Source organism: Oryctolagus cuniculus, chromosome 7 (genome assembly GCF_051225735.1).
Source record: "Oryctolagus cuniculus isolate XC-2025 breed Fujian yellow rabbit chromosome 7, ASM5122573v1, whole genome shotgun sequence".
NCBI classification, from domain to species: Eukaryota; Metazoa; Chordata; class Mammalia; order Lagomorpha; family Leporidae; genus Oryctolagus; species Oryctolagus cuniculus.
This window is the reverse complement of record NC_142873.1, coordinates 154,144,909-154,276,841: the sequence shown is the minus strand read 5'-3', so window position 1 is coordinate 154,276,841 and position 131,933 is coordinate 154,144,909. Positions and strand designations below refer to the sequence as shown.

At 49.1% G+C, this 131,933-nt stretch overlaps 2 protein-coding genes, 1 long non-coding RNA gene and 2 pseudogenes across 13 annotated transcripts; 3 read left to right on the top strand and 2 right to left on the bottom strand.

Moving 5' to 3' along the window:
• Positions 1–3,878: 3,878 nt before the first annotated feature.
• Positions 3,879–9,352, bottom strand: CPLANE2 (ciliogenesis and planar polarity effector complex subunit 2). 2 transcript variants are annotated; one of them, XM_051836564.3, is made up of 7 exons: positions 9,188–9,352; positions 8,802–8,923; positions 6,268–6,420; positions 5,923–6,104; positions 5,667–5,791; positions 5,315–5,451; positions 3,879–5,118 (listed from the first exon to the last, which is right to left on the bottom strand). In XM_051836564.3, exons 5-7 carry the CDS (start codon positions 5,730–5,732, stop codon positions 4,839–4,841), a joined length of 483 nt encoding a protein of 160 aa, XP_051692524.3. In that variant the 5' UTR covers positions 5,733–5,791; positions 5,923–6,104; positions 6,268–6,420; positions 8,802–8,923; positions 9,188–9,352; the 3' UTR covers positions 3,879–4,838. The 2 variants fall into 2 exon arrangements, with proteins under 2 accessions (XP_051692524.3, XP_002722380.3); XM_002722334.6 differs by lacking the exon at positions 5,923–6,104 and having other exon boundaries at positions 9,188–9,350.
• A 5,274-nt stretch (positions 9,353–14,626) lies between these two features.
• Positions 14,627–126,944, bottom strand: FBXO42 (F-box protein 42). Of its 10 annotated transcripts, XM_089301463.1 has the most exons (12): positions 126,715–126,926; positions 85,426–85,692; positions 78,107–78,223; positions 61,215–61,349; positions 45,410–45,447; positions 45,142–45,295; positions 26,034–26,187; positions 24,298–24,408; positions 22,856–22,952; positions 22,323–22,379; positions 19,795–19,911; positions 14,627–19,278 (listed from the first exon to the last, which is right to left on the bottom strand). In XM_089301463.1, the coding sequence occupies exons 8-12, from the start codon at positions 24,369–24,371 to the stop codon at positions 18,163–18,165; spliced, it is 1,461 nt and encodes a 486-aa protein (XP_089157589.1). In that variant the 5' UTR covers positions 24,372–24,408; positions 26,034–26,187; positions 45,142–45,295; positions 45,410–45,447; positions 61,215–61,349; positions 78,107–78,223; positions 85,426–85,692; positions 126,715–126,926; the 3' UTR covers positions 14,627–18,162. The 10 variants fall into 10 exon arrangements, with proteins under 10 accessions (XP_089157589.1, XP_089157586.1, XP_002722369.1 ...); XM_089301460.1 differs by lacking the exons at positions 45,142–45,295; positions 45,410–45,447 and adding an exon at positions 35,092–35,289 and having other exon boundaries at positions 126,715–126,896; XM_002722323.6 differs by lacking the exons at positions 45,142–45,295; positions 45,410–45,447 and having other exon boundaries at positions 126,715–126,944.
• Positions 51,772–52,611, top strand: LOC149125826 (uncharacterized). The gene is made up of 2 exons (XR_016211269.1): positions 51,772–51,905; positions 52,381–52,611. It is a non-coding gene; the product is annotated as an uncharacterized LOC149125826 (long non-coding RNA).
• Positions 89,389–90,088, top strand: LOC103345459 (chromobox protein homolog 1 pseudogene; annotated as a pseudogene).
• Positions 126,945–131,266: 4,322 nt separating the features above from the next.
• LOC127488245 (U6 spliceosomal RNA) lies at positions 131,267–131,364 on the top strand (annotated as a pseudogene).
• Positions 131,365–131,933: the final 569 nt, after the last annotated feature.

The following is a 131,933-nucleotide window of genomic DNA, read 5'->3' as shown; positions in this document are numbered from 1 at the left end:
TTGTCGCATCAAAGGCGCTTCCTCGATTGAAATCCAATTGGAGCCATCATTCTGATCCGCCGAGTGGCCGGCCATGACTAGCGACCGGTCTTCCCCTCGGAGGGCAGTCTCCTACGTGTCCCGGGCTGAGCGTCTTAGGCCTTGGGCTCACTGGCTACACGCAGTCATCACAGCCCCTCTACCGGGCAGGTGCCACTGTCAGCCCATCCTGCGAATGAGGTGTGACGTCACTTGCAGAGTCCCTTCTTGGCCTCCAGGGCCCTGAGCCGCCCCCAGGAGCACCAAGTCTGTCCCTTGGCGGCGGGGAGGGGGCAGTGAGGGACAGTCTGCACCAACCTGTCCTGCTTCCATCCTGGGCGGAGAGCAGGGTCTGGGTTCTTCAGTCCCACTATGGCCACAGGGGAGGCAAGGGAGACGTTTATTCGCTGCATTAAGGCTTGGCCTACGGGATTTCTGGCACCCGGATGGCAGGAAAGCGACCCCCTAGTGGCCTGTGACAGCCCCCGGAGGCTGCTCTGAGAAAAGGAGCTCCAAGGCCAGTGCTGTGGCGCCGGGGTCTCATACGAGTGCTGGTTCGAGTCCCGGCTGCTCCAATCCTGCTATGACCTGGGAAAGCAGTAGAAGATGGCCCAGGTCCTTGGGCCCTCGCACCCACATGGGAGACCTGGAAGAAGCTCCTGGCTCCTGGCTTCGGAGCGGCTCAGGTCTTGCCCTTGTGGCCTGTCTGCAGAACAGGAGATCCCTCTGGGGCCCACTGTCCCTGGAACACGTGTGCAGGACTTGCTACATGTCTGTGGGCTTCAGGGCAAAATGCAAATGAGAGCCCTTGGGCAATGTTCTGGGGATTTGGGGACAGGCATCTGGTCTGGCAGCCCAATGTCAGTGAAGACGCCCGTGTCTCATTGCTGGGATGCCGGGCTCCACACCCAGCTCTGGCTCCAGACTCCAGCTTCCTGCTAACGTCTACGCTGCAGGCAGTGCTGTTGCCTCAAGGAGTTGGGTTCCTGCCACCCGTGTGGGAGACCTGGATTATATTCCTGGCTTCTGGCTTCAGTGTGGCCCAGTCCAGCCATTATGGGCATTTGGTGAGTGAACCAGTGGATGAGAGGGCTCTCGCTCTCGTTTGCTCTCGCTCTCTCACACATACATACTAGAGAAAAACGACAAGAAAACTAAGCACGTTACAATGGTAAGCGCAGAGCATCCAGCCAGGTGTGGGGCTGCTCCGTTCGGCAGCGCAGGCCAGAGGCCCCTGAGGCCAGTGTACACATTCTTTACCCCCATCTGCAGGGCTCCCCAGGGACCACCCACATGGTCCCTCTGTGGGCGGCTAGAAGTCACGCAGGGTGGGGCCGGCACTGTGGCATCCCATATGGGAGCCGGTTCCAGTCCCGGCTGCTCCACTTCCAATCTAGCCCCTGCCAATGCTCCTGGAAAGCCAGCAGAGGATGACCCCAGTGCTTGGGCCCCTGCACCCACGTGGGAGAAGCTCCTGGCTTCAGATCAGTGCAGCGCTGGCCATTCCAGCCATCTGGGGAGTGAACCAGCAGAAGGAAGACCTCTCTCTCTCATGGTCTATAACTCTACCTCTCGAATAAATAAAATCTTAAAAAAAAATATTTAGGGGCCAGTGCTGTGGCACAGCAGGTTAAGCCACTGCCTGCAGTGCTAGCATCCCATATGGACACTGGTTTCCTTCCTGGCTGCTTCACTTCTGATCCAGCTCCTTGCTAAGCACCTGGGAAAGCAGCAGATGGCCCAAGAAGGTCCTGGCTCCAGCTTCAATGTGGCCCAGCTCTGGTGGGGGAGGGGGGGTGAACCAGCAGCGGATGGAAGATCTCTCTCTCTCTCTCTCTCGCTAACTGCCTTTCAAATAAAAATAATCTTTTAAAAATTATTTATTTATTTATTTATTTATTTAAAAGGCAGAGAGAGCAAGACCATCTGCTGGTTCACTCCCCAGACACTCACAACAGCCAGGGCTAGGCCAGGCAAAAGCCGGGTATTTCCAATCTGAGTCTCCCATGTTAGTGGCAGGGACATAAAAGTACTTTTCTAAGATTATTTATTTGAAAGAGCAACAGAGAGAGAGAGGGAGAGACACAGAGAGGTCTTCCATCTGTTGGTCCACTCCCCAGATGGCCGCGACAGCCTGGAAGTCGGATGCCAGACACTCTACCCAGTCTCTCACACGAGGGCCAGGGGTCATCTTCCTCTGCTTTTCCAGGCCATAGCAGGGGGCTGGATTGGAAACGGAACAGCGGGACTCCGGAATTGAAAGTCCAATGTGGGAAGCTGGCGTAGCAAGTGCTGGCTTAACCCCCACTGTGCCACAGTGCCAGCCCCGGGCCGAGTGTTCACGGAGATGGCTGCTTGGAGGTTAAGCCAGGGAGTAGTGGCGAGCTTCCGAGTCAAGTCTGATGAAGACAAACAATGAAGAGGGCACAGCTGACAGGGCAGGCGCCATGGGAGAAAGGACCGTTCGGACGGCAGCTTTCCCGACGTGAGTGTGGTCCCGTTTCTTCTGCCTCCTCCCTCCTCTGGGAAACTGAGGGCGGGGGTAGTTTCTGGATGTGGAGTTCCGGAACCTCCCAGGCCCCCTGGGTGCAGGGCAGGGGGACTCCCCAGGTGCCCCAGGGAGAGAGCTGAACCCATTAACGGGGGCCTGAACAGGAGCAGTCACTGCTGGTGGAGTCGCTGGTCTGCGCTTAGGCCTTCCTCGCTCCACTGCACAAAAATCAATTTTCTTTAAAACTTCTCATTGTCTTTGGCCCCTCTTCCACATACAGGCTAACATCCACCTGGCTACCTTAAACACAAGTACACGAGCCGCCACCTGCTGCCTCCCAGGGCGCGCGTTGGCAGGAAGCGGGAACTCACAGTGGGGTTGGGACTCGAACCCTGGCACCCGAAATGAGATGCAGGTGTCCCACGTGACAGCTTAACCACAGCTCCCAGCGCCCACCTGGAGGAGCATTTGAGGGCCCAGTTGGCCCACGTAAGCCACGACCACGCAGGTGAGGAACTGCCGGGGCTGCCTTTTTTTTTTTTTTTTTTTTTTTAAGATTCATGATTTATTTGAAAGGCAGTGTTTTAGAGAAAGAAAAGGAGAGACACAGAGATCGTCCACTCACTGGTTCACTCCCAAATGGCGGCGATGACTGGGCCGGGGCTAACCTGAAGCCAGGAGCTTCTTCCAGGAGCAGGGGGCCAAGGGCGTGGCTAGCAGGGAGACTGGAAGTGGAGCAGCCGGGACTTGAGCCGGCGTCCATATGGGATGCTGGTGCTGCAGGCTGCAGCTTCAAACTGCAGTGCCTCAGAGCCGCCCCCAGGGGGCCGCCTTCTCAGCAGGGCCTCTGTGGGTCAGACCCAGGCCAGGGGTCTATCTACAGGGCCCGAGAGAGGCTAACGGCCCCTTCCAAGGCACCGCACCCCACCCCCGGCGTTAGCATGGGCATCAGCGTCTCAGGCTGCTAAGGATGGGCCTGCTCATTGATCTTCCTGGCCTCCCACCGGCCAGACCTGCTCGAAAGACCAACCCACACCTGACCCCTGGTGGGAAGGTCCTTGGCCCTGTCCTAAGCCTGCTCAACAGCTTCATGACCAAGGACCGCAGCGCAGCGTGAAGGGCTCGCCCCCCGGGTGCTCCTGGGTGCTGGCCAACGAGGACCCCCGCTGTGGGCGACCTCCCAGCTGCCCTCACTCCGGCTGATGCCCTGGGCAGACTGAGATCTCCGGGCCTGGGGCTCTGAGGGCGCGCATGGGGCAGGATTCCCACACCCTCCCCTCTCCTGGGCCCCCACAGAGTGGGGCCCAGAGATCTCAGGGTTCCTCTGCTGCAGCAGGTGGTGTGTTACTCGAACCTCAGCTAAAACAGGCTCTTTCTCTAAAGTCTTTATTGATGTGAAGTTTTGTGTGTGTGTGTGTGTGTGTGTTTTAATTTATTTTAAAGTCAGAGTTATAGTGAGAGGGGGAGAGGGAGAGACAGAGAGATCTTCTACCCGTTGGTTCATTCCCCAAATGGCCACAGCAGCCAAGGCTGTGCTGGGCCAAAGTCAGGAGCCTGGAGCTTCACCCGGGTCTCCCGGTGGGTGGCAGGCCCAATTATCTGGGCCATCTTCTGCTGCTTTCTCAGGTGCATTAGCAGGGAGCTGGGTGGGAAGTGGAGCGGCCGGGACTTGACCCGGCACTCATATGGGATGTTGGCATCCTAGACGGTGGCCCAACCCGGCCCCTGATGTTATCTGTTCATATTTATTTGAAAGGCAGAGCCATAAAGATAGGGAAAGAGAGACAGAGACGTATCCATCTGCTTGTTCACTCCCCAAACACTGGCAGAAGCTGAGGTTGGCCCAGACTGGAGCCAGGAAACTGGAACTCAATAGGGGTCTCCCATGGGGGTGGCAGGGACCCAAGTACCTGGGCCATCACATCAGCGGGAAGCTGAGGCGGAAGTGGAGTGAAACTTGAAGCCGCGCACTCCATTTCGGGATGCGGCTGTCCCAGGTGGCGACTCACCTGCTGAGCCCACCCCAATCCAGGCTCTTGGTCAAAGCCACTTGAGGTCCAGGACCCTGCTGTGCCCTCCCCGTGGTCCGTGGGTGCTGGCCCATGGGAAAGGGTGGGGGTGGCTGGGGGAGGAGTCTGAGCTCCAGGGTAGCCCCCACCTCGCTGTCACCCTGAATCCTGCAAGGAGGGCCCTCTGGGGCGGGCGCCTTCTCAGGCCCCGCCCTCCCCGCCCAGGCCTCCCGGGCCAGTCCTGAGGATGAGGTCACACTGTTGTCCGGCCTTAGCCTCCGGGCCCTGTCCTCCCTCGTGGGTCAGGGTCGGGAGTGGGGTCACGGGTGCCCACTCGTGATGCCACCCTCCTCAGCCGGCGGCGCTCTCTGCGGGTTGGGAAGCAGGCCGGCAGCCACCTGATCCTGGTGCCACAGCTGCTCGGCGAGCCCGTTGAGCACGTGGGCGACGTCAGCCAGCCCGGCCCAGCCGTCCAGCGTGCGCCCGTCGGCCAGTCGCCGCCCGGGCACACTCTTCACCCGCAACAGGGGCAGCTCCCAGGCCTGCCGGAAGGCCGTGAGGTCGCGCTCGGGCACGTCTGTGTGCATGTACTGGTCAAACCTGCAGGAGGGTCAAGGAATCCACCCGGGGGGCTCTGCGCCAGCCCCCCAGCCTGCCTTCGCCCTCCTCCCGGAGCCCCACCCCTACCCCTGCTGCACGTGGGAAGGCAAAGCCCATGGCAGGGCGGAGCCAAGGTCCCTGACCCTCTGCCCGGCCAAGGACAGCCTGATAGTCCCAGGGGCCGCCCAGAGGATACTTGGAGCCAATGACCATCCTGACAACAGCAGGGGTCTCGCCCGCGACGCGGGCCAGCTGGCCCGGGAGGTCTTCGAAGGAGGCACGGTCAGTGAAGGAGAAGAGGAAGAGGAAGGCGTCTGTGTTCTCCTTGCAGGCCTGGGGGTGGAGAGGCCGACTCACAGGCCGCGCGCCACAGCGCCGAGCCTCCACCCGTGGCAGGGCCCTGACTAGCAATCCTCCCTGCACAGGAGGGAAGCCGAGGCCCGGAGCAGGGAGCGACTGGCCCAGGGCAGAGCGCCGGTGGGGACCCAGTCCCTGGCCTGCTCGCGCCTGCCCGGACTCAGCAGCTTGCCCCGGGCGCCCCCGCTCACCGGCAGCATGTGGTCAAACTTTCTAAGCGCCGCCTCGCCGCAGTCCCAGAACTCAAAGCGGAACATGACGACACGGTCACTGGCCTGCAGCTTGGCTGGCCAAAACACCACGGTGGTCTGGATCCCTGAGGAGGGCAGAGGTCGGCTGTTCAGCACGGGGAGGGGGGAGGGGGGAGGGGGACCAGGAAGGAGGAGGAAGGAGATACCTCCCCGCGGGGGTAGCCCTGGTCTGATGGGGGAAGGCACAGCCCCTGACCTGGGAGAATTCCGGCCTGGGAGTCCTGGCCGTGCCGAAGCAGCGTCCCTGCCTGCACAGGGCCCACACCCGGGACACCAGGGGCTGTGCAGCCTCCAGCGGGAAGACACAAGGAAGCTGGGCCTTTCCGGGGTGCCCGCTGCGTCTCCAGCAGCAGCCCATGGGCTTGGTACCGTTACCCGCTGGGGACAGAGGAGCCAAGGAAGGCTCTGTCAGAGAGGAAAAGCGGCGCTCAGGGTGGCCGTGAAGGCGATGAAGCCTGGCTCACTCGGCCCAGGACCAGGTCACTTCGTCCACCCCAGGAGGCCTGGAAGGTGGGCAAAGGGTGGGGCCGCACTCACTCACCGATGGTCTCGTGGTGCGCCGTCGGCACCTCCAGGCCGGCCAGCTTGGCCACCAGCGCTGTCTTGCCCACGCCACTCTTCCCAGACACGAAGACCTTGTAGCTGGCAGTGTCAATGGCCACAGATGGGGGCAGCACTGGCCGTTCAAGCAGCCCTGGTGTACGGAGGGCAGCAGAGGGTCAGAGGGCCAACCGTGCACCTGCCGCCTGGGACTCCAGGACGGACAACCGCACCTCCACGGGCGTCTTCAGGGCTGACCCCCCGTTCGTGGGTGTCAACATTTATCCCAGTGAGAGACAGGCAAGGAGAGAGACCCCCTCGACTCCTCTCTAAGCATCTGCTGCGGCCGGGCCGGGGCCGGGGTCAGGAACTGAAGGCTCAGCCCGTGGCAGGGACCAGGGACCCCACTGCCTGAGCCTCCCTGTGCCTCATCTGCTGCCTCCCTGCGCTGAGCTGGGGATGAAACTCAGGCACTGCAGGCTGGGACGCAGGTGTCCTAACCCGGCACCACTTCTAGGCCAGACGCTCTCACGCCAGCTTTACGGAAGCCTGAGACACGAAGAGACCGGCCTCCGTTCCTGCAGTGGATCCGCTGGTAGTTCTTCGCTGTTCTCGACCTTTCTGGGCGGGGGTCAGGGGTCAGGGGTCATAATGACACACTCAGGTGGGTATGCTCAGCGGTTAAGGACCTTAGGCGCTGTGGCGCAGGAGGTTCATCCTCTGCCTGAAGCGCCAGCATCCCATGTGGGCGCCGGTTCCAGTCCCGGCTGCTCCTCTTCTGATCCAGCTCTCTGCTATGGCCTGGAAAAGCAGCAGAAGATGGCCCAAGCACTTGGGCCCCTGCACCTGCGTGGGCCTGGAGGAAGCTCCTGGCTTTGGATTGGCTCAGCTCTGGCCATTGCGGTCATTTGGGGAGTAAACCAGCGGATGGAAGACCTTTGTCTCTGTCTCTTCCTCTCACTGTATGTAACTCTACCTCTCAAATAAATAAGTAAAATCTTAAAAAAAAAAAAAAACCCTCATGGCATTTGCTGGTGAAAACACTGCAAAGTCACCACTTTCCGCCAGTCCAGCAACTTGACCCTGACTGTGGTCCAGGAAACAGTGGCTCTGTGTTACTCCCAGGACATCGGCTCCACCTACTCGCACACAGCCGCAGGGGCAGTGACAGGTGACCCTCGGTGGGCCCTGCTCGGGGCGGCGTCCACGTGTGCCTCCTTCCCTTCCTCGGGTGCTCTATGGGGCAAACACTGTGGACACCCACTTTACAGAGGACAGACCTGAGTTATTCATGGTCGCAGGGCTAGGCAGTGGTGGGGTCTGGGTGACCCTCCCTCCAGCCCAGCCCACAGGAAGTAAAGTTTCAGTGGCCACAGGCGAAAGTCATACTTTGAATTTGACCAACTTCTAAAAAAATAAATAAGAGTTACCCTTACCCACAAACTTCGGTTCATTACCTATCACGTGTAGCAAAGGGCTTAAGCCCAGCGACCAAAGGCACAAGGATCACCACCTGAGGTTCCTAGGATCAGGACAGCCCATCAGCCGCTCAAGGTCTGGTTTGGAAACCCTGGAGCTTGGACACAAAGCCTCAGAGGACTCTGGTCCTTTGCCACTCAGTGCGGCCCCTGCACTGCAGCACTGGCATCTCCTGCTGTCCAGAGGCCCCTGGGGCAGACTCTGCCCTTGAACAGGACCCTGGAGGACAGGGTCTGCCCCCACACTAGCGCTACAGGCTGGGCCTTGGCCACTCCAAGTAATACCCAGTTTTTTTTTTTTTTTGTTTTTGACAGGCAGAGTTGGACAGTGAGAGAGAGAGAAAGGTCTTCCTTCCATTGGTTCACCCCCCAAATGGCCACTACAGTCGGAGCTGCGCCGATCCGAAGCCAGGAGCCAGGTGCTTCTTCCTGGTCTCCCATGTGGGTGGGTGCAGGGCCCAAGGTCTTGGGCCATCCTCCACTGCCTTCCCGGGCCACAGCAGAGAGCTGGACTGGAAGAGGAGCAGCGGGGACTAGAACCAGTGCCCATATGGGATGCCGGCGCTTCAGGCCAGGGCTTTAACCCGTATTTGAAGAGTGATGCATGAGATGGTTCTCGCTGGCACTATTAACACACGTGTTGGAATTCCTCGCTAGAAGAGCACGGCCTTCCACGACGCCTTCCTTACAAAAGTGTCTCAGTTACCACCAATCAGCCGCGCAGAGCCCCGGATGTGTGCACGCAGCTCTGCGGGCTAAGGGCTGGCAGCTTCTAACGTGCGGGCCCAGACCTTGGGGCGCGCTGGCGCTGGCTCCGTCCTGGGGAGCTGCGTCCTCTCCCACAGACACAGACCAGGGGTCGGGGCGCGATCCGCGCGGGGAGCGCGAGGTGCCCCCGCGGTCAGCGTGTCCGCCGCGCTGGGCGGGATTTGGGCTGTTCCCGTGCTCCTGGCACCGACGGTGGAATCCGCTGAGGGATCAGGGTCCCGGGGGCCCACGGCTGAGCACGCGAGGGCGCAGGCTCCCCACGGAGGGACGCGCGGCCGCGGGCACTCACCGAACAGCCGCCGGCGGCTCCTGCGCAGGACGCAGGCCAGGAACTCCTTGCCCTCGGGGCTCTCGTGCCAGTCTGGGACAATGGCCGAGCCGGGCGCGGGCGGGCGAGCCATGCTGGGCACCCTGGGGGGGGGCGGGGCGGCAGGGTGTTGAGAGCGGGCAGGGGGGGAGAGGGGACCCGGGACCCCTCTTAGTCCCCTCCGCCTCTCCCAGCGCAGAGGGCGCAGTTCCGAGCGCCCCCTCCTCCGTGTCACCCCGCACCCCGCCCCGGGGAGTCATCCCTTTATTTCCCTGGGCAGGGGGAGCGGGAGCCGTTTTCGGGGGTCACACAACCCTGCTCCTCTCCCTCCTGGGTTCCGACTCCGGGAGCCACCCCCCAGCTCTCACCGTCAGCCACACGCGCTGGCGAGAACGCCTCGGTGGCGACGGTCTCTTTAAAAGCCTTGCGCTGAGCTCCCGCTGCCCGGCCCGCCGGGTCCGCTTCCGCCAGGCCTGCGTCCGGCTTCGGCGCGCGCGCCGCCCGGCCAGGCGCCGGGGCTCAGGACGCATGTGCAGAGGCCGTTGCCATGGGGACGCCGGGGCGGGGCCCGCTAACGCCGGCCGCTGCGCGGCGGTTGGGCGCCCGAGCCCGCGGGCGGTGACGTCAGGTCGGGGCCTCCTCCCAGGGCCCTTCCGTGCCGCTCCGAAGCTGGGAACGCCAGCGCGGACCAGCGCCTGCCCGCCTGCGGCGGACCTCCCAGCTCCCAGCCTGCGGCCCCGCGCCACTGCTGGACGCCGGGCAGTGGGCCGGCGGCGCCAACGCCCGCTGGGTGCACCGGCTGCGGAGGGGCCGCTCGGCGAACGCTGTCCATCAGTTTGTCGTCGATTTCCTGCAGTGCCTTCGAGTCGCGCGTGTGCCTGCCTTGCTAAGCCTGACCTAGGAGTTCCCGTTCACTGAAGGGCTGTGCCAGCAGCGAGGGCTGTAGAGGTCGCCTCATTTATAAAGCAGCCTGGAGCAATGGCATTCTCCCTCAGTCACGTAGCAGTCCATGTCTGTTCCCCCATACTGGGTTTCAGGTTTTTAAAAACTTTGCCGGGACCGGCGCTGTGGCGCAGTGGGGAAAGCCGCCGCCTGAGTGTCGGCATCCCATATGGCGCCGGTTCGGGTCCCGGCTGCTCCACTTCTGATCCAGCTCTCTTCTGTGGCCTGGGAAAGCAGTGGAAGATGGATCAAATGCTTGGGTCCCTGCACCTGCGTGGGAGACCCGGCGGAAGCTCCTGGCTCCTGGCTTCAGATCGGCGCAGCTCCGGCCGTTGCAGCCATTTGGGGAGTGAACCAGCAGAGGGAAGACCTCTCTCTCTCTGCCTCTGCCTCTCTACAACTCTGCCTTTCAAATAAATAAATATTAAAAAAAAAAAAAAACTTTGCCCCAGGGCGAGTGCTGTGGCATAGTAGGTGAAGCCACCGCCTGCGATGCCAGTATCAATATGGGTGCTGGTTCAAGTCCTGGCTGTTCCACTTCCAATTCAGCTCCCTGCTAATACGCCTGGGAAAGCAGTGGAGGATGGCCCAGGTGCTTGGACCCCTGCACCCATGTGGGAGACCCAGAAGAAGCTCCTGGCTCCTGGCTTCTGCCTGGCTCAGGCCCAGCCCCAGCCATTGTGGCCATCTGGGGAGTGAACCAGCAGACAGATCTCTCTGTCTCTCCCTCTCTGTAACTCTGCCTTCCAAATAAGTAAAATAGATCTTTTTTAAAAAGAAAACCAAAAACTTTGCCCCAGCCACCAGAAGGGCTGTTCCCAGTGAGGCTGGAATCAGCCAGGGGGCCAGCAACCCACAAATCATGGAGGCCCACCGGGGGGGTGGGAGGGGACAAGGATGCGAAGACAGGGTGCTGTCCCCCATCCTGCTTGCCCCACAGCGAGGCAGAGGCGCAAGGAGCCATTCCTCGCCCAGACGCCCGGCTCACCTGCACGGCTCTTAGCCCATTCACTCAGAGGCAGGGTTATTCACAGACCTTCCACCCACTGGGTCACTCCCCAAATGGCCTCAACAGCCAGGGCTGGGTCAGGTCAAAGTCAGGAGCCAGGACCTCCATCCCGGTCCCCGACGTGGGCGGCAGGGACCCAAGCACTTGAGCCATCACCTGCCGCCTCCCAGGGTGCACATTCGCAGGAAGCTCGACCTGAAGCAGAAAAACCTGGACTCAAGCCAGGAATTTCAGCGTGGGACAGGGGCGTGCCCAGCAGTGTGGCCCGCTGTGCCACAACTGCTGCTCCACAATTCCAACAGTGTCCTCAGGGTTGTTTCCTTTCCTCTCCCCCTCGGGGAGACGCACCCCTGCCCGGGACGCACAGGTGCGGAGGTCAGCCCTCCTTGGATGCCGCCTCTCAGTGCCTTGGCTCCACAGAGAACTCTCCCTTCTGCCATGGCCCTGGCTGCGCTGGTCTCTCCCCCCACCGCGGGTTCTGATGGGCTTCTTCCCCTGGCTACATCTGAGCAGATGACCTCTGGCCATCACACTGGCACAGGTCACTCGACAGTGCCATCGACCCGGGCCACAGGCTGCCTTGGGTGTGCTGCGCCTCCCACAACCCTCTGCCTGGAACATGGGAAGTCTGTCTTTCCTGATGCCACGAAGCCATCAACATCCTGCATCGCTGACTGGAAGGCGAGGCCTGGGTGGTGCCCACCAGGGACCCCCAAGAAAAGCCGCCCTCATCTGCCCCTACCAGTTTAGCAAGGTGTGGCTATGATCTGATGTCCTCACAAATCTGTGAGGACATGGTCTAGACCTATTGGGAGCGACACTGTAAATCTCTGTAGGCATGTGTTAGGTTTCTGTGAAAAGTCTGCTTAAATGTAAACTTCATATCACACTGTCAGTTTTTGTCTTAATAAAACTATAAATCCGTCGGTTGAAACTGAATCAGGGCTGGCACTGTGGCGTAGTGGATAAAGCCACTGCCTGCAGTGCTGGCATCCCATGTGGGCGCTGGTTTGAGTCCCGGCTGCTCCACTTCCAATCCAGCTCTCTGCTGTGGCCTGGGAAAGCAGTAGAAGATGGCCCAAGTGCTTGGGCCCCTGCACCCATGTGAGAGATCTGGAAGAAGCTCCTGGCTTCGGATGGGCGCAGCTCTGGCCGTTGCAGCCATTTGGGGAGTGAACCAGCAGATGGAAGCTCTCTCTCTCTCTGCCTCTCCTCTCTCTCTGTAACTCTTTCAAATAAATAAATCTTAAAAAAAAAAAAAAAAGAAAAAAAAAGAAACTGAATCTCCAGTGTGACAGTTTTAAGAGGTAGGGTCTTCGAGGCGATTGGGATTAGTGACCTTATAAAAAGGCTGGCGGGGACAGGTTTGCCTCTTCTGTCCCCTCCACACACACACACACACACACACACACAGGGCCCCTGACGCAGCAGCACCAAGGTGCCACCTTGGAAACAGACAGGGCCCTCAGTGGACTTCAGAGCTGCTGGCGCCTTGATCCTGGAGCCCCTGCCCTCTCGAACGGTAAGAAATGCATCTGCCGCTCGTGAATTACCCTGTCTGTGGTGCTGGACTGAGACGCCCACGCAAGGGGCGGACTTAGCTCTCCGGCTTCCGCAACAACCCTCCTGCCCCTGGCTGGCTGTGCCGGCTGTACACGGGTGCAACTCCATCTTTCCTGAGCAGCTCAGGAAATTTTTTTAAATATTTATTTTAAATAGTTAGGGAAAGACAGAGAGAAATCTTAAATATCTTTCAGTTGCTGGTTCATTCCCCAAATGGCCACAACAGCAGGGGCCGGGCCAGGCAGAAGCCAGATCCTGTAACTCCATTTGGGTTTCACACACAGGTGGGAGAGGTCCAAACTCTTGGGCCACCTTCAGTGCTTCCCAGGAGCACTGGCAGGGAGCTGGATAGGAACTGGAGTGGCCAGGACTTGAACCGGCTCCTCTGGGATGCCGGCTTGACCTGCTGTGTCACAAGGCAGGCCCCAGGATCTGCCATTCTTGTTTGGCCAACGTGGCACGTCTCTGCTTTGGGATGAGGTGGTGGGCTCCTCCAGGAATGCCCTCCCTGTGTCCCAGTGCCTCGGGGCTCAGCAGATGCACTGGAAGCGATCCCCAGGCCAGTCCCCACTGCCCTGGCTTTGCAGACCCCACTGCCCATGCGCTGCTGTGACTGCCCGCCCCCTTCCTTCCAGGGCTGCCCGGGGGGAGGAGCACTTTGCTAGGACTTTTAGGCATCTACTTAAGACATCAGCTTTGCTTTGTGCACGCTGACAGGGTCTGGGCCCAGAGCCCAGCTTGTGGGGAACACACTGACTTTCCCACAGCTGGGGGCTGGGGCAGAGAAGGCAGGAGAGCCAGCCTGGGGGGGCCGTGCTTGGGAGTCAGAGGCCAGGGAGGGGGCACCACCCAGGTTGCAGAGGGCAGAAGAAACGGGCACACACTCTTCAGTCCTTCCATTGCCTTCTCAAGATCTGAAACGCTGCGGACTCAAAGCCTTCCACAGGGTGCCCCCATGTGGCCTGTGGGGGAATCACACCCATTCAACCGGTGGACAATTCTTGGCTGCTCCTGCTGAACCGCCCATCTTTGAGGCTGGTTCCAACACTGCCGTTTCACTTATAAAATTGAAGTGGGATGACTGAACCAGGTTTTGTTAGTTTTGAAATATTTACTTATTTAATTAAGAGTGACAGAGATCTTCCATCCGCTGGTTCACACCCCAAATGGCCATGACGATGAAGGCTGGGCCAGGCAAGTCAAGAACCAGCAACTCCATCCAGGTCTCCCATGTGGGTTGCAGGGGCCCAAATACTTCAATCACCTGCTGCCTTCCCAGGCACATAAGCAGGAAGCTGGATCCAAGGCAGAGTAGCCAGGACTCAAAACAGGCACTGTGCTATGGGACATTCAGTCTCACAAGCACCTGCTTATCCACTGTGCCTCGTGGGTCTGCTCTGGGCCAAAGCTTGTGCCCATTTCGCTGACCTGTTACCTCTCTTCCAGACCCTGGCTGAATGCGCAGAACTGCGTCTCATGTGCAGACCAGTGGTCATCTCCCTCCCACATCAGCGATCAGCCTCTGCCTGACCACTCCAGCAGTGGCGAAGTCCCCACCTCACGCAGCCTGTCGCTGGCAGTGCTGTAGGACAAGGGGACAGTAATGGCCTTTGGGAACAGAAGGCAGACCTTGGCTAAGAGAGGAGAAAGGGCACAGAGAAGCAAGGCCCCAGCCACAGGCAGCAGGTCAGCCTCCCATCCAGCCTGGGCCCAAGGGTGCTCAAAGCCCACCTCTTCCCAGGAACTTCCTCAGCTCTCCAGGTGTGGTGTCAGGCGAAGCCCTGGGCTGGGGAGCAGGCTCAGGCTCAAGGCAGCATCGGTGCCTCCTGCACCGGCCCCCTTCAGGAGGCCCCTGGCCTTCCGCACCCAGACAAGCAGGACCTCTGGCAGGGAACGCTGTGTTCGGCCTGCCTGGGAAGGCCTGCCTGGCGCCTGGGAGCCAGGCACTGCTGGTGCTTATCACACACCACCTCCATCCTCACGATTCCGGCAGGCAGAGCAATGACATCTGTAGGCGAGGAAACCTGCCCGCAAGGTTGAGCAGAAAGCCCCTGGGCCCTGCGTCCTCACTCGGGCTTAGGAGGCCTTGGCCTCTGCTCCGGGATGTCTCCGCTGCAGGGGCCCCGAGACAACGACACGCCGCCAGTCTTCCCAGCAGGACGGAAGCAGCTGCTCCTGAAACCGCACTGTCCCCTGGCCGGGCAACTCCTCCCTTCCCACACTTCTAACTTCAATTTCCAAGCTCAGTTTCTAGCACAGCCATTTTTCTTTTTGTTGTTACTAACAAAAGGGCTAAGACAATTCTGTCCATTTTATTTGTTAAACTGCTAAAAAGTCATTGGGGAAAACATTAACAAAAAATGAAATCGACAGAGATTTAAATATCAATGAAATCCATTTTCATTCCTACACTGTTATGTGCCTAAAATGACTAGCTCAGGGTAAGCCGCCTGGCGGCCCTGAGTTGGATGGGAAACCTCACTCGCAGCACCGGCGTGGCCAGGGCACGATGGCTGTGCACCGGCATGAACCCTGGTTGGTGGGAGGGCAGCAGAGCCAAGAGTCGAAGTCTGCTCCCGCTGACGACAAGGACCGCGGTGGGAGGGGCCGCTAACCGCCACCTGCAGGACGCGCCTTCCGCGGTCCCCAGTCCACAGGCCGCACAGGTCTCCTCCTCCTCGGCCCTGGGTGTGTCCAGCCCCTCCCCACTGACCTGGGCACTGGAAGAGACCACAGATAATGCAAAGCAGAACACACCACCATGCCAGGATCACAAGGACAAGGACAGACAGACCGACCGAGAGAGTTACTTTCAGGGGAGGAACAGAGCGGAGCAGGCCAGGTGAAAGGAGAGGAAGCGTCCTTGACCCTGCTGGCTGGGGCTTTCTGCTCTCCAAAGCCGAGACTTCTGAAGCCGGTTTTGCTTCTTCCTCCTCGTCTTCTGTTCTTTCTTGGAGGGTAGAGAGCGCAGCACAGCTCTTAGGACAGTTCATGGAACACAGACGGAGGCGCCGGGAGAGTGCGCCGGGCAATTCTGAAGACACTGAAGCTCGTTCTGACACCTACACGTGGGCCGGGCGGGGCCGTGGAAGACAGGCGGAAGTGTGAACAAGAACAGGGAAGCCTCTGCAGCGTGACCGTGGGACGGGGGAGCAGGAAGCTCTGTCCAGGAGGGGAGGGCAGGAAGGGATGCGAATCCTCACACGGGGCCAACGAGGAGGTGGCCGGGGACATCGGTAGGACACAGGGGCTCTCAAGGCACACTTGCAGGAATGGAAGGGGTTAAAGCTTCAAGTAGAAACAAAAGGTATCTTAAATACTTAAATACTGATAAACATTTGCTGTAGGTGCTCCTGAGGGTTTAAAAACAACATTTTGTCTCATTCTTCTCAGCGAATTTTAAGACAAAACTGGTATGTCAGAAACAGAGTTGCGGCTGGCTCGGACACGAGGGAGCACCTCGTGGAACTGGAGTCCACTGCACCTGCAGCTTTGCGAAGGCCTGGGGTGACCATCACCAGGACCAAGTCCGGTTGCTTTGCCAAAGGGGGGCACAGCCACAGTGCCTGGGGCCACCAGGACCAACACCACCGGGTGCAGACAAGGCAGGCTTTCTCGGACGGTTTGGTTCCGGGCGGTATGGGTAACACTGGGACGCCAGAGCTCAGAGGAACTGCGGTACTTTCTATAAGGAGCACCTCCACTGCCTGCCCACGCAGGGGACGGAGAAGGGATCAACAGGTTAACAGCTGGCTCGGAAGGCCAGGGGACCAAGGGAAAGGTTACAAGGTTGACATTCTGATACTTTGTTTCTGTAGGAAACCAGCTTGGAGGCACCGTCCATGCACATCCGCCAGGTCAAACACAAGGTTCAGCAATAGCAACAATGCCTAAATTGCTAATCTTCCGGGCTTTTCCTTGTAGATCAGGACCCACATGATTGAACAGTTTTTTTGGCCAAAAACAGACTGGCAGCAGCCCAGAGCAGGGAGTCTGGAAAACCAAGCGCACAGCCGCAAGCAGGGGATGCCAGAGGAGGCAGGCACGTGCACTTCACGCACCAGGGCGTGGGGAGCCGCTTCTGGAGCACAGAACCCTCGTGAGCTGCCCTTTCCTGGGCTTTCCCACCAGACCATGTGTGAAAGCCAGTGGTGAGGGGAAGGATCCAGCATGATGTAACAGGCGGAAACACACGGATTGGGGACCAGACAGGCTGCTAAGCGTGGGCTCCAAGCCAGGAGCCTGGGCCAGCTGCAAGCAGGCAAGCCTGGGAAACGTTAGAAAGACAAAGGGGAAAGTGGGGGTGGGAAATGTGATGTTTGGAAATTTAAATCCTAAAGGCAAAACAGAAAATCCTCTCTCCACTGGTAAGAAATCACCAGTAATCCATGTTTAAACAGTGCCACTGGATATAAACTTAGTTGGATATCTCATATGTCTAGGCCACAGTTTTGAGTCTTAAGAACTTACAACCTTCTATATTGACCAAAGACATGGGGCGGGGTGGGGGGAGCCCTTGGTTGCACCTCGACTCAGAAAACAAATAAAGAAAGAACCCAAGCTCTGTTTGGGCGCCACGTGAACGAGACAAGCAGGAAAGGCGGAGCTGCCGCCGCGGTCAGCCCCGTGCAGCACGTGATCCGCAACCCACCCCCTGACATAGGGGAAAAGCATTTCTGGAAGGAAGTGTCAGGAATCCCCCCAGGACCGATCTCCACACCCAGCAGGCATGGGTGGGTGTGCCCAGGGCTCTGCACTGTCACAAGCAGCCCAGAAGGCAAAGCGCTGTCTTTCCATGCTGCAAGGACTGCTCGGACAGGGCAACCTGGGAATTCCCTACCGGCCCCCCAGGCACACGGGAAAGGTTCCAAGAAGATTTCTAAGAAACATCTGAGTTCTCTAGGCACCTGAGTTTGTAAAAGAAACAGAAAGTGAGAAAAGTTTTAGAGCTTTACAAAATCTACATATGCAAGGGAAAAATCAGCTTATAAACAGAACAGGCAGCTTCGGAAGACCAAATTCTAAAGGAAGGAAAACGAAAACAAGTCTAGTTTTTGGCAACTTGCAACCAAAAAAAAAAAAAAAAGGGTCAGAAAAATCCCACAATCAGACACGGAAATGTTTTCTGAGCCATGTAGGAAGCACTCAAAAGACCAATGGGCAGCAGCGGATCGATGCTGGCTGCACGGACATTATTCGTTCACAATGATCCTGGCACACACACACGGAACAAAGCCTCGTCGGGCGGCTGTCCCCAGTCACAAGAGCAGAAGGGGCCTGCGCGGGGCATTCCGCAGAGCCGTCACAGGCTCGGGCTGGAGCCCAGAGCGAAGAACAGTTTTCTCTGAGTCCCTCTTCCCCTGCCAGCACCCGAGGCTGGCGTCTGAAAGCCTCACCTTCGCATCTCACGCCTGCCCAGTCGTCTTCTGAGAAGGCCACGGAAGTCTACAAGGGGCTCTTCAGGTTCTTTTGGGAAGTTACTGCTAGTAGTGAGTTAGTCTGTTCCCGAACTTCTTGGTCTGGTTACCAGCAAAGTAGAAAAAGGCAGCAGAGCCTCTGCTAAAACACAGCAATAATTTTATCTGAATCAGGATGGAGAGCTCTCCCTTTTTGTAAACAGAGTTGGTTATATAATATATATATATGTATATATTTATATATAATTTTTTCTTAATGGAGATTTGCTCCCAGCCCAGAGTGGGCTGGGTTGGGAACTGGAGTTTGGCTTATGGGAGTAATTTCATCGTTTTCCCAATTCTCAGTCCAATGCTTGCACGCTGGAAAACTCCACGCTGAAAGCCAGGGCGGGGGGGGGGGGGTGAGAGCGCATTATCTCTTTGCTCGCACGAAGTACAAGGCGTTTGTTTTTGGGTAGTACTTCACATTCTGCTTCTTGTCCATGAGTCCTCCAAAGATGATGAGCTCCCCCCTGCCCTGGACCACCGTGTGCAGGCTGGTTTCCGGAGGCCCGACCACGGAGGTGCTGTGGAACACTTTCCACTTCACCCGGCCCTTCTCCTTGGTGTCTTTGATGTCCAGCACGTACATCTGCATGGGCTTGCAGTTCATACTCTGGTACAGCGGTTTGCCGACATTCAGGGACTGGGGAGGGTGGTGGCCCAGACGGCGGGCAATGGGAGGTAGGGAATGTCCGTCTCCTTGCGCAGGCCCTGGGCGGGCAATGGGCACCACTTCACCACTGCTCAGGCTCTGGCTCCCAGGGGAGCCTGGAGAAGACCCCAGAGGAGGGCTTGGTGCCGCGGAGGCCGAGGAGCCTTTGGGTGACATTGCTTTGATGGCTTCCAGGCTCCGACGCAGGGTACCTGGAGAGACGGCCCCTGCGAGGGCGCTGGCCACGTGTGGCGGGGTGTGCACACCATTGGTCTGTTCCGGAGGGTGTCTCAGACCTCCCCCAGCTGTCCTGTTGTCCACACCATCCATGTGATTGCCACCAGAGGCAGGTTTCAGGTCCCAATTCAGATCGACTGATCCTAATCTCAGATCTTTCTGATCTGGTAGCGACCCTCGTCGGGGGGCCACAGAGAGTCCCATCTTTAGGTCATAGCCTTCAGCAGCAGATGGAGTGCTTGGAGACACGGCCTGAGTAGGGCTGTCCAGGGAAGAGCCACCGACAGCAGCTGTTCCTGGAGACAGACTCCCACCGTTGAGCACGGGAGAGCCGTCTCCTCGGGCGGGGGAAAGGCTCCCTTCACGGGAACCTGAGGGAGTCTGCCGTTGAGCCCTGGGCCTCAGGGTTCCCCAGCGGCCATTAACACAAGGTGCTTCGTCCATACTCCTTACTGGAGACTGGGAGCGGTACTCGCGAGTCTCTGGGACCAGGGCCGGAGGAGTGGCACTGATAGGTGAGGGGCGAGAATTCAAACTGGGGCTAAGTGGGGCTCTCCCACTAGGAGCCTGGCTGAAGACCACCACACACTGTCCCACCTGGAAGACAAAGGACCTGTGCTCAGATGCAGCTACCGTTCTGACTACTCATCCGACGATCAAACACTTCAGCACGAGCCTGGCATGTGTGCCAGGCACTTTTAGGTGGCTGAGCTACAAAGGTGAAAGCAGCAGTCTACTCTCTAGGGTAGGAGGGGAGACAACGCGGGAACAACTGCTGCTTTCGTGTGACACGTACCGTTATCACAGTTACGTCTGTGGAACAGGGGAGGAGGAGGAAGGGACCAGTTTTTGTTTGAGAGACTTTGGGCAGTTTCAAGACAAAAAGGCGTTTCAAGCAGGTTCTTAAAGGATGAGAGGAGAGTCCACATCTAGTGGTTTTCCAACTAGTGGCTCACATATGTGAGAAATGTCAGAGGAACTATGGTTCACATCTACCGCTTCTGAAACACCAAGGTGTTTCCTACTTCTGCACAAATTTCCTTTGGAATCTGGCACATTAATTTGGCTTTCCAGCCGAGGACGCCTGCTGCTGGCCTGTCGGCCCCTGCTTACCCGGCAAGCTGGGTGGCACCACAGTTCCGGAGCCCCGTGGTCTTCATTTTCCACCTTGAGTGGCTGCCAGGCCCAGGGACCCGAGTGCATGTGCAGCAACCAAGCATCCTTGAACAGCTGTAAGAGAAGGACCGACAGCGGGACTTGTGTGGGACACGTTACAGAACACAGAGTTGCAAGCTCGAGTTGTGCCTCGCGGGTTGGACAGTGTGTGGGCGTTTCAGAAATAAAACTCCACGATCTATCAGCTGGTCACTCAGCTATGCAGGTGTGCGTGCACTCACTCACGCCCTTGGTCACTCATGTATTACCACTGGCCTGCCTCATGGAGTTGTGCTTGTAACCCAAGAATCTTGTCCATGGTTTTGTGTCTGAGTGTCCACACTGGGGGGAAGAGGAGAGGACAGATAAGACATATCCACAACCTTGTGAATCTGCTTTCTTATTTATTTGAGAAGCTGAGAGACAAAGAGAGATAAGGAGGGAGAGAGAGAGTGAGGAAAGAGGGAGAAAGAAGGAGAGAGAGAGAGAGGGAGGGAGAGGGAAGGAGGGAGAGACACCCCATCCACTGGTTCATTCCCCAAATGCTGCAATGGCTGAGGCCAAAGCTAGGAGCTGGGAACAAAATCCAGGTCTTCCACATGGGTGACAGGAATGTGACAACTTGAGCTTATCATCGCTGGGTCCATACTAGGGGGAAACTGAAGTTTGGAGTCAGGAATCAAGAACCAGAACCAGGAATTGAGCCCAGGCTCTCTGATGAGGGATGTGGGAAGCTGAACCAAACACCCACCAATGGACCTGCATTCTGTTTTTTTTTCTTTTTTTTTTTTTTTTTTTTTTAAGATTTTATTTATTTATTTGAGAGGTAGAGTTACAGAGATAGGGAGAGACAGAGAGAAAGGTCTTCCATTGGCTGGTTCACTCCCCAAATGGCCACAATGGCTGGAGCTGGGCCAATCTAAAGCCAGAAGCTTCTTCCGGGTCTCCCACATAGGTGGAGGGGCCCAAGGCCTTGGGTCATCTACTGCTTTCCCAGGCCATAGCAGAGAGCTGGATCGGAAGAGGAGCAGCTGGAATATGAACTGGCAGCCGTGTGTGACTAGCACTGCAGGCAGAGGTTTAGCTTACTATGCTACAGTGCAAGCCCCATTCTAAAATAAATTAGATGTGGCAATTATCAACTTGTTTTTCTGTCCCACTGCCACCTCTCCTTTGAAAACATGATAGCAGGAAGTCTTGTAGCCTTAAGAAGAAGGAATGGGAAGAATATAAATATTCAAGAGACAAATGTCTCTAATGGAAAGGTCACGGCGGGCGGGTGTTTAGCCTAGCAGTTAAGGCACAGTTGGGGCACCTGCATCCCACACTACAGTACCTGGACTTGAAACCCAGATCTGGCTCCTGACAGCAGCTTCCTGAGCACGCAGACCCTGGGAGGCAGTGGTGATGGGGTTTCTGCAACCCACACAGGAGACCTGGATTGCATTCCCAGCTCCACTGGCCCCAGCCCTGGCTGTTATGGGCTTTTGAGGAGTGGGCCAGTAGATGGAACACTCTTTGTTCTTCATAATAAAGCTTAAAGATGAAAAAAAAAAAAAAAAAAAAAGGTGGGGAGGGGCGGCACTATGGAGCAGTGGGTTGAGCCACTTCTTGGTACACAAGCAGCCCATGTTGGAGTGCTGAACTGAGTTCCAGCTACTTTGCTTCTGATCCAGCTCCTTATGAATGGGCTTGGGAAGCAGCAGATAATGTTTCAAGTACTTGAGTTCTGTCACCCACATGGGAGACATGAATGGAATTTCTGTCTCCTGGCTTCAGCCTGACTCAGCCCTTTGGCCACTTGGGAAGTGAACCAGCAGATGGAAGATCTCTGTCTCTCTCCTCTAAATCTTTAAAGTAATATATATGGGGCCAGCGCTGTGGTGTAGTGGGTAAAGCCTCTGCCTGCAGCGCCATCTTCCCATATGGGTGGCAGTTCAAGTCCCAGCTGCTCCACTTCAGATCCAGCTCTCTGCTATGGTCTGGGAAAGCAGTAGAGGATGGTCCAAGTGCTTGGGCCCCTGCACCCACATGGGAGACCCAGAAGAAGCTCCTGGCTTCAGATCAGCCCAGTTCTAGCTGTTGTGGCCATTTGGGGAGTGAAACAGCAAATGGAAGACCTCTCTGCCTCTGCAACTCTGCCTTTCAAATAAATAAATAAATAAATCTTTAAATAAATAAATAAAAGAAAGAAAAAATGTCATGCAAATAGTCTATACTTTTACAGAATTAGATAGGGAAGCAAGGATTGCTTTTAAGTTTTTTTTTTTTTTTTTAATTATTTATTTGAGAGATAGTTAGGGAGAGACAGAGAGAAAGGTATTTATTCTGCCAGTTCACTCCCCAGATGGCCACATAGGCCGGAGCTGCGCCGATCCAGAGCTGGGAGCCAGGAGCTTCTTCCAGGTCTCCCAGGTGGGTGCCCCAAGGGAAGCAAGTTGTGAACACTTAGCACCTGCTTGGAATGTCACATGTGCGATACTCACAGCATTGGGACCACCACACCCTCCAAGGATTAAGATAGTCGCATCATCTATGACAATCTGGGGAGGGAAGAAATGTAAAATAAACCTACAAGGACACACAAAGTCAGGTTTCTGACTTCACATGCCTCGGTGTTAGGTGCAAACAGCCACCCCCAGCTCCCAACCTAGAGTGTCCTGGGAACACAGGCTCTCCATTTTCCCCAAATGTCAGTTCTGACTGAACAAATGACAGTCATTCACCTGAATGCATATGTGCTTTGCTGATCATATATTAACGTGAGAGTGTCACCCACAGAAAATGCAGAGTTCTTTTGAAAAATGAAACAGCAAAGTAAATGCTTTGGGGAGAGGCATAATGTAAAGCCACTGTAAATAATGACCCATCAGAAGGTGAAAAATAAATAATAGCAGAAAAGAATAAGTTCTTGTTGGCTTGGCGCACACTGGCATCTTACCTGACTCCCTCCTCCCTCTCCCGCTCTAACTGAAAGATGCTACAGTGTCTGTGGAATAGTTATTTAATTCCTGAGCACCTGAGATTGGCCACCTCGAGGATGAGGACTGGGGCCCGAGATGTTCGGCTTGGACCACGCCCACTGTTCGAGGTCAAGGACCCAGACATCGCTGCTCCTGTGAGATAAGGACAGAAGGACAGGAAGTTGGGAGCTCCCAGGAACCGGCTAGGGGTGGAAGAGTTTCACCTGCACCTTCACAGCCCCGGGCAGAGGTTTCAGGGTTGGCCTGGGAGAACAGGGGCTGCAGAACCAGGCAGCCTTGTTGCAGCCAAGTCACTTAATTCTGACTCTGTCTTCCCTATCTGTAGAATGGAAATACTGCTACTCTAAAGGGCTGAAGTGAGCGACGTGTGACATTTATAAAAACACTCAGCAAAGCGCCATGCTGAGTTCACATTTAAGCTATATTCTTCTTCCTTTGTTTTCCCTGAACTCATTTCAAGACCTTGAAACCTGAGCTCTTTCCAAGCACTGACAGACCTCATTTGAGTTCTGTCAGTAGCCACACACTACTACCCAAAGTACAAGTTAACCGGTGACAGCAGGAAACAGCTACTGGTCAAATCTTTCAAAAGCAAAACCACAAGAAAGAGAAAGAGTGATCCAAAAGGCCACTCTAACATCGTCCATGAGTTAAAGGCTTCATTGATTCTGTGATTCCATGATGACTAACGAAAGCCAAGTTTTATCAAGGACAAACTGGCGTCTCCAGCCCTCAAGGTCCAGTTCACCAGGGACAGGCTCCTGGATGGTAGTCTCTATTTTACAGTCACTTCTTGAAGGTCATCACACATAAGCATCCAGGAATAATTGAGCCAATTCCTGAAACCCGAGGCCCTCTCACGTGGATGGAAGCTCCTACGGCCTCTCTCCACAAGTTCCATTTCAGAGCACAGGAGAAGTGCCCACTGCTGCCACTGCTGAGTCACATAAATGACAACACACAAGCACTGCGCTGGCTCTTGTCTCTGGCCTGCACTGGCCAGTTATGGCCAGAGGTAGAGCAAACAGTGGGTGCAGAAAAGAGCCTAAGAGAAGTGCGTAGCAGCTGACACTTTTCTCGCTTCTACCTGCTCCCCAAGCCATCCCATTTGGCGACTCCACAATTCCAAACCTGTCCTAACTGCCTCTCTCCTTCTCCAAAACTCCAAGGGGCACAAGCTGGGTGATAAAGTGGAGCAAGGAAAACCACTCTGCTTCTTGAAGGTGGCTTTCTGGAGGCCGGCTACCACAACAAGGTGGAGGCTCCATCGAAATCTGGTCCTACTATCATCAAACAAAAAGATTCCACACAATCTTAATTTTTTATATCAAGTTTTTCAACTGAATAGCCTGTGACTAGAAGAGCAAATGCTTGGGTAGGTAACTAGTTGGATTCATCAGAACTAAGCTCAGAAATACCGACCCTAAGTTAACTTTCTGATCTCCAAGTTAATATGCAGCAAGTGAAATATACTTACATTTGCCGGGACCCTAAAGAGCCACCAAAGACAATCATTTTATCATCAATCACACAGGAGGAGTGGCCAGCCATGGGAGGTGGTCCGTGGGTGGTCACAATGCAATTCCACCTAATGTAAAAAGAGGAAGCCAGGAAGTCAGCAGCATGCTCCTGATCCTAAAAGTATAGGGATCTGTTAGCAGGATCCTATAAGCACTCTAGAACTGCAGGCAAAATCTGTGTGTAAGCGTTAAAGAACATTTACATGTTAAGTGAAAACAGTAAATAGGTATCCATTTCAAATATCAACCCATCACCTTAAGCAGAGACAGGATAATAAATGCAGGATGGCCTAAGGTATTCATGCCTTTCCTTCAAACTTGTTCAAAGTCAATGAATGCACTTTCAAGTCCTTAGTCCTTGCAGGCAGAGGAAAGAGATAAGAAGACAATGACAAAGGATAAGATCTTTGTTGTCTGTGTCAGCCTGGTTTGTTGAAAGAGCACCACTAGGCTTTTTTTGTTTTTGTTTTTGTTTTTTTTTAATTTTTAAAAAAATTTTATGGTTCTGATCAGTAGCATCTGCCAAGAGCCATGTACTAAGCATTCCATTGCAAGGGACAGGATATTGGTGTCATTTTAAAAAATACACGTTTGAAAAGCTACTGGGAGCTGGTTTGGAGGACACAGCAGGGAATAACAAATTATCTGGATCTACAGCAGTCCTAGGGAATTAGCAGCCGGAGCTGAAAAACTCCCTGTTCTTCAACTGGCTTTTATTTATTTTGAAAAGGAATAAATCTCTTATACTTTAACTTTTTTCAATAGTTTTTTTAAAGGATTTATTTATTTATTTGAAAGAAAGAGTTCCAGAGTAGAGGGAGAAAATGAGAAATCTTCCATCTGCTGGTTCACTCCCTACATGGCCGCAACAGTCAGTGCTGCGCCAGGCTGAAGCAAGGAGCTAGGAGCTTCATCCATGGGTGGCAGGGACCCAAACATTTGTGCCATCTTATGTTGCTTTTCTCAGGCCATTAGCAAGGAGCTGGATTGGAAGTGGAGCAGCCAGGACAGGAACTGGCACCTGTGTGGGATGCTGGTATAGCACAAGAAGGCAGCTTACCCACCATATCACAATGCTGCCCTGGAATACAGGTTCTTCTTCTTCTTTTTTTTTTTTTTAAGTATTTTTTAAAGATTTATTTATTTACTTATTTGAAAGTTGGAGTTAGAGAGAGAGAGGAGAGAGAGAGAGAGAGAAAGAGAAGTAGGGAGAGAGAGAGAGAGAGTTAGTTCTTCCAACCTCTGGTTCACTCCCCAATTGGCCACAATGGCTGGAGCTGTGCCTATCCAAAGCCAGGAGCCAGGAGCTTCTTCCAGGTCTCCCACGCGGGTGCAGGGGCCCAAGGATTTGGGCCATCTTCTACTGCTTTCCCAGGCCATAGCAGAGAGCTGGATCGGAAGTAGAGCAGCCAAGATTTGAACTGGCGCCCATATGGGATGCCAGCACTGCAGGCGGAGGCTTTACCCACTACGCCACAGTGCCAGCCCCTGGAATAGGCATTCTTAACTTAGGGTTCTAAGAGAACTGGTCCTTGAGGTTCTAAGCACTCTGAAATTGCAGGCAAAATCTGGGTGTAAGTATGTTTTTTTCCTCCCTGGGAAAATTTTATCAAATTCTTAAAGGGGTTCTTTATCAAAAAAGATAATCAACAGATTTCTTCTAGGCTTAAAGGAGCTTATTTTTGTCACTTACCAGTTTTTAGAGGGAGAGTAAGTATGTATTTCATCAAAGAACCTCTCTGGTTGGTGCAGTGGGTAAGGGCTTGGCCGTGTCCAGCCACCAAACAGCACTAGCAAGTCCTTGTACACGACCAGAGTCGCTCCAGCTTTTGGGGAAGGATAGGACCCTAAAAGAAGTCAAGAACACCATGGTTAAGATTTAGGATCTCACAACAACCCAAAGGTAGGTTATCTACAGATCCTCTTTTTCAAGAAGAACGACAAGATGGGAAACAATAACACAAAGCATGGGGAAAAGGGTGATTCAAAAAAGGGTTCATCGGGCTGGTGTTCTGGTACAGTGGGTTAAGCCACGGCTCGAGACATCAACATTCAACATCTGAGTGCTGCTTCCAATCCAGCATTCCTGCTAACGTGCCTGGGAAGGCAATGGATAACGGCCAAGTGCTTGGGTTCCTGCCATCCATGTGGGAGAGCTGGATGCTGTTCCTGGCTTCTGGCTTCTACCTGGCTCAGCTCTGGCTGCTGCAGACATCTGGGGAGTGAACCAGCATATAAGATTTTTCTCTCTTTCCTTCTCTGTCATTCTTTCAGATAGATCAAGAAATCTTTTTTGGAAAAAAAAAAAAAAACAACTGGGTTTATAGATCTGAGAGAAAATCACTGATTTAAATATCTGTTACAATTAACAAAGAGAAACCTGAGTTAGAAGAAAGTTATTCAGCGTACTTCGGGTTTAATTTGCTCACCCGAAATTAGGAAAAACAGTACCTGTTTCATAAGGCTGTTACGAGTATAAGGCACTTAGGCTCAGGCTGGTTTGACTTTACAATGGTGCCAAAGCAGACAGTAGAAACTGTTACAATGTCTGATATTTTCCTGGGCTAGCAACGTGAGGTACAGTATTGTCTTGAGATGCTGGGCAGTTGCAATGAGCATTAGCTCCTAGTCTGCCACCAGACCCCAACAGTCAACAACCAGGACTCCACAATGTCCTCGGTGCCAGGTGATGCTGTTTGGCCGGTTCTGTGCAATAAATGCCATTTTCTTTTAAATTTTTAAAATTGTTTTTAAACTTTTATGTGACAGGCAGAGAGACAAAGAGAGGCAGAGACAAAGATCTTTCATTTGCTGGTTCACTTCTCATATACCATCAAGAGCCAGGCTGGAGCGAGGAACTTAGAACTCCATCAGAGTCTCCCGTGTGGGTGACAAAAACACTAACACTTAAGCCATCATCTTGCTGTCCCTTAGGGTGCTCATCAGCAGGAAGCTGGATCAGAAGTGGAGCAGCCAGGATTTGAACCAGGCACTCTGATACAGGGTATGGGCAGCCCAAGAGGCAACTTAACTGTTGTGCAAATGCATTTTCAACTTCTAATATGCTCATCAGAAAACCCCCTCACTGTGAGCTAAAGAGCATCTGCGATACAGTCAGAGCATCTAGCACAGTGCCTGGCCCACTGTGGATGCTAATAGATGCTGAAGCTCCTATCCTTTACCAAGCTTTTTATTTGTCTATTTACTTACTTATTTGAAAGGTAGACACACACACACACACACACACACACACACACAGATCGATCTTCCATCCACTGGTTTACTGGTTCACTTCCCAAATGGCCACGACGGCCGGGGCCAGGACTGGGCCAGGCTGAAGCCAGGAGCTTCTTCTGGGTCTCCTATGTGGGTACAGGGGCCCAAGTACTTGGGCCATCTTCCTTTGTTTTTCCCCAAGCACATTAGCAGGGAGATAGATTAGAAGCAGAGCAGCCGGAACTCAAGGTGCCCATCCGGGACACCAGCACTGTGGACAGAGGCTTAAGCTTCTACGCCACAGCGGCTGCCCCCGCTTTACCAAGCTTAATAGAGGTCACGAAGGAAAGACCATAAGAAGCATGCATAGAGGCTAGACACCTGGATGCAACGGAGAGTTAACTGCCGCTGACAATCACAGGTTAAAAAAAAAAAAAAACAAGGCAGGAACACAGTGCTTATTTGTCCTATGAGTAAACATTAACACAGAGACCTCTAGGCCTGCAGACTCACACAGCCAGACAGTCTCAGACTAACACAAACGGGGCAGACTTCCAGGCTTGCCTGATGCGATGGAGCACCAGTGAGACTGTCAGCCTCACCACAGTGGCTGCCAAGGCTTCCCGAGCCGGGCCCCTGGGCTATGCTGAGCCAATTTAGAAAAAATGGAAATTCAGTTTATGCTAGAAAACTTTAGGGACAAAAAATGTCACCCAACCCCTCATTCCACCTGTCATTTTTAGTTTATTCAAGACCGAAGTAATTTATCTCAATCTCCAGATGTCACTTTTATTATGATCACTATTTTTAATAAAGTGGCAGGCCCCATTTCTCAAGGAAGTCCTGAGTAGAAGGAGCCCCAACACTGTTACCAGTCTGACACTGTTATCGGCACTGAGGAGTTCCCATGTAGGTGGACAGATGGGCTTCCCCTTCAGGAGGGGCCATGGGAGCCTGTTCAGAGAGCCCTGCTCGGACTGCCCCCATGACGTCCCTTACGGAGCTTCAGGTGGAGACAGGACTATGCACCTCACACTCTTACCAGGCAACTTAATGTGACTGAAACAGGCACCAGTCCTCACAAGAGATGACTGAGAACAACATGGCCTCAGCTATTCCAGATAATTTCCTAATACAACACACACAAACCCAGACAGCAATGAGTCTTCTCCATGAACACACTGGTGTCAACTGACGTGACACGTGGGCTAAGGAGACGCTGAGTTACTCCTCTACCTCATATCCCACAGGAATCGTGCCTAAGCCGGCTACAGACCGAACTAACGGCTAAAACGCCACTGGTGGGCAGGTGTGGTGGTGCAGCACGTTAAGCTGCTGTGTGGAGCGCCTGCACCCCATATCAGAATGCCGGTTTGGATCTCAGTTTCTCCATTTCTGATCCAACTTCTTACTAACGCATCCTAAGAGGCACTGGATGATGACTTGGGTCCCTGCCACCCATGTGGGAGACAAGGATGGAGTTTTGGGCATTTGGGGAATGAATCAGTAGATGTAAGATCTGTTTCTGTGTGTCACCCAGTTTTTTAAGTAGATGAAAATAAACACTTTTTTTTTTTTTTTTTTTTTGGACAGGCAGAGTGGACTGTGAGAGAGAGAGACAGAGAGAAAGGTCTTCCTTTGCCGTTGGTTCACCCTCCAATGGCTGCCGCGGCTGGCGCACTGCGGCCGGCGCACCGCGCTGATCCCGTGGCAGGAGCCAGGTGCTTCTCCTGGTCTCCCATGGGGTGCAGGGCCCAAGCACTTGGGCCATCCTCCACTGCACTCCCAGGCCACAGCAGAGAGCTGGCCTGGAAGAGGGGCAACCGGGACAGAATCCGGCGCCCCGACTGGGACTAGAACCCGGTGTGCCGGCGACACAGACAGAGGATTAGCCTACTGAGCCACAGCGCTGGCCGCAGCACGCCAGCCGTGGTGGCCATTGGAGGGTGAACCAACGGCAAAAGGAAGACCTTTCTCTCTCTCTCTCTCACTATCCACTCTGCCTGTCCAAAAAAAAAAAAAAAAAAAAAAAAAAAAAAAAAAAAAAAACACCAAACAAACAGCATCGGGGCAGTGCTGTGGCGTAGCAGGTAAAGCCACCGCCTGCAGTGCTGGCATCCCATATGGGTGCCAGTTCAAGTCCAGGCTGCTCTACTTCCAATCCAGCTCCCTGCTATGGCCTGGGAAAGCAGTAGAAGATGGCCCAAGTCCTTGGGCCCCTGCACCCCCATGGGAGACCCAGAAGAAGCTCTTGGCTTCAGATCAGCACAGCGCGCCAGCCGTAGCGGCCATCTGGGGGGTGAACCAATGGAAAGGAAGACCTTTCTTTCTGTCTTTCTCTCTCACTGTCTAACTCTGCCTGTCAAAAGAAAAAAAAAACTTTTAATTTTATTTTTTGCAACTCTTTTTTGAAGTCCCCTTATATGTGTTCTGACACATAAAACAAAGTCTAGAAGGTCAAAAAGTGGTTCCTGTGACTGAAGAAAAGCAAAGCTAGTTCAGTTTTTATTTTCTTACTTAAGAGGCAGAGAGACAGAGAAAGTTCTTATCTGCTGGTTCCAAAATGCCCACAACAGCTGAGGCTGGGCTGGGTTGAAACTAGGAACTCAATTCAGGTCTCCCACATGGGTGGCCAGGACCCAATTACTTGGGCATCATCTGCTGTCTCTCAGGTTCTGCTGCACTAGCAGGAAACTGGAATTGGAAGCTAGGGCCAGGAATTGAACCCAGGCACTCCAACATGGGATACAGGCATGCCAACCACTGTGCCAAACACTCACCTTGGCTAGCACTACATTAGACTAAAGATTTTAACTTTTTAAACAGTGTGCCTGTGTTTGGGGGTACCAGGAACGCAGCACAGACGGACTGGCGATTTGACCAACTTGAAGAGAAATTACAGCTACTGGAACCATAACTACTACCACTATCACCACCACCACCACCACCACCACCACGATAGCAATTATGATATTCAGGATTTACTACATGCTGGGCAACTAAGTGCTTTGGGTATATTAACTAATATAATTCTTCCAAATATGATTTTGTTCCCATTTTGCAGATGAAAAACCAAGGCACAACTTATTTAAATAACTTGTCCAAGGTCACAGAATTGATAATTGGCAAAGCCAGGATTCCAATCCGTTTAGTCTGGCTTTGAAATCCAGTCTGACTGTTAGACCGTGCTGCTCTTCATGCACACACCCTTCTGAGGAGTTGCCACAAACAAGTCTGACACCTCAAAGGGTCCACGTGTTTCACGGCTGAAGAAGTGCTTTCCTAAGTCCTCATTAGGGAAGGCGAAGACCTAGCGCAGCCAGAGAGAAGGAAATGGAACAGGAGACTCCTCTTGGAACCTTTTTACACAAAGCTCTGGGGGCACAGTCGACCTCCAATATAGGACCTTTTGTTTGTTCTTTGGACTCCCCAAGGGAAAGTAAACTGATGCCAGTGACACAATAAAGCAATAAGAGATCCTTTAGGCTTATATTAAGTAAGGGCTTTCCAAAATGACATCTCAAGTACCTTGAACTTTCAGAAAGCCAAAATCTTTCCCTCTTATTTCTTAGTCCAGGGAATGGGAGAATGCCCCACTCAGCATTTTCAATACCTGTTTTATGTTACAGAGTTGATGCTTTAGTTTCAAATATTTGGAAGATTAAGAAGGGGCACACCAAAAATTGACTGTGCTTTCTCATCTGAAACTGTCGATATTGGGGGAATTACCACATAAGAACAAATTGGGGGGGGGGGCACAGAATTCAACACATACCCTTTATACAGTTAGTTTCAGCAAGAAGAGGTCAAAGATACTGATTTGACCAATTTATGTGACCCAATTAAGCATTTAATGTACAGATTATTTGTTGCAAATTGGATATTTAAAAATTCTTGCTTATAATTTAAGAACCAATATTGTAAAGCTTTTGTAAAAGAGCCCTTTACTTTATCATTTCTTTTTTTTTTTTTTTTTAAAGAAAAAGATTTGGGGCCGGCGCCGTGGCTCACTAGGCTAATCCTCTTCCTGCGGCGCCGGGACACCAGGTTCTATTCCCGGTCGGGGCGCCGGATTCTGTCCCGGTTGCCCCTCTTCCAGGCCAGCTCTCTGCTGTGGCCAGGGAGTGCAGTGGAGGATGGCCCAAGTACTTGGGCCCTGCACCCCATGGGAGACCAGGAGAAGCACCTGGCTCCTGCCTTCGGATCAGCGCGGTGCGCTGGCCGCGGCGGCCATTGGAGGGTGAACCAACGGCAAAGGAAGGAAGACCTTTCTCTCTGTCTCTCTCTCTCACTGTCCACTCTGCCTGTCAAAAAAAAAAAAATTTAAAGAAAAAGATTTGTTTTATTTATTTGAAATGCAAAGTTACAGAGAAAGAGAGAGAGAGAGAGAGAGAGAGACAGAGAGAGACAGGTCATCCATCTGTTGGTTCATTCCCCAAATGGCTACAGTGGTCAAGGCTGGGCCAGGCCAAAGCCAGGAGCTTGGAGCCTCTTTCCAGTGTCCCAGACGCGTGGCCAAATACTTGGGCCATCCTCCACTGCTTTCCTAGGTGCATTAGCAGGGAGCTGGACTGGAGGTGGGGCAGCAGGGACCTGAACCACTGCTCATATGAGATGCCAGAATAGTAAGTGGCAGCCTTATCCGCTACACCACAGCACCAGCCCCTAACTTTATAATTTCTAAATACCTATATATTTTGAATTTGCTTAAAGTGAGGGTCTTTACTTTCCTCCCAATTATCTTAATGCAAGGCCCACACATCAAATGGATTATTATTATTATTTTTTTGGACAGGCAGATTTAGACAGTGAGAGAGAGCCAGAGAGAAAGGTCTTCCTTTCCGTTGGTTCACCCCCCCCCAAATGGCCGCTACAGCTGGTGCGCTGCGGCGGCTGCACCAATCCGAAGCCAGGAGCCAGGAGCCAGGAGCCAGGAGCCAGGAGCCAGGAGCCAGGTGCTTCCTCCTGGTCTCCCATGCGAGTGCAGAACCCAAGCACTTGGGCCATCCTGCACTGCCCTCCTGGCCCACAGCAGAGAGCAGGACTAGAAGAGGAGCGACCAGGACAGAATTTGGCTCCCCAACCGGGACTAGAACCTGAGGTGCCGGCACCGGATGTGGAGGATTAGCTAAATGAGCTGTGGCACCGGACTAAATGGATTAAATTTATGGTGAGATCAGAGACTAAAGGAATCTATGAACTATATAGCAATTTGGGATGTGGGACACAATCCTGAAAGATATAATCTTTTTTAAAAGAAAAAAGATTGGGGCCAGCACTGTGGTATAACAGGTAAAGCCACTGCCTGCAGTGCAGGCACCCTATATGGGCATCAGTTCCAGTCCTGGCTGCTCCACTTCCGATCCAGCTCTCTGCTGTGGCATGGGAAAGCAGTGCTTGGGCCCCTGCCCCCATTTGGGAGACCTGGAAGAAGCTCCTGGCTCCTGGCTTTGGACTGGCAGAGCCCCAGCCTCGGTGGCCAGTTGGGGAGTGAACTAGCAGATGGAAGACCTCTCTCTCTCCTTCTCTGTGTATCTCTTTCAAATAAATAAATCAATCTTTAAAAAAAGAGAGAGTGAGGGAGAGAGAGAGAGAGCTTACATTTGCTGGTTCATTCCCTACATGCCTACAACAGGCCAAACTGAAGCAAGAGGCCAAGAACTCCGCCAGATCTCCCACACGGATGGCAGAGACTCAAGTACTTGAACCATCATCGGCTGCCTTCCCAGGCACATTAGCAGAAGGGTAGATTGAAAGCTGAGTAGCTGGGACTCAAACCAAGCACTCTGATATGGTATGCTGAGGTGCCAGGTGGCCACTTAACCAAGCCATAATGCCCACCTGAGAAAAATATAGCTTTGAACGCCAAAATCCAAACTGTTAAAATTCCAACAGATCAGAATCCCTAAAGTTTAAAATCTCAAAAGATCAAAATTCCAAAAATATAATCCTGGAAAAAATAATTTAAAATTCTTTAAAAGACATTTACATTCTTAAAAGAGGATTTATTTGGGGAACATATAAAAACTTGAGAGAATGGTTTATAAGCCTCATTAAATAATAATAAGATAACACACATTATTTTTGCAAGTATAAATACTCAGGTGTAGTAATGACAGCTGCATAGTACAACATCTAGAAGCAGAAGAAACATATTCATAAAGTGATAGGTCAAAAATTAAAATGTTTAAGTGCCTGTCACTCCAGTTGGTAACTAGGTGCACACAGCTTCATAACCGTGGTCACATGAAACCTTGGGATGGATAAAAGTTTTGGGTGACAGCAAACCACATATACGGCTGCGCACAGGGCTGAGAAATGTCACCTCCACAACTGCAGCTGTACAAAAAAGGACCTTTTCACCCAGCTCTACAGTCCACACTGCACGCAGACAGGCGAACTCACCCAGCTCTACAGTCCACACTGCACGCAGACAGGCGAACTCACCCAGCTCTACAGTCCACACTGCACGCAGACAGGCAAACTCTGGGCCTGAGGCAGGGAGGGGCGGGGCGGGGAGCGCATCTGCCTACGTCCGATTCCAAAAGCCAGTGACCTTGGAGATCTCGAGTCAGGCAGCAACAGAAAACTCCATCCCAGCTCTGAGAGAGAGGCCAATTCATCTTCTGTATCTGTTCCCACCAGACTCAGCCAGCTGGGCAGTGCCCGCCCCCACCTAGTCCGCTGAGACTCACATACTAATTTCTTCTGAAACACCCTCACAGATACATGTAAAATAATGCTGTACCAGGGTTCAAGAGTTTTGTTCTGCTTAACATGATGCATTTATCCTGTGTAGTACCCAAAACTCACTAATCCTCTGTTCAGAAATCAGCTTTTTACGTCTCTTATGTAACTTTAAAAAAATATTTGCTTATATTTTATTGTAAAGGTAGGGACACAAAGAGAGATCTTCCATCAGGTGGTTTACTCCCCAAATGCCCATAACAGATAGGCTAAGCCAGAAACCAGGAACTCAGTCCGGATCTCCCATGTGGATGGCAGGAACCGAAGTGTCTGAACCATCATCTGCTGCCTCCAGGATATGCCACTGCAGGAAGCTGGAGTGAAGTAGAGAAGCCAGGACTCAAACCAGGAACTGATATGGGAAGTAGGTGTCCCTGCATCAAACACCTGCCCCACAAACAGCTTTTAAAAATATGAATTGTGGGGGCTGGTGCTGTGGCACAGTGGGTTAAAGCCCTGGCCTGAAGCACCGCCATCTCATATGGGCGCTGGTTCTAGTCCCGGCTGCTCCTCTTCCAATCCAGCTCTCTGCTGTGGCCTGGGACAGCAGCAGAAGATGGCCCATGCACTTAGGTCCTGTACCCCCGTGGGAGACCCAGAAGAAGCTCCTGGCTCCTGGCTTCGGATCGGCGCAGCTCCAGCTGTTGCAGCCATCTAGGGAGTGAACCAGCGGATGGAAGACCTTCCTCTCTGTCTCTACCTTTCTATGTAACTCTATCTTTCAAATAAATAAAATAATATGAATTGCGGTTTTCAGGATTTCAACACTTTGGGACTTAAAAACATACTATTTTATTTTTACGTATTTGAAAGGCAGAGACAAAAATGTCTTCATCTGCTGGTCCACTTTCCAAATGCCTGCAACAGCCAGGGCTGGGCCAGGTGGAAGCCAGTAACCATGAAATCAGTGCAGTCTCCCACGTGGGTGCAGGAATCCAAGTATTTGGCTTATCACCACTGCCTCCCAGGGTGTGCATTAGCAGAATCTGGAATAGAAAACAGAGCTGGGATTTGAACACAGGCATTTCAATACAGGATACATCCAAAGGTTTATTTTCTTTTGTAAAAATATTTATTTATCTGAGAGGCAGAGTTACAGAGAGGCAGAGGCAGAGAGAGAGGTCTTCCATCCACTGGTTCACTCCCCAAATGGCTGCAATGGCTGGAGCCAGGCCAATACTAAGCCAGGAGCCTGGAACGTCTTCCAGTCTCCCATGTGGGTGCAGGGACCATCTTCTACTGCTATCCTAGGCCCTGGCAGAGAGCTGAATTAGAACTGGAGCAGTCGGGACTAGAACTGGCACCCAAATGGGACCACAGCGCCAGCCCATCTTTTTTTTTTTTTTTTTAATATGTATTTATTTGAAAGGGAGAGTCAGAGAAAGAGATACGAACAGAGATTTCTCCCACATGCTGGTTCATTTCCCAAATGGCCACAACAGCCAGAGCTGGACCAGGATGAACCCAGGAGCCAGGAGCATCTTCTGGGTCTCCCACCTGGGTGCAAGGGTCCAAGGACTTGGGACCATCCTGTGTACCAAGTGCCTTTCCCAGGTGCCTTAGCAGGGAGCTGGATCAGAAGTGAAGTAAGCCGCCACCGCGGCTCACTAGGCTAATCCTCCGCCTTGCAGTGCTGGCACACCAGGTTCTAGTCCCGGTCGGGGCGCCGGGTTGCCCCTCTTCCAGGCCAGCTCTCTGCTGTGGCCAGGGAGTGCAGTGGAGGATGGCCCAAGTGCTCAGGCCCTGCACCCCATGGGAGACCAGGATAAGTACCTGGCTCCTGCCATCAGATCAGCGCGGTGCGCCGGTCGCGGTGGCCATTGGAGGGTAAACCAATCGCAAAAGAAAGACCTTTCTCTCTGTCTCTCTCTCACTGTCCACTCTGCCTGTCAAAAAAAAAAAAAAAAAAAAAAAGTGAAGTAGCCAGGACTCAAGCTGGCGCCCAAACGGGAGGCCAGCACTGCAGGCCATGGCTTTAACCTACTGTACCATAGCACCGGTCCTGATCCAAAGGCTTCTTAATTGCTGTGCCAAAATGCCCACTCCAACATTTTGGGTTTTGGTCTTTTGGGATGATGATTAGTACCAAATATAAACACCCTTCCCCTAAGAAAACATAAAATGAAGGTTTTATACTCATTAGGACCTTTCTTGGCCTGTCTTCAAAATACTGAGGCCAGTGGGTTCTACATGTAGTACAAGTGTCACTATTGAGGCAGGAGGGTGTCACTCCCATTGGACAACTCATGAAGCAGCACAGGATCGTAGGCGCCCTGGCTGAAAGGACAGACGTGGAATCCGAGCCTGCTCCCCTGGAACCTACGGCCATTCTCAGAAGGCATCATTTCCCAAACACTCCACAGGTTGCCTCATCAGAGAGCAGATGTGATCAATAGAGCAAATTTCAAAACAAGGCACAAGACCAAAAAACAGCTGTGGGAAACTGGGCAGATGAGCACCCTGTATGACAGAAATAACATTCTCTGACATTGCTAATTGGTTCAGATGTTTCCCAAGGTTCCTATGAAACCAGAAGAAAATTTTATATGTGAAAGACAGTGGTAGAGGGGCCAGCACTGTGGTGCAGTGGGTTAAAGCCCTGGCCTGAAGCGCCAGCACCCCAAATTGGCTCCAGTTCTAATCCCGGATTCTCCTCTTCCCATCTAGCTCTCTGCTATAGCCTGGGAAAGCAGTAGAAGATGGCCCAAGTCGTTGGGCCCCTGCACCCACGTGGGAGACCCGGAAGAAGCTCCTGGCTCCTGGTTTCGGATCGGAGCAGCTCCAGCTGTTGCAGCCATCTGGGGAGTGAACCAGAGGAGGGAAGACCTATTTCTCTGTCTTTACCTCTCTCTACAACTCTTTCAAATAAAATAAATAGTAAAAAAAAAAAAAAAAAAAAAAAAAAAAAAAAAAAAAAAAACCAGACAGACAGTGGTAGAATTACATGGCATTTTTGTTTAGTTTTGCAAAGAAGCTGGTAAAAAGTGAAGCATTTCAAATTCTAGTTTGGTTTCTATGCCACTTTCCCATAATCACAGTTTCTATTCTCACAGAACCCAGGGCCAGAACAGCTTAACTGATGACAAGGTAAAACATCTGTGTTAAATGGGGAATGCCTGTAAAACTATTTTTACATCTCCACACTATGGTCATTATTTGTTAATACTGTTGATTTATTAAGGAGATATAAATGATACTTCCTATTTGACTACTTATCAAGTACTATTAAGAGTTAAGCATTTTATATGTCTTACTTCATTTAGTCATTATAACCTTACAATGTAGTTTTTTTTTTGGTTTGTTTTTAATGTTTACTTATTTTAATTTACTTGAAAGGCAGGGCAAGAGCAATTGTCTGCTGGGTTCACTTCCCAAATGCTCCCAATAGCCAGGGCTGGGTTAGGCTGAAGTTAGAACTCCATCCAGGTTTCCCACATGGGTGGCATGGGCTCAAGTACTTGAGCCATCCTCCCATGCTTCCCAGGACACATTAGCAGGAAGCTGGACCAGAAGTGGAGTAGCCAGAACTTGAACCAGCACTCTGATACGGGATGTGGACGTCCCAAGCTGTGGCATAGCCCCCCGCACCACAATGCCAGCCCACGATGTGTGTGTTATTACTTGCCCCACCTAACAGATGCATAACAGCAACAGGAAAAGCTAACGCATAATGCTTACTAGGGACAAGATACTGTTCCACGTGCCTCCAGAAACCAAAAAAGAAAAAATAAAGGGTGTAGTAACTGCAGGATCAATTAGTGCAAGGTTTAGGTCAGAGTCTCCACAAGAAAAGATGTTTCACCTAGCGGCGCCGGCACACCAGGTTCTAGTCCCGGTCGGGGCGCCGGATTCTTTCCCAGTTGCCCCCTCTTCCAGGCCAGCTCTCTGCTGTGGCCCGGGAAGGCAGTGGAGGATGGCCCAGGTGCTTGGGCCCTGCACCCATGGGAGACCAGGAGAAGCACCTGGCTCCTGCCTTCGGATCAGCGCGGTACGCTGGTCGTAGCGTGCCAGCTGTGGTGGCCGTTGGAGGGTGAACCAACGGCAAAAGGAAGACCTTTCTCTCTCTCACTGTCCACTCTGCCTGTCAAAAAAAAAGAGAGGAGAGGAGAGGAGAGGAGAGGAGAGGAGAGGAGAGGAGGAGGGAGGAGGGAGGAGGGAGGAGGGAGGAGGGAGGAGCAAGGAGGGAGGAGGGAGGAGGGAGGAGAGAAGATGTTTCAGGGCCTCCAGGAAGAACTCTGAGGCTCAAAGTGCCTCTTCTCCCTCCCATTCTCTGACCCACACGGGTGGCTCTGAGTGCCGCAGGTCAGGGCACCAACAGCCAAATGTCACCCGATGAGAAGCAAATTCACAATGCTATCACTTTCGTGGTAACATGTATGGTCTCAACAAATAGGAGCTGCAAATTCAATCTAGGTCTCCCATAACGTGAGTGGCAGGAACCCAACCACTTGAACCAACCCTGCTGCCTCCCAGGGTGAACATTAGCAGGAAGCTGGAGTCATGAGCTGGAGCTATGCACTGAACCCAGCTACTTTAAAATGGGACACAGTTATTGTAACTGCTAAGCTAAACGCCCTCCCCAGCACCTTCTTTTCTGCAGGCATTACAGGAATTTGCATTTTACAGACAAAAATATACAATTAACATGCAACTTTAGATTGTACATTTGGCACGTGGTTAAGTCACTGCTGCCTGGGGCACTCGCATCTGGTACTGGAGTGCCTGGGTTTGGGTCCTAGCTTGATTTCAGTTTCTTGCTAATGTGTACCCTGGGAGGCAGCAGTTGATGACAAGTATCTGTGTCCCTGCCAACCACGTGGAAGAGCCAGACTGGGTTCCAGGCTCCTGCCTCTGGACCGACCCAGACCTGTGGCAAGTATCTGAGAAGTGGAAGATTTGTCTTGTCTCTCTCTCTCTGCGTTTCAAAATCTTAACAATGTGCAACGTCATAAAAAGGCTCGGCCCGAAATATTATAAACAGTAAAGCACTCCTCTAGAGTAGTAGTTGTCAAACTTCAGCTGCTTGAGAAACAACTAGGGGATTTATGGAAGCACAGACTCCTGGGCCCACTTGACTTGCCGAGTTAGGAGATCTGGGAGGGACCTGAAAAGCCGCATTTCTGACAGGTTTCGAGGAGACACTGATGGCCTGGGGACTGGACTTTGAGAACCATGCTCTGAGAGTTTAATAAACCTAAAATAAGCCTATTAGACTATGCCCCAGGATCACGTTAAAAGGGCACGTGGTCATCCTTTTACCTCATTTCCAAATGCGGATGTTTTCTCCTAACACTGGCTGTCTCACCATGAACCCCCTCATTTTGGTAGAGTCAAGGACACAAGGGTCAAAATGGATTTTACTTGACAAATGCTATAAAGGGGGCTGAAAGGTACTACTTTAACATTTTCAATATACAAACACTTCCCTTGAGGCATAAGGAACAATAAATGTGAATATCTGTGTACACATCAGACAGCTTAAGAAACAGACTAACACCTACATTTTACAAGTCCCCTGTGTGCCCTCATATTCTCCAGTAATTATTACTCTGGATTTTGTTGGTCATTCTTTTGCTAGTTGTTATAGTTTCACAATATACATATCCCTAAATGCAACGTTAATTTTTGTATGTTTTTGAATTTTATATAAGTGGCTTAATGTATTTTTAAAAATTCCCCTGGTCATCATCATTTATGGGTCCTTGAACATAGATTGCAAAATAAATAAAAGGAAAAATGGTTCAAACTACTGGTTTTTGGGGCTGGCACTGTGTTGTGGTGTGGTGTGTTAAGGGGCTCTGTGTGATGCCAGCATCCCATAAGAGAATGCTAGTTCAAGTCCTGGCTGCTCTGCTTCCAATCCAGCTCCCTGCTAATGTGCCTGGGAAAGCAGGAGAAGATGGCCCAAGTACTTGGGCTCTGCCAGGCACCTAGCTTCGGCCTGGTCCAGCCCTGACCACTGTGATCATTTGGGGAGTTAATCAGCAGATGGAAGATTTATTTTTTTGTCTCTCTTTCTCTGTCACTATGCCTTACAAATAATTAAAACTTAAAAAAAAAAAAAAAACTACTGTTTTTCAAGCAAATTGCTTCTAAGACTTAATTCTAAAAGCATAACTAATTTGCTAATAATAGTTCTCTATGACTCTGAAAACAGAAAGATCCACAATCAGGAATTAGGGACTTAAAAGAGATAAAGTTTGAAGACAAAAAATTATGAGTATGAAAAATTTAACCTTAGGGTCGGTGCTGTGGCTAAGCAGGTTAAAGCCGTGGTCTGCAGCACCAGCATCCCATATGGGTGCTGGTTGGAGTCCTGGCTGTTCCATTTCTGGTCCAGCTCCCTGCTGGTGTGCCTGGGGAGCAGTGGAGAATGGTCAAAATCCTTGGTGCATTAGCTTTCCCAGGTGCATCAGCAGGCAACTGGACTGGAAGTGGAGCAGCCAGGACTTGAACCAGTGCTCTGATGGGAAGCCAGAATCACCACAATGTCGCCCCATGATTTGCTTTTTAAAGGAGGCATGGTCTAACTTTTGTTTATTTTTATTTGCTTGGGAGAAAACAAGGATTGCTTGATTATTTTCCATCTGCTGGTTCACTCCCCAAATGCCACAACAAGGGCTGAGCCAGGCAGCAGCCAGGAGCCAATAACTCAATCAAGGTCTCCCACATGGGGCCCAGCACTGAGGCCATCATCTGCTGCCTCCCAGGATGCATCTGCAGGAGCTGGACTAGAAGTTGGACAGTCGAGACTTCAAATGGCACTCTGATAAGGGATGTGAGTGTTCCAAGCAATTGCTAAACCCTCTGTGCCACAAGGCCCAACCCAAGTCTAAACTGCTTTGAACTGGCAGTCAAAAAAGCTATTCTTGAATGCTTTCAAGTTATTTTATTTTGTAGTTATGATGTAAAAGGGTCAGTAAAGAATGAATAATGAATGGTACTGAGGTTTGGGTCACATTTCCTATCTCATCTTAGAACACTTGCACGGCTGGCGCCGCAGCTCACTAGGCTAATTCTCCACCTGTGGCGCTGGCACACTGGGTTCTAGTCCTGGTTGGGGCGCCGGATTCTGTCCCGGTTGCTCCTCTTCCAGTCTAGCTCTCTGCTGTGGCCCAGGAAGGCAGTGAAGGATGGGCCAGGTCCTTGGGACCTGAACCCGCATGGAAGACCAGGAGGAAGCACCTGGTTCCTGGCTTCGGATCGGCGGCGCAGTGTGCCTGCCATAGCGGCCACTTGTGGGGTAAACAAATGGAAAAAGGAAGACCTTTCTCTCTGTCTCTCTCTAACTCTGCCTGTCAAAACAAACAAACAAACAAACAAACAAAACCTTTGCAAACATACTTTCTCAGGGTAGGACCAATGAAAGACATTTATTTGCAGCTCTGTATGCAGTACTGAGGGCAAATAAAACCAGAGGACCAGATTAACCAACACCCTACCTCAAGAATTCTTTTATGTGGGTACTTGATTGTGGTGAGAGGAGCCTCAAATTGGTGTGTGTATGGGAGTGGGAGAGATGAAGAAAGTCAAAGCTGGGTTTTTTAGAGAACTCTGATGAAGCTTTGGACTTGGTTAGAGATAGAATCACGGCAGCGTGTAAAGTAACTGACAGGGATGGCAAGGGTGCAGAGGCCAGGAGGAGGGCTAACGTGGAGAGGCATTTCCCACAGCAACACGCAAGCATCAGACTCAGAAAACCTAGAGAGCACAGAGCACAGGCTGGCTCTTACAATGTAGGAGGCAACAGACTCCTTTAGAAAAGAAAACTCCTAGAGCTACAATTTAGCTGCTTTTTGCAAACTGCCTTTTTTTTTATAATGCTGCTCTGAACATCCATGTACAAGTATTTTGTGCAGACAAGTTTGTTTTTTATTTTTTTTTAAAGATTTTTATTTATTTGAGAGGTAGAGTTATAGACAGAGAGAGGTCTTCCATCCCCAGTTCACTCCCAAAATGGCCGCAACAGCCAGAGCTGAGCTGATCTGAAGCCAAGAGCCAGACCAGCACCTATATGGGATGCCAGAGCCACAGGCGGACAATTAATCTGTGCAACAGCGTTGGCCCAACTGCCTTTTTTTTTTTTTTTGTAAAAACACTGTTTTAATGTTATATGTAATACTTTGTAACAGGAATAAAAAAAAGCTTTAAAATTTGTGAGTATAAATTCTGTTTCGACAATAAACACCTTAAAGACCAGTAAGTATTCAGAATCATTTCCAAAGTAGACAGCTCAAAGACCACAGGCTTCCGTCTCAAACAGAATCCATTTCTCCTGGTAAAAAAATGTTTCCAAGATGACATCAGCACGGCAAAGAATAATAAATAAACCTTCGCATCTATACAGCTGCTCACAGAAGATACAAAAATATAATGCCTTAATGAAGAAAGAAGACGGCAAATACAAAGTTGCAGAACGCCTAACTAAACTCCTATTTTCCAAGGCTTGGTTATACCCAAGAATGCTCTTTAATTCAATCTGGGATTTAAGTTAGCCACCAAAGGCATGGTGCTGGATGCAAAAAAAGTTATAACCCTCTGCATGGCCTTTGGGAACTCTGCCAGTAAACCCCTTCCTGTGCGGTCTAAAGGCTCTTCTGGGAGACAAAAGTAGGTGGCGAGGAAGCATCCTGAATCTATCTTAATCCTAGCATTTGGCAGGTTGTACTGAAATTATCCATTAAGAGTTTCCCAGTAGAAGGCAAGGATTATTTTTTTATGAAAATGTTTGCTGAATTGAACCCAATCATGGAAGTCGAATAGTTTTAGCTCTGTCTGAAGATGAGATCAGAACTGGCTCCAACTAATGAAAACACATCTTGGAGTTGCACAGTTAAATCTAAGCATTTCTTTGGCGGTCCTCCTCTCTTCACCCCAAATTCTTCTTCCTTTTTATCTTTTCATATTTTATTGCTCAGTTGCACGGAACTCCATCTAGGTCTCCCACATGGGTGGCAGGGGCCCAAAGCACCTGGGTCATCTTCCACTACTTTCCCAGGGACATTATGAGGGAGCTGGATCAGAGGTGATGTAGGGCTGGTGCTGTGGCGTAGTGGGTAAAGCCACTGCCTGCAGTGCTGGCATCTCCTATGGGCACCAGTTCAGGTCCTGGATGCTTCACTTCCAATCCAGCTCTCTGCTGTGGCCTGGGAAAGCAGAAGATGCCCCAAGTCCTTGGGCCCCTGCACCCATGTGGGAGACCCAGAGGAAGCTCCTGGCTCCTGGCTTCAGATCTGCCCAGTTGCAGCCACTGCAGCCAGTTGGGGAGCGAACCAGCTGATGGAAGACACCTCTCTCTCTCTGTGGAACTCTTTCAAATAAATAAATAAATCTTAAAAAAAAAAAAAAAGTGATGTAGCTGGGATTCGAACTGTTGCTCTATGATATGGGATGCCAACATAAGGCACCAATTTAACCCACTGTACTACAATGCTGGCCACATCAAGTACTTGATTAATATAAAAACTTACTGATAGCCAGCGCTGCGGCTCAATAGGCTAACCCTCCACCTAGCGGCGCTGGCACACCGGGTTCTAGTCCCGGTCGGGGCGCCGGATTCTTTCCCAGTTGCCCCCTCTTCCAGGCCAGCTCTCTGCTATGGCCCGGGAAGGCAGTGGAGGATGGCCCAAGTGCTTCGGCCCTGCACCCCATGGGAGACCAGGATAAGCACCTGGCTCCTGCCTTCGGATCAGCACGGTGCGCCAGCCGCGGCGCGCCAGCCGCGGCGGCCATTGGAGGGTGAACCAACGGCAAAAGGAAGACCTTTCTCTCTCTCTCTCTCTATCCACTCTGTCCAAAAAACCAAACCAACAAACAAACAAAAAAAACACCTTACTGATAATATACAGAGCTTATCTGGATCTCAGGCTCTAAGGTATACATTTTTATTATTATTATAATTATATCCACACACCTTTATAAAATATTACAGGGGTGTAATGTTGTGGTGTAGTGGGTTAAGCTGTTGCCTGCAACACGGGCATCCCATATGGGTGCTGGCTGGAGTCTGATCCAGCTCTCAGCTAATACACCTAGGAAAGCAGTGGAGAATGGTTCAAGTGCTTGGGTCTCTGCATCAACACAAGAGATCTGAATGAAAATTACTGGCTCCTGGCTCCTGGCTCCATCCTGGCCTGGCCCAACCCCAGCAGTTGTGGCCATTTGGGGAATGAGCCAATGGATGGAAGATCAATCTCCAATCTCTCCCTCCCTCCCCCTTTCCCTCCCTCCCTGTTGTTCTGCCTTTCAAACCAATAAATCTTTACATAGTTTTAAAAAAATCACTCCCTGAATCATCTGCTCAAAATATCCAAACAAGAGGAATTTTTGTAATGGGCATGAGAAATGTTTGTATCCTATAAAACTATATATACCACAGGCATGAGCAGTAAGTAATTCTCTCTTGGCATTGCTTTCAGTGGCAATAAACAAACCCACATCAAAAACCACTTGAGGAATAGGGCAGCACTTATCACTAACCCTTCACAGGAAAGCCAGTAATAGTTCCTTGTTGCCATTTCAAGAGGTCTTTTGATGCCACTTCTGAGGAGGAGAGGAGGTCTAGAGCCTCAGTTTAACCTGATAACTTGTTAATTGTGGTCTTAATCAGGGAGGCCTCTTTCAAGTGGCTCCACTTAGAAGTGAAAACAATGTTGCTAGTCACAAAATTCCTGGCTTGGTGTCAAAACAGGAAAATCCCAGTAAGCAGGGGGTGAGAGCCAAACTGGAATATAGTACAGTCTTATTTATTCTCTCCTCTAGAGAACCTAAGGTTACCCAGATCTGGGCTATGCAAACTTTCCCACTCTTCTCTCCAGCAGGAGAGAATGTGTACCCACCTTAGAAAAACACATATTCTGGAAAAATCCCAGGATTTGGACTTTATAAAAAACAGGAAGGATTTCTTCCTTTGCTAGGGTAACCCACTGGCTCTGCTCTCATTCAGTGTCCCAAGACCACCACAGGTCCAGGCAGCTGCAGGACTGCATAGGGCTAGAGGAAACAAGGAAAAATCACTACCTCAGAGAGATCACATAGGAATTGATTCAGCAGAGAGCTCTAAGGAACTTAAATACACCCTACGTCTTTTTTTAAAACAGAGATTACCTCATAAAGGTGGTGTCTAGACTTCGAGTGCTTCCCTTCTATGAAAACAGAAAAACGTAGATGGATATCCAAATATTCTGCAGTCATATTAATCAAAAGCACATCATCTTAATAAGAACAAATAATAGTTAAATAGGCCTTAAAAACAGTGAACAGAATTTTAACTCAATAGTTTGCTACCTTTTCCCCACATATGTTAGATTTCTTTTAAAAATCTATCCCTCCAGGGTGGGTGTTAGGCAGTTAAGTTACCTCTTGGGATGTCTGCATCCCATACTGGAGTGCCTGGTTTGAACCCCAGCTTTTGTTTCTGGTCCAGCTTCCTGCTAAAGTGCATTCTGGGAGGCAGCAGAGGATGGCCCAGTGCTTGGGTTCCTGCCACTCACAGGGAGACCTGGATACAGTTCCTGGCTCCTGGCTCTAGCCTGGCACAGCCCTGTCTGTCACAGACATTTGGAAAGTGAACCAGCAGATGGAAGATCTCTCTCTGCCTTTCAAATAAAATGAAAAAAAATTTTTAATTACAAATTTAAGTCCTGGCTCTAAAATATTTTTTTTTAATTTTTTTATTATTATTATTTTTTGACAGGCAGAGTGGACAGTGAGAGAGAGAGAGAGAGACAGAGAGAAAGGTCTTCCTTTTTTTTTTTTTTTTTGCCGTTGGTTCACCCTCCAATGGCCGCCGCGCTGCAGCCAGCGCACCGCACTGATCCGATGGCAGGAACCAGGTGCTTTTCCTGGTCTCCCATGGGGTGCAGGGCCCAAGCACTTGGGCCATCCTCCACTGCACTCCTGGCTACAGCAGAGAGCTGGCCTGGAAGAGGGGCAACCGGGACAGAATCCGGCGCCCTGACCGGGACTAGAACCCAGTGTGCCGGCGCCACAAGGCGGAGGATTAGCCTAGTGAGCCGTGGCGCCGGCCGGCTCTAAAATATTTTACAACTTATTTTAAATATCTCCATCTACTCTCTCAAATCACCTAGTTATTTTCTTCTTATTTATATTTTCTTTGCATTGATCTGTTTATTGTATTTTCTGGGGTAGACTCTGTTTCTTGTTCACACTGTATCTGTAATACCTAAAATAGTTTGGACATATACAAACAATAGCTAAAGGAATGAAAATAAACAAAGGAATTACACAGTTACTTTTCAAACTCTGGGGAACTCAAGGCTCCTCAAGGCTCCTCTCATGAGAAGATTTCATTACTAATACTAATTTCCAATGAATCGAGTTAGCAACACACGTACATGCTGCTGTGAAATTAAGCTGCCTACAGTTGGCAGTGGTAGGCTGAATTTCTCCTCATGCCCACCTTCCCAAAAAGACCAACTTTTTTCCCAGCCTCCTGCCACTCATTTCAGTTAATCTCTGAGAATCCTCTGCAGAGTTCCGGCACCATGAGTGACAGGGAAGCCTGCACATACTGACTCTCCTGGGATCATTAATGCTAAGGCAGCTAGGTAGATATTAGCCTATGTACATAAGAGGGGCCAAAGAAAATTAGAAGTTTTAAAGAAAACAAATTTATGTGCAATAGAACGAGGAAACAAGTCTTGAAAGCAGGACCCAGCTTCTTGTCTGTCTCCCCATGCCTGTCCTTTATCAAAAGGAATTCACTGACTTGAGGGAGTGAGACAGCTGATCCAACAAAGTCAGAATCACCAGCCTGAAGGGCTCATTTGCTTGTCCAATAGATAGAAGCTTGGTGGCCAGTACTGTCCAGAGGGGTTTGTTTGGGGGATTCTACATCTGGAACCCCCCACCCCTACTTTCCCAGAAGAGGGAGGAGAGAAGAACTAGAGGACCCAGACTCACATCCATGAAGAATCCAGTCTGAATGCAGAGTGTGCTCTCAGTCCCTCAATGAGACGCCTGCCTGGTCTACCAGGCCTGGAGGAATTTGTCTCTTTACTGTTTTCAATAAAATTCTTTGCTAATCGCCCTCTCCTCTTCCTTTGCTTGTTCACGGGCCACACACTAAGTTGTCATCGATGGAACAAGTTGCCGGGGTTCAAATCAGCAGTAATGATTAAGGATTCTGCTGAACTAGGGAAGGAGTTTATCAAAATCATCAGTTCTTGTTATTCATGATCCTTAAATAAGTGAAGGGAAATGAACTTAAAAAACAAAACAAAACAAAACAAAACATGTATTTGAAAGGCAGGGTGACAGAGAGAGAGAAAAGAAAGAAGAGACAGAGATTCTATCTGCTGGTTCACTCCCCAAATGGTTGAAACAGCCAGGGCTGAACCAGGATGAAGCCAGGAGCCAGGAACCCATTTGGGTCTCCCACATGGGGTGCAGAGGCCAAAATACTTAGGGCATCATCTGCTGCTTTTCCAGACACATTAGCAGGGGGGCTGGATCAGAAGCAGGGCAGCCAGGACTTGAACTAGAAGGCTGTACCAGTTAGCTCCTGAATCTTCTTTCTCTATGACATCAAATGTGAGCACAAGAATGGACACATGGGGGCTGACGCTGTTTGTACGGTAGGTTAAGCATCTGTCTGCAGCACTGGCATCCCATATGGGCACTGGTCCGACCCTGGCTGTTTCACTTCCAATCCAGCTCTCTGCTGTTGCCTGGGAAAGCAGTGGAAGATGGCCCAAGTCCTTGGGCCCCTGCACCCACATGGGAGACCGGGAAGAAGCTCCTGGCTCCTGCACAATCCAGCTCCGGCCATTGCAGCTATTTAGGGAGTGAACTAACGGATGGAAGACCTCTCTTTGTAACTCTGCCTATCAAGTAAATAAATAAATTTTAAAAAAGAAAAGAATGGACACGAGGCAAGGGCATTTCAGATACTTGTGAATCAATGTGTTTGAACTATATGCCACCAGCAGCCTGCTGAAATACTAGCCTCACTGGCCTGTTTCAGTCAGAGTATCAAGAAAACCTTTTCTCATAGGTGAAAGGAAAAATAAATGCTAAAATCTTTTTAAATATTTATTTATTTATTTGCCAGATTTACAGAGAGGCAGAAGCAGAGAGAGAGAGGTCTTTCATCTGCTGGTTCACTCCCCAAATGGTCACAAAAGCTGAAGCTGGGCCTATCTGAAGCCAGGAGCCCTCCAGGTCTTCCACACAGGTGCAGGGGTCCAAGGACTTGGGCCATCTTCTACTGCTTTCCGAGGCCATAGCAGAGAGCTGGATCAGAAGTCTTGAATCACTGCCCCTATGGGATGCTGGCACTGCAGGTGGAGGCTTTACCCACTATGTCACAGTGCCAGCCCCAAAATCTTTTGTAAAAAAAAAGATTTATTTACTTGAAAGAGAGAGGGAGACAGACTGACAGGCAAAGAGAAGGGGTCTTCCATTTACTGGTTCACTCCCCAAGTGGCTGCAACAGGGCTAAACCCAGGAGCCAGGAACTTCATCTAGGTCTCCCAAATGCGTGGTAAGGGCCTACGTGTTTGGGCCATCCTCTGCTGCCCTTCCCAGGCCACCAGCAAGAAGCTGGATTGGAAGTGGAACAGCTGGGACATGAACCAGTGCCCATATGGGATGCCAGAATTGCAAGTGGTAGGTATACTTGCTGTGCCAAACCCCAGCTCCCAAATGCTAAAATCTTAATGTCATATGACAACAGTGTGCAGTTATGTATGCTGGGGCTGTCTCAAGAGTGATAACATATCCATACATCTACTTAGAATGGATTCCCATTAGTAATGCCACTAAGCTACAACTTCAAAGTAAAAAAATAAATAATCCAGACACTGGCTGATGAAAACTGTGGAGAAGCCTCGTTTTAACTAGATTGAACTTTCCATTGATTACCTGCTCACACTTTCTCTGACTGTCCTGTTCTTGTACACAAACAGAGAGGAAAAAAAATACGAACTTGCTTTCTCCTCACCAAGGGCTCATCCCCCTATCAGTACCAGGAAGGACTGTCAGCAGCCAGCTCACACACAGGTACCTGACGCCAGGCTGGGCACGGACACTTTGTGGTGCCACTCTTTAGGAGACTGCCTGCCTCCCCGTGGGCAGGCTCCTCTGCAACCTGGACTTGGTCCCTGGACTGTAACAAAAGCTAGGTGGACATTCTGTCATGAGCCCCATATCCAGTTCAGGACCTCTGTTGGATGGAGTTGGGCAGCATTAAGTAGAAACAATAATTTGATGAGGCCCAAAATATCTTACTTAGCAAGATATAAAAATGGCACTCCATTTTTGACCACCGACTGTATGCCAGATACTAGGGTCAGCAGTAAATAGAATCAACAGAAATTCCTGATCCCAGGCAGCATACCTGCTGGGAGCAGGAGAGTATGTTAGGTCAAGGTAAGTGTCAAGGGGAAAATGACAGAAGGCAGTCAGGGCAGGCCTCACTGGGGGTGACAGATGAACAACCTGTCTAGCAGGTGCAGGACAGAGACATAATGACAAACAGGAAGATCATGTTTCAGGCAGAAGAAATACCAGGCACCCAGGCCCAGCACTGAGGCTGAAACTGAGAGAGATGGGGGAGGGGCCTGTGGGCCAAACTGAGTGATCCCTAACCACCTTTCCCGGACCACTCTCCCCACTCTCCCTCTGCATTAACGAAATGATCAGTGTGAAACATGCTATGAAGCCTGACTAGATGTCCACAAAGACTTACGAGCTGCAATTTTTCAGAAGTGGAGGGCCTGGCTGAGGGAGCAAGGATGTGAACGAGACCCTAGGTGGCAGCAAGCAATATGCTTCGGATAAAAGGATCTCAGTCATCAAAATCTGAGTGCAGAAAAATTTGTAGCTTTTCCTGATGTGATGGTACAACTTCCAGTTTTTACATGGCAACGTCTGGCATTTGATGAATTTTTATTGTGACAATTTCATCTCTCTCTCTCTTTTTTTTTTTTTTTTTTTTTGACAGGCAGAGTGGACAGTGAGAGAGAGAGACAGGGAGAAAGGTCTTCCTTTACTGTTGGTTCACCCTCCAATGGCCGCTGCGGCCAGCGCACCGCACTGATCTGAAGGCAGGAGCCAGGTGCTTCTCCTGGTCTCCCATGGGGTGCAGGATCCAAGGACCTGGGCCATGGTCCACTGCCTTCCTGGGCCACAGCAGAGAGCTGGACTGGAAGAAGAGCAACTGGGACAGAATCCGGTGCCCTGACTGGGAATAGAACCAGGTGTGCCAGCGCCACAGGCGGAGGATTAGCCTAGTGAGCCACGGCGCCGGCAGACAATTTCATCTCATGAAAATTTCAACCAGCATTCCTAGAATGAACAATGGTAAAAGTATTCCTGCTGCATGGATATAAAGCTCCTAAACTGTTTTTTTTTTTTTTTAGATTCCCTGGAGACAAAGTCATTCTGCCTGACCTCTCATCCAAAGAACTCTGGGAATTTATGACCATTTGCTACTCTTCATCTCTAATGCAGTCTAACTTTAGGAGTCTCCACTCCCTCTCTCCAGCTGAGTATTGTATTGTATGTGTTCTAAAGAAAACCTGAAAGGCAGGCATTACTATCTTTACCTTAAAGTTCAGGCAACTCAAATGTTAAATAACCTGCCTAAGGTCACCTGGTTAATGACAACTCAAATGCAGACCTGTGTCTGCATGGCACAAAAACTATGTTCTTCATGGTATTACCAGTAAGCCACCTTAAGAAGGTAAATCAAGCACTGGGTTCTAGTCCCGGTTGCCTCTCTTCCAGTCCAGCTCTCTGCTGTGGCCCGGGAGTGCAGTGGCAGACGGTCCAAGTCCTTGGGCACCTGCACTCGCATGGGAGACCAGGAGGAAACACCAGGCTCCTGGCTTCGGATTGGTGTAACTCCAGCCGTAGCAGCCATTTGGGGGGTGAACCAACGGAAGGAAGACCTTTCTCTCTCTCTCTCTAACTCTGTCAAATAAATTAAAAAAAAGAAAGAAGAAGAAGAAGAAGGCAAATCAAGGGACAGCAGTGTGAAGCTCTCAGATGACCACACCCCAGGATCAGAGTGCCTGGCTCTGGTCCTTGTTCTTCTGCTTTGGGCCCGGCTTCCTGCTGATGTGCACCCTGGGAGGCAGCAGATGACTGAAGAACCTGAGGCCCTGCCACCCACAAAGGAGACCTGAATGGAGTTCTGGGCTTCCTGCTCAGGCCTGGCCCAGCAGGCATTTGAAAACAGAACCAGAGGAAGAAAGATGGTTCCCTCAGTTTCTCTGCCTTTCAAATAAAATGAAAACAAATCAATAAAAATTTAAATTAAAAAATCCTTCAAGCTGTGAAAAAAAAAAATTAAGTGACATGCCACGCCCCCTGCTCACTATCCTCTCCTGACTGAGGATAAGCATAACAGCCAGGCAGCTTGGCCACTCCCCTAAAACTCAATGCAGGGTCAAGGACCAAGGGCAACTACAAACAAAGGACAGGGAAGGACAGGAAGCAGTGCTCTCAACCAGGTAATCCAGGCTCACAGCAGCGGTGGAAACCACACTGCCGGCACAGATACCCGATCTGGTGTGCTGGAATGGCACTTCACCTCCGGGTCTACCTCCCAAAACCTCAGGACTATCGTCCAACGGTAAGAAAGGCTAAACTGAAGGACAGTCTACAAAATACCTGACATGTACTCCTTCAAAATGGTCAAGATCATCACAGAACCGGGGTCTCAGAAACTATCACAGCCAAAAGAAGCCTAAGGAGACAGAAAGCCTAAATGTAACATATCAAAATGTAATACATCAAAGACGAGATTTTAGGCCAGAAAAACAAAATCAGGTTAAAAAAAAGCAGGATATCTGAATTAAGTACAGATGTAACTAAACAACAATGTATCAATATTGGTTTATTAATTGTCAGTGGGTACTACATTAATGAAAGATGTTAACAACAGGAAAAAGTGGGTATGGATGGTATATGAGAACTGTTCTGTTCTGACCAAAAAAAACTCTACTTAGAGGCCAGCGCTGTGGCATAGTGGGCTAAGCCTCTGCCTGCGGCTTTGGCATCCTATATGAATACCAGTTTGCATCTCGGCTACTCCTCTTTCAATCCAGCTCTCTGCTATGGCCTGGGAAAGCAGCAGAAGATGGTTCAAGTGCTTGGGCCCCTTCACCCTCATGAGAGACCGAGAGGAAGCTCCTGGCTCCTGGCTTCAGATCAGTCCAGCTCCAACCACTGTGGCCATTTGAGGAGTGAATCAGCAGATGAAGACCTCTCTCTCTGTCTCCCTCTTTGTCTGTGACTATGCCTCTCAAGTAAATAAATAAATATATATTTTTTTAAATCTATTTAAATGACTGGCGCTGTGGCACAGTAGGTTGAAGCCCCAGCCTGCAGCACCTGCATCCCATATGGGCGCCGTTTCAAGTCCCAGCTGCTCCTTTTACAGTCCAGCTCTCTGCTATGGACTGGGATAACAGCAGAAGATGGCCCAAGTCCTTGGGTCCCTGCACCCACGTGGGAGACCCAGAAGAAGCTCCTGGTTCCAGGCTTCAGGTCAGTTCAGCTCTGACTGTTGTGGTCATTTTGGGAGTGAACCAGTGGAATGGAAGACCTCTCTCTCTGGTTCTACCTTTCTTTGTAATTCTTTCAAATAAATAAAAAATAATTCTTAAAAAAAAGACTATTTAAATAGTTTTTTTTTTTTTTTTTTTTTGACAGGCAGAGTGGACAGTGAGAGAGAGAGAGAGACAGAGAGAAAGGTCTTCCTTTTGCCGTTGGTTCACCCTCCAATGGCCGCCACAGCTGGTGTGCTACGACCAGCGTACCACGCTGATCCAAAGGCAGGAGCCAGGTACTTACCCTGGTCTCCCATGGGGTGCAGGGCCCTAGCACTTGGGCCATCCTCCACTGCACTCCGGGCCACAGCAGAGAGCTGGCCTGGAAGAGGGGCAACCAGGACAGAATCCGGCGCCCCGACCGGGACTAGAACCCGGTGTGCCGGCACCACTAGGTGGAGGATTAGCCTAGTGAGCCGCGGCGCCGGCCCTATTTAAATAGTTTTAAAAAATAACGTGAAATAAATTAAAGAAGACAATCTAGCTATTCACAGCATAGCATAGCAGAAAAAACACAGATTTCATAGAGACAATCTTGGATTGCTGTGTGTCCCATCACTTACTGCTGTAGGAGTTTAGGTCAACTTCCAAGTAATTCTGAGCTTCAGTGTCCTCACATGCACAATGGGGATAATTTGGTGCCTTCTAACTGGCTTAGAATGAAGGTTAGGTGGGATGCATGAACGATCTGGGACAGCGAACACGCCATGGTTAAAACCTCTTGAGGTCCACATACATCTCTACTTGCGACCAATTTAGGATAAAAGGCAGCCATTTCTACAAAGCAGCAGCTAAGGAGAGCAGAGTGACTAAGCTTCTTCCTTGATGATGCCAAGGAGACCAGCTTAGTACATTACCTAATGACCTAATCACTGGGTCAACACTGAGTGAGTCCCAGACTATACACAGAAAGCAAGGAGACACCACAGGGTGCCAAGATTTCCAAATCCAGCTATGTTTATAATCAACAGGGACATTTTTTCTCTCTTTCTCTTGCTGAAGATTTATTTATTTATTTGAAAGTCATAATCAGGCCGGTGCCGCAGCTCACTAGGCTAATCCTCCGCCTAGCGGCGCCGGCACACCGGGTTCTAGTCCCGGTTGGGGCGCCGGATTCTGTCCCGGTTGCCCCTCTTCCAGGCCAGCTCTCTGCTGTGGCCAGGGAGTGCAGTGGAGGATGGCCCAAGTGCTTGGGCCCTGCACCCCATGGGAGACCAGGATAAGTACCTGGCTCCTGCCATCGGATCAGCGCAGTGCGCTGGCCGCGGCGGCCATTGGAGGGTGAACCAACAGCAAAGGAAGACCTTTCTCTCTGTCTCTCTCTCTCACTGTCCACTCTGCCTGTCCAAAAAAAAAAAAAAAAAAAGTCATAATCAGAGAGCGATATCAATCTTCCATCCGCTGGTTCACTCTCCAAATGGCTGCAATGGCTGGGGCTGAGCCAGTTCAAAGGCAAGAGCCAGGAGCTTCATCTGGGTTTCCCACATGGGTGCAGAGGCCCAAGGACTTGGGCCATCTTCCGCTGCTTTCTCAGCCACCTTAGCAGAGAGCTGGATTGCAACTGGAGCAGTTGGAACTTGAATCTATAGTTAAGAGTAAGCCTCCAAGTGATTTGGATAAAAAGGATAAGTTACATTGATTTTTAGGAAGACTGATCTTATCTCTTCCTCATTTTATAAAAAAGAAGGAAATTGAGACCCAGAGGATGATTCAAGTTTAGAGGCAGGTTGCTGAGGGGGCAAGGCCAAGAGTACAACAGGCATTCAAGTTGTATATGTCTGTTCTGAAGTGTGTTCTTTTAAAACAAAGAGCCTGGACACGCAAATTATCACTTAAGATTTTGTGTGGATGAAAAGTGGGAAGACAAAACCCTGGAGAAAGAAGATTCTAAAGGTAGAATGTATACAGCCACTCCAAAGCCAGGCCTGGGCCAAGCCAAAGCCAAGAGTCAGCAACTCTCTCTGGGTCCCCCACATGAGTAGTAGGGCCCAAGTACGTGTGCCATCTTCTGTTGCCTTCTCAAGCATATTAACAGGGAGAAGATCAAAAGCAGAGCAGCCGGGACTCGAACCAGCACTTGGAAATGGGATGCAAATGGCAGTTTAGCCCTCTGTGCCACAGTACTGACACCAAGCTCTAAATCTTGATCTAACATTTATGGACTCTTCTAACTATGGAAGCTTTGTTCTACACACTAACATTTGTTCTTTTGTAAATGAATGTGGGCTGATCTTTAAGAAGTTTTGAAAACCAAAACACCCTAATTTTAAATGTAAAACTGTTACTTGAAAATTGCTATTTTTTTTTTTAATACAAAGAGAGGAGGATAGACAGAGAGAGATCTTCCATCTGCTGGTTCACTCCTCACATGGCTGCAAAAGCCGGAGTTGGGCCAGGCTGAAACCAGTAGCCAGAAGCCTCCTCCAGGTCTCCCACGTGGGTGCAGGGCCATCCTCCACTGCTTTCCCAGGCACACTAGCAGGGAGCTGGATCGCAAGTGGAGCAGCTGGGACTTTAACCGCTGCCCATATGGGATCTCAGCACTGCAGGCAGAGGCCCAATCCTCTATGCCATAGTGCTGGCCCTTCTGTCTTGAATTAAGAGATCAAAAGGGAGCCAGCACCGTGGCATAGTGGGCTAAGCCTCTGTCTGTGATGCTGGCATCCTATGTGGGCGTCAGTTCTAGTCCTGGATGTTCCTCTTCTGATCCAGCTCTCTGTTGATGGCCTGAGAAAACAGTAGAAGATGGCTCAAATGTATGGGCCCCAGCACTCATGTGGGAGACCCGGAGGAAGCTCCTGGCTCCTGACTTCGGATTAGCTCAGCATTGGCTGTTGCAGTAATTTGGGGAGTGAACCAGCAGATGGAAGACCTTTCTCTCTGTATCTCCCTCTCTGTGTCTCTAACTCTACCCCTCAAATAAATAAATAAAATCTTAAAAAAGAAAAAGACCAATAAAAGTATGGTCACTGATTATATCTATTAAACAGATGCCAACATTAGTCTCAGTTTGAGTAAGAAGTAATTTATTTCAGAAACAGTGGTTCAACCATTAGTTTTTGAAAGTGCTTGTCCACAGAACTGCTCCTTTACTTTGGGAACAAACAAATCTAAGAATTAAGGTGTTAACTTCTTAGAATACTAGAAGGTGAAACATTCAACTTCCTGGAACCATTCTGGCAAAGACTACAATGTATCCAGCTGTGCATTCATAGTCACTGGCCAGGCTTCTAATGACCTAGGTTCTGTTCCTCCCTCAATTATTTTATCTGATAAAGCCATTAGGATAGAAGTGCCATGAGCTCCCACTCACCAGCATCTACAATATTATCTTCTTTCTTGTTCCTACATACCCAGCACCCTGTTAATGTGCTTTGGAAAGCACTGGAAGGTGGTCCACATCCCTGGGCCCCTGCACCCACATGGGAGGCCCAGATGAAGTTCCAGGCTCTTGGCTTCAGCCTGGCCCAGCACCAGACATGTGGCCATTTGGGGAGTGAACCAGAAGAATCAACTCTCTATTTTACATTCTTTCATAATTTCTAACAATTTGCTTACTTGCTTTTTGTTTCTTCCCTATTTCAATATAAGCTCCATGAAGAGAGAAACCACAATAGCAGGTGTAAAAGGGAGGAGATACCTTAACTGGATATGCATAGGAAGTACCAGCTGTAGGTCTCTTTCGGCTGGGACGATGGAGCACTGCTATCATTCTGCAATCTGCAGCACAGGAAGAGACACTTCTTCAGAACCTGACTATCCTGAAGCCTGATTTCGGACTGCTGGCGTCCAGAACTGTGAGAAATACATGTCTGTTGTTTAAGCCACTCAGTCTACCATACTTTGGTATGGCAACCTGAGCTAAGACACCAAGTAAAATGAGAATGCTCCCACCTTGTTTGGAACTTAACCAAAAATGCACGTAAGACATATGAACCAAAAGTGCTCCACTGCTGCCTGATGCAGCTACTTCTCCAAAAGCTACACTTGTGAAGGCTGAACAGTTAAAGCCACCAGCACCAGAGCTGGTGTCGCGGTGTCACAACATCATACACGGGTGCCAGTTTGAATCCTGGCTACTCCACTTCCAGTGTAGCCCCCTGCAAAGCAGTCAAAGACGGCCAGACTCCCTGGGCCCCTGCACCCATGTGTGAGACCAGATGAAGTTCCTGGCTTGGGCCTGGCCAAGGCCGTCCTGGCCATTTGTGGATGAGAGATCTCTGTGTCTCTCCCACTCTCTTGACTCTGCCTTTCAAATAAATAAAACAAATATTAAAAAAAAAAAAAACACCAGCACCACATACACATACTTAAATGCTAGATGAACATCTCATAACTGGCATCAAAAAGAAATAGGTATCGTCCTCCTTCAGACACCCTCCACCCCACCTAGCTCAGTGCACAAGTCTGTGAGTCAGGCATGGCAAGACACAAACAGCGCTGTGTTGTTCAGAAAGACGCACTGCTGGTGCAGTGGAAAGTGATTCTGGTTGGGACTCACGACAGCATACAGAAACATTTCCTCAGGGAGTCTTCCCGTGGGATTTCTGCCTAAATGAGAATCTCACAGGACTCTATTAAATCACTGATTGTTTTTTGTTTTTTTAAAGTAGACAGTTCAGAAAGCTCAGTTTCTCCTCCCTCTAAAACTGGGCTCTAACTGCAGATCAGCAAGAGACAGCAACCAGCCTCCCTGAGACCTCTGTTAGAAATGAGGTCAAACATTTCAGGAGCTGTGTTGTAGAAAAGGGAACATTCTAAACACTGTATTTGAAAACATTAAGACTATAACTTACCAAGTCTGTCTTTCCTCCATTATGTTTGCATTGAGGATTTCCAAGCAGTCTTTAAACTTAGTGATTAAAAATTGCATGCGGGGTTGGGGGTGGGTGGGTGGGTATTAAATCCTGCAATGCCAGCATCCCACATGGGCACTGGTTCCAGTTTCGGCTGCTCTACTTCCAAACCAGCTCCTTGCTAATGGTGTGGGAAAAGCAGTGGAAGATGGCCCAAGTGCTTGGCCCCTGCCACCTATGTGGGAGACCTGGATAAAGCTCCTGGCTCTGACCTGACTCAGCCCTAGCCACTGTTGGCCACTTACGGAGTGAATCAGTGGATGGAAGATTTCTCTGTCTCTCCTCTGTCTTTCAAACAAATAAATAAATCTTAAATTTTTTTTTCTTACCCATCTTACAAGAAATAAGCAAAAAAGTTGGTAGCAGGCTATGGAGATCCCAAAGCCCAGGGCTCCACCTCTAGCAGAAGAGCAGCACCTATGCCGAATCAGCAAAGGCATCAGGTGTGGGGCACAGCAGAGAAAGGCAGCTTCAATACTTTGTGACTGGACTCACAGCTTCTCTGCAACGGGGCTGGGGCCGTCCAGTGGGGCTGGGGGTCTGTGGGCCCCTCAGACGTGGCAGAATGCCCTTCACAAGCAGGCTGCCAGCTGTGGCTGCGAAGCTTGTCTCCAGACCTGCCGGCATCTCCCCAACTAGAGCTTCTTGGGCTGCAGGTGTGACCTTGTGGTTTTAAATCACATCTTCAAGTTAGCTGCAATCTTCCACCCAGAGCTAGCAGAGGCTGTCTCCAAGAGACCCCCACTATCTCCATGAGCCCCAAGCCAATCAACATACAGTATGTGAGGACCCCCCCCCCCAAACCAATGGGCACCCCTATAGAACAACCCAATGAAAAGATAGCAATGCCTTAAAAACTCTGCGCACTTCTAGAAAGCAGGTTCTGGTTCAGGCACTCTGCCTGGCCTCCTCTCAGACCAGACGCTTTTCTGTCATTAGCCAATCAAATAAAAGTTTCCACTTCTCAGCAAATTATTTCCTGGCTTTTTATTTCTATACTAAGCTGAGGGAAAGAACCCACAAAACTCACTCTAGCAAACGCTCTCCACTCCACAACAGGTAACAGGGGCCTTGACAAAGCGTCAACCACAGTGGTAATGGGCAATTGGTTTAAGCTAAAATGACTTTTACATTTAGAATCTGTGATGACAATTATTAATCAATAGTACCCTAAGTGCAATAGGGACAAGGGCTATAAAAGCCAACCCTTCAAACTACAAAATCCTGGGACCAGAGCTGTAGCACAGCAGAGGTAAAGGTGTAAAGGTGCCACCTACATATTGGCACTGGTTCCTGTCCCAGCTGCTCCGCTTCCAATCCAGATCCCGGCTAATGGCCTGGGAAAAACAGTGGAAGAAGCCCACGTATTTGCACCCCTGCCACTCATGTGGGAGACCCAGATGAAATGCCTGGCTCCTGGCTTAGGCCTGTCCTACTGTGGTCACCTGGGGAGTGAACCAGATGTAAGATTATCTCTGTCCTCCTCTCTAATTCTTTCAAAAACATAAATCTTAAAAAAAAAAAGTATAAAATTCTGCAGGCCCCAAATAACCTTCCAAATTTTTTTATAAGTACCATTTCTTTATCTTTGCAATTATTTCACAGAAAGAATTGTGGCTGTCGCCGCGGCTCACTAGGCTAATCCTCCGCCTGTGGCGCCGGTACCCCGGGTTCTAGTCGCGGTCGGGGCGCTGGATTCTGTCCCAGTTGCCCCTCTTCCAGGCCAGCTCTCTGCTGTGGCCTGGGAGTGCAGTGGAGGATGGCCCAGGTCCTTGGGCCCTATATCCGTGTGGGAGACCAGGAGAAGCACCTGGTTCCTGGCTTCGCATCAGCTCAGTGCGCTGGCTGTGGCAGCCATTGGAGGGTGAACCAATGGCAAAGGAAGACCTTTCTCCCTGTCTCTCTCTCTCTCTCTCTCTCTCTCACTGTCTACTCTGCCAGGGAGGGAGGGAGAGGAGGGAGGGAAGGAGGGAAGGATTTATTTCTTGCAGGGAAAGGAAGAGGGGCCTGTAGCACTGGGGAAGCAGAAGGCAGCTTCTTCTCATGAGTAGATTTAAGTCACTGGCCTGCACATCTCAGCAATGGTTATATAATAAAAGCAAACAAAAGCTAGCCCTCCAGCCCATTCAAAAATAAAATAAAGTAGTCCCACTCCATATGCCTCCCAAAGAGGAATAGTAACTTGTTCATAGTTACGCAGAGAATTGGTGATTGTACCAGGAAATGAAATTCTCATTGCCTCACTCTTATAGTCTAATGCCCTTTCTGAAAGGCCATGTTGCCTCCCACCTAGTGGTCAAAGTGGTAAGGCAAGGCCTAAATAATTAAGGAACCTGTCCAAGGAAAACCCAAGTTTCCTTATTCCTGAGTTCCAGCCTTGAAAAGCCAAACGAAGAATGTTTTGGGAAAAGCTTGCCAACAAATCTAGCAAAATATTTAATACTCAATGCACTCTATTTCTCCCTCACACCAGTCCTTTCAATCTTAAAATTGTGCCTCTTTAGGCCGGCGCCGCTGCTCACTAGGCTAATCCTCCGCCTTGCGGCGCCGGCACACCGGGTTCTAGTCCTGGTCAGGGCGACGGATTCTGTCCCGGTTGCCCCTCTTCCAGGCCAGCTCTCTGCTGTGGCCAGGGAGTGCAGTGGAGGATGGCCCAGGTGCTTGGGCCCTGCACCCCATGGGAGACCAGGAAAAGCACCTGGCTCCTGGCTCCTGCCATCGGATCAGCGCGGTGCGCTGGCCGCTGCGGCCATTGGAGGGTGAACCAACGGCAAAGGAAGACCTTTCTCTCTGTCTCTCTCCCTCACTGTCCACTCTGCCTGTCAAAAAAAAAAAAAAAAAAAAAAAAAAAAATTGTGCCTCTTTAAACTGTCTTGTCTCATGAGTACAGAAACAATTATATTTTTATTCCCCCCCACCCCGGAACGTTTGGGTCAAATAGAAGAAAATCTAGTTTCTTTTTCCCAGAAATCTGTCATAGTAGGACTGTGCATTAATGTACCTACTATGGAATCTTAACCACACCCCTGAGTTGTTGAGTAACTAGCACAGGCATGTTCCATACACTCCCCAAATATCTGAGCTGGAAACAACAAAAGATATTCAGAGACCTTAGTCCTGGGACAATAGCTTCTGTCAGTCAACCACAATTCTCACAAGTCCACGTTTCTGCTCTTCCTTCAACCTCACACCAAACAGCACACTACCCTGCACAAGTGCTTGAGAAGGTCATGTGAATGAATTCGCACATTAGCACAGCAATGTTGGCAGTACACCAATACTAACGGCAAAGTGTAATTAAAGAAAATCAAAGACTTAGAAAAGCATATTATTCTTAGCATTTACACAGCTTTGACAAAGACTTGAGGTTCCAGCAACTTATCCTTGAGACTAACACTAAAATGGGTCTGGCAGAGTTTCTATGCCAAGGGAATTATCTCGTAAGAAGGTAAAGGACGCCACTTCATCCCTTACCTGATGCCAAAGGTCGGATCCACTCTTTGCTATTTAGGTCGAGTCTCCAGAGGTCATTGAAAGCAGCATTGCAGCTACTCTGGGTGCAGCCTCCAAACACATACATAGACTGGTTAGCATCATAATAGCATGCACCTAGAAAGGAAACAGTAAGTGAACACCTGCTGTTTAATCCTCAGGCCCCTCCAACACTTAAACACACTCCATATTTCTCAAACCTCAATTATTTTACACATTTAGCAACTTTTTTTTAAATTTTATTTATTTTATTTGAAATTCAGAGTTACATAGAGAGAGAAGGAGAGGCAAAGAGAGAGAGAGAGGTCTTCCATCCACTGGTTCACTCCCTAGATGGCCACACGGCTGGAGCTGAGCTGATCTGAAGTCAGGAGCCAGGGGCTTCTTCCAGGTCTCCCATGTGGGTGCAGGGGCCCAAGACTTAGACCATCTTCTGCTTCCCCAGGCCATAGCAGAGAGCTAGATAGAAAGAGGAGCAGCTGGGATTCAAACCAGTGCCCACATGGGATGCCAGCACTGCAGGTGGAGGCTTTACCCACTACACCACAGTATATGCCACAGTGCCAGCTCCCACATTCAGCAACTTTTATAACCAGCCTTTATTCTGGTTCACTCCCTAAATGCCTACAACAGCTGGAGCAGGGCAGGCTAAACCCAAAAGCCAGCAACTTAAATCTAAATTTCCCATTTGGGAGCCGGCGCCGTGGCTCAATAGGCTAATCCTCCACCTTGCGGCGCCGGCACACCGGGTTCTAGTCCCGGTCGGGGCGACGGATTCTGTCCCGGTTGCCCCTCTTCCAGGCCAGCTCTCTGCTATGGCCAGGGAGTGCAGTGGAGGATGGCCCAGGTGCTTGGGCCCTGCACCCCATGGGAGACCAGGAAAAGCACCTGGATCCTGGCTCCTGCCATCGGATCAGCACGGTGCGCCGGCTGCAGCGGCGGCCATTGGAGGATGAACCAACGGCAAAGGAAGACCTTTCTCTCTGTCTCTCTCTCTCACTGTCCACTCTGCCTGTCAAAAAATAAAAAAAATAAAAAAATAAATTTCCCATTTGGGTGGCAAGGACCCAAGAACTTGAGTTATCAACAACTGCCTCCCATCCCAGAGTGCTCATTCCAGAGAACTGGAATCTGAAGCAGAGCTGGGTCTGGAGCCCAGGCACTCCATATGGGATGAGGGTCTTAACCACTGTGCCAAACACCAGCCTCATCTATAATCAGACTCTTGTCTTTAAGTTGGTCAATATCACAGTAAAGCTAGGAAAATTGTATTTCAAAGTATGTGAAGCAAACCAATGATATTATTAAGTAAGATAGTATAATCCTAGCAAGGACACCAAAGAATTCAAATTAAAGGCTCAGTGAGTGGAATTCAGCACAGCCACGTAATTACTCTAGAGCTAGGCAGACAGAGTACCAACAGATGGATTTTGTCCCCTCTTCTCCTCCAGTCCACCTCTTATTGTTTTTGTTTTCAAAAGAACCTGAAGCACAAATTCATAAACAAATCTTTATATCAAACACGATGGGAAAGAATTTTGTACTTTTTTAATTTTTATTTATTCATTTGTTTATTTGAAAGGGTTATAAAGAGAGAGGAGAGGGAGAGAGTTCTTTCATCTGATGGTTCACTTCCCAGATGGCCGCAACAGCCGGAACTGTGCTGATCTGAAGCCAGGAGCCAGGAGCTTCCTCCAGGTCTTCCACATGGGCACAGGGGCCCAAGGACTTGGGCCATCCTCTACTGCTTTCCCAGGCTACAGCAGAGAGCTGGATCGGAAGAGCGGCAGCCAGGACTAGAACCGGTGCCCATATTGGATGCCAGCGCTTCAGGCCAGGGCATTAACCCGCTGCGCCACAGTGTCGGCCCCTGTACTTTTTTTTAAATAAAAAATATTTATTTATTTGAAAGGCAGAGTTAGAGAGAGCAAGAGAGAGAGAGAGATGTCTTCATCTGCTGGTTCACTCCACAAATGACTGCAACAGCCAGAGCTGGTCCGATCCGAAGCCAGGAGCTGCTTCTGGGTCTCCACATGAGTGCAGGGGCACAAGGACTCCTGCTGCTTTCCCAGGCACATAAGCAGGGAGCGGATCAGAAGAAGAGCAGCTGGCACTCAAACCGGCACCCATATGGGATGCCGGCACTGCAAGTGGGCTTTAACCCACTGCACCACAGCGCCAGCACCAAGCATCTTAACAGGTAGGCCAAGTGGCCGCCTCAGAAGGGTCTTTTTGATTAGATGATTATATACACATCACCAGCACCATTCCCAAGAAAAAGGGCCAAGGTTTGCGAGAAGTGTTGTTCCCCCAAAACCACAGTCTATGTGAGAGACACGAGAGCTAAGGTCTGCTACCTTGCCTCTCACTGGAAGACTCAGTCTTTATCCTTTGAAAAAGGTGACCACACAGTCCTACATTTACCACCTTGGCCTTTTCTTTTATTTCCTTCCTTTTTTTTTTTTTTTTTAAGATTTTTGTTTATGTACTTGAAAGTCAGAAAGTTACACAGGAGAGAGGAGAGGGAGGAGAGAGAGGGAGGAGAGAGGAGGGGAGGGGAGGGGAGGGGAGGGGAGGGGAGGGGAGAGAGGGAGAGAGAGAGAGGGAGAGAGAGAGAGAGGGAGAGAGAGAGAGGTCTTCCATCCACTGGTTCACTCCCTAAATGACTGCAACGGTCAGAGTTGAGCTGATATGAAGCCAGGAGCCAGGAGCTTCTTCCAGGTCTCCCACACGGGTGCAGGGGCACTTGGGCCATCTTCCACTGCTTTCCCAGGCCATAGCAGTGAGCTGGATCAGAAATGGAGCGACCAGGACTTGAACCGGTGCCCATATGGGATGCCGGCACTGCAGGCGGCGGCTCTACCCACTACACCACCGCGCTGGCCCCTTTCCTTACTTTCTTGAATACGTTTCTTAGAGGTGGGTGTTGGGCAAGTGGTAAAGACACTGCTTTAAGATGCCTGCATCCGGCCAGCGCCGCAGCTCAGTAGGCTAGTCCTCTGCCTGTGGCACCGGCACACCGGGTTCTAGTCCCGGTCAGGGCACCGGATTCTGTCCTGGTTGCCCCTCTTCCAGGCCAGCTCTCTGCTGTGGCCTGGGAAGGCAGTGGAGGATGGCCCAAGTGCTTGGGCCCTGCACCCGCATAGGAGACCAGGAGAAGCACCTGGCTCCTGGCTTCGGATCAGCACAGTGCGCCAGCCGCAGCGCGCTGGCCACGGTGGCCATTGGAGGGTGAACCAACAGCAAAAGGAAGACCTTTCTCTCTGTCTCTCTCTCTCACTGTCCACTCTGCCTGTCAAAAAAAAAAAAAAAGATGCCTGCATCCCACATCAGAGTGTCAGGTCTGAGACCTGCTCCCAACACCAGATTCAAGCTAATGCAGACTGTGGGAGGCAGTAATGACAGCTAGAGTGGCTGAGTCCCTGTCATTCATGTGAGAGACCTACCTAGATTCAGTTATTGGCTCTTGGCTTCAGCTTCGCCCAAACTATATTCTTGCAGACAAGGAGAGCCAGTCAATTGATAGAGATATCTTTCTCTCTGTCTTTGCCTTTCAAATAAAAAATAAGTGAGACAGTTTTCCATTTTCGGACCTGCTTTGTGGCACAGTGGCTTAAGTTGCCACCTCTGACACCTGCAATCCCCTGAGTGCTGGTGAGACTCCCAGCTGCTCCATTTCCAAGTCAGCTCCCTGCTAACATACCTATGAAAGCAGCAGAAGATAGCCTAGTACTTAGGCCCCTGCAAATGGGAGATCTGTGTGTATGTGTCTGTGTTTGTCTCTCCATCACTCTTTCAAATAAATCAATAAATTATGTGAAAGGCAGAGGGATCTTCCATCCCTTGGTTCACTCCCCAAATGGCAGCCAACAGCTGTGGCTGGGTCAGGCCAAACCAAGAGCCTGGAATTCCACCTAGTTTTTCACCAGGATGGCAAGGGCCCAAATTCTAGGGCTGTTTCTGCTACTTTCCCAGGCAAATTAGCTAGACTGGAAGTGGAGCAGCCAGTACATGAGCTACCATGCATATGGGATGCTGGCATTACAGGCGGTACCTTAACCTGTTGCACCATAATGCCAGCCCCCATTTTGGATTTTAGGAAGAGATCTTAGCAAAGCTTTCCTTTCCATCCATTTCATGCATGCCAGAGGGGTAAAAATACCTCTCAATGTTGATGCAGGGAAAGGGGGTAAAAAAAACCCAGAGATTCAAGGCAGTAGTACATACCTTCAGTGATCATCCAGGGTATCTGTTGGCCTAGTTCAGTTTAGCACACCACTGTTTTTAAGATCTCTCCTGGGGCCAGTGTTGTGGCATAGCGGGTAAAGCCACCACCTGAAACACCTACATCCCACATGGGTGCCAGATCAAGACCCCGCTGCTCCACTTCCAGTCCAGCTCCCTGCTAATGTGTCTGGGAAAGCAGTGGAGGATGGTCAAGTACTTGAGCCTGAGAGGAGGCTCCTGCTCCTGCCTTCAGCTTGGTCCAGCCCCAGCCACTGGGGAGTGAACCAGCAGATGGAAGATCTTTCTCTGTCTCTTCTGTCTCTGTATAACTCTTTCAAATAAATAAATAAATATATCTTAGAAGAAAATATCTCCTTAACTCTAACTCCATTTATTTAACGTCAGAGAAAGAGAAATGCTACTACTGACTTATTCAATGCCACTGCTATAATTACCTGTGTGATCTACACCAGCTCTGGGGATAACTCACTTTTTTTCCCCCCAAGATTTTATTTTATTTATTTAAAAGGCAGAGTTACAAAGGTAGAGGCAGATCCAAAGCCAGGAGTCTGGTGTTTCTTCCAGGTCTCCCATGTTGGTGCAGGGGCCCAAGTATTTGGGCCATCTTCTACTACTTTCCCAGGCCATAGCAGAGAGCAGGATCGGAAGTTGAGCAGCCAGAACTTGAACTGGCATTCATATGGGATGCCGGCACTGCAAATGGTGGCTTTATCTACTATGCCACAGTGCCGGCCCCCAACCTACTTTCTTATCTTAATGCAGTCCACCTGTTGGTCTTTTTTTTTTTTTTTTTAAACACTTATTTATTTGAAAGACAGAGTTACAGAGAGAGGTAGAGACGGAGAGAGAGGCAGAGACAGAGAGAGAGGTCTTCCATCCACTGGTTCACTCCCCAGATAGCCGCAATGGCCGGAGCTGAGCTGATCCAAAGCCAGGAGCCAGGAGTTTCTTCCGGGTCTCCCACATGGGTTGAGGGTCCCAAGCACCTGGGCCATCTTCTACTGTTTCCCAAGCCATAGCAGAGAGCTGAATCAGAAGTGCAGCAGCCGGGACTCATATCTGCTCCCATAAGGAATGCCAGTCCTTCAGCCCAGGGCTTTAAAATCTGGGGCAGAACAGTGCCGGCCAACCTGTTAGGTCCTTTAAGGAATCCATCATGGAGGCCAGCTCAGAAAACTGCATTAGTTAAAGGGCAATAAAATCAATGTGTATAGTCACCCAGTAATCTTTTTCTTCTTCTTCTTCTTCTTCTTCTTTTTTTTTTTTTTTTTTGCTTTGTAAGATTTATTTATTTATTTGAAAGTCAGAGTTACACAGAGAGAGAGAGAGGGAGGGAGAGGGAGAGGGAGAGAGAGGGAAAGGTCTTCCATCTGCTGGTTCACTTCCCAGATGGCTGCAATGGCTGGAGCTGTGCTGATCCAAAGCCAGGAGCCAGGAGTTCCCTCTGGGTCTCCCACGTGCAGGCAAGGGCCCAAGGACCTGGACCATCTTCCACTACTTTCCCAGGCTATAGCAGAGAGTTGGATTGGAAGTGGAGCAGCTGGGACTCAAACTGGCACCCACATGGGATGCCGGCACTGCAGGAGGCGGCTTTACCAACTCTGCCACACAACACCAGCACCAATAATCTGAATGTAAGGAATAAACCAGATTATCTGACCACTAACACTGTGCAGTAATGGAGCTCAGGCTTTCCAAAATTTCTTTTCAAAAAAAAAATTAGGGAAAACAGAGATGTGAAAAAATAAATGCTATCTAATCACACCTGCAAACCATTTACTATATCACCAGAACTCAAACATGTACAGTGGTATATGAAGATTTATATGGGGCTGGACCTGCGGTGTGGTAGGTTAAGCCTCCCCCTGTGGCACAGGCATCCCATGTGGGCATGAGTTTGAGTCCCAGCTGCTCCACTTCTGATCCAGATTCCTGCTAATGTGCCTGGAAAAGCAGCAGAAGTTGTCTCAAGTGCTTGGGCCCCTGCACCCACGTGGAAAACCTGAAAGAAGCTCCCGTATCCTGGCTTCAGATCAGCCCAACTCCAACCACTGCAGCCATTTGGGGAGTGCACCAGTGGATAGAAGACCTCTCTCTCTTCCTCTCTGTAACTCTGCTTCTGAAATAAATAAATAAATCTTTAAAAAAAATTTTAGATGGCCTTACATTTCCCACTCTCTTTACCTTTAAACTTTTTTTTTTTTTTTAATTTGAAAGGCAGGGTTACAGAGAGAGAAGGAGAAGGAAAGAGAGAGGTATCTTCCATCAGGGCTGGTGTTGTGGCATAGTGGGTAAGGCCGCTACCTGCAGTACCGGCATCCCATGTGGGCTCTGGTTTCAGTCCCAGTCCCAGCTGCTGCACTTCCGATCCAGTTCTCTGCTATGGCCTGGGAAGGCAGTCGAATCGAAGGTGGCCCAAGTCCTTGGGCCCCTGTACTCACGTGGGAGACCCAGAGGAAGTTCCTGGCTCCAGATTGGCACAGCTCCGGCCATTGCAGCTACTTGGGGATTGAACCAGAGGATAGAAGACCTGTCTCCCTCTCTCTGCCTCTCCTTCTCTGTGTAAAATAAATAAATATTTAGGGACTGGTGCTGTGGCTCAGCAAGTAAAGCAGCCACCAGTAGTGCCGGCATCCCATATGGGCACTGGTTTGAGTCCTAGCTGCTCTACTTCCGATCCAGCTCTCTGCTATGGCCTGGGAAAGCAGTGGAAGGTGGTCCAGGTCCTTGGGCCCCTGCCTATTTCTAATCTACATCTAAATCTTTTTTTGTTTGTTTTAAGTTGTATTTATCTGAAAGGCAAAGTTACAGAGAGAGAGGGAGAGACATAGAGATCTTCCATTTACTGCTTCATTTCCCAAATGGCCACAACGGCTAAGGCTAAGCCACGGCAAAGCCAGGAGCTTCTTCCCGGTCTCCCACAAGGGTGCAGGGGTACAAGGACTTGGGCCATCTTCTGCTGCTTTGCCAGGCACAGTAGCTGGCAGCTGGATCAGAAGTGGAACAGCTGGGACTTCAACGTGCACCCATGTGGGAGGCTGGTGTCACAGGTGTGGCTTTGCCTACTATGCCATGCCAGCTCCTAAATCAGTTTTTTTTTTTTTTTTTTAGACTTATTTATTTGAAAGACAGAGTTACAGAGAGAGGTAGAGACACAGAGAGAGGTCTTCCATCCGCTGGTTTACTCCCCAGATGGCCGCAATGGCTGGAGCTGAAGCCAGGAGCCAGGACCTTCTTCCAGGCCTCTCACGTGGGTGCAGGGGCCCAAGTACTTGGGCCATCTTCTACTGCTATCCCAGGCCATAGCAGAGAGCTATGTTGGAACTAGAACTGGCGCCCATATGGGATGCCAGCACTTCAGGCCAGGGCTTTAACCTGCTGCGCCACAGCGCCGGCCCCTGGACTTCTCTCTCTGCCTCTCATCTCTCTGTATAACTCTGACTTTCCAATAAATAAAAAATCTTTAATAAAAAAAAAGTGAAGTCCAGTGAAATTTCACTATTCATGTTTCATATTTGCTAAGAACTGCAAATAACAAGGCATCAAGTCAAAGGCGATTAGTCAAACAAAAGGATGGTTGGAACATTTCAATTTTCATTAAAGAAGCCCAATATCAGATATCATGGTCCATTTACACCAATCTTGAACTTAAAACGCCAAGAATTAGGGCAATTCTGAACTGAACCACCTGGTGCCAGGCATAAATGAAAATGTTTCTCCTCTTGATAATCTTCCATACCTCCAAAACAGAAATTAGCAATGTCCCATGGCTTCTGAAACCATAATTAAATTAGTGACCATTGGAACAATGTTAAATTAGCAAATCCTTGATTTTCAACTGAAAGTCAAGGGCTCGTTTCTGTCTCCCTGCTCCTCAGAGATAAAGTTGTGGTTTTTTTTTTTTTTTTATGATTTTATTTATTTATTTGACAGGTAGAGTTACAGACAGTGAGAGGGAGAGACAGAGATAAAGGTCTTCCTTCTGTTGGTTCGCCCCCCAAATGGCCGCAACAGCCGGAGCTGTGCCGACCCGAAGCCAGGAGCCAGGTGCTTCTTTCCTGGTCTCCCTTGTGGGTGCAGGGGCCCAAGCACTTGGGCCATCCTCCACTGCCCTCCCGGGCCACAGCAGAGAGCTGGATTGGAAGTGGAGAAGCTGGGACTCCAACTGGTGTCCATGTGGGATGTTGGTGCCACAGGCAGAGGATTAACCAAGTGAGCCACGGCGCCGGCCCCAGAGATAAACTCTTAGCAGCTAAAGCTTTCTTCATGTAGCAAGAGAACACAGTGCCTTTATTTTTCAAAGAAGCAAACAATCTTCTCTATTTGGACTGAAAACGCAGCCAGCAGCTCAGCCCCTTCAGGTCTTTACCACATGTATTTTAATCCTGCACTAAAACAGGGCGACCAGCATTTTCCTGCTTCACTTTGAGCAAACGAAGGTTTCTGGAAGAGGAAGGCATAGCCCCAAGTATGCAAAGCCAATGGGACTGGAACTGAGTTTCATACACAACTGTACTGTCAATGACCAGGAGTCAGTATCAGCAACGATGGGAGAGGAAGGGAGCCCATGTAGGCAGCTGTATTTAGAACTCAACTATAATGGAATGAGGAAACAAGTACATATATTACACTCAACTGACAAGCATCCTAGTGAACTCTGTTTGTTGCCTATTTTTAAGACACTTATAGGTTGATCTTAGTGGGAACACCCAACATGTTTAAATGGGCCTTTCAGAAAAAATTAAGAACTAATCCTTAGTGTTCAAGTAGTCATTTTCTTTTGCCCAAGTTCTCCAAATAGAATATTTTCCTTTCAAAACATGCAGACCACTGGAATATGCTATGTAAAATAGTTCATAGTACAGTATGAATACTGTGCTAAGTGATAATATTAAGAATGTTTATTCCAACTGTTAAATCTCTTCGAGTTTTCTGCAATGGGCTTGAGTGCTCCATGAACTATTACAAGCATATCTCAAATTAATATCTAATAATCCCTATTCAAATAAAGGTCAAATATCTGCAATTTAATTACACAGCGAGCCAGCAGTTCTTCACAGTTCTGAATGCTTCTCTTCTGTATTACAATCATCTCAAGTGTAAGATCTTCCAGCAGTTTCCTATTTTCCACACACTATGTGGAACATTCAATTAATGCTCGCTGAATGAAGAGCACTCTAATATTTGCATTTTCAGATGTTAAATTCTCTTTTGTTGCTCCACTGTCTCCAGGGAAAAGTCCTGAGGCATTTATCCCATACTTAACGAGACTATGCTGTCATGTGTCTCATACCTACAAGCCAGAACAGATTTGATAAGGTCTGTAATTACATAACTATGGAATAAGCAAGGGTGGTTATCCAGCCTGGGCCTGCAGGCTCCTGCAGGAGCACAATCAGCACGTATATGGAAATACCTGATCGCACGTGCAGCCTAAGCAGTAACACATTTTTGAAAGCATTATGTTGGAGACTCAGCGGACCCCTACATCAATCTGAAAAGAACATCCATTAATCAAGGCGTGTATAATTAGCCATGTACGCACTCACCAAAAAATCCAAGAGTGGCCTTTTATTCCCCCTGCCTTTCCAGTTCCAGACTTCTACACAGGAAAGACGGTGCAGTGCACACATCTCCGCTGTACTTCAGTCCACAAAACATATCAAAATTCATTAACAAAATTATTGCGTGTCAACTAAGAACCAAGTGATATGAAAAGATACAAAGGATGTCAAAAATACACTCTGCTTATCCTCAAGTAGACAACAACCCCGTGGAGAAAATACCCCTTCATTTTACAGCTTAACACACACTCTACAATGCTTCCTCAAATACATTTCTCAGCAACCCTGTGGCATACACAGAATTTGTTACACATTTTACAGATAAAGAAATTGTGGGTCAGAGGGGCTGAGGAACTTGATTCCCAAGTCCAAAGTCCTTTCCTGTTTTGTTTGTAGCCTCCCTTACACAGAGAGTGATCCAAACAGGCATGCATGAACTGCATACAGGGGAGGGCAAGCTGAAGGAGAGAAGAGCTTCATTTCTGGGTGGGGGATTTGAGAGCAGTTTATGAAGAACGTGGATTTTGGCTTTGTCTTGAATATGAATTTTAGAGGACACTTTTGCTAAAAGAAGCAGCAGAAAAAATTCCAGGGATGCAAAGGAAAGGGAGGGGGAAGGAGGCAGGGAGAGTGGTGAAATCACAGTTCCCCAACAGAGCCAAGCAGTTCAAAACACAATGAGAAGGCTCATGTGGCTAAAGACTGGTTGCGCAAGGAGGCGACAGTGAGTCACCCTGGGAAGGTAAACCGGGGCTGAAAGCCAGGTAGACTGGAAACACTTGGTGCAGAAAGGCTGAGGCTTTTTGGTAAAAGAATGGGAAGCTGGCTCTGGTACCAGCCTTGTCATGTTTCCCAACGGGACAGCTGGTCATTCTGGACAGGACAATTCTCTGTGTGTAGGACTGTCCCAATCACTGCAGGACATTAAGCATCGCTGGCCCTTGCCTACCAAAGGACTGTATGCTTTCCAGGTGAGACAACAACGACCTCACACATCCCCAAACATCCCAGCAGGTGGCACTGTCCCTGGTTTTAGAGGCAGCTGCCAACAGGGTCTGATTGAGGTTCAGATGGAGAGAGAAGAAAGGCAAAGACCATTTAGAGGCATACTGTGATAATTCATTAAAGACACAATGATTGGGTCACAAACCAGAGAACCCAGAAAAGGAAGAAAAAGGATGAAGACAATTACAGAGATAGAACAGAAATCAACACAGGATTTGGCTCTTGAATACAGAGGAGAGGAATCAAGGATGAATCCAGGATTTCAAGCCTGTGTAATTGAGAAGATAATAGCGACGATAACTAAGCCAGAGAGGAAAATTGGAAGGACCTATTGAGTTACACTTTTGGGAACAGAATATGAAACGTCCGTGTATCTCTATGGTGAGACAGGCAAAATATTGTGGATCTTAAGCTCAACATGAATTAGCCAAAAGAAAGGAAATCCAGATCAAGAGAGAAATACAGCGTAGGAAGGAATTACTTGTTTCAGTCTATTTTGAACACTGCCCTTTCCCCTGCTTAACAGTTCTCAGTGGGCCAGGAAGCCAGAAGCAGTTCTGCAGCGACAGATGGAAGGAGACAATGAGACAGACGTCAGAGACAATGAGAGAGACATCAGAGACAAGGAGACACCCGGGCTTTCTTTTTAAATTTAAGGCAGCTTTTGTTGAATTCCAAGTAAAGATTGAAAAAAAACACCTTTAAAATGATTTTTTATTTATTTGAAAGGCAGTTACTTAGTGAAAGAGAGAGAGACAGAGACATCTTTGATCCGCTGGTTCACTATTCCAATGGCTGCAACAGCCAGTGCTGGACCAGGCCAAAGCCAGGAACCTGGAACTCCCTCCAGATTTCCCATGTGGTTGGCAGGAGTCCAACTACTTAGGCCATTTTCTGCTACCTTCCCAGGTACAATAGCAGGGTCAGAAGTGGAACAGCCAGGACTCCAACTGGTACTCACATGGGATGCCAACCTCTGAGGAGGCAGCCTAACCTGCTACACCACAATGATGGCTCCTGAAAAAAACTCTGAGGTAAAAGCAAGTACCCAAACCCACGAACTTCTGAACTTCTTTGAGCTTACTTACTGTATTATTCCTTTCCACTGCCCCTTCAAATAAGTCATTCTAATTTTTGTATACCATCATTTGTATACCACCAAAAAAAAAAAAAAAAATCTAGTTAAGTGAAAAATATTTTCCTTTTCCATTAGAAAGCTGAGCTGTTGCTGGCAAGAATTGTTCATCCTTGAATACTTCCTAATCTGATTTCTGTTTTACCCAGATTTCATCAAATTTTCCTCTCTGAAGGTTGTAATACTTATTTGAAAAAACACGTGAGCAAGAATGGTGCTGTGGCGTAGCAGGTAAAGCTGCCGTCTGCAGTGCCAGCATCCCATATGCCAGCATCCCATCGAATCTCGGCTGTTCCACTTCAGATCCAGCTCTCTGCTATGACCTGGAAAAGCAGTGGAAGATGGCCCAAGTCCTTGGGCCCCTGAACCCATGTAGGAGACTCAGAGGCGGCTCCTGGCTCCTGGCTATGGATTGGCACAGTTGCAGCCATTGCAGCCATTTGGGGAGTGAACCATTAGATGGAAGACCTCTCTCTCTACCTCTGCCTCTGCCTCTCTGTAACTCTGCCTTTCGATTAAACAAACAAATCTTTAAAAAAAAAAAGAAAAAAAGAAAAAAGAAAAAATACACGAGAGAGTAGAGGTGGTGGCACGTGTGACGTGATGGGTTAAGCTGCCATCCCATAGAGTGCTGGTTCCAGTCCTGGTTACTATGCTTCTAATCCAGCTCCCTGCTAATGTGTTTGAGAAGGCAGCAGAAGATGGCCCGAGTCCTTGGGCTCCTGTCACCCACTTGGGAGACCTGAATGGAGCTCCAGGCTCCGGGCTTCAGCCTGGCCCAGCCCTGGCTGTTGCAGCCACTGGGGAGAGAACCAGGAATGCGTGAAAGACCTCTCTCACTGCCTCTCCCTCTCATTCTGCCTTTCAGATAGACAAAACACATTTTTTTAAAAGTAAGTAAATAAAAAAAAATATGGAGAAAGTTTATCTCTACCTCTGACTCCAAGTCTCTATAGGTTAAGTGAAGTTAGGCCTCCCTCAACTACAAATACTAGACTTTCCAGTACATCATTAAATATTTTCAGTAAGGATGCATTTACAGTTAATTCCAGCAAGTCTCAAAGTGTGGTCTGAGAACACTTTAGATTTTTTCAAAACTATTTTGAATAATACTACTTGCCTTCCTTATTATGTTGATATTGGCACTGACAGTACAAAAGCAATGATGGGAAAAACAGATGATGGAATTATAGCATGAATCAAAGTGGTGGCAGTAAACTTATAGGAATAACTGTGCTAGTCACTTGCACATATTCACTGCTTAAAACAAATAAACAGGTGGGCATTTGGCATAGTGGTTAAGATGCCACTTGGAATGCCAACATACCATATCACAGGACCTGAGTTGAAGTGCTGGCTCTATTCCAATTCAAGCTTCCTACCAATGCACACCCGGGAGGGCAGCAGTGCACACCTGACCCGGGAGGGCAGCAGTGCACACCTGGGAGGGCAGCAGTGCACACCTGACCTGGGAGGGCAGCAGTGCACACCTGACCTGGGAGGGCAGCAGTGCACACCTGACCTGGGAGGGCAGCAGTGCACACCTGATCCGGGAGGGCAGCAGTGCACACCTGGGAGGGCAGCAGTGCACACCTGACCTGGGAGGGCAGCAGTGCACACCTGACCTGGGAGGGCAGCAGTGCACACCTGACCTGGGAGGGCAGCAGTGCACACCTGGGAGGGCAGCAGTGCACACCTGACCCGGGAGGGCAGCAGTGCACTCCTGGGAGGGCAGCAGTGCACACCTGGGAGGGCAGCAGTGCACTCCTGACCTGGGAGGGCAGCAGTGCACACCTGACCTGGGAGGGCAGCAGTGCACACCTGACCTGGGAGGGCAGCAGTGCACACCTGACCTGGGAGGGCAGCAGTGCACTCCTGACCTGGGAGGGCAGCAGTGCACACCTGACCTGGGAGGGCAGCAGGTGGCTTAAATACCTGGGTCCCTGCCACTCATGTGGGAAAACCAGACTGAGTCCCCAGCTGCTGGCTGTTGCTGAAATTTGGGGAGTAAACCAGTAAATGGGAGATCTCTGTCTCTCTTTCTGTCTCTGCCTTTTAAATAAAATAAGTAACTACACAAACAAAGCCAGTTCTGACCTCAGAGAGTCCTCGAAATGGTCTCATAGACACCCTCCTCCCCAGAGGCCCAGAGACCACACTGAGATCTACAGCTGCTGGCAGTTCACAACAGCACAAAAATAGCTCTTTGAGAGGACTGAGTTAACAAAGTTTGGCCTATTCCTTTGACCTATTTAGATTCGATTCAGACAATGATGATCTACAACTGTTTAGGGTGGTCCCCAGTAATCCTCACCTCTTGGTAGTCACATCCTTGGTCAATCCCTGTGTGAACAACAGAACAGAGTCGAAGTGGTACAGTGACTTCTGAGACTAGGTGGTACAAGACTGTGGTGTCCATCCTGCAGTGAGTACTCTATGGAGAGATCCATGTAGCCAGGAACTGAGGCCTCTGGTTATGTAGCATGGATAACCAATACACACTCCTTCCCACCAAGAGTTTAAAATGTTTTTTAAATGCATTCATATAAGCTAATAATGAAAGACAATATGAGTTAAGTACCAAATTATTATTCCAGGAAAGAATATCTTTGTAAACTCAGAATAGGAAACATTCTCTGTGGACTAGAGAATGAGAAAGCTTTCATAAAGGAGTCAAACTTCAACTGAGTCTTCCAGGAGGGGGAGAATTCAGCTAAGCGAACAGGAATAATCCAGGAAGAAAGAAACCACGCACGGCAATAGTAAAATGACAACCTGCTGCAAAGGACAGCTCTTAAATTAAGGATGGCTTTGGGGGGCCAGCACTGTGGTGTACCAGATAAAGCCGCTGCCTGCAGTCCCGGCATCCCATTTGAGTGCCAGTTCAAGTCCTGGCTGCTCCACTTCCAATCCAGCTCTCTGCTACGGCCTGGGAAAACAGTGGAGGATGGCCCAAGTCCTTTGGCCCCTGTACCCCTGTGCGAGACCCAGAAGAAGCTCCTGGCTGCTGGCTTCAGATCAGCACAGCTCCAGCCGTTGCGGCCAATTGGGGAGTGAACCAGCAGATGGAAGACAACTCACTCTCTCTCTCTCTCTCTCTCTGTATAACTCTTTCAAATAAATAAATCTTTAAAAAAAAAAAAAAAGGATAGCTTTGGGGCCAGCTATGGTGTAGCAGGTAAGGCCATTGTCTGCAGTGCTGGCATCCCATAAGGGCACTGGTTTGAGTCCCAGCTGCTCCACTTCCAATGCAGCTCTCTGCTATGGCCTGGGAAAGCAGTAGAAGATGGCCCAAGTCCTTGGGTCCCCGCAACCACGTGGAAGACCGGGAAGAAGCTCCTGGCTTCGGATCAGCCCAACTCCAGCCATTGCAGCCATTTGGGGAGTGAACCAGCAGATGGAAGACCTCTCTCTCTGCCTCTGCCTCTCTGTAACTCTGCCTTCCAAATACAAAAATAAATCTTTAAAAAAAATCAAGGATAGCTTTGACAGTAAGACTAAGTTTACATTTTAACTTTCAGACAATGTACAGGAACTGAGGGTCTGGGAAGAAGGAAGTAACACAATTAAAGCAGTGACTGAGAGCTTTCTAAGAGGGCCCCTACCCCTTCCCATCTACCCTCACTGAGCTTTCTCTGTGGAGAGCCTCTGGCAAGCACACCTTTACAGGCCTATGATCCACCACACCTCAGTCTCAATTCTGATGGAAGAACAGAATAGAATATGGATAGGAATAGAATAATAATGAGTCCACAAAAAAATTTAAATGGAGAGTAAATCTAGAATAATTTTTAAAAATCTAAATTATGTCTGTTTGTCAGTATTTAAATTTGTATTTTATGGGGCCAGCATTGTGGCACAGTGGATTAGGCCACTGCTCCATGTTCAATCCAGCTTCCTGCTATTGTGCCTAGGAAAGCAACAGAAGATGGCCCAAGTGCTTGGGCCACTACTACCCATGTGGGAGACCTGGATGAAGCTCCTGGCTTTGGCTTGGCCTACCTGTAGCCATTGCAGCATTCTGGGGAGTAAACCAGCAGATGCAAGATCTTTCTCTCCCTCTCCCTCTCTTCCCTATAATTCTGCTTTTCCAATAAATAAATAAATACATCTTTAAAAGGAAAAATAAATTTGTATTTTATAACCAATAGTCCTTTGGAGCTAGAGCTGTGACTCAGCAGGTTAAGTCACTTCCTGCAATGTAGGCATCCCAGACGAGTACTGGTTCGGGTTCCTGCTGTTCCACTTCCCAGTGCAGCTCCCTGCTAAAGCACCTGGGAAAGCAGAAAATGGTCCATGTACCTGAACCCCTGCCACCCACGTGGGAGTCCTGGAAGGAGTTCCAGGCTCCTAGCTTCAGCCTGGCCAGTACTGACCATCGAGGTCACTTGGGGAGTGAACCAGAGGATGGAATATTTTCTCCTTCTCTGTAACTTTGCCTTTCAAATAAACAAATATACCTTTAAAATTTTTTGAATCAATACCCTTCACATTTAAAATTTTCATGTGACTCCAGTCAAGCTCTGTGTTTGCTGAGGATATACTATATTAAAGCAGTCACCGTGAGAGTCGGTGCTAACCTCTGGCGACTCCCTGAGCAAGATGCTCAGAAACACCCCTGACACACGCCCTCCCTTAGTTTTCCCAGTAGATGATGTCAGGTATTTAGAGCTCTAAGCGTAACCTTCTGGTCCCTTTGGAGCACAGAAAAATCCAATGAAATGGAAGAATATAAAATTATCAACAAAGCACTCACATAATACTTGGCTCACATTTTTCCCTAATTCTGATTATAAAATTAACATAAGCTCTCATTTTACATTCTTTTCAATAAAAACTCAGGCAAAATATATGCCTCAAAAGTAGTTTCTGGAAGCATGGTCCTGGGCAGGGTAGGACCTGCTGTCATGGCAAATACTTACTGTGCGAGAACCTCTGCGTGATGGGAGTTCCAGGGTAAGGGTACGTCCGGCTCTCCCACTGAATGCTTCCTTCCTGGACAGCTTTCATGAAGCCATGATAACACTGGTGGGCTACACCTGAAGACAAAAGAACAAAGCCTCAGTCTGGCACCTAATGAGTAAATCATGCTCCTGGCTATTATCTAGTAACTGTTTTATTATTTTTAAAAGACATAAGTTTTTTGAAGGACTCCAGACTCTAATTTTCCAAAAAAGAATCACAGAGGCCGGTGCTGTGGTGTAGTGGGCAAAGCCGCCGCCTGCAGTGCCAGCATCCCGTATGGGCACTGGTTTGAGTCCCGGCTGCTCTGTTTCAGATCCAGCTCTCTGCTGTGGCCTGGGAAAGCAGTAGAAGATGACACAGTGCTTGGGCCCTGCACCCACGTGGAGACCCAGAAGAAGCTCCTTGCTCCTGGCTTCGGACTAGTGCAGCTCCAGCCTTTGTGGTCAATTGGGGACTGAACAGGCAGACAGATGGAAGACCTCTCTCTCTCTCTCTGCCTCACCTTCTCTGTGTAACTCTTTCAAATAAATAAATAAATCTTTAAAAAAAAAAAAAAAAAAGAAAGAACCACAGAATTTCAAACCTGGAAGATCCAATCCTTTCATTTTACCAAGGCTCAAGGAGGTTAAATGACTTACTCAAAGTTACAAAATGAGCCCACGCTTTGTAACTCTGGTCCTCTTATATTTTGAGGTAGTATGTCAGGATAACTGATAGGATAACTGATATTCCAACGCAAAGGGGTAGGGATAACTTAGCTTTGTAACAGAGTATGATAAAACAGTAGCTGCAATATAATAGGTGTTCAGTAAATATCTCTCATTAGATCCTAGCCATCAAGCACTCTCCACTTTAAACAGGAGGTAATAATTAGCCTATAGTGGGCTATAAAATGGTGAACGCATTACTAAAGAAAGCTTCCTTAAAAGCAACAGCATTTGTCCCAATCTACAGACTCACCAAGCGTGAACTTGGACTTTGGGTGATAACAATGTGTCAGTGTAGGTTCATCAACATAACAAACGTGCCACTCAGGCCAGTGATGCTGACAGTGGGGGGCATCCTGGGAGAAGGCAGATGGAAGGGAAATCTCTGTACCTATTGCTCAGCTTTGCTCCAAAACTAAAACTTCTCTAGAGTTCTCTAAAGAGGACTGCTGTCAGAGCTGTCCTGGTGTCAACAGTTGGTCCGCCCTCAGGGGCCCAGTCACTAGGCATCACTGGCTCAGGCCTCAGAGCCCTTAGCATACTCTGCCTGGGCCTGGACTGGTGCCAGCTACTGCGGGAGGGTGGGGACACTTGGAATGCCATTTGTCCGTAGAGGCTGCTATGCCTTCTCCGAACACAGTACTTTCCAGGAGCACACGTAGGGGGAGATACTGAATCATCACACAGCAAAAGCATTCAAGGAACCAGCACCTGGGAAACTGCACTCTAAGTTCCTTATCTGCATGTGGACCTAAGACAAGATCCTGACTCACAGACGATGGCGTAATGGGACAAAATTTGGGGTTTGAGGGGAAGAATATGAGTGAACTTGGCATATGGAAGGGTTGTCAATTTTCAGGGACAAATTATATTTTCCCAAAGTGGAACAACTTCTCCCATCCTACTGGCTTCTCATACAATGTGATTTAAATATATTTCCCATCAAGAGATGAGAGGTTGGTGCTGAACTCAGCAGATTGAGCCACCACATGTGACACCAGCATCCCACATCAGAGGGCCAGCTGGAGTCCTGGATCCTCTGCCTCTGATCCAGCTCTCTGCTGATGTGCACCCTGGGAGAGCAGTGGCCACGGCCCAAGTGCCTGGCCCTACCACCTACATTGGAGACTAGGATCCAGTTCCCGGCTCCTGGTTTTGGGCTGGCCCAGACCTGGCTGTTGTGGCCATTTGGGGAGTCCAGCAGATGCAAGGTTTATCATCTCTCTCTTACTATGCTTTCAAATAACTAACTAAAACTTAAAAAAAAAAAAAAAAATAAGAGAGCGAGATGAAGGTCTGTGCTCCTTCCCCTTGGATCTGGAGAGGTTTGTACCTTTGGTGGATGAGGGTCATCAAAGGTGATTTTATCAGGAATTTTGCCCTCGGGATCCAGCTACCATGCTTTGAGGAAAGCCCAAGCAGCCTGTGGAAGTCCATATGAAGAGACTGAGGACTATGGCTGAGCGCCACCCTGACAGCCAGCACTGATTTGCAAGTCACGTGAGTCATCTTAAAAATGAATCAATCATACAGCCCAAAGCTGAGCCACCCCATCAGAGACCACATGGAACAAAACTGAATTATTCCCACTGAGTGCTGCCCATATGAACAGATTTTGTGGGCAAAATAAATTATTGCTGTCATTCTGAGCCACTTTTTTTTTTTAAAGCCCATTTTTTAAAAAGTGAGAGCTCTGTCTCTGGAACACCTTGTTTTTCTAACACATTCATTCTAATGACTCATTGCATCAGAGCAGAATTTTCAATGAAAAGTACAACCACTTATGCCAATTCTGAAAGAAAGTATCGTTCCTGAATTTGTCACCTTAGCTGGTCCTGAAGCAGGAGCACAGAAATACACGTTAATCACTATCCTTATGCTACGACAAATTCACCTGGGTAAACCCGGCTGCTCCACTTCCGATCCTGCTCTCTGCTGTGGTCTGGAAAAGCAGTACAGGATGGCCCAAGCCCTTGCACCCCTGCACCCACATGGGAGACCCGGAAGAAGCTCCTGGCTCCTGGCTTCGGACTGGCCCAGCTCCGGCAGTTGCAGTCAACTGGGAGTGAACCATCGGATAGAAGACCTCTCTTTCTCTCTGCCTCTCCTTCTCTCTGTGTGTAACTCTGACTTTCAAATAAATAAAATAAATCTTAAAAAAAAAATTGGAATACTTTTTAAAAGCACAGTGGTTTTTAGTAACAATATGGTCAGCTATATGCTACCACAGTGAGCTCCACAAATATGCAATGCTGGGGGCTGGCACTGTGGCACACTGGGTTGAAGTCCTGGCCTGCAGTGCCAACATCCCATATGGGATAGGTTCGAGACCCAGCTGCTCCATTTCCAATCCAGCTCTCTGCTGTGGCCTGGGAAAGCCGTGGAAGATGATCCAAGCACTTGGGACCCTGCACCCACATGGGAGACCCAGAGGAAGCTCCTGGATCCTGGCTTCGGATTGGCTCAGCTTCGGCTGTGCTGAATGAAAGACACAGAACACCTGAGAGAAATAAGACCACTATGTTGGTCCTAGAACTAGTCAGCAATTATCTCAAGATTGTAGGATATAAGATTAATATACAGAGGTCAATTACTTTCCTATTCACAAATAATGAGCAAGTGAATTTGAAATGGGAGACTTAATATTATTTGCATTAGTACCAAAAAATGAAATCCTTAAGTAGAAAAATCTAACAAAATATATATAAGATCTATGAGAAACACTATCAAATTCTGACAAAAGAAATAAAAGAATTAAATAAATCGAAAGATACCCCATGTCCACTGATAGGAAGACTCAATACTGCCAAAATCTCCATTCTTCCAACTTTATCTACAGAGGCAATGCACCATAATCAAATTCCCAGCAAGCTACTTGTAGATATTGACAAACTGACTCTAAAGTTTATGTAGGGAGGCTGATGTTGTGGTGTAGCAGGTTAGGTTGCTGTCTGCAACACCAGCATCTCATATGAGCACCAGTTTGAATCCTGGCTGCTCCACTTCCAATCCAGCTCCCCACTAATGCACCTGGGCAAGCAGCAGAAGATGGCCCAACTTCTTAGGCCCTCCACTCATAGGGGAGACATGGATAGAATTCCAGGATCCCGGCTTCCCCAAGCAGTTGCAGCCATTTGGGGAGGAAACCAGCAAGTGGAAGATCTCTCTAACTCTCCCTTTCAAATAAATGAAGTAAATCTTTAAACAAACAAAATACAGTTTATGTGGAGAGACAAAAGACCCAGAACAGCCATAATAACAATGAAAGAGGAAAAAATTAGAGGACCCACACTATGGAACTTCCAGACTTACTATAAGTTACAGTACTTAATACAGTGTGGTACTGGCAAGAGAATACGTAAATTATCAGCAGGACAAAAAAGAGGCCAAAAATGGAGCCACACAAATAAGGTTTACAATGGAGGAAAAAACAGCCTTTTTCGACATATAGTGCTGGGACAACTGGACATCTACATGCAAAAAAGTGAATCTAAACACACTCCACCAAATCTAACTCAAAGTAGATCACAGATCTAAATAAAAAACACAAAACTGGGGCCGGCATTGTGGCACAGTGGGTTAAAGCCTTGGCCTGAAGTGCTGGCACCCCATATGGCCACCAGTTCTAGTCCCGGCTGTTCCTCTTCCCATCCAGCTCTCTGCTGTGGTCTGGGAAAGCAGTACAGGACGGCCCAAGCCCTTGGGCCCCTGCACCCGTGTGGAAGACCTGGAGGAAGTTTCTGGCTACTGGCCCCTGGCTTTTGATCAGCGCAGCTCCGGCTGTTGCGGTCAACTGGGGAGTGAACCAGCGGATGGAAGACCTCTCTCTCTCTCTCTCTCTCTCTCTGTCTATACCTTTCTTTGTTAACTCTTTCAAATCAATAAAATAAATCTTAAAAAAAAAAAAAGACACATCTAATAAAGGACTATTATCCAAAATATACAAAGAATTCTTCAACTCAACAATAAGAAAGCAACCCAACATAAAAATGGGTCAAAGGCCATAACAGAAACCTCACCAAAGATTTATGGATGACAAATAAGCACATGAAAACATTCTCCAGACCACTTGTCATCATGGAAATGCTAACTGAAATGAGATGACACTCTATGCCTACTTGGAATAATGAAAATCCAAAACACAGACGACTACAAATGCTGAAAAGCACATGGAGCAACAGGAACCCTCTTTCACTGTTGATGGGAATGTAAAACGGCACAGACACTTCAGAGAACAGTTCTGTGTTTTCTCAGAAAATTGAACATACTCTTACCACTTGATCCAGCAATCATGCTCCTTGGAATTTACTCCAAGGAGATGAAAATGATGTCTTCACAAAACCTGCACATGGACATTACAGCAGCTTTACTCAAACCTGCCAAAACTTGGAAACAAGCAAGATATCCTTCAATGGGCAAATACAGAAACAAACTACAGCACATGAACAATGGAATATTATTCGGTGCTAGCAAGAAATGAGCTAACAAAACCAAGAAAAGACATGGAGGACAGTTAAAAAAAGTGAAAGAAGCCAACCTGAAAAGGCTGTGTACTGAATGATTCCAATTACATGACAACCTGGAATAAGGCTATGAAGATAGTAAAAAGGTAAGTAGTTACCAGGGGCTGGGGTACAAGGGAGATTAAAGAGCACAGATTTTTAGAACAGGGGAGTTACTCTGTATGATACTACAATGGTGGATGCTCATCACTTATTCAAACCCTTAGCATGTACAACACCAGAAAAAAATCACAGGCTCTGGCGTGATGACAGTGTCAGTGTAGGCACACCAGCTGTCACACACGCACACTCAGGAAGGTGCTGACAACGAGCACGCTATTCACGTGCAGCTGATGGCGAATCCTTCTATCTTCCATCTTCCTCAATTTTGTAATAAATCTAAAACTCCTTTAAAAAATAAAGTCTGGCCGGCGCCACAGCTCAATAGGCTAATCCTCCACCTAGTGGCGCTGGCAAACCGGGTTCTAGTCCCGGTCGGGGCACCGGATTCTGTCCCGGTTGTCCCTCTTCCAGGCCAGCTCTCTGCTGTGGCCCAGGAAGGCAGTGGAGGATGGCCCAGGTGCTTGGGCCCTGCACCCCATGGGAGACCAGGAGAAGCACCTCGCTTCTGCCTTCAGATCAGCATGGTGCGCTGGCTGCAGCAGCGCACCAGCCGTGGCGGCCATTGGAGGGTGAACCAACGGCAAAAGGAAGACCTTTCTCTCTGTCTCTCTCACTATCCACTCTATCAAATAAATAAATAAATAAATAAAATAAAAATAAAGTCTGTTAAAATTAAAAGCAAACAACGACACTGTCAGCAGGGTCTTCCTCTAAAAGATCTAAGACTGTGAGTACTGAGTAAGGGTTCTTTCCTATGTTATCACACTTGATCCCAGTCCCTCATCTGGGATTATTCCATCTAAACCCTGCGTTTCCACAGTGGAGGGGGCACTCTCTCCCGGAAAGCCCATTAATGCAGAAAACAATAGCAGGCTAGGCTAGGCCTTCCAGTTTTACCAGCTGTGAACAAATAGGCACAGGGCCTTCCTATAAAGTTTCAACACAACTGGTCCGTAGTCCTCCAGGCAACTTTGGAACTTGACCAGATTCCCCAGCAGAATCACCCTGATGCAAGGAACAGATTTCAAGACTGATTCCTGTCATATCTCTGCCTGCTCTGCTCTTACCAGGAAAGAATATGTTGATACAATCCTTGCTTTGATCAAAGATTATTCAACTGGCCTAGTCATCGTCAGACAAAACACAAAACCTTTTCTCCTAAAATAGAAGAAGCCAAATAACTGTTGTTAACTAAAAACACTCACATAGCATGGCTAGCAACCTCAGCATTTAGCTAAAAGAGGAAAACTTGATTAGGAAACAGATAAAAAAAAAAGGAGAAACACATTTTAAAAACTAAAACTGTGCTGCGGTACAGTGGGTTCTGCCATCGCTTGCAACAGAAACATCCTATACTAGAACACCAATTTGAGTTCTGGCTGCTCTGTCTCTGATCAGCTTCCTGCTAATGTGCCTGGGAAGGCAGTGCATGATGGCCCAACTACCTGGGAGACCTGGATGGAGTTCCAGGCTCTTGGCTTCAGCCTGGCCACTGCTACCATTCTGGGAGTGAACCAGCAAATGGAGGATCTCTCCCCTCCCCTGTCTCTGTCACTCTGCCTTTCAAATAAATAAATCTTAAAAGAAATGAACAGGGCCTGTGCTACTTACAGATAAAATCAAATGGTAAATGTTTTCACTGACCACACTTTTACTAAAATTAAGTGCTTTGATAAATAACACACTTCCTCATTAGCAGCATGGACTTGAACACCAGATTACCTGAATGGGAATCCTGGATCCCCCTTTACAACACTGTGACCTCGAGTCAGTCAGTTGACTGATCCTCATTCAGTTTCTCCAGCTGTAAAATGGAGTCTATGCTATGCATATAATTTGCTGCAAAACTGTAAAGCAGTTACAAAAGGGCTTGACACATGCTAAAAATGAATCATTCAACAAAAAATTGAAATAAATAAATAACCTTTCTCCTTTCCACAGTACCTTTGATAAGTCGATACCACTGCTTGCACACGAGGGCTGCAGTTTTGTGTTCCTGATAGGGAGAGAGAAAGGACAGGATGTACTCCAACACCTCTTCTGGCAGCTCGGCCATGGACCTGCTGTGTCTGGTCTCCTCCACCTCCAGCACGGGGCGGGGCTCCTCGTCTTGCTCCATTGCCCCCTCCAGCACAGCTTCTTCTTGGTCCACAGCCATGAAGCCGTCATCTTCACTATCCGAGGAGCTGGCCATGACATTCCACTCGACAGCTGGTAGCGGGCAAGAAACAGACATCAGCACACTGCGGTCAGCAGCTCAGAAACATCACAGACGTGTGCATCCAGGCTGCGCATCATCTCTTCTCCACCATCAGCATGAAATCTGCTCTTCAGCACTTTCTCACAGGGGTTGGGATCCACCTTCAGTTGACAGATAAGAGTTCAAAAACCAGGATTTCTGATCACATTTTTTCTTCCCACTGAAAACCAGAATAGCAATTGACTTCTGGTAAAACAAAAACAAAAACACGAAAATCTGTTCTCCAACATCTCCTCTAATTCAAGGATCAACCAACGGACAGTTAGGAGAATAGTAAAAGTCTCCTTTGGCCAGCAATAATGATCCAAGACTTCCAACTTAAAAGGAAAACCATGGGGCCGGCGCTGTGGCTCACTTGGTTAATCCTCCGCCTGCGGCGCCGGCATCCCATATGGGCGCTGGGTTCTAGTCCCAGTTGCTCCTCTTCCAGCCCAGCTCTCTGCTGTGGCCCGGGAGGGCAGTGGAGGATGGCCCAAGTGCTTGGGCGCCTGCATCCGCATGGGAGACCAGGAGGAAGCACCTGGCTCCTGGCTTTGGATCGGCACAGCTCCAGCTTTGGTGGCCATTTTGGGGGTGAACCAATGGAAGAAGACCTTTCTGTCTCTGTCTCTAAGAAGGAAAGGAGGGAAGGAGGGAAGGAGAGAAGGAAGGAGGGAGGAAGGGAGGGAGGGAGGGAGGGGGGGAACCATGGAGCCAGCCCTGTGGTGTAGGCAATCCATATGAATTGTGGCTGGTCCACTTCTGATCCAGCTCCCTGCTAATGGCCTGGGAAAGCAGCAGAGGACAGCCCGAGTGCTTGAATACGCACCCATGTGGCTTCGGATCAGCCCAGCTCCAGCCACTGTGGCCATTTGTGGAGTGAACCAGTGCATGGAAGACCTCTCTGTCTCTCCCTCTCTTTCAGTCTGTAACTCTGCCTCTCAATTAAACAAATAAATCTTTAATAAATAAGAGGAAAACCTAACTTTGGATCCTGGAAAAAATAACATTCTGAAGATGTGGGATAAAAACAATATTTTTTTTCTAGCTTTTACATAAGATGATTTACTTAAGAGAACAGTAAATGTTCCAAGAATCAGCTGAACCTACTGGGTGAGAGGGAGGGGCACTAGAAACCGCCCGCTTCACCTTCGCCACTCCTGCAATTCGTATACTGATTACATTCAACATCTTTAAGAACTGGAAGATGATCAAGTAAGGAAAATGGAAACATGAATCACAACGTATGTGATGCTTCTAAAATGATTTATGACACTTCAGCTGGGCCCCGGCAAAGCACTTCTAGATCTCAGTGGTAATTAGCAATTGGTGGCTATTTGCAAGTGGTAGAAAGGCCTAAATTCTCCTAGCAACGTGGAGGACAGGCAGGAACAGCTGTCCTGAGGTAGGAAAGAATATTATGAGTTTGCCGGAAATTTTATTTTATTTTTTTGACAGGCAGATTTAGACAGTGAGAGAGAGACAGAGAGAAAGGTCTTCCTTTTTCCGCTGGTTCACCCCCAAATGGCTGCTACGGCCATGATCCGAAGCCAGGAGCCAGGTGCTTCTCCTGGTCTCCCATGTGGGTGCAGGGCCCAAGGACCTGGGCCATCCTCCACTGCCCTCCCGGGCCACAGCAGAGAGCTAGACTGAAAGAGGAGCAAGAGCAACCGGGACAGAATCCGGCGCCCCGAGTGGGACTAGAACCCGGGGTGCCGGTGCCACAGGCAGAGGATTAGCTAAGTGAGCTGCGGTGCCAGCCCGGAAATTTTACTAAATAAAGGATCCTAGTTAGACCTTTTCTTTTTTTTTTTTTTTTGGGACAGGCAGAGTGGACAGTGAGAGAGAGAGACATAGAGAGAAAGGTCTCCCTTTGCCGTTGGTTTTGTTCACCCTACAATGGCTGCTGCAGCCAGCGCACTGCGCTGATCCGAAGGCAGGAGCCAGGTGCTTCTCCTGGTCTCCCACACGGGTGCAGGGCCCAAGGACCTGGGCCATCCTCCACTGCACTCCCGGGCCACAGCAGAGAGCTGGCCTGGAAGAGGGGCAACCGGGACAGAATCCGGCGCCCCGACTGGGACTAGAACCCGGTGTGCCGGCGCCGCAAGGCAGAGGATTAGCCTAGTGAACCGTGGCACCGGCCTAGACCTTTTCCATACTTGCCCGGATGAGCTGTTTCTCGATGTGCTTAACTTACTAATCAATAGATACTTACATTTGCAGCCCTAACTCATATCCCGAAAAGTATATACAGTCATATCAAACGTAAAGTAAAAATCAGAAATGTTTTCCAGCAAAAAGAAAAAAAAATTACTGGGAAAAATATCCCTTTGATGCCCTTTTTTGCTCCCCTGCATATTATCATTTCCCAACTATCTTCCCTAACTTATTGACTTTTTAAAATTTTTAACCCTCCTCCACCTCACTCTAAAATTCACAAGGAAAAGAGTCCAGAGAAATGGGATTCCTTCCAATTGGCTGAATGGCTCACATCTGGATTAAATTTAGCATCTCAACTCCAGTTGTTCCCTTGCACAACAATCCAGCAGTCTGAATCCACACTCTGCTTCAGAAGGAACTCAGTCAGCGGGGGCTGCAAAGTCTGCATCTGGATACGCTGGAGGCGCCCCCATCCAAGGTTTCATGTGTTGAAATTTAACCCCCACTAAGAGGCACTGAGTGGACAGAAACGTAATCCAACTATGGCACTTAGAGGTCGGGTCTTTGGGAAGTGATTAGAACTAAATTCATTAGGGTAGAGCCCCAGTGGCTGAATCCTGGTGACTTTGTGAGAGGGAGGGAGACCGGACAGACACAAGGACATGCACTCCCTTGTCCGTGTGACGCTCTGACTCAGGACTCTGCCAGCAAGAAGGCCATCACCAGAAGAGGCCAGAGACCTTTCACCTCCAGAACTCTGAGTCAGAATAAACTTCTTTTCCTTAAAAGCAGCCTAGCCTCAGGTATTTTGTTATAGTAACAATAAATGGGCTAATACAAAATCAGTTATGTTACTGTTTTTTCCGCAAGCAAAATAAATCAATTTGGTTCAATAAAACATCTTCCTCCCTTTCCAAATCTTCTCAAAGTACAACTAACAAAGCTAAATAAAGGGATTCACACTGTTGCCACACATGGCTTTAAGCAATTTCTCACCATTCAACCATTTCACTGCCCACGAAAACATGAAGCCCCTGGTTGTTTGCTAACCTGGCCCCAAGCCTAGAAGCCGAGGAGCACTAACGGCTCCCTAAGACAGGCTCGGCTCCATCTGCACAACCCTTCTTCTCATTTCCTTGATCAGGTAAGGAAGTCATCACTCATATTCCCTGAGGACATAGGGGCATTTTGAAATTTTTGGCTTTTTCTTGTTTTCACGCTAAACGAAACTCTACTAAGCACTGCACATCACATGGATTAACACAACAAATGTGGTTTTCATGGAACTGAAGAAATTCTCCTCACTTCCATTAGGCCTTCTGGGTTTCTCCAAGTGGTCAGTGGTGAGAGAAACCACAAACTGAAGTGGATTCCTGGACGCTGGCTCCCTGAGGGCAGACACCCTCTGCCTAGGCAGCTTCGCCTCCTGGCACCAGGCACTCAGAGAAGCCAAGGCTTTATAGACATTTCTGCTCAGAACATCCACGTACTGACCTGACATCACTTTTTTTTTTTTTTTTAAGATTTATTTATTTGAAAGTCAGAGTTACACCCAGAGAGAAGGAGAAGCGGAGAGAGAGAGAGAGACAAACAGACAGTCTTCCACTTGCTGGCTCACTCTTGACCGTCGAGTTGTAAAGGGCAAAGTGGAACAATTCCTGAAGTGGGACAGTTTCTCAGATGAAGACGGTGCGTGGGAACCAGAAGGGAATCTGGATTGCCCTGACGTCATGCTGAGTTTCTGCAGTCAGAGAACAGCACAAGAGGCAGAGAAGTCAGAGGGAGGCCAGCGCCAAGCTGATTCTGATTCTGAAGATAAGATGGAAGAGAGCAAACCAAAGAAGAAGAAAGAAGTCTGAAAAGCCATGAGGCTTTGCCCAGGGTTGGAGCCGGAACTGATTACTGGAGCTACAGACTCAAGTTCCTGATGAAATGGAAAAACTCTGATGATGAATGAGGCTGACCTGGTCCCTGCCAAGGAAGCCAGTGCCACGTGCCCACAGTTGTCATTTCCCTCTACGAGGAAAGGCTGCCGTGGCACTCCTACCCCTCGGAGGATGACGACAAAAAAGATGACAAGAATTAACTCCCGAGTACCAGCCCATCACATCCGACTGTGGGTTTCAAGCGGGGAGGGAAGAAATTCCCCTTGTCTGGACACCACAGCGGTGGTTTGAGAAGATGTCCTATGAAGAGCCACGACAGTTTCCGTGCCATGCGGCAGCCCAAGTGCTGTAAGCTGCTCCAAGCTATGCAGCCCAGTGGAGGGGGAGGGAGTAAGTGTTTCAAGGCAGCCCTTCTGTGCTTTGCTGAGAGAAGCCATAGGGCCTTCCATGAAGAATGAAACTTGCAGAATTGGGAGAACAAAAAGATACTATCATCTCCACATCCCACAGCCTTCTTCCCAATAGTGTTAACTCTGAATTTTTACAGCATAGCATGTGTGTAGTTTTTGGCTCTTGCTGGTGTATTATTTGGGGGAGGGAGGGAAAGGGAATAGGGCTGGATTATTTTGGGGATCATTCTGGGGCCTGACTGGGGAAACTGTGAAACAGTAGGAAAAAAAAAAACCTGAGGATTCAGTTCTATGTCCAGGATATTTCACCTTTTCAAAAAAATGTTACTGACACCATAAATGGGGACTGCAAGGGACTGTTTAAAGGCTGTGAGTGTAGAGGCCAACCCTGTGGCATAATGGATAAAGCTACCCCCTGCAGTGCCAGCATCCCATATGAGCGCCAGTTTGAGTCCCAGCGGCTCCACTTCTGATCCAGCTCTCTGCTATGGCCTGGGAAAGCAGTAGAAGATAGCCCAATCCTTGGGCCTCTGGACCTGCGTGGGGCACCCGGAAGAAGCTCCTGGTTCCTGGCTTTGGATTGGCGCAGCTCCAGCTGTTACAGTCACCTAGGGAATGAACCAGTGGATGAAGACCTCTCACTCTCTCTCTGTGACTATGACTTTCAAGTAAACAAAAATCTTTAACAGAGAAGAGAGAGAGAGAGAAAAAGCTGTGAATGCCCCAAGCCTGTAAGCCAAGGTGTTCCCCATTCAGAAGTTACCAAAGCTGCCATTTTGGAGAAGGAGACTGACTGCGGAGGGAGAGTGCACACAGGCAGAGAGACCGCTCTGTTTTAGAGGTGCTAATTCTTGAAATTAGACAAGAAGACCCTTTCTTTTCCAATTATGAAGTTGCATCAGCTTATCTATCCAAACCACTGGCTGAGATATTGGAAGAGGGGAAGAGAGTGGTGCAGGAGACGAGAGAGTAGGGAAAGACAAGGACCCATGCTCTTAAGGTAGCGAACTCTTGAAGCCTCTGGTTTGTTTTGAATTTCGAACCCTGAAACCATGGGTAGCAGGGTTCAGTCACGGACATCAGAAGCTTCACTGAAAGCATTTAAGGGCGGAATGATTTCGGAAGCCTTGGTCTCAGGAGAAAACTAAACATGCATATTGGAACAGTGATTTACTTTAAAACACCCAAGTTTTTTTTTTTTTTTTTTTAACCTAAGAATTAACTGATACCCAAGATGTTTCATCTTGATTCATCAGATCAATCAGTTCTTGACATGGTCTAGACCTATTGGGAGCGACACTGTAAAATCTCTGTAGGCATGTGCATGTGTTAGGTTTCTGTGAAAAGTCTGCTTAAATGTAAACTTCATATCACACTGTCAGTTTTTGTCTTAATAAAACTATAGATTCATTTAAAAAAAGAAATTCAACAGCTGGCGCTGCGACTCACTAGGCTAATCCTCCGCCTGTGGTGCCGGCACACAGGGTTTTAGTCCCGGTTGCTCCTCTTCCAGTCCAGCTCTCTGCTGTGGCCTGGGAGGGCAGCGGAGGATGGCCCAAGTGCTTGGGCCCCTGCACCCGCATAGGAGACCAGGAGGAAGCACCTGGCTCCTGGCTTCGGATTGGCGCAGCGCGCTGGCTGCAACGAGCCAGCCGTGGTGGCCACTTGGGGGGTGAATCAACGGAAAAAGGAAGACCTTTCTCTCTTTCTTTCTCTCTCTCTCTCACTAACTCTGCCTGTCAAAAAATAAAAATTCAAGAAGGGAATTAAATTTTTTGTTTATTATTTTGAAAGGCAGAGTTATAGAGAGACAGAGGCAGAAAAAAAGAGGGCTTCCATCCACTGGTTCACTTCCCAAATGGTTGCAATGGCTGGAGCTGAGCCGATCCAAAGCCAGGAGCCAGGAGCTTCTTCCGGGTCTCCCACATGGGTGCAGAAGCCCAAACACTTGGTCATCTTCTACTGCTTTCCTAGGCCATAGCAGAGAGCTGGATCAGAAGTGGAACAGTCGGGAATTGAACCAGTGCCCATATGGGATGTCGGCACTGCAGGGGCTTTAACCCACTGCACCACAGCACGCCATAATGACTTTCACATGCATAATAAAGTTCATTCCCAGGGCTGGCACTGTGGTGAAGCAGGTAAAGCCACTGCCTGCAGTGCCAGCATCCCATATGGGTGCCGGTTTGAGTCCCAGCTGCTCCACTTCCAATCTAGCTCCCTGCTAATGTGCCTGGGAAGGCAGTGGAGGATGGCCTAAGTCTTGGGCCCCTGTGCCCACATGGGAGACCAGGAGGAAGCTACAGGCTCCTGGCTTGAGATTGGCCCAGCTTCTGCGGTGGCTGCAGCCATTTGTGGAGTGAACCAGCAGGTGGGAGACCTCTCTCTCTCTCTCTCTCTCTCTGCCTCTGTGTAACTCTGCCTTTCAAATAAATTAATTTAAAAAAAAAAGTCTTTGAGGGATTTTAGGGCAATATTTGGTTAATTTGTGCCTTTTGTTTCCATTCAGTTTACATCTGACAAGCCCCTTTGAGCAAACACACCTCTATGAAAGTTGGAATACACTTCATCTACCTAAAAAGAAACTGAAGATTTAGAATGTAATCAAGCTATTGCACACAATTTCAAAAGGTTTAAATGTGTAATTAAAACCCACTTCTCGGGGCTGGTGTTGTGGCATAGCAGGTAAAGCTGCCACCTGCAGTGCCAGCATTCCATACAGGCGCTGGTTCAAGTCCCAGCTGCTCCACTTCCGATCCAGCTCTCTGCTATGGCCTGGGAAATGAGTAGAAGATGGCCCAAGTCCTTGGGCCCCTGCACCCACGTGGAGACCTGGAGGAAGCTCCTGGCTCCTGGCTTCAGATCAGCACAGTTCCAGCCATTGTGGCCATTTGAGGAATGAACCAGCGGATGGAAGACCTCTCTCTCTCTCCGCCTCTCCTTCTCTCTGTGTGTAACTCTGACTTTCAAATAAATAAATAAATCTTAAAAACAAACAAACAAACAAACAAAAAAAAACTTCTCATTGACAGTAAAATAAAGCACTGAGACTTAACTAGAATGAGGGACTGAACAGAAGTACCAACAGGCATCTCTAGCCCCAGGGCTATAGGCTTGGGGCACCAACCTTGCAAAGATGTCGTCACAAACTCAACTCGGCAGCACTAACAAGAGCTAAAAGTACTGAATGCTCCTCTATATGTCAAATGAGGGATTTACAGATCATGATTCCATCTAAGATAATGGGCCTTCATGTTCATATACCACCTATCAAGCAAAGCCAAATGAAATTACAGAAAGCAAAAAATGATAAAATACAACATTCTACCTTACTTCATGCATTCAAGAAAGATCAACAAAACATTTACTATACACAAAATACCATGCTTAGATTCCATGGAAGGTGCACAAAAACAATGTCAGCATTTGCATTCAAGAGATTAAGCCAGTAAGAGTTAAAGGCATATGAGGGGGCTGGCGCTGTGGTGTAGCAAGTGGGTAAAGCCTCTGCCTGCAGTGCCGACATCCCACATGGGCACCAGTTCAAGTCCCAGCAGTTCCACTTCTGACCCAGCTCTCTGCTATGGCCTGGGAAAGCAGTGGAAGATGGCCCAAGTCCTAGGGCCTCTGCACTCACGTGGGAGACCCAGAGGAAGCTCCTGGCTCCCAATCAGCACAGCTTCCAGCGTCGTGGCCACCTGGGGAGTGACCCAGCAGATGGAAGTTCTCTCTCTCTGCCTCTCAAATAAACAAATAAATCTTAAAAAAAAAAAAATGAATAATACCAACACAGGACATCTCTAGCACAAAACAAAAGGCTTCAGCAGTTCAGGGAAGGAAGATAGCTTCCAACTGGCATGATAATGAAGTTACATAGAACTCTGAGCTGAGCTTTGAAGAACAGGCAGGATTTTAGAGAATGAAATGGGGAAAGGCAGAGGGAGGAAAGAGTTTCAAATCACTGTCTCTTAAACCGATATATGCTCTGCCAATTACAGAATGCACAAAAACCATTTTTTTTACTCAATGGGTGTTTTTACCACAAGCACTTTGTTAAGGTTTGGGTAACAGTTTGGATGCCCCCAAAAAGGGTCCTCTATCTACTGGTTAACAGATTAATGCTAATGGTTAATGAATTAAGGGTGGAAACTTGATATACTTATGAAGGTGGGCCCACTGAGAGATCTTTAGGTCACCAGGGCCTTGCCCTCAGAAGGTAGCTCTTGAGAGAGGGTTGACTATTTAAACCAAGTCTAGCTTAGCATCTGTCTTTCCTAGCTCACCACATATGTGATGATCCCTCACTATCCTCTGCCCTCACCAAATACCTGAACCGATGGGGCCAAAATGAACCATCTTCCTTCCCAAGCTCTTCTCAGGTTTTGTTTTGTTTTGATGATTTTTTTATTTATTTGAAAGTTAGCATTACAGAGAGCAAGGGGGAGACAGAGATCTTCTATCCACTGGTTCAACTGCCCAGAAGGCCAAATGGCCAGAGATGGACAGGGCAAACCCAGAAGCCAGGAGCTTCTTCTGGGTCTCCCACATGAGTGACAAGGGCCCAAGCATTTGGGCCATCTTCTGCTGCTTCTCCTAGGCCATCAGCAGGGAACTGGATTGGAAGTGGAGCAGCCAGGACACAAACTGGCACCCATATGGGATGCCAGCATTTTAGGCGGTGGCTTTACCTGCTAAGCCACAATGCCAGGCCCCTCTTCAGGTATTTTGAAGTAACAAAAGGCTGATTAATACACACATACTATTTAATATTTTAGTCACATAAAAAGACATTCATAATCTGGAGACTCTAGTTCCTGATAGTCAATGTTTTGACAAAAAAGTCTACAAATAGAATAATTTGGCAGAACCACTGCTGCTATTAGCAAACTGGGAGCGATTCTGACAGGAACACTCAGAGAGCTGTTTCCATAACCCATTCCAAATTTAATAACAGATGTCAACTGCAGTGAGTTTTCTTAATTGGTTAACTTAATTGTTACCCAATTAAGACTCCTTTTAATGAAACGGAAAAAATCAAGTATTTCCCCAAAGTACCCATCAGTATACGTTTACAATCTTTTTTTTTTTTTTTTTTTTTTTAATTTTTTGACAGGCAGAGTGGACAGTGAGAGAGAGAGACAGAGAGAAAGGTCTTCTTTTGCCGTTGGTTCACCCTCCAATGGCCGCCGCGGCCAGCACGCTGCGGCCGGCGCACTGCGCTGATCCGATGGCAGGAGCCAGGAGCCAGGTGCTTTTCCTGGTCTCCCATGGGGTACAGGGCCCAAGCACCTGGGCCATCCTCCACTGCACTCCCTGGCCACAGCAGAGAGCTGGCCTGGAAGAGGGGCAACGGGACAGAATCCAGCGCCCCAACCGGGACTAGAACCCGGTGTGCTGGCGCCGCTAGGCGGAGGATTAGCCTAGTGAGCCGCGGCGCCGGCCTACGTTTACAATCTTTACAATGGTTGATATTCAATGAAAACAATTCATGACTTAAAAAAAGCAGAAGTGGAGGGGTCGGCGCTGTGGCGCAGCGGGTTAAAGCCCTGGCCTGAAGTGCCAGCATCCCATATGGGCACCAGTTCTAGTCCCAGCTGCTCCTCTTCCAATCCAGTTCTCTGCTGTAGCCTGGGAAAGCAGTAGAGGATGGCCCAAGTGCTTGGGCCCCTGCACCCATGTGGGAGACCGAAAAAAGCTCCTGGCTTTGGATCGGCGCAGCTCCAGCTGTTGTGGCCAACTGGGGAGTGAACCAGTGGATGGAAGACCTTTCTCTCTGTCTCTACCTCTCTCTGTAACTCTTTCAAATAAATAAATCTTTAAAAAAAAAAAAAAAGTGGAATGGACCAGTTCTTGGACCCTTCTCCATACCCATGCGTAGCAGTCAACGGATTCGTTGTTACAAAATATAAATGATTAAGAGATATGTACTGGTTTCAATCATCATTAGAGATACCCTGGGTTTTGAATTTTTTTTATAGAAAACCATATATTCTAGGTTCAGCAAAACACTTCATCTGGTAAAAACAAAAACAACACAGTTTAATGTTCAAATTTATATTTTGTTTAAGAGCTTGAATTTTTAAATTTTAAGAAAGAGATGGGGCCAGTGTTGTGGCACAGCAGGTTAAGCTGCCACCTGCGATGCCAGCATCTCATATGGATGCAGGTTCGAGTCCCAGCTGCCCCATTTCTGACCCAGCATACCTGCTAATGCCCCTGAGAAAGCAGCAGAAGATGGCCCAAGTACTTGGGACCCTGCCACCCTCATGGGAGACAAAGATGAAGCTCCTAGCTATTGACTTTAGCCTGGCCCAACCCTGGCCACTGCCACCATTTGGGCAGTGAACCAGTGAATGAAAGATCTCTCTTTCTCTGTAACTCTGCCTTTCAAATAAACATTCAAAAAGACAGAGAGGCAGCCGGCACCATGGCATAGTAGGTTAAACCTCTGCTTATGGCGCTGGCATCCCATATGGGTGCCGGTTCATGTCCCGCTGCTCCACTTTCAAACCAGCTCCCTTCTAATGGCCTAGGAAAGCACCGGAAGATGGCCCAAGTGTTTGGGCCCCTGTGCCCATGTGGGAGGCCTGGAAGAAGTTTCTGGCTCCTGGCTTCAGATTGGCCCAGCTCCAGATTCGGGGAGTGAACCATTGGATGGAAGACCTCTCTTTCTGTCTCTCCTTCTGTCTAACTCTGCCTCTCAAATAAATAAAAAAAAGAGAAGATGATAATAACAAAGTATAGAATAATTGTGTTGGTAATGACTTAACAAGTAATACTAATTTTTTCAGCATGAAATACAGTATAGATCAGAAGGGGAGTTAGAAAAGGTGTATTTTTCTGGCTTAGAGAAATGACTTCTTTCTTCTCAAAAACAATTATTTAAGAAAGAAAGAAAAGTGAAAAGCCAAGAAAAAAGCAAAAAAAAAAAAAAAAGGAAAAGAATCCTGATATAAGAGGAGTAAGCTGTAATAACTCAAAATTGACCTTTGGCAGGGCTGATGTCATGGCACAATGGGTTTAAGCTGCAGCCTGTGAAATCAGCATCCCATATGGGCACCAGTTTGAGTCCCGGCTGCTCCACTTCTAATCCAGTTCCCCACTAATGCACCTGGGGAAGCAGAAGATGGCTCAAGTGCTTGAGCCCCAGGCACTCACATCGAAGACCCAGAGGGAGTTCCCAGCTCCTTGCTTTGGCCTGGTCTAGCCCTGGCTGTTGCAGCCACTTGGCAAGTGAACCAGCAGACAGAAGATCTCTTTCACTCTATTTCCCCCTCTCTGTAATTCTGCCTTTCACAAAATTAAAACAAATCCTTTTTCCCTCCTCAAAAGGGACCTTTGGCTACAGAAAAAAAATCAAAGCATACCTTTCCTCTCCCTCTATGCACCTACAACACTAAGCACCTGACTGTATTCCAGCAATTACAGTTGTTTGCCTCTCCCTTGCCTCCAATTATAGCACAATAGAAAATAATCCTATTTTCGACATCTAAAACCTAATACACAACATATAAGCACTCACTCAGCAAGAATTTGCTGAACACATAATTAAGTACTGCCTTATGAATTCATTTTGATCAACAACAAAGCTCAAATTTTAATTCTTAGATATTCTGGTGAAAGCAACAGAAGCTTCACATAAAAAAAAAATTAAAGGTAGTCAACTATGGTGCAGCAGGTCGACCCGCCTGCATCCCAAACTGCAGTGCCAGCTTGAGTCCCGGCTACTCTGCTTCTCATAGAGCGCTCTGCTAATGCACCTGGAAAGGCAACACAAGATGGCCCAAATGCTTGGGCCTCTGACACCATACGAAAGATCTGGATGGGGTTTCCGGCTTCTGGCCTTGGCCTGCCTCCAAATGGCTACTGCAGCCATCTGAGGAGTGAACCAGTGGACAGAAGACCTCTTTTTCTGCTTTTCAAATAAATCTTTAAAAAGCTCTCTCTCACTCTCACTCTGTTACTCTGCCCTTTAAGTAAATGAAAATAATGCACTTTATTTTTATTATTTGTTTATTTGAAAGGAAGAGTGAAAGAAAGAGTATCCACCCACTGGTTCACTCCCCAAATGGCCATGGCAGTCAGGGCTGGGCCAGGCCAAAGTCAGGAACCCAGAGCTCTATCTTGCTCTCCCATGTGGTCCCAGGGGTTCAAGAACTTGGGCTGCCTTCCATTGATTTCCCAAGTGCTTTAGCAGGGAGCTGGATCAGAAATTGAGCAGCCAGGACTGGAACCGGCACTCCAATATGGGATGCTGGCATCGCAGACAGTAATTAGCCCACTTTGCCACAACCCCGGCCCTGAGTGTGACTTCTTTAGCAGCTTCGTCGTGTTTCTTCCTTACATTCTGGCTCTGAGGTCTGATCTGGATTCCTGACAAGCACCTCATCGCAGGCACCTGCTTGAGATTCTCCAGCAGAAGAATTGTTAAGAAGAGTTCTTCAGGCAGCCAGGTACACAAATGCGCTCATGCAGGAAGCGTCTATTTGCTGTGGGTCAGAATCTTCATTGAAAAGCCAGCGTGTGGCTCAGTGGGTTGGGCCACTGCCAGTGGCCCAGATGCCAGTCACATGACAGCAAGTTACTGTATTCATCAGTGTACTGATTTCAATTGGATAGTTTTAAAGTTCAAAAAAAATTAATCTAGCTATTTGCCAAATCATACCTCTTCTTTCTTGTTTTATTCTTATTACCAATAATGGACAAAATGGTTATCAGATTTCATCTCCAGCTATACACACCACCCTGATTTGAAGGTGAGCACACAGGGAGTGGTACTGAGGATCGGTTGCTCAGGTTCCTGTCATTGCACAAGACAACAGAGAATTCAGAAGTGAGACAGAGTAGCAAGCATGCTAGCAAAGTTTAACAAAGAGAAATAATGACAAGAGTACACCTGACAGATCAGCCAGGCATCTCAATAAGTAGCAGCCAAAATAATAAACATTTTTAAAAATAAAATTAAGGATGGGCATCAGCAGAGTGATCGAGATGCCACTTGGGAAGTCTGCTGCTCATCTTGGAATGCCAGGGTTCAAGTCCCAGCTCTTCTTCAATTCCAGTTTTCTGCTAAAGTGCACCCTTGGGAGGCAGAGGTGATGCTGAGGTGGTTGGGTCCCTGCGATCCATGTAGAAGATCTGGACTGAGTTCCCAGCCCTCAGCTTCAGCCTGGCCCCGTCCTCGCTGTTACAGACATTTGTGTGGTGAGCCAGCAAATGGAAGACCTGTGCCCACCTGTCTGTCCTCTCAGTCTCTTTCAAATACATAAATAACTTAGATAATAAAATAAAATTGAAGCTGTAATAAAATCAGAGTTCACAAAGTCAAAAGCTTACTAGAAGAGTAAAAACAGAACTAGTGTAGGAATTAAATATATTTATTTAGGGGCCAGCACCATGGTGCAATGGTTATGCCATGGCTTATGACACCCACATCCCATATCAGAGCGCAGGTTCAAGTCCTGGCTGCTCTGCTTCTGCTCTAGCTTCAGACTAACGCTCCTGGAACAGGAAAAGATGATGGTCCAAGTGCCTGGCGCTCCTGCTATCCATGTGGGAAACCTGTGATACTGGTCTGGCCTGCCCCAGACCCAGATGTTGCAGCCATCTGGGGAGTGAACCAGCAGATGGAAAATCTCTCTCCATCTTTGTCTCTCCCTTTTCTCTGCTACTCAGCCTTTCAAGTAAAAATAAATATATTCTTAAAAACCTATTAATAATTCCAAAGCTCACTGAAGACCTAACTAATTAAACAGTCTAGTAAAAACACCACTGGTGGGGAAGGCATTGTGGTGCAGTGGGTGAGGCTGCCGTGTGGCATGCTTGCATCTCATACTGGAGTGCTGCACTGGGTCCATTTCTCCATTTCCAATCCGGCTTCCTGCTAACGCATCCTGGAAGGCACTGGAGAATCTCGAGTGCTTGTCCTCTGCCACTCATGCTGGAGCCCGATGCTGCTTGGGATGACTGCATCCCTCCCACTGATGGGTTATGTCAAAGGGGCACAGGAGACAAATGAAACACCATTCAGTGGTGGAAGCTGAAATAATCTGAGCACAAAGCGTAGTATTAGATTAAAACCAAAAATAAGTATCCATGAATTCATGCTGGTATGTAATTTTTTTTTAAGCTAGAGGAATCTCTCTTGCGTATTTCCAAATTAGGGAAATGTAGGTTCTCTACCTTCTAGCAGGTGGATCCTGATTTCTACCACCTTCCTAATTCCTTTCCACCTTGCTAGCTAGATACCACGCCAGTATTACAAGGACAGAAAATAGGGGCTGTGGCACAGCAGGTAAAGCCACCACCCGCACCGCCAGCAACCCATATGGGTGCCAGCTTGAGACCCAACTGCTCCACTTCTGATCCAGCTCTCTGCTATGGGCTGGGAAAGCAGCAGAATTTGGCCCAAGTCCTTGGGCCCCTGTACCTGCATGGGAGACCCAGAAAAAGCTCCTGGCTTGGGAAAGGCCCCACCCTAGCCACTGCGGCCATCTGGGGGAGTGAACCAGCGGATGGAAGACCTCTCTCTCTGCCTCTGCCTTTCTGTAGCTCTGCCTTTGAAATAAAAAGAAAAACACACACACACACACACACACACACAGAAAATAATTTTAACCATGTTACTGCCTAAGGTTCATTCCTCATACCTTGGGTAAATAAAATTTTAAGTATATCCATGCTAGGAAATTCATAATGGGCTAATGAGGTTAAAAATAAAGAAATGATGAGTTGGGTACTTGGAACAGCGTTCTATATCAAGTGCCTGGGTTCTTGTCTCACCTCTGATTCTAATCTACTCTCCTGCTTTCACATCCTGGGAGCAGCAAGTGATGACTCAAGTACTTGGGTCTCGGCCACCCCGGGAGGAGGCCTAGACTGCTGAATTCCAGGCTCCTAGGTTTGGTCTGGCCCGGCCCAGCCCTGGCTTATTACAGGCATTTGGAAACTGAATCAGCAAATGAAGATCTCTGTATCCTCCTCCTTTGTCTTTCAAACAAATAAAATAAAAACTTAAAAATATTAAGAAATGAGAACTGACACTCCCCTCCCCCTCCCCTTTAAGATTTATTTATTTTTATTTGAAAGGCAGAGTTACAGAGGGAGGGACAGACAGTAAGTGAGCTTCCATCCAATGGTTCACTCCCCAAATGGCCACAATGGTCAGAGTTGAGCCGATCCGAAGCCAGGAGCTTCTTTCTTCCAGGTCTCCTACTTGAGTGCAGGGGCCCAAGCACTTTGGGCCATCTTTCACTGCTTTCCCAGGCAGTGGGAAATTAGCAGGGAGTTGGATCAGAAGTGGAGCAGCCAGGACTTGAACTGGCACCCATATAGGATGCTGGCACTGCAGACAGTGGATTAACCTGCTACGCCACAGTGCCAGCCCAAGAAATGAGAATTGGCACTTGCCTATAGAAAGCATCCAAGACTTCATTTCCAAATGTCAAATGACTTCCAAAGTGTGTGTGTTTTGGGGCGGGTGCTGTGGTACAGTGGGCAGATCCCCCACCACAGGTACCGGCATCCCATGTGGGTGCTGGTTCAAGTCCCAGCTGCTCCACTTCTGATCCAGCTCTCTGCTATGGCCTGGGAAAGCAGTGGAAGATGGCCCAACTCCCTGGGCCCCTGCACCTGCGTGGGAGACCTGGAAGAAGCTCCTGGCTCCTGGCTTTGGATCAGCACACTCCGGCTACTGTAGCCATCTGGGGAGTGAACCTGCAGATGGAAGACCTCTCTCTCTCTGCCTCTGCCTCTCTGTAACTCTGACTTTCAAATAAATAAATCGTTGGGGGAAAAAAACACAAAGTGTGTTTGTTTCTTCAAAGCACTTCTTCACTTTTGTACACCCAGAAATAGATTCTGACAGTTTAATTAGAGGCTGCCTTAATGATTAAATAAATCACAAAACCCTTTCTCTATAAACTGTTCTTTTTAACTGAAGTGAATTATCAATGTTTAGTAATACATATTTAGCTTCTGTGCAAATGGAAAGTAGAGATGGTGAAAGAGCTGCATGACAGTAGCACATCAGTATTAGCCCCCACAAATTTCTCAAAATCCTGAATTTTCATTTTTATTTTATTTGAGAGACAGAGAGGAGAGGGGAGGGGAGGGGAGGGGAAGGGAGAGGAGGGGAGGGAAGAGACAGACCAATCTCATCCACTGGTTACAGAACCAAATGTCCATTCTCCAACAGCCTAAACTGAGCCAGGCTAAAGATGGGTCTCTCAATGGGTGGCAGCAACCCAACTACCGAAGCCATCACTGCTGCCTTCCCATGGCCCACAACAGCAGGGAGCTGGAGTCAGGAGCTGCAGGCAAGAATTGAACTCAAGCACCATGACAAGGGATGCGGGCTAAACCACTAGATGAAATACCTCCCCTAAAGCCCAGTTTTCATCATATTAATAAGCTAACTCCTAAGATCTTATATTGATTTCCTCTGGGAATCTTCTTAAAATGATAAAAAAAAATAAATACTGACAAGAAACTTACTACTCTGCTACGGAATGAGTATTTACATCCTCCTCAAGGATTCGTGTTATGTCCCCTAAATTCCAATGTGGAGGCGGGGCCCTTTGGAGGGCATGAGGGTGAGAACAGGTCAGGAGGGTGCCCCCCTCCCCCGCCGTGATGTGATCAATGCCCTTATAAAAGAGGCACTGGAGAATTCATGGCCCCATGCTCTTCCTCCCACCCACTCACCCTCCCACAGTGTGCACAAGATGGTCAAGTGAACATATAGAGAGATGGCAGCTGACTGCAAGTCAAGAAAACAAACATCAACATGAAATCTACTTTGCTGACACCTTGATCTTGGATTTCTTTCCCAGGCTCCAACAAGCTGAGAAGCAATACTCTTGTTAAGCCACCCAACTGATGGTACTTTGTTATGACAGCCTGAGCTAAGACACCCTGCTCCACCCCATAAAGAAAGCATCAACATAAGTAATAGGAGTGAGCTACAATGGATTTATGCTATAATATTCAATTAACATTTTAAAGGACTTAGAAAAAGTACATAGTATCCATTACAGGTTATATCTCATTATTTTAAATATTTAATCACTTCTGATGCAGTATATTTTCCTTTTGAAAGATATGAGGGGTAGGCATTGTGCTGTAGTGAGTAAAGCTACTGTCTGCGGCACCGGCATCCCATATGTTGACAAGTCCATGTCCCGGCTGCTCCACTTTAAATCCAGCTCCTGCTAATGGCCTGGGAAAAGCAGTGGAAAACCACACCAAGTGTTTAGGCCCCTGTCACCCACTTGGGAGACCCTGGATGACGTTCCTGGCTCCTGGCTTCAGCCTGGCCCAGCACTGGCCATTGTAGCCACTGGGGAAGCCAACCAGCAGGTGAAAGATCTCTGTCTCTCCCTCTCTCTTCCAAAATAAGTAAATCAATCTTTTAAAAAAAATTAAAAAGATAAATTGGATTAGCATGAAAGAGCAGGGAGGGAGCTTACTGCTCTACTCTAGGAAAAGAGAGTTTAAAAAAATGTGGAGAGTGCAGTCTCAGGGCAGAGTTAGGGAGAAATCGGGAGAGGAAACCACACAAATTAGAGGGATATGGGGGGAGGCAGACCTGTGACATAGAGGGTGAAGCCTCCGCCTGCAGTGCCAGCATCCCATATGGGCGCCAGTTCGAGTCCCAGCTGCTCCACTTCCTATCCAGCTCTCTGCTATGGCCTGGGATAGCAGTGGAGGATGGCCCAAGTCCTTGAGCCCCTGAACCCATGTGGGAGACCCGGAAGAAGCTCCTGGCTTCAGACTGGTGCAGCTCTGGCTGTTGGGGCCAATTGGGGAGTGAACCAGTGAAAGGAAGACCTCTCTCTCTCTCTCTCTCTGCCTCTCCTCTCTGTGTAACTCTGACTTTCAAATAAATAAAATCTTTAAAAACCCGGGGTGGGGGGAGTGCAGTATAGGGGACCTACATGGAGGGTGTGGACGTCTACAACTCAGGACCTCAGCAGCCAAGAGCCTAAACACCAGCATTGGAGAGTGATGTTAAATTGGGGGGGAGAAAAAGAAAACATATGCTGCCAGAAGCTATTTTTACAACACAGTGTTAAACAGAACATGATGGAAGACTCATGTAGCCGAGTTATCCCCTTTCTCAGTGGTTTCCCTTTTCATGGTTTTAGTTTCCTATAGTCAAGTGTGGTCCAACAATATTAAACAGAAATTTTCAGAAGTAAAAGGTTCTGGGTCATCAAAAGAGGAGGTACCTTTCTCTGAAGGGAGGAGAGAACTTCCACTTTGACCATGGCCTTGTCTAAATATGATCAGAGTCAGTGAACTCAGGGGGCTTCCATAGCCTTGGAGCTCATGACAAGAGCCTCGGGTGATTACTGATGCCATAAACAAGAGTGTCAATTTGTTAAGTCAACAACAGGAGTCACTGTGCACTTACTCCTCATGTAGGATCTTTGTCCTTAGTGTGCTGTACATTGAGATTGAATGCTATAACTAGTACTCAAACAGTATTTTTCACTTTATGTTTCTGTGTGGGAGCAAACTGTTGAAATCTTTACTTAATGTATGATAAACTGATCTTCTGTATATAAAGAGAATCGAAAATGAATCTTGATGTGAATGGAAGGGGAGAGGGAGTGGGAAAGGGGAGGGTTGTGGGTGGGAGGGACGTTATGGGGGGGGGGGGGAGCCATTGTAATCCATAAGCTGTACTTCGTAAATTTACATTCATTAAATAAAAGTTAAAAAAAAAAAAAAAAGTAAAAGGTTCTGGGGCCAGTGTTGTAGTATAGTGGGCTAAGCCTCCACCTGTGGCACCAGCATCCCATATGGGCACCAGTTCATGTACTGGCTGCTCCTCTTCTGATCCAGCTCTCTGCTTATAGCCTGGGAAAGCAGTGGAAGATGGCCCAAGTGCTTGGGCCCCTGCATCCGCATGGGAGACCCAGAAGAAGCTCCTGGCTCCTGGCTTCAGATCAGCCTAGCACTGGCCATTGTGGCCATTTGGGGAATGAGCCAGTGGATGGAAGACCTTTCTTTCTGTCTCTCCCTCTTTGTCCATAGCTCTACCCCTCAAATAATTAAAAAAAAAAAAAAAAAAAAATGGGCCAGCGCCACGGCTCAATAGGCTAATCCTCCACCTGCAGCGTTGGCACACTGGGTTCTAGTCCTGGTCGGGGCGCCAGATTCTGTCCCAGTTGCCCCTCTTCCAGGCCAGCTCTCTGCTATGGCCCGGGAGTGCAGTGGAGGATGGCCCAGGTGCTTGGGCCCTGCACCCCATGGGAGACCAGGAGAAGCACCCGGCTCCTGGCTTCGGATCAGCGCGGTGCACCGGCCGCAGTGGCCATTGGAGGGTGAACCAACGAACGGTAAGGAAGACCTTTCTATCTGTCTCTCTCTCTTTCACTATCCACTCTGCCTGTAAAAAAAAAATAAATTAATTAATTAAAAAAAATAAAGGACATATAGAGATTCCCTTTTATATGAGTAGGTGTTCCTTTGTTTTCCCAAAAATAGTAGTGATAAATTAATTTTGAGAGGGAAAATCAGTGAATTTTTTAAAGTAACAATTGCCTCACCCCCAAAATGGCCGTTATGGCCAGCACTGCCAAGAGCCAGGTGCTTCTTCCTGGTCTCCCATGTCGGTGCAGGGCCCAAGCACTTGGGCCATCCTCCACTGCCCTCCCAGGCCACAGCAGAAAGCTGGACTGGAAGAGGAGCAACCGGGATTAGAACCCAGCGCCCATATGGGATGTCAGTGCTGCAGGATTAACCAAGTGAGCCACGGCACCGGCCCAAGATTTATTTAATTATTTTAAAGTCAGAGTTACACAAAGAGAGAAGGAGAGGCAGAGAGAGAGAGGTCTTTCATCCACTGGTTCACTCCCCAGATGGCTGCAATAGCCGGACCTGCACCAATCCGAAGCCAGGAGCTTCTTCCAGGTCTCCCACGCAGGTGCAGGTACCCAAGGACTTGGGCCATAGCAGAGAGCTGGATCAGAAGTGAAGCAGCCGGGACCTGAACCAGTGCCCATATGGGATGCTGGCACTGCAGGTGGCAGCTTTACCTGCTATGCCACAGCACTGAACCCAATAACAATTGCTTTTTAAGGCTAAAGATTTATTTATTTGAAAGGCAGAGTTACAAAAAGAAAGGGGGAAGGGGGAAAGGGGGAGGGAGAGAGAGCAAGCGAGTTTCTATCCAATGGTTCACTCTCCAAATGGCCCCAATGGCTGAAGCTGGGCTGACCTGAAGCTAGGAGCTTCTTCCTGGTCTCCCACATGGGTGGCAGGGGCCCAAACATTTGGGCCATTTTCCGCTGCTTTTCCCAGGCCATTAGCAGGAGCTCAATTGGAAGTGGAGCAGCCAAGATTTAAACCAGCACCCATATGGGATGCTGGCATCACAGGTAGCAGTTTTACCGGCTACATCACAACACAGGCCCCAACAACTGCTTTTAGATTTATTTATGTATTTGAAAGAGTAACAGAGAGAAGGGAAGATAGCGAGCGTGAGCGCGAGAGAGTGAAAGAGCGAGAGAGAGAGAATATGAGCCTTCCATCCACTGGCTTACTCCTCAAATAGCCACAATGGAGCCAGGAATTCCATCCAGGTCTCCTATGTGGATGCAGGCCCATTAGGAGGGAGGTGGACTGGAAGTGGAGCAGCCAGGACTCAAACTGATGCTCATATGGAATGCCAGCATCACAGGCAGGGCTTAACCTGCAGCACCACAATGCCAGCCTCCAAATCAGTGAAATTAAAATGTCATTGCCCCATTATCATTTTCAGTAAGGTTAACTTCATTCACCAGACCCCTGTTCGTATGTACAAACACACGACATCACATTTACAGATGAAAAATTTTCAATTTTTCCAACCCAGCAGGAAGGCAGACTTGTTATTTTTTTTTTTGCGTTTTTTTTTTTTTTTTTTTTTTTTGACAGGCAGAGTGGACAGTGAGAGAGAGAGACAGAGAGAAAGGTCTTCCTTTTGCCGTTGGTTCACCCTCCAATGGCCGCCGCTGCAGCCGGCGCACCGCGCTGATCTGATGGCAGGAGCCAGGAGCCAGGTGCTTTTCCTGGTCTCCCATGGGGTGCAGGGCCCAAGCACCTGGGCCATCCTCCACTGCACTCCCTGGCCACAGCAGAGAGCTGGCCTGGAAGAGGGGCAACCGGGACAGAATCTGGCGCCCCAACCGGGACTAGAACCCGGTGTGCCGGCGCCGCTAGGCGGAGGATTAGCCTAGTGAGCCGCGGCGCCGGCCCAAGACTTGTTATTACTACCACAAATACTACTATATTACTACTGAATAAAGAAAAATCTAATTTATCTATTTCTCTTCAAAATATATATATATATAAAATAAAGGATTACTGCAGTACAGCAGCTTAAAGCATCTCATACGAACACTGGTTCAAGTCCTGGCTGCTTCACTTCTTGTTTTTGGCTTTGTTTGATTTTGTTTTTTGTTTTTTAATTTTTTTAAGATCTACTTATTTGAAAGGCAGTTACAGAGAGCGAAGGAAAGTCAGAGAGAGAGATCACAATCTCCCATTTTGCTGGTTCACTCCCCAAATGGCTGCAATGGAAAAGGGCTGCTCAGGCCGAAGGCAGGAGTCAAGATCTCTACCTAGGTCTTCCATGTGGGTGGCAGGGACCCAAGCACTTGGACCATCTTCTGCTACTTTCCCAGGCACATTACCAGGGAGCTGGATGGGAAGTGGAGCAGCTAGAATATAAACCAGCACCCATATAGGATGCTGGCATCACAGGTGGCAGCTTAACCTGCTGTGCCCCAACACTGGCCCTGGCTGCTTCACTTCTGATCCAGCTTCTGGTAATGCACCTGAGCAAGCTGAAGATGACCAAAGTCCTGGGTCCCGGCCGCTCATGTGGGAGACCTGGATGGAGCTCCAGACTCTTGGCTTTGGCCTGGCTCAGCCACAGCTATCACAGCCAACTGGGAATGAACTAGCAGACGCAAGAGCTGTCTCCCAGTATCTCTGTAACTCTGCTTTTCAAGTAAATAAATAAATAACTTGGTTTAACTCTTCTTACCAACAATATGAATGTTTTTGATAAAATGAATAAAAATTAGCAAGCAATTGCTACCACAGCATGCTAAAGTTTTTATATATACTCTTTTTAAAATGTTATTTATTTATCTGTGAGGCAGAGTTACAGAGAGAGGGAGAGACAGAGAGGTCTTCCATCTGCTGGTTCACTCCCCAAATGGCTGCAGTGGCTGGAGCTGGGCCGGTCTGAAGCCAGGAGCTTCTTCTGGGTCTCCCACATGGGTGCAGGGGCCCAGGCATTTGGGCCATCTTCTGCTGCTTTCTCAGGCCATAGCAGAGAGCTGGATCAGAGGAGGAGCAGCTGGAATATGAACTGGCACCCATATGGGACACAGGCGCCACAGGCGGAGGTCTACTGCACCACAGTGCAAGCCCCTATATATACATTTTTAAGACTTATTCATTCAGTGCTACGATGTCAGCCCCATGCCAAGGATTTAACAATGAGAAATTCCATGGCTTTTTCCAACACACTTCAAGTCAATCAGCTGTGCAACTTGTGCCTGAAACACCCTAGGACCTCTTCCCGTCCCTGGTCTTGGTGCTGAAGTACTCTCCCTCCCTTTCAGTGAGATGAATTCCCACTCATTATGTCAGTCACCTCTTCTGTGAGCTTTCCTGCACCCTAGCCAAGTAAGTTCCCTTCTGGCTTCCTATTCACTGTGTACAGTGCCTTCATTATCTCAGAGATGTATAAATATTTGTCGAGTGAGGTGGCCTACAAGATGTAAGTCAACAGCAGACACATAATACCAGCAGTTTCTACTTTTCACTACTTCACACATTACAATTCTGCTCATTAATCACTTGTCTAATTAAATCCCAACCTTCCCTCCTCATTACCATGGTTTCCAATAAAGTCGAGACAAAGGCAACAGCACAAAGGCAATCAAGAAGTGAATGCATGGTCAGAACTTTGCTTTAAGGCAACAAAATATGCCTTAATACATATTATCTAGAAACGTGAAAATTGCCAATGTCAACTGTTCTTTTTAAAAAAAAAAAAATTCTTATTTATATATTTGAGAGACAGAAAGAGAAAGAAAGAGTTCCCATCCAGTGGCTCAGTCCCAAAATGCCTGCAGCAGCCAAGGCTAAGGCAGACCAAAGCCAGGAGCCCAGAACTCAATGCAGGTCTTCCACATGAGTGCCAAGGACCCAACCACTTGAACCATCGTCCGCTGCCTCCCAGTGTGTGCATTAGCGGGAAGCTGGAATCAGGAACAGGGCTGGGACTCAAACCTAGGCACCCTGAAAAGGGATGCAAGTGTCCCAAGTGATGGCTCGACTGTTACCCAAACATCTTCTCTACAACTGTCCTCGTATGTGTGTTGTACATGGCACTTCAGATGGCTACTGTGAAGGCTGAAATCGTTAACACTCTTATTCATACTTAAGAATCAGAGCTTAAAATGATGGAATCTGGAAAACTAATATTCATCTTTGACCTTCATTAAATTTGCCATGATCCCAGGGAAACTGATTGTGAACATTTTTATCAACCATCTGTTAATAATAATCAGAAATTTTAAATGCCAGTATTTGTACCACTGCTATAAAAATAATTGAAGATTGTACAGTATAGAAATGTATTCAAAGAAAATTGACTGGCTGGCGCTGTGGCTCACTAGGCTAATCCTCCGCCTGCAGCGCCAGCACCCCAGGTTCTAGTCCCAGTCAGGGTGCCAGATTCTGTCCCAGTTGCCCCTCTTCCAGGCCAGCTCTCTGCTGTGGCCCGGGAGTGCAGTGGAGGATGGCCCAAGTGCTTGGGTCCTGCACTCGCATGGGAGACCAGGAGAAGCACCTGGCTCCTGGCTTCGGATCAGCGTGGTGCGCAGGCCGCAGTGGCCATTAGTGGGTGAACCAATGGTAAATGGAAGACCTTTCTCTCTGTCTCTCTCTCACTGTACACTCTGCCTGTCAAAAAAAAAAAAAAAAAAAAAGTTAAATAAAATTATCTAAATTTGGAGACGGTGCGTGCTGTGGCACAGCAGGTTAAAGCCCTGGTCTGAAGAGTCTGTATCCCATATGGGTGACGGTTCTAGTCCCAGCTGCTCCTCTTCCGATCCAGCTCTCTGCTATGGTCTGGGAAAGCAATAGAAGATGGCCCAAGTCCTGGGCCCCTGCACCCACGTGGGAGACCTGGAAGAAGCTCCTGGCTCCTGGCTTCAGATTGGTGCAGCTCCCGCCGTTGTGGCCATCTGGGGAATGAACCATTGAATGGAAGACCTCTCTCTCTGTTTCTACCTCTCTGTGTAATTCTGTCTTTCAAATAAAAATAAATCTTTAAAACAAATTATCTAAGTTTATACCAAATTGGTAGCATAACAACACATTGAGAGGAATTAGTTCAAGAACCCTTGTAACATGGTATTTTTTAGTATCTTTTGTGAATTATATTTTAACTACAAAAAAAAATCAAGCTGTATTTAATAGTGTTATGTATTATAACAATATGGCCATCATTGTTTTGGAACTGTTATAGGTATTCTATAGGGGAAAACAAGTGATTATATGCTGACATTATTATAAGGCAATAAAGTCTAGCATCGAGGGCGGGCATTGTGGTGCAGCAGGCTAAACTGCTGCTTGGGATGCCTGCATCCCATATTGAATGCCTAGAACAGTCCCACCTCTGTTTCCAATCCAACTTCCTGCTAGTACACCCCTTGGGAGAAGCAGGTGATGACGCAACCATTTAGGTCTATTTAACCCAAATGGGAGACCCAGATTGTATTCTGGGCTCCTGGCTTTGGCTCACCCCAGTCCTGGCTGTTACAGGCAGGCATCTGTGAAGTGAACCAGTGAACAGAAGATTTCACTCTATTTTCCTCTGTGACTCTGCATTTCAAGTAAAGTAAAAATAAATAATAAAAATTCATATTTAAATAAATCAGCTTAACCATAAATTGTTTTATTACTTTAACAAAATTCAGGCAGTACCAGGAGAGCCTAGAGTTATATTTCTAAGTGTTTATTTAATTTTATGAAGTAGAGGCCTACTGAATTAAGACAGATTATCATAATTAATTTCCTTTATCATATATGTAGTCCTATGACCAGAACGACGATTCATTCACAAAGCTAAAGATTAGAAGAAAATTATTAAATTTCACAATTCATATAACACATTTGAGGCAATTTCTGTAAATGTTTGCTACATAGCAAATTCTTATAGAAAAGAAATGTAGGGGCCGGTGCGGTGGTACAGCAGGTTAAGCCACCGCCTTCTACTCTGGCATCCCATGTGAATATTGGTTTGAGTCTTGGCTGCTCCACTTCTGATCCTGCTCCCTGCTAATGTTTCTGGGATGGCAGCAGAATAGGCCCAGGTGCTTGAGCCCCTGCCACCCACGTGGGAGACCTCGATGGAATTCCAGGCTCCTGGCTTCGGCCTGGCCTAGTCCCGACTGTCTTAGCCATTTGAGGAGTCAACCAGCATAACAAGAAAAAGGGACTGTCTCTCTGTAACTCTGACTTTCAAATATTAAACAGAGCCGGTGCTGTGGCACGGCGGGTAAATGCCTGCAATACTGGCATCCCATATGGGTGCCTATTTGTGTCCTGGCTGCTCCACTGCCAATCCAGGTTCCTGCTAATGGCCTGAGAAAAGCAGTGCAAGATGGCTCAAATGTATGGGCCCCCTGCCACACACACGGGAGACCTGGATGGAGCTCTTGGCTTCAGCCTATCCCAGCATTGGCCACCACTGCAGCCATCTGGGGAGTGAACCAGCAGATGGAAAATTTCTGTCTTTGTCACTCTTTCAAGAAAATAAATAAATCCTTAAAAAATTATTTATTTGAAAGGCAGAGTGGCAGAGAGAAGGAGAGGGAGACAGAGAGAAAGATCTTCTATCCACTGATTCACTCTCCAAATGGGTACAATGGCTAAGGTCGGGCCAGGCCAAAGTCATGAACCCGGAGCTTCATTCAGTTTTCCACATGGGTGGCAGCAGTCCAAGACTTGGGGCCATCCTCTGCTGCCTTCCCAGCAGAGAGCTGGATCAGAAGCAGAGCAGCCGGGACTCAAACTGGCACTTCGATATGGGATGCCGTGTTGTAGGCAGCAGTTTAACTCACTGTCCCACAATGCTGACCCTAAAAGCTATTTTTTAAATAAATAAATATGAATTTATTTCAGAGGCGGAGAGAGAAAGAGCTCCCACCTGTTGGTTCACAACCCAAATACCTGCCAATAGCCAGGGTGGTCTGGGCTGACGCTGGACGCTAGGAACTCAATCCATGTCTCCCACATAAGTGGCTGAAACACAATCATTGGAGCCATCCCCACTAATTCTGGAGGTCCACACAGGCAGGAAGCTGGAGCCAGGAGCTAGCTACTGCACCCAGGTACTCCAATACAAGGTGCAGGCATTTTAACCAGTGTCTCAACCACTATGCCAGATGCCTGCTTCCCAAAAGGCCATTTTTTTTTGCCTAAAAATATAAGGGTGAATTTTTCTATAACCTCACAAAAACTTTCCATTTCCTATAGTACTTTGTATAAGGTAACACTTACAGGGCCGACACTGTGGCATAGCGCTGTGGCATAGCAAGTCCAAGCTGCTCCACTTCCAATCCAGCTCTCTGCTATGGCCTGGGAAAGCACTGGAAGATGGCGCAGGTCCTTGGGCCCCGGCACCTCTGTGTGAGACCTGGAAGAAGCTCCTGGCTCCTGGTTTCAGACTGGCAAAGCTCCAGCCGTTGCGGCCATTTGGGGAGTGAACCAGCAGATGGAAGACTTCTGTCTCTCTGCCTCTCTCTAGAACTCTTTTTCAAATAAATAAATAAATAAATCCTTAAAAAAAAAAAAGGTACCACTTACACTTTTTTGGTATTATATAAATGGGCCATAACAAACATCTTCTGAGATTTTTAAAAAATGTCTCACCTCTGGCCGGCGCCGCGGCTCACTAGGCTAATCCTCCACCTAGCGGCACCGGCACACCGGGTTCTAGTCCCGGTTGAGGCGCCAGATTCTGTCCCAGTTGCCCCTCTTCCAGGCCAGCTCTCTGCTGTGGCCAGGGAGTGCAGTGGAGGATGGCCCAGGTGCTTGGGCTCTGCACCCCATGGGAGACCAGGAAAAGCACCTGGCTCCTGGCTCCTGCCATCGGATCAGCGCGGTGCGCTGGCCGCAGCGCGCCAGCCGCGGCGGCCATTGGAGGGTGAACCAACGGCAAAAGGAAGACCTTTCTCTCTGTCTCTCTCACTGTCCACTCTGTCAAAAAAAAAAAAAAAAAAAAGTCTCACCTCTCTGGGATCCTGTCAAGATGACAAACAAAAAGAACAATGGTCATGCCAAAAAGGGCCATGGCCACATGCGCACAAACTGCAATCCACGCCCGGCAAGGCACAAACCAATCAAGAAACCTGTCATTCAAAACACCACCGAGGCCTCGCAGTCCCGGACGCTGTCGAGGAGCACACCTTAGACGCCTGTGACTTCCCTTGCAGCGAGTGAAGCTGCATCTCTGTGCGCAGGTCCGTCCCTCACAGCAAAGCTGTCAGCAATCTCGGGAAGCCCTGAGGCACGGAACACTGGCACACTGATTTAGACTTGCCAGTGCTGTCCATGCCTCCACCAAAGCCCACGTAAGGAGAAGCTGAGTCCCTTAGGACTGAAGAAAAACTATCCTCTGGGGGGTGGGGGTATTGGAAATTATACTTAAAAAAAAAAAAACACTAATTTTTTCGTAAATATGATTCTGTTCTGATTTTTAAATTTCTATTAAAGTATAATTTAAGCGTATACTTTAAATATACAGATTATAGAACAGTCTACTTTTAAAACAAAAGTCACTCAGGATGGTTTATAATATTATAGTAAAAAAAAAAAAAGTAATTAGGGGCCGGTGTTGTTGCATAGTAGGTTAAGCCTCTGCCTGCAGTTTATGTCCTGGCTGTCCCTCTTCTGATCCAGCTCTCTGCTGTAGCCTAAGAAAGCACTGGAAGATGGTCCAAGTGCTTGGGCCCCTGCACCTGAATGGGAGACCCAAAGAAGCACCTTGCTTATGGCTTAGAATTGGCCCAGCTCCGGCCATTGCAGCCATTTGGGGAGCGAATCAGCAGTGGGAAGATCTTTCTCTCTGTCTCTCCCTCTGTCTGTAACTCTACCTCTCAAATAAACAAACAAATAATCTTGGTCAGCGCCGTGGCTCACTAGGCTAATCCTCTGCCTGCGGCGCCGGCACCCCGGGTCCTAGTCCCGGTCAGGGCGCCAGATTCTGTCCCAGTTGCTCTTCTTTCAGTCCAGCTCTCTGCTGTGGCCCGGGAGTGCAGTGGAGGATGGCCCAAGTGCTTGGGCCCTGCACCCCATGGGAGACCAGGAGAAGCACCTGGCTCCTGGCTTCGGATTGGCGCGGCACGCCAGCCGTAGCAGCCACTTGTGGGGTGAACCAACGGAAAAAGGAATACCTTTCTCTCTTTTCTCTCTCACTATCTAACTCTGCCTGTCAAAAAAAAAAAATAATCTTTAAAAAAAAAGTAACTATAAAAATAGCAATCTTGTAATATTTATAATCAAGGTGCTGAATGGTTTACAAATGGATACAATTTTGCAATTTTCGTTTTTAAGATTTATTTATTTGAAAGGTAGAGTTAGAAAGAGGCAGAGGCAGAGAGAGAGCGAGGTTTTCCATCTGCTGGTTTACTCCCCAGATGGCCACAATGACCAGAGCTGTGCCCTTCCAAAGCCAGGAACTAGGAGCTTCTTCCCGGTTTCCCACATGTATGCTAGGGGTCCAAGGATTTGGGCCATCTTCTGCTGCTTTCCCAGACCACAGCAGAGAGCTGGATCAGAAGTAGAGCAGCCAGGACTCGAACCAGCACCCATATGGGGTGCTGCAAGCGATAGCTTTACCTGCTACACCACAGCACAAGCCCCCAATTTTGCATCTTTAAAAAAAAAAGATTTATTTATTTTATTTGAAAGAATTACACAGAGAGAGGAGAGGTAGAGAAAGAGAGGGAGGGGGTCTTTCATCCGATGGTTCACTCTCCAATTTGCCGCAACAGCCTGAGCTGCACAGATACGAAGCCAGGAGCTTCTTTTGGGTCTCCCACATAGGGGCAGGGGCCCAAGGACTTGGGCCATCTTCTGTTTTCCCAGGCCACAGCAGAGAGCTGGATTGGAAGTGGAGCAGCTGAGTCTCGAACCCGCAGCCATATGGGATGCCGGTGCTTCAGGCCAGGCCACAGCACCAGACCCCCAATTTTGCATCTTTAAAGAGGGAGTAGAGACCTGTAGGACACCCCTGGCTCCTGGCTTCAGATCAGCTCAGCTCTGGCCATTGCTGTCATTTGGGGAGTGAACCAGTAGATGGAAGACTCCTCTCTCTCTGGCTCTACATCTCTCTGTAACTCTTTCAAATAAATAAAATTTTTTAAATCTTAAAAAAAAAAAAAAAAAAAAAAGAGGGAGTGAAGCAGGACAAGCACCACATAAATAGGTATTTTCCAAAAAGAACTAAACATCAAGTTTTGATTTAATAGCTAAAGGGTGTGGCGGCACGGTGTAGCGGGGTAAAGCTGCTGCCTATAGTGCCGGCATCCCAAATCCCAGCTGCTCCACTTCCCATCCAGCTGTCTGCTGTGGCCTGGGAAAGCAGAAGATGGCCCAAGTGCTTGGGCCCCTGCAACCATGTGGGAAGATCTAGAGGAAGCTCCTGGCTCCTGGCTTCGGATCAGCCCAGCTCCAGCTGTTGTGACCATTTAGAGAATGAAGCAGCAGATGGAAGACCTCTCTCTCTCTCTGCCTCTGCCTCTCTGTAACTCTGCCTTTCAAATAAATAAATATATTAATAGCTAAAGTTGTTGAAAACTTTATTCTGGCTTCACTACTTAAAAAAGAAACCTACATAACAAAAGGATACATGTCTAATATTTAGCAAAAGAAGGCAACAAAAGAATATCTAAAGTATGGTTCCATTTATGTAAAGTTGACAAGCAAAATCAAACTACTATTTGAGGATACATTCATCACTGGTAAAACTATTATTTACCACAAAAGTTAGGACACGGTTACTTCTGCGAGAGAGGCAAATGGCTGTAATCAGAGATGGGTACAACGGAAGCACCTCTGGGACATCAGCCACATTCTGCTTCTTGACTGGATGATGGTTACTCAGGTATTTGCTTATAATTATTCTTTTTTATTACTTTATTTTTGACAGGAAGAGTTAGACAGTGAGAGAGAGACACAAAAAAAGGTCTTCCTTCTGTTGGTTCACCCCCCCAAATGGCTGCTACAGCCGGCATGCTGCACTGATTTGAAGCCAAGAGCCAGGTGCTTCTTCCTGGTCGCCCATGCGGGTGCAGGGGCCCAAGCACTTGGGCCATCCTCCACTGCCTTCCCAGGCCACAGCAGAGAGCCAGACTGGAAGAAGAGCAACCAGGACAGAATCCGGTGCCCCGACCGGGACTAGAACCTGGGATGCCAGCGCTGCAGACGGAGGATTAGGCAAGTGAGCTGTGGCGCTGGCCTACAATTATACTGTTTTTTTTTGTTTTTGTTTTTGTTTTTGTTTTTGTTTTTGACAGGCAGAGTTAGACAGTGAGAGAGAGAGAGAGAGAGAGAGAAAGGTCTTCCTTTTTCTGTTGGTTCGCCCCCCCCCAAATGGCCGCTACAGCTGGCACGCTGCGCCGATCCGAAGCCAGGAGTCAGGTGTTTCCTCCTGGTCTCCCATGCAGGTGCAGGGGCCCAAGCATCTGGCCATCCTCCACTGCCTTCCCGGGCCACAGCAGAGAGCTGGACTGGAAGAGGGGCAACCGGGACAGAATCCAGTGTCCCAACCGGGACTAGAACCCGGGGTGCCGGCGCCACAGGCAGAGGATTAGCCAAGTGAACCACGGCACTGGCCTATAATTATTCTTTAAATTGCATATGCACTCTTCTGCATTATTCATGCTATAAAGAATAACGTTCACACATTTCACCTACATTAGGTCCAGAGTGCACAGCAGGGAAGGAACTGTGGCACAGCAGCTTCGGCTGCTTGCAACACTCTACCCCACATCAGAGTGCTGGTCTGAGTCCCAGTTTCCCGCTTCCTGCTGATGCATCCTGGGAGGCAGCGAGTGCTTGGGTCTCTGCCACCCGTGCAAGAGACCCAGACAGAGTTCTGGGCTCCTGGCTTTGGGCCTAGACCAACGCTGGCTACTGTGGGCATCTGGAGTGTGAACTAACAGACAGAAGCTCTCTGTCTCTGTCTCTCCTTTTCCCTCTCGCTGTTGCTTTGCCCCTCAAGTGGAAGAAAACACATTACAGGGAGGGGAGAGCATAGCAAAACCAACCTGTCAGAGGTAAAAGAACAACCAAATCATAAGAAACTCGGGTGAAAAGGACACCTCACTGAAACTTCTCAAGGTTTCTGTGCTTCTCAAATGTTAATGTGAATCTAGCTTAAACTATAGATTTGGATTCAGTAAGCCTGGGGTGGCACCTGACATTCTGCGCTCTAACTTTGATGTTGCTAGTCCTGGCACTCTGAGCCAGCAGTCTTACATGAGTGTTAAAATGCAGCATGTGGCCGGCGCCGCGGCTCACTAGGCTAATCCTCCACCTAGCGGGGCCGGCACACCGGGTTCTAGTCCCAGTCGGGGCGCCGGATTCTGTCCCGGTAGCCCCTCTTCCAGGCCAGCTCTCTGCTGTGGCCAGGGAGTGCACTGGAGGATGGCCCAAGTACTTGGGCCCTGCACCCGCATGGGAGACCAGGAGGAAGCACCTGGCTCCTGCCATCGGATCAGCGCGGCGTGCCGGCCGCAGCGCGCCAGCCATGGCGGCCATTGGAGGGTGAACCAACGGCAAAGGAAGACCTTTCTCTCTGTCTCTCTCTGTCCACTCTGCCTGTTAAAAAAAAAAAAAAAAAAAGCAGCATGTGTCAAAACTAGATAAGGGGCATGCCATGTCGGGGTAGGCCACCACCTGCAGCTAACGCGCCTGGGAAGGCAGTAGAGGACAGCCCAACTGCTTCAGCCCCTTTACCCATAAGGGACTCCCGGACTCTAGCTTCAGTCTGGCCCAGTTCTGGCTGTAGCAGCAATTTGGAAAGCAAACCAGTGGATGTAAGATCTCTCTATTTCTCCCTCCCTCTCTGTAACCCCACCTTTCAAATAAATAAATCTTTTTTAAAAAATATCATATCATGTTGTAGTTTCCAGGCATTCTCTACCTGTAAGCAGACAAGCAGCATGGTAAAATGTTATTTCAGGAAGAACCCAAGGTACTCCACAGTCCCCCAGTGTTCCCATCAGATCTCAGCCTGCAAGCAAAGCCAGCTTCCCCACTGACACACAAAAATACTCTGCAAAGAGCAGAACACATTTTCACAAGATACAGCAAGGGGATGGAAACTGTCATTTCCATTTCTTTTTTCTCGCAATGCTCTGAGCAAAGGAATAATGTCCTCCTGTCCCTGCCTAACTAAAACACCCATTTCTCTAGGCCAGAGGAAAGTCCCTCCTTCCATCATCAGTCACAGTTACAAGTTTTGTGTTTTTTGTTTGTTTGTTTTGACAGGCAGAGTTACACAGTCAGAGAGAGACAGAGAGAAAGGTCTTCCTTTTTCCACTGGTTCACCCCCCAAATGGCCGCTACAGTTGGCGCTGAGCCAATCCGAAGCCAGGAGCCAGGTGCTTCTCCTGGTCTCCCATGCGGGTGCAGGGCCCAAGGACCTGGGCCATTCTCCACTGTTCTCCCCGGCCCCAGCAGAGAGCTGGACTGGAAAAGGAGCAACCGGGACAGAATCCGGTGCCCTGACTGGGGGTAGAACCCGGGGTGCTGGCGCCACAGGTGGAGGATTAGCCTAGTGAGCCGCGGCGCCAGCCAAGTTACAAGTTTTTATGTGTGACTTTTTCTCCATAACCAGATTTTAAATTCATGGAAGGCAGATAAAGTCTTGACTGTTCCTTATCCTTGAAAATTTTAAATAACAGCAGTGTATGCACACAAAGTAAATCTTTTGTTTGACCAGCTTACTTGATTATAAAAATCACCTACTAGTAGTGGCGGCGCCGCAGCTCACTTGGCTAATCCTCCGCCTGGGCGCCAGCACCCCAGGTTCTAGTCCTGGTCGGGGCGCCGGATTCTGTCCCGGTTGCTTCTCTTCCAGTCCAGCTCTCTGCTGTGGCCCGGGAAGGCAGTGGAGGATGGCCCAAGTGCTTGGGCCCTGAACCTGCATGGGAGACCAGGAGGAAACACCTGGCTCCTGGCTTTGGATTGGCGCAACGCGCCTGCCATAGCGGTCATTTGGCGGGGGTGAACCAAGGAAAAAGGAAGACCTTTCTCTCTGTCTCTCTCTCACTGCAATTCTGCCTGTCAAAAAAAGGAAAGGGGGCGGGGGGGAGGGCACCTACCAAGTAGATTTCCTGGGTATTATTTTCGAAAACAGGGATGGGCCTAGGAATCTTACCAACAAGCACTGCATACACAAATTAAGAAAGTACTTTTAAGCTCCAGGTTAAGGCGTGGGTGTTTAATAAAGCAGTTAAGACTCTCTTTGGGATGCCTGCATCGGTGTCAGAGTGCCTGGGTCTGAGTCTGACTGCTCCCAACGCCGCCTCGCTGTTAAGCTTGTCATGGAGGGCAGCAGGTGGCGGCTCCAGTACCTCTGTCCATCCCACATGATAACTGGCACCTCCTACTCGCGTTCCCAGCTCTGAAAGTGAGGCTGAGGTGCTGATCCCTCCTTCACAGTCATAAAAGACCTGAGAGAGCCGGCGCCGTGGCTCAATAGGCTAATCCTCCACCTTGCGGCGCCGGCACACCGGGTTCTAGTCCCGGTCGGGGCGCCGGATTCTGTCCCGGTTGCCCCTCTTCCAGGCCAGCTCTCTGCTATGGCCAGGGAGTGCAGTGGAGGATGGCCCAGGTGCTTGGGCCCTGCACCCCATGGGAGACCAGGAAAAGCACCTGGATCCTGGCTCCTGCCATCGGATCAGCGCGGTGCGCCGGCTGCAGCGGCGGCCATTGGAGGGTGAACCAACGGCAAAGGAAGACCTTTCTCTCTCTGTCTCTCTCTCTCACTGTCCACTCTGCCTATAAAAAAAAAAAAAATAAAAAAAAAATAAAAAAAATAAAAGACCTGAGAACACCTTCTTGGACCTTTGTTTTCCCCTTGGGTAAGAGTTTCACCCTACAGTTAGTAACCTCAGGTTACTACCCTACTTCTTTTTGCTCTTCCAGTCTTGCAACAGACGTGTTCCAATCCCCTGTAATACATCCCCTCTGTCTGAAATATCTGGTACTTTTTTCTCTTTGGGGTTAGTTCCTTTTGGATGAAATATTTTAAGGATAAAAATAACCATAAAATAAATAAATAACTGTAAAGAAATATTAAATTTACCTTAATAATTCTGTTAGTAGTAATATGGGGGCCGGTGCCGTGGTTCACTTGGTTAATCCTCTGCCTGCGGCGCCGACACCCCATATGGGCGCCGGGTTCTAGCTCCAGTTGCTCCTCTTCCAGGCCAGCTCTCTGCTGTGGCCCAGGAGGGCAGTGGAGGATGGCCCAAGTGCTTGGGCCGCTGCACCCGCATGGAGACCAGGAGGAAGCACCTGGCTCCTGGCTTCGGATTGGCGCAGCACCGGCCATAGTGGCCATTTGGGGAGTGAACCAACAGAAGGAAGACCTTTTGGTCTGTCTCTCTCTCTCTCTCTCACTGTCTATAACTCTGTCAAATAAATAAATAAATAAAATAAAAAAGTAGTAATATGGGTACTGTATTTTTAAACTTCAAAGCAGTAAATGTTAATATTATTAACACCAAGATTTTCAGTGTAAGAGAAGACAAACAAAATCTAAACATAAAAATGTAATATGTTAAAATTCAACTGTAAATATCAATACAAAATCTCGATTTCTAATAAGCATTATTTTTCTAGTTCTGCCTCGGAGAAGGACCTGCAAACAACGAAGACCCTGAAGCAGAGCCTCCCGAGCACTTAGATCTTGGTTTCCCTAAAGCAGACACTAGATCCTCCTGGAAAAATGACTGATTTCAGGTCAAAGACAGGGAGAGTACAAGGTGACCCTGGGATAACTTGTGACAAAAACAAGGGAAGCACCCAAAGACCTATAGGGAATGTCAAAAGTATATAACACCTACTTTTCAAAGAGGATCCTACTGGCCAGATTTCAATGTCAAAAATTGCAAGGGTGGGGACCAGCGTTATGGCACAGCAGGTTGAGTGGGGCCAGCATCCATACTAGAGTGCCAGTTCAAGTCTACATTTTTTTCTTAAAAGATTTTTTTTTACTTATTTGAAAGAGAGAGTTAGAGAGAGGCACAGGCAGAGAAAGAGAAGTCTTCCACCCACTGGTTCACACCCAAATGGCCACAACAGTCGGAGTGGGGCCGATCCGAAGCCAAGAGTTTCTTCTGGGTCTCCCACACGCGTGCAGGGGCTCAAGGACTTGGGCCATCTTCTACTGCTTTTTCAGACCATAGCGAAGAGCTGGATTGGAACTGGAGCAGTTGGGACTTGAACCAGTGCCCATATGAGATGCCAACACTGTAGGCAGCGGCTTTATGTGCTACACCACAGCACCTAGCTGGCTGTTCCACTTTCTGATCCAGTTTCCTGCTAACTCAGCCTGGAAATGCAGCCAAAGATGGCCCAAGTGCTTGGGACATTGGCACCCATGTGAGGGATCCAGATGAAGTGCCTGGTTCCTGGCTTCAGCCTGGCCCAGATCCAGCTGTTGCAGTCATTTGGAGATGAACCAGCAGATGGAAGAGCTCATGTTCTCTCTCACTCTGTCTCTCCCTCTCCCTCTGATACTCTGCCTCTGAAATAAATAAATCTTTTTTTGTAAAGTGTGATGGCTGTAACCAAGTATAAATTAATTAATACATTTAAACATTTACAGTAATACAGAAAACAGCAAACAATCTTATTTGCCACTTGAGAGGTAACTATTGCATCAATTCTTTACTAAGAAAGTTTTCAACAAAGTGGCCAGCATTGTGGACAGGAGATACAGCTGCTGCCTGGTACACTGGCATTCCATATAGGTACCAGTTCAAGTCCCGGCTGCTCCACTTCCGATCCAGCCCCTACTGATGCACCTGGGAAGGCAGCAGAGGATAGTCCAATTGCTTGGGCCCCTGCACCCACATGGGAGACCCAGAAGCAGCTCCTGGCTTCCATCTGACCCAGCCCTAGCCATTGTAGCCACTGGGAGTGAACCAGCTGATGGAAGACCCCTCTGTCTCTTCCTCTTTGTCTAAAGCGCTGCCTTTCAAATAAAATAAAATAAAATAAAACACTTTGTCTTCTCAAAGAACAATAAAGAAAACATGAATTTGCAAGATCACATCATACCAGTAAATTCCTTAAAATAGCTGAAGTAAAATTACCCTTGGGTGGGCATTTGGTGCAGTGGTTAAGACACTCCTCTGGACACCCGCATTCCACATCAGAGTGGCTGAACTCCCACATCCAGCCTCCTGTCCACGCACACCCTAGGAAGCAGCAAGTGATGGCCAGGCCCTGGATGTTGCAGGCGTTCAGGGAATGAATCAGCATGGGACATCTTTGTCTCTCTTTCAGACAAAATAAATTTTAATTACTCTAAATATTAAATATACTCAAGCAATACTAAAACTAAAACCTGCTTGCATTAACAGAAATTAAACTATTTCAGATTCATAGATTTTGGCATGGCCTCTTGCACTTAAATAATTTTAAAAAGTTAGTTGCACTAGGGCTGGCGCTGTGGCACACCAGGTTAAGCTGCATCCCACACAGGTACCGGTTTGAGTCCCAGCTGCTGCATCTCCCATCCAGCTCCCTGCGAATGCACCTAGGGAAAGCAGCAGCAGATGACCTAAGTACTTAGGCCCCTGCACCCACATGGGAAACCTGGATGAAGCTCCTGGCATCAGCCTGGCCCAGTCCCCACTATTGTGGCCATTTGGGGAGTGAACCAACAGGTGAAAGACCTCTCTCTCTGTCTCTCCCTCTCTGTAACTCTTCCTTTCAAATAAATAAAATTCTTATTTTTTTTCTTATTGGAGAGTCAGAAAGAAAAAGAGAATGGGAGAGTTCTCGTCCCCTAGTTCACATGCCCAAATGCCTGAAAAGACTAGGCCTGCGTTGTGCTGCATCTAGCAGCCAGGAACACAATCCATGTCTTCATCGTGGGCGGCAGGAACTCAACTACTTGAGCCATCACCTGCTGTCTCCAGGGTCCACACTGGCAGGAAGTTAAAATCAGGAGCCAGAGCTAGTCATTAAACTCAGGCCCTCTGATACAGAATGCACACATCTTAAGTATGAGGCCAAATGCCCAACCTTCGGAATTCTAAAATGATTTGTTGGGGCCGCCAATTGCAGTGACTGCATCCACAGGGGTGCTGGTTAGAGTTCTGGCTGCTCCACTTCCGATCCAGCTCTCTGCTATGGCCTGAGAAAGCAGTAGAAGATGGCCCAAGTTCTTGGGCCCCTGCACCTGCGTGTGGGAACCGGAAGAAGCTCCTGGCTCCTGGCTTCGGATCGGCCCAGCTCTGGACATTGTGACCATTTGGGCAGTGAACCAGTGGATGGAAGACCTTTCTCTCTTTCTCTCTCTGCCTTTGCCTCTATTTAAAAAAAAAAAAAAAAAAAAAAAAAGACTTGTCTATCTGTCACATCCCTCTACATGTAACAAACTGACGATACAGAAAAATGAAAACAGCACTTTTCTATCACAAACTTAAAGCACAATTAAGATAGAGATGCTTCATGTTCAAATAACAGTGCCGCATACTCTATTCACTCCAAAAGTTCATAAAAATGTTGCAAGATAGGGGGCAACATGCTAAATTAATTATAAAACAATAGCACCAAGGTGTAAACTTGTATTGGCATACAGAAGTTCAATATCACAAAAGCTAACCAACCTCCATCCACATTCACAGACTCAACGATGGTTTTCTGGGTTAAGCTGTTAGCTTCATGCAAAAAAAGTAGTTTCTTCTCATGCTGACTACAGTCAACACACTAAGAACGTCAACTAAACATTTAGTAAGTAAATGTGATCAAATTGAAAACATGTACAGCCTCTTGTGGGAGTTTACAAAACAAAAACTGAAACACGGCATCACTCTCCAGTTGTCACCGCTCAGTAACCCAAGCTCTCTAACTAAAGCTGCAACGGTCGTTTGTCGCCTGTGCCTGTGACTCACTCGGGTTCTCAAGACTGCCGGATTTCTGAGAATGCAGAAAGCGAAACTGGGGCATGCTGTGTGGGAAGCGTCCTGGGAGTGAATGAATAAAAGAGGAAAGGAATTGGATAGAATGCTCAAATGTTCATAAAACGCAAGGCTTTCACAAAAGGTAGACTTCTGCAGAATGGAAGCCTGGGGAAAGCCCTCGGGGCTCTGAGAAGCCTTCCCGGCTCCACTCTCAGAGGACAAGCAGCTCAGGTGGTGTCCTAGCCCGGCTCCCCAGACAAACCCTCCGCAGCTGTGCATAACCCCCGCCTGCCTCAGAAGCAGTGCTACCTACCTCCCAAAATGCCTAGCACACGGGAGGGCCCTCAATAGGCTTCATAAAACAGGAACATTCACTCTTGTATCTGCCTTTCAGTCTACACTGTACAATGCACTCTAACAAACATTATGGCTTCTGATCCACGTACAGTCTTATGAAGCAGGAAGGGCACTATTTGACTGACGAGTTTCTGGTTTACAAAGAGTTGCTAATTCACTAAGCCCATCCTGTATCTGTCCATCTCTGAGACAGCTTGTCCTCAGGACCTCCACACTCTCGTAACTCAGGGCTTCTGCCAGCATTTCCCTGCTTGCTGCTCACAGTAAGCAGAATCACTTCTGAGTCTTACCGGGGGGCTTCACCTACACGGAACAGTATCAAAGGCCCTTCCAGAAGTCAGTCGTTAAACACAAGAATCCTCATCTATTTTTCTGATTTTGCTCTTTCTGTACCAGGCAAGAAACTGCAAAACTCAAAATGCAGGCGTGCATGATGTCATAGGCATCATGAAGTTGCATCAATACCTGATGATGATTTAGCACAACAACGCAACACATTATGCCAAGAAGCAGAATGTCAAGCCACCGGGCGGTGGTACTGCATTAATTTCACAGGTCTTCATTAGGAAATTAATATGCAGAGTGGCTCTCCAGCTTCCTGTTGGCTCAGGTTTACATCTGTAGCAAAGGCACTAAGAAAACCTACAAACGTCTAAGGAAAATGCTTTAAGAATAGAAAAACGAAAAAACGGTCAAAGAATTAGCAAATATCAAAAAAAGAGATGTCAATTTAACAAAAGCTTTGTGAAGTGCACACCACACCCATGGGTCACTACAGACCGAATGACTTATCTGTGTTGGTCTTACCAAAACCAGGAGGAGCAGGCACACAACAGCTGAGGCCCATCAGGCTCCGCAGAGCAAAGCGCTCAGGGCTCCAGCGTGCCACAGCGCAAACCCGCTGAGGAGCCACAGGCTCGCTCCCCCTCCCCGTGTTAACCCATGATGTCATCATTCTCCCGCACAGGCAACACCAATGTGTTACAAACGGTAGCTGGTGTAGCCAAGCAAAGCTACGGCCTGCACACAGCACCATTCCAAGGGAAGCCACCATTCCTCAGGGAACAGCCCCACGATTCCGACCGGCTTCCCCGCGTGGAAGACACCAAAGTCTTCCAGTTCACGCAGAACAACAACAACAGAAAGTTGTTCTCATCGAGGACAGCACAGCATCGCTGCCAGCAGGTGCGAGCTGGGAACCGACGTGCCCGGCCCGCCCTCCGAGGCATCCGAGCCCCGCCGCCGCAGAGTCCAAAGACCGACACGTCCCCTCCTTTTCCCAGCCCAAGTCTCGCAACGCGATGGGTTCTCCCGACCCTCAACAGCCCCCAGGTTTCCCACGAGCCGCGCGAGCGCTGAAGTTACTGTGCAAACCACCCAGACCTCACGGCCGATCTGCCTTCGCTTACACATTCGTTCCCCCCTCCACGGCTCCCTCGGCACTAACAGCCCTCGCCGGCCACAACGTGCACCTGCTGGCCTCCAGCAAGGGCATCAGCAGTCCCCACTTCTCTAGGGAAACACTCAGAAAGCCAGGAGAGGCCGCCCGCGTTTCTGCGTTACAGGCCAATTCCAATCGCCGCAGCCCCAGGTCTGCAGGGCACTCGACTCCGGCTCCTCTCGCAAGGAGCCAAAGGGCCGGGGGCCGGGGAGAAAGGCTACCCAGAGCCATCCTGGCCCGGGCCACACGCCCCTTCGCGGCCCCGGTGGCGGGATGCCTTCGCTCCCATTCCAATGGCTGGCTTGGAAAGGGGCTCGCCTCCCCGCCTCCCCCAGGGGGCCCGAGGATGACGACAGCAAGGTGCCCAGGCCAGGCAGGACCGAGCCTCCCACAGGCTGCGAAGGCAGCGCCGGACCCGAGGCGCCCGCTGCCCGCCGCGGGTCTGGGGAATAAAGGGGCAGCGGGCGCCGGCTCCCAGCCGCGGCCCCGGGAGGGGGAGAGGCCTCACCTGGCCCAGCCCGCTCCTCGCTCTCGGGTCCGCTCCGCCGGCGACGGTGGTGAGGGAGCCGGGGACAGGGCCAGAGCAGAGGCGCTCGGCCTCCGGCCGCGCTGGCAGCGCTCGGGGTTCCTCACAGCTGGCAGGACCCCGAGCCGCCCGGAGCCGCCATCTTCCCCCACTCAAACGCCGCCGCCGCCGCCGCAGCTGCTGTGGCTGAGAAGACAGCGCGGAGCGCGCATGCGCAGGGGGCCGGGCGCGGCGAACACATGCGCGTGCGCGCGCGCGCACTCACGTCAGCGCGGCGGGACGGCGCGGGGCGGCCGGGGCGTGGCGCCATGTTGAGAAGGGCCGTGGTCGCCACCCGGGGTTCGTGGCAGGTGGGAGTGGCGGCGCTGGAGGGGAGCGGAACTTGAGCGCCGGCCTCCCCAGCGCCCTGAGAGCTGCCTTCAGACCTGCAGCCGCCCTCCCGCACTGTGGGCCTTGGCCAGTGGGTTGAGTCTGAGACGTAGAACCGGGCAGTGAGCACACAGGTTCCCCAAGGGCCTGGTGAGCCTGGGGAGGGAAGCCTCCCTTAGGGAAAGGAGTCACTGAGGGCAGAGCCCCCCAGCAGACGTGGAGGGAGTGGGGTTAGACAGGCGTTAACTTGCCCTTTGATTCCCAAGCTCCTGACTTAGCCCATCACCACGGGCTGGGTTCAGAAAATGCCTTTTAAGGGAGCAACCTGGTGTGTAGGGGAGACCCTTACCAAGCCTGGCCGTCCTCACAGCTTGTGGCCAGGCGGGAGGGCTTCAGCTTTCACCGCCTGTGTCAACACTGGAAGCGCAGGAACCATCTGCAGACTCCTGGGGCGAACCCTGACATCTCTCGGGGCACAGGCGTGGACCAGAGCCCAGTTCCTCTCAAGCGGGGGGGGGGGGGGGGGGAGGCTCTGTTGAGCAGACGTGGTCGGTCCAGGAAGCACCGGGGTCCTCACATTTGAATGATGCAGAGACCCTGAAAAGTATATACCTGGAATCCCGCTGTGACACACACGGATTCAAGCAACGGAGGAAAAGTCACAGCAAAAGGGAAGTTTGACAAATACAACTGGTACAAGAAGTGTTTAAGTCACTGTCATTAAAAACTCCAAGCTTGGGGCCTGCACTGTGGCTTAGCAAGTGACGCTGGCATCCCGTATGGGTGCCGGTCTGAGTCCAGGTTGCTGGAGTTCCCATCCAGCTCCTTGCTAATGGGCGGCGGAAGGCGGCGGAAGATGGGCCACGTGCTTAGACCCCTGCACCCACGTCGGAGACTCGGAAGAAGTTCCTGGCTCCTGGCTTTGGTCTGGTCCAGCCCTGGCAGTTGCGACCATTTGGAGAGTGAACTAATGGATGGAAGACCTCTCTCTCTCTCTCTCTCTCTCTCTCTAACTCTGACTTCCAAATAAATATTTAAAAAAAAAACTTGTCATAGAACTTGTGCGCCCCCCACCCGTGTTAGTGCTTCCTCTCAAAAGTGCAGGTTTCGGGGCGGCGCTGTGGTGCAGTGGGTTGAACCGCTGCCTACAGTGCCAACATCCCATATGGGCATTGGTTAGAGTCCTGGCTGCCCCACTGCCAGTCGAGCTCCCTGCTAACACACCTGGTGTGGGGAGCAACTCGGACTAGACTAAGTTACTGGAATTAAGACTTATTCTATGCATCTGCTCTCCCACAATATGGCGCTGAGAAGGGAGTAACAACTTCTACGCAGCTGCCTCTCGCCAATTTGATTGACTGAGCTGCAGGAGCTGATCTTGCTCCTGATTGGAGGAGAGCAGCGTACTCGGCGTGTGGGTAGCAGAGTTGGGATTGGTGGAAGAGGACTATAAAGGAGGAGAGAGACAACATGCACCAGGAACATCTATCTGAAGGAACACCTGTGCAGCCCCCGAGAGAGCCGGCCGGAGGCGGTGTGCCGCTCCCCCGCGGAAGTGGGGAAAGTGGCTAGGGGGAACCGCCCTTCCACGGAGGTGGAAGGGTCGGTAGCCAACCCAGGAAGAACCAGCAGCAAACCCGGGGAGGGCCGAGCAGACGAAAGAACAGCGCAGGGTCCTGTGTCGTTCCTCCACGAAGAGGGGGAGCGACACCTGGGAAAGCAGTGGAAGATGGCCTAAATCCTTGGGCCCCTGCCATCCATGTGGGAGACCCAGAAGAAGCTCCTAGCTCCTGGCTTTGCCCTGGCCCAGCCCCAGCTGCTGCAGCCATCTGGGGAGTGAACCAGCAGATGGACGATTTCTCTGCCTCTCCTCTCTCTCTCTCTCTCTCTCTCTCTCTCTGTAACTCTGCCTTTCACATACATATAATAAATCTAAAAATGCAAGCCGGCGCCGTGGCTCAATAGGCTAATCCTCCACCTTGCGGCGCCGGCACACCGGGTTCTAGTCCCGGTTGGGGCGCCGGATTCTGTCCCAGTTGCCCCTCTTCCAGGCCAGCTCTCTGCTATGGCCCGGGAGTGCAGTGGAGGATGGCCCAGGTGCTTGGGCCCTGCACCCCATGGGAGACCAGGAAAAGCACCTGGATCCTGGCTCCTGCCATCGGATCAGCGCGGTGCGCCGGCTGCAGCGGCGGCCATTGGAGGGTGATCCAACGGCAAAGGAAGACCTTTCTCTCTGTCTCTCTCTCTCTCACTGTCCACTCTGCCTGTCAAAAAATAAAAATAAAAAAAAAAATAAAAATGCAGGTTCCAGGGCCCTCCTGTGATCATTGCCTCAGATTCTTACTTAAGCTCCTGGAGGAATCTGATGGCTGGTAAGGATTGGAACTCTGGTCAGAGAAAGGTCAGATACCCGGCCGCTGTGCACTGAGTCTCTTAGCTCAAAGATGGCAGGCATTTTTGTCTGTGTGTGTGTGTGTGTGTGTGTGTGTGTGTTTAAGGTTTATTTATTTTTTTGAAAAGCAAATGACTGCAGGGCCGGCGCCGTGGCTCAATAGGCTAATCCTCCACCTAGCGGCGCCGGCACACCGGGTTCTAGTCCCGGTCGGGGCGCCGGATTCTGTCCCGGTTGCCCCTCTTCCAGGCCGGCTCTCTGCTGTGGCCAGGGGGTGCAGTGGAGGATGGCCCAGGTGCTTGGGCCCTGCACCCCATGGGAGACCAGGAGGAGCACCTGGATCCTGGCTCCTGCCATCGGATCAGCGCGGTGCGCCGGCTGCAGCGGCGGCCGTTGGAGGGTGAACCAACGGCAGAAGGAAGACCTTTCTCTCTCTGTCTCTCTCTCTCACTGTCCACTCTGCCTGTCAAAAAAAAAAAAAAAAAGAAAAAGAAAAAAAAAAGCAAATGACTGCAAAAGCCAAGGCTGGACCAGACTGAAGCCAGGAGCCATCTGGGTCTCCCACATGGGTAGCAGGGACCTAAGGATTTGGGCCATCTTCCACGGCTTTCCCAGGCCTGTTAGCAGGGAGCTGGACCAGCAGAAGAGACGGGACTAGGACTTGAATCGGCACTATTGTCTGGGATGCAGCATTGCAAGCGGAGTGGTACCCCTGTGCCACACACTAGCCTTCATTTGTGTCTGTTTTGTTCACTGCTTCATCCCCAGCTCCTCACGCAGAGCCTGGCACACAGGACAGACTCACTCAAAAATTGTTGAATTTAGGCCAGCGCCGCGGCTCAATAGGCTAATCCTCCGCCTTGCGGCACCGGCACACCAGGTTCTAGTCCCGGTCAGGGTGCCAGATTCTGTCCCGGTTGCCCCTCTTCCAGGCCAGCTCTCTGCTGTGGCCCGGGAGTGCAGTGGAGGATGGCCCAAGTGCTTGGGCCCTGCACCCGTGTGGGAGACCAGGAGAAGCACCTGGCTCCTGCCATCGGATCAGCACGGTGCACCGGCCGCAGCGCCCCAGCCATGGCAGCCATTGGAGGGTGAACTAACGGCAAAAGGAAGACCCTTTCTTTTCTCTCTGCCTCTCTCTCTCACTGTCCATTCTGCCTGTCCAAAAAAAAAAAAAAAAAAAATTGTTGAATTTAAAGAATGAACTGGGAATTGGCAACCAAGGGGACATTCAGTAAACAAATATGTAATGAATATATACTACATGCCAGAGCATGTGTTATGTATGGTAATGTATTTTAAAATAAAACTACAGGGGCTAGCGCTGAGGTATAGTGGGTAAAGCCGCCGCCTGCAGTGCCAGCATCCCATATGGGCACTGATTCTAGTCCTGGCTGCTCCACTTCTGATCCAGTTCTCTGCTATGACCTGGGAAAGCAGTGGAAGATGACCCAAGTCCTTTGGGCCCCTGCACCTGCGTGGGAGACCCAGAAGAAGCTCCTGGCTCCTGGCTTCAGATCAGTGCATCCTCAGCTGTTGTGCCCAACTGGGGGAGTGAACCAGTGGATGGAAGATCTCTCCCTCTCCCTCTCCGTCTTTCCTTTCTCTATGTAACTCTGACTTTCAAATAAATAAATAAATAAATCTTTAAAAAAAAAGAGAGAGAGAGAGAGAAAGAAATGGGACAATGATCAGGCACACTCAAGCTCAGGGCAGGAGCCAAAATCGGAACCTTTCATCCGGTTAAGCATTATAAACTGGCTGAAAAATAAAAATGTGCTCACTTCGGCAGCACATATACTAAAATACAGAGAAGATTAGCATGGCCCCTACACAAGGATGACACGCAAATTCGTGAAGCGTTCCATAGTTCAAAAATAAATAAATAACAAATAAAATAAAACTACCAAGTTCTATGACTCCCTGGAGTCATAGCCCCAGTGCCCACTAGGAGAGAGGGATGAGAAACAATAAGCCAACATAAAATGACAAAGTGTGAAATGCACAAAAGTAAGACCGAAGCAGAGCTTCACTAATAGTCACAGCTGATGCTTGTCAGCACTTGTGTTAAGTGGCTAAGGAGGTGCCATTAGTGTGCTCATTTCACAGATGAAGAAGCGGAGGCACACGAGGGTCAAACAGCTCACCGAAGCACCATCACAGGCAGGGCCCGGATCCAGAGGGTCTCGCCCTCTTACTCTGGAGCTCTACCTTGCTTCCGAAAGTCCGGGGCACGACAGAACCGAGACCAGGGTACTTACAGCCTGGAATGCCAGGACGAAGGCTGGACGTGACCCCCTAGGTCACAGTGACGGCAGGCAGAGAGGCCAGGCGTCCACAGTGGTGTTTCGGGACCATCTCTGCGGTGTGAAGACCGAATGGGACGTGGCTGGAGAGGAGGGACGAAGCCAGGCCGAGCAAGGCGGCTGGAGCCTTCCTGACC

Bases quoted from the DNA above. Each gene is read 5' to 3' on its own strand.
- CPLANE2 (XM_002722334.6), bottom strand. From the start codon at position 8,913: ATGGCTCGCCCGCCCGCGCCCGGCTCGGCCATTGTCCCAGACTGGCAC. The intron at 5,792-6,267 runs GTGAGTGAGTGC...TGCCCTCCTCAG, and splicing joins GGCGCACCACGAGACCATCG to GGATCCAGACCACCGTGGTG. The intron at 5,119-5,314 runs GTATCCTCTGGG...ACCCTCCTGCAG, and splicing joins AGGATGGTCATTGGCTCCAA to GTTTGACCAGTACATGCACA.
- FBXO42 (XM_070079234.2), bottom strand. From the start codon at position 85,717: ATGTCTGTTTCTTGCCCGCTACCAGCTGTCGAGTGGAATGTCATGGCC. The intron at 61,350-78,106 runs GTAAGTATTTGC...TTTCCTTTCTAG, and splicing joins CACGCAGAGGTTCTCGCACA to GTGCATGCTATTATGATGCT. The intron at 24,409-26,033 runs GTAAGTGACAAA...TTTTTACATTAG, and splicing joins TACTCTCCCTCTAAAAACTG to GTGGAATTGCATTGTGACCA.